This window comes from Pantherophis guttatus, chromosome 6 (genome assembly GCF_059756535.1).
Source record: "Pantherophis guttatus breed Tessera chromosome 6, ASM5975653v1, whole genome shotgun sequence".
NCBI lineage: Eukaryota > Metazoa > Chordata > Lepidosauria > Squamata > Colubridae > Pantherophis > Pantherophis guttatus.
In genome coordinates, this window is record NC_142068.1 from 33,315,980 (window position 1) to 33,460,158 (window position 144,179).

The 144,179-nt window shown below is 37.0% G+C and overlaps 2 protein-coding genes and 2 long non-coding RNA genes across 5 annotated transcripts; 3 read left to right on the top strand and 1 right to left on the bottom strand.

The window, feature by feature from the left end:
* Window positions 1-284: 284 nt before the first annotated feature.
* Window positions 285-47,555, top strand: CUL3 (cullin 3). Its single transcript, XM_034439400.3, has 16 exons — window positions 285-1,063; window positions 20,027-20,224; window positions 21,893-22,006; window positions 24,387-24,547; window positions 25,557-25,671; window positions 26,044-26,272; window positions 26,544-26,689; window positions 28,392-28,568; window positions 30,108-30,278; window positions 31,379-31,486; window positions 40,029-40,153; window positions 40,641-40,737; window positions 43,354-43,488; window positions 45,059-45,245; window positions 46,015-46,160; window positions 47,073-47,555. The coding sequence occupies exons 1-16, from the start codon at window positions 998-1,000 to the stop codon at window positions 47,202-47,204; spliced, it is 2,307 nt and encodes a 768-aa protein (XP_034295291.1). The 5' UTR covers window positions 285-997; the 3' UTR covers window positions 47,205-47,555.
* Window positions 47,556-49,584: 2,029 nt separating this feature from the next.
* On the top strand, window positions 49,585-53,488 carry LOC148113085 (uncharacterized). Its single transcript, XR_015728611.1, has 3 exons — window positions 49,585-49,739; window positions 49,827-50,169; window positions 52,520-53,488. It is a non-coding gene; the product is annotated as an uncharacterized LOC148113085 (long non-coding RNA).
* Window positions 53,489-55,785: 2,297 nt separating this feature from the next.
* On the top strand, window positions 55,786-70,729 carry FAM124B (family with sequence similarity 124 member B). 2 transcript variants are annotated; one of them, XM_034439404.3, is made up of 4 exons: window positions 55,786-56,115; window positions 60,953-61,081; window positions 66,551-67,293; window positions 68,470-70,729. In XM_034439404.3, the coding sequence occupies exons 3-4, from the start codon at window positions 66,562-66,564 to the stop codon at window positions 69,127-69,129; spliced, it is 1,392 nt and encodes a 463-aa protein (XP_034295295.2). In that variant the 5' UTR covers window positions 55,786-56,115; window positions 60,953-61,081; window positions 66,551-66,561; the 3' UTR covers window positions 69,130-70,729. The 2 variants fall into 2 exon arrangements, with proteins under 2 accessions (XP_034295295.2, XP_034295292.2); XM_034439401.3 differs by lacking the exon at window positions 60,953-61,081 and having other exon boundaries at window positions 55,855-56,115.
* Window positions 70,730-107,773: 37,044 nt separating this feature from the next.
* Window positions 107,774-109,960, bottom strand: LOC117678835 (uncharacterized). Its single transcript, XR_004595149.1, has 2 exons — window positions 109,877-109,960; window positions 107,774-108,057 (listed from the first exon to the last, which is right to left on the bottom strand). It is a non-coding gene; the product is annotated as an uncharacterized LOC117678835 (long non-coding RNA).
* Window positions 109,961-144,179: the final 34,219 nt, after the last annotated feature.

Consider the following 144,179-nt stretch of genomic DNA (forward strand, 5'->3'; position numbering starts at 1 on the left):
CTCTTTAGAACAATTTTCATACGGATCTGTCCAAAATCAACCTGAGTTTTGATTTGCTGTAAATTAGTTTATTAGAAGCCTGAATTGGTTCAGAAACTGGTTTTGCGATGTAATATATACGCGTGTGACATTAGATTTGTGAAAGCCACCGATTTCCATAGTTTTCAGACCATTAAAAACTGTGTCATTTTTGTTTCTTGTCAGACAAGAAAGAAACCAAATAGATCACAAAAGATGTGTGGATTGCCAGAACTAGGTATTGATGTACGTGTCAAGCAAACAACGAAAGGGGGGGGGCGGGCGGAGGGGAACCAGTCGAGCAACGCTACGTATGAATCAGCCCTCCTCTTTCTGAGCTTTTACCGCGTGACAACGAAATCCTGTCGCCACCGCGCCGCCGCCGTCCAATTACCAGCCCCGTTCGCTCGCGCGCCCCCAGCGGCAGTCGAGTAGAAAAACAATACTTCCTCCCCCCTCCCCACCTCCACGCCACTTTTCGTTTACCGCGGCAGCCGTTTGGAGCTCTCGCGAGACTTGCCGAATCTTCCCCCTCCTCGCTGGGTTTCCACGCCACTCCCCCTCATCCCTCCTCCCCGCCGGCTGTGCTCCTCCCCTTTCTCCTCCCTCCCCCCCCTCTCTCTCTCTCTCTTGCGCCGCCGCCCCCGCCTGATCTGTCTGTGTCTGTGTCTCGGGGAGAGGGGAGGGGGCCTTCTCGGCCCTGCGCACTGAGCGATGTTTGGCCGCCATCGCGGCGGAGGAAGAGGAGGCGCAGGAGGCTGAGGGAGTCGCCGCCGCCGCCGCTTACTACCGCCGCCGCCGAGCGAGAATAGACGGCCCTCCTGGGCCTGCCACGGCTCGGCTTTTTACTGCCTACTGTCTGAGTAAAGGTCGCCGGCGCCTCTGTTGTTGTCGCCGGAGGGAGCTTCTCCCGGATCCCTTTCCCTCTCCGCTTCCTCCTGGTCCCCAGGAAGGGGCTCCGCTCTCGCCGAGCCCCAAAATGTCGAACCTGAGCAAGGGGACGGGTAGCCGGAGGGACACCAAAATGCGGATCCGAGCATTCCCGGTGAGTGAAGTGAGGCTTGCGTCGGTTGCGCAGGGCCTGGCTTGGCTCGGCCTGGCGAAAGGACGAGACGCCGGCCTCTCCTGGCTAATTTGCCTGCGAGCCTCGTTGCGCTCTTTCTCTCGCTCCTTCGACCGGGGCTGTCACTGACTCTAAGGCTGGGGTTGGGGGTGGGGGAAGGAAGTCGGCCTTGCAGCTAAGGGATACAGCAAGCCCGGGTGCCGCGGTTTGGCGAGCAATGGAGAGCCCAAGTTTCCGTCACAGGAAACGAAGAGGGAGGTTGGAGGGGCCGTCATTTGCCCCAGGGAAGGACGCTTCTCCCAGGCCTTTGTAAGGGATCTGTTGTTTCTTTTAATTTCCCTGCTAAGTGGCCGAGCCTTTTTTTTTTTTTTTTTTTACCCAGAAGAATAAATATAACTCACGGGATTTCGGCCTCGTACCTGTCGCGCCTCAGTCAGCGGACCCACCTGGGATGTTTGCAAAGTTGGTTTTTGGAGCCACTATCGATAACCGAAACTGCACACAATTTGAAAATCAGCAGGCAAAAACAACCTAGTTCTGAAGTAGGGCACAGTTGTCATTTGGAAGGAATTTGGGGGATGATTTCTTCCATAATTGCTTCATACCTTTATGAGATGATTTCAGTTGACAGTTGCTTCAACTGAAGGTTGGAAACACAACCATAAGGGCATTCTCTCATCAAGGATTTTTGTAACATGAAGGCTTGGGGATTTAAAGTTGTTGAATCTGTTGGTGTACATATATCTATAAACTTGAAAAGCAATAGCTTTTCATTTTGACCTAAGCCAAAGCTTCACTATTGATTAAGGAACATAATGACAAATAATAGTTGGCCTTCGTAAAGATAGAAACTTTGCCCATTTAAACAAATAGTTTGGCAACTGTCACTGACAACAGTACAGTCTATCGAAAGTATGTTTTGAAGCAGTACTTAGATTAAAAATAAAATCTTAGTATCCACTCCAGTTTACATAGAAATTTGGTGGTTTTCTATAGTTTCGCCTGAGCTCATGTAATTCACAATTTTAACATGTCAGCTCTTTTTTAAAAAAATATTACATTTATCTTCTGCCTATTTGACTAGATATGCTTTCAAATTGCTCTTTAAATCTTGTTGCATTTTTAACTGTATTTGAGTAGACGCTTCTTAAGAACCAATGAAATATAGTAGTATTTTTCAATTAATTTAGTTGATTTTGAAGTGACTAAACCAGTGGGATTTTTTCAGGGATAAAATGTTACTCTTTTTAAGGAAGTTTTGTTATTTTTTACTGTAATCAATATGTCTAATCATATTAATAACACATTTAGTATTTTAATATATTATGTGGAAAGTGTTCACTGGATGTTCTAGTCACCTGATGAGTTTGGTAAATGAGATCTGTGCAGCAAATAGTGTATGCAAAAGTTAACTTGAACAAGAGAAACAAAGTTTGTATTCAGGATAAATATTCTTCATTCTGCTTGCTTTCTTACAGATGACCCTGTAAAATGTTGGTGGGTAAACATTGTTCACAGAGTTTTACTGTTCCTGCCGTGAAATTGTTTCATATTAGTGAATATTTAAAAGTTTTCTGATAGTAACAGGCTTAGAACTGTTACAGCATGCATAGAGAGAATATATGGATGCCCCACATAAAAGTCAGTGATTCTGTGTGCAAAGAATATCAAAATTAATGTATCAAATCTATTTCTGATAATAGAGAATGTTTAGAGAACAGTAAAAATCAGTTTTTTTTTTCTGATGTATATATAGCACTGAACCTCAGCATGGTATGTTTTGCTTAGGCGATATACAGTTCACCCCACAAAAAAACCCCAAATATCAATAAAGAAATGTAGGTAGGTCTGCAGATTATGTTAAACTAAAACTGGATCTCATGGCTCAATATGCATTTTAATTGGCTTCATCAGTAATGTCACATTACTAGAATATATATACTAGTTCTGACATTTCAATTTTAAAAACTATTGAGTTAAGTTTAATGTATTAATTGAGTGGACAAACATGAATTTTTTTTGTACAGTGGCATGGACATTTTTGAAATAGTTCTAATTTTTCTGGTTTTATATAGAGCAATACAGTAACTGTAAATTGTGCAGGTTGGTTATAATATCAGAATCAGTTATTTAATTACATATACAAATTGACAACCCTACCTTATGATGAGTTGATGTGCATAGGGCTTAAGAGCAGATTATTTATATTGGTCACTTACTAGTATGAATATATGATTAGGCACTGAATTAATTTATGAGGTTATGATCTTATTACCAATTATTTGAAGAGGTTCTTAATATGTTATTCTGATGAGATTAACCTACTGCTGTTCTAAAAGTTTGTTAAAAAGTCCTTGGTCCATGTGCTATACCTGTTTTCTTTGGAAAAGGAGCATACATTGTATGTTTTGTGCAAATCCTGTTGGCCTGTGAGCTTTCTTCCATTTTCCCCCACCTCCACCCTAAGAAACTTAAGTGATAAGTTCTTAAGAACATATTTTCCCTGAAAGGAGAAACCACTCTGTGGGATTATGAGTGGGCATACATTTAAAAAACGTAATGTGAACAAAAGTGGAAATGTCACATTGCCTTTAATTATATGCAATTGACAAATATATAATGTGTATTCTTTGAGTATCTACTCTCAGATATAGTGATATATTTTTGACATTCTTTGAATCATATTTCTGCAGCTTTGCTTTTTATTCACATTATAATTACTTCATGTTTAATACATGGAGTCAGTCTGTAATTGTTTATGTGTCAATTTTCTTTATATCCAGACGTGGATTTAACACTTTTTCAGGGTTGAGAGTTTCGTGACCTTAGCAGTGCAAAAATATAATAGTGTTGAAAATACAAAAACTTGTTCACATTTAATTAAATATATTTTTTGTTAATATGATTTATTGGATTAGGGATTTTTTGTCTTGACTGTGAGTTGTATGATGTTGGGGGTGTGTGTGCACTGAGGGAGCTCAACCAATCTCATTGTACATATGTTGTGCACTGACAATAAAGATTTTAAATTTAATATGATTACGGTCTAATCATATTGTAGTTTAGTATCCATTTTATAATTTTCCGTTGAAATCAGTTAAAAATTACACCTTATTAGCATCTTTTGAAAGCCTGTGGAAGGCTCACTTTAGACTTCTGTGGTTTAGAAATTGTAAGCAACCTCTGGTGTAGATAAAACACAAAAATATATAGATTAATGTATTTGAGTTATTCTGTCCCTCTTTGAAAAACGCTTAGAAATATAATAATATGAATAATAGAAGAAAAGATGATCAACCATTTTTGAAGTATTCACAGTGATTTCAGTCTAGATATTACATTGTATCAAAAAAAAGATTACAGAGGTTCTTGTGATATCTAAAGATTCACATTTATGATTGGTAACCATTTATGAAAAAGTTCTTTACTCGGCTTGGACCTCAACATTTCAAATATGCAAAATGCTTCAAACATTGCATTATTCTGTCCTAAATAATTTGTAATTTGCGCCATAAAATCATGTAGATTGACATAAGGATTGTTGATGATTATATTCACAGATAGCATTTTTGCCATTCTCTGTGATCAATATATTTAGCTTATTTTTAGTGCACTTCTGCCTTGTAAAACCAGGAGTTCTCAAGTATATAGCATTGGATTTCATTGGGAGACTTTCAGTTTGACTCACTCAGAGGAAATCAGACCAGGTATAGTTTTGTCAATGCCTAAATAAAATTCCAATAAATGTTTGCTGAATAATACTATTTATGATTACTAAATAATGCTGCACAAAGCGTTCAATAAAGATGCTTCATGAAGCAAGTTGCCCCCCCCCAAAAAAATCACCTCTAAGTATTAAAACATCTTCATCCTCTATAAAACTTGATATACAGGCATACATAGCTGTTTCATTAGTAATCACAGTTGTTTATACCTATGCACATATAATATAATGTTGTTTATACCTATGCACATATAAGTATATTGCATAGAAAGCCTTTGGAGCAGCCATCTTCTGGAGATGCCTGCATTAATAATTTGACATATTACACCAATGTTCTTTGCAAATGTTTTGCATAGCCTTTCTAGATATAAATACAAAGGATTTCAGTGGGATCCCAGATTAATTATATTATTTTTCTTAACGTAATGGAGGCAGAAACAGAGTACAGTAGTTTGAATTATATTGTAATATTCTATGCTGCTTTGTTTCATTCATTGATTTGCCATTTTTGGCCTAAAGTGTTCTTATCCTAATTTTTAGGTTTTCAGAATGTGGCACCTGATCAAAATGTAGGTCATCATTCCCATATTTATATAGAGAAAATTATATAGAAATATTTTTGGTGTGCAAGTTTTTCTTAAAATGAAAGCTATTACGGTTTACAAACTATGGTTTGTGATTAACTAAAACAACATAGTAGTAGCATTCTCACATTACACTGAGAACACAACCAATTGTTTTGAAGTATGAATAATTTAAGGTAACAACTCCATTTTACTCATTGTTATATAAAATATCAATTATATCTTGTATGAACAATAAATTCAAAATTAAGTTTAATATAAGTTTGTTTAATAGAAGAATTGTTTATATAAATTCATGTTAAAGTCCTTCAGAAAACAGTTATTCTTTAAATTCACATTTGTATGTTTTTAAATTCCCTAAACTGCTTTCTCTTTCTTTGGACTAAGATTATAAAATATTTCCAGTATCCAACCAGACATAATTAATTGTTCAAATGCTACCCAAAGAGGGAGATGTGGGTGATAAGGAATCTTATACTTTGCTACTTCAAAGTATTTTGCCTCTGGTATTAGTTGCAGGTTTGTGAAAAAAACATCTGAAGTAATTATATCCAAGAAAAGATATTAGAGAAAGGATGGTTCAATCTTTGATCTACTTTTTTATATAATTATCACTTATAAAATTTATCACTGATTTAAAGTAATTTGGTGATTGAGAATAAACATGATTATCTTGTTCCCAGCCTTTAGCATGGGTCCATAAATTCTGATTCACTCTGCTAATCCCATATTTGGTGATATCTACATGGGGGGCGTTAAAATCGGCATGATGGTGCAGTGTGATTAAACAGTGTGCCTGTTTGTACATGTATATAATGTCAATAAAACACTCTTTTTATGACCCTGTAACCCATGCCTATACAAAATGGTTAGGCTTTGATGGTACTATGACAACTGACGTTTTGCTTGTTCTGTCACATACACACACATCTCTTAGCCCTCACCATGATTGCCACTGCTCATGTTTGACCTGGAGTAAAAACAGTAATTCTCAAATATAAGGCAGAGAGTCGTACAAAACCTGAAAAATAATCAGGTTGTTATAAAGTTTGTTTGACTCATATTGCCATCAGATTATTTTGTACTTTGTTGCAAAAGATCAATATGGTTAGTTTTCTCCTGGAAAGTATTACAATTTGTTGAAAGCACAACATCAGCCCAAACTCGTCCTGCTTTTCAGTTTTTATTCAGGAAGTAAATTAAGAACTGTTAAAATATGGATTAACTGCTGACAAACTCAAGAAAAGACTGAGGTTGTTTTCTAGATTGTATTTGATGACTTATGGTACTTCTGAAAAATGCAGTGCAAGTGTAGTACAAGTAATTCTTGTTTACTGAATGCATCGTACAATGACTGTCACAGTTACAGTGGTGTTGCGACAATGACTTTGTGATCAGTGCCCACATTTATGACCTTCACAAGTCTGCAAAGCAAAGAAAGTTGAAGACTATAAACACAGTCACAATGTCGCTTAGCAACCGGTTCACTTAACAACAAAATTGCCTTTTCAGTTGTGGTTGCTAAATAAGGTTTATCTATATTTGTCAGTCATTCACTTCAGAGTTATCAAGCTCTGATAGATATTAGTTTGCCTGGATTGTCTGTCAATACCTACTACTATGAGTTATTGTTACCTTTTCCTTTTCAATTGTTTTCCTTGCCATGCATTTTGAGAGCTAGAAAGTCTACAGAGTACCCTGGCTGCTAGCAGTTGCTAGTTCATTTAGTTCACACTGGTGGATATTCAGAGTACACCATAAGGAGCTTCACATCTTTTCACAGAAGTTATATTGAAACATAATTACAACAAGGCCCCAAAACCACAGCTGTGTTCATATACCTAATTGCAGCATAAAACACAGTTTGGAAGGATGGGTTGTTATACAAATTGTGCCATACTATCCCCTGCAAAAATGTCTGTTGACTAATAACACCCTGATAGGTCCTTTCAGATAATAATGGGGGATAACAAAAGTAAGGTAAGTTATACAACAACTCTCTTCTTTAAGTTACATTTAGAGAATACAGCAGCAAAAATAAATATTAGGAGTAATATACTCCAGAAATTATGTGTAACTAAATGGGGAGTTTCAGCTGTCACCCTCAGGTCATCAGCATTAGGGTTGGTTTACTCTGCACCAGAATACTGTGTCCCTATATTGTGCTACTATACTAATAAGTTAAACGCTAGACTCAACAACACCATAAGTGGATGTATTAAAACCACTCTGACTTGCTAGCTTCCTGTTCTGAGCCATATAGCACCACCGGCTGTAGGAAGACAAGATGCACTAGTGAGAGAATACAGAAAAATTATGAACAATTCACTCTTATTGATGCATGCCAATCTTTCTCATTCATAGTTGGAAGACTCAAATCCAGGAAGCCCCCACTGGTACTTGCACAACAACTTTAACATTAATTCCCAATGGAAAGCCATATGTTTTGCTGAACGCCCAGACATAGGTAGACATAAATGACCCCACAAAAAAGTTTTCAGGCTTTGAATTGCCACATCAGCAGTGGACAGTCCTGAATAGAATTTTCACCTCACACAGCGTCTGCCAAGACTCTCTGTATAGGTGGGGCATAGAATCCTTCTCTCAGTGTGATGTGGCATCCAATGTCAAACTATAGATCATAACTGGCTTTAAACAGGTTTAGTACAGGTACTCCTTGACTTTCAACCATTCGTTTAGTGACTGATGAAAATTGTAACAACATTGAAAGTGTGAATTATGAGTGTTTTTCACAGTTTGACCTTTGCAGCATCCCCATGATCTTATGATCAAAATTCTGATGCTTGGCAACTGGTCCATGTTTATGACTGTTGCAGTGTTCCAGGATCTTGTGATCATCATTTGCGACTTTCTGACAAGCAAAGTCAATGGGGAAGCAAGATTCACTTAACAACTGGGTTACTAATTTATCAACTGCAGTGACTCACTTAAAAAGTCGTAAAATGAGGCAAAACTCACCAAATGTCTCACTTAATAACAAATTTTGAGCTCAATTGTGGTCATAAGTTTGAGGACTAGCTGCTTTTTTAATATAAACAATGCTGCACTTCGATGGTTAGATGACCTAGACATTGGTATTTGAACATAGACATAACATTTATATTTTATTGTGTTTTACTAATATAAGTGAAACCAGATACTCTTCCAAATACCTGGTTTTTTCTAGCGACTGTTGCCTTTGCACTGTATTTACAAAATATTAATGCTTTAACTTCATTAAGTTTTCAATACCATCATTTACTTGATTTAGTATTGAATTATTTATTCCAGTGGTCCAAGATACTCTCAATATTTTCATTCAACATTCAAGGCATCGGTTTTTCAGCTCCTTATAATCTGGCTTTTGCAGTTATTTCTTAAAATTGTTAAAGCCATAGCCTGTTAATTTCTCCCTGATATGCAGTTAGAAGGATTGTTAGGGCTTGTCATTCTCATTGGATGAGATGAGTAGAGACTTGGAGAGATTTTTCTCAAATAGAGTTTGTTTTTACCATTATACTCCATTATACTCCACGGTGACACAGTGGTTAGAGTGCAGTACTGCAGGCTACTTCTGCTGACTGTTGGCTGCCTGTAATTTGGCAGTTTAAATCTCACCAGGCTCAAGGTTGATTTAGCCTTCATCCTTCCGAGGTGGATAAAATGAGGACCCAAATTATTGGAGCAATATAGCTGACTCTGTAAACTGCTTAGAGAGGGCTGTAAAGCTCTGTAAAGCAGTATATAAGTCTAAGTGCTATTGCTATTATTAGTGTAGTTAAAAATAGCAAAACCAGAACTGTAGTTTTGGAATGAAGGACGTTGTTACTTATAAAGGTATAATATGAAAGTTCATGTATAAGATCAAATATCCAAACACTTTCCTAATTTCTTGTATAGAAATGTAGTTGTTTTACATTTTATTGCTGACTTATTTGTTACATTCACTTGACTAATTGCTTTTTTGTATGAGAAAAGGAAAGGCTTTTTACTTTTGGTAAAAAGAAAAGACTTGCAAAAGCATAACATGGACTTTGCTTCCTAGAAGTATTTATTTTGCTATTTTTAAAAATTAGTTTATAAGTGACAGGTTAGAAAACAATACAAAGAATTTAGGCTTAATCTGAAATTTCCTTCTTCAGGGTAATGGCCTTAAACATTTATTTTCTGAAGTATAGAATTGTATGTATGTATACAGTGCTTCAGGCAAACTGTGCTGCTGAATTTTAGCAGTAATAGATATAGGTTGCCTATTGCTGATGGAGAAGGAAACAGTTCCAGATCAAGAGAATTTGTATGAGAATTTTTGGCTAGGGTAAAAACATCTAAATTAATATTATTTGACAACATTAAATGTAAACCATTCACTAAATATTGTACTTCTGAGTCATGAAATAATGAAATGTAAATGTAAAAAAGAAAAAAGTTATAAATTTGTCTGTTTATAAAAATATTAGATCACAAACAACAAAATACCTCAAATAGTGAATATATTTCCAAATGGAAAATGAATTATGACTAGAAAACAGTATAGCTTTTATTTATACAGAAACTATTAACTGATTTGATTGGTTTTACAGATTAGACAAATACAGGAATTACAGAATTTTGCATGTAAATATATTCTTTGTATTTTTCAAATTATGTATACGATGTATTGAAAAGACATAATTAATAAAATAAGCCAACAATATATTATTAAGAGCAGAGTGTCAGCTTTTTACAATGGGAAAGTCAAGAAATGAGAGTCACTAAAAGTCTTGGAATATACTTTAATATGGTTAGGTTATAGTAATAGAATATTGAAAACCTGTGAGAACCCCTCTCCGCTTCAGTTTATAGTTATTCCAATCATGGCAGAGATACGTTTCTCATATTTTCTATTTTTCAAAGATTCAGATATGTTTCTTCTAACAGTTTGGCATTCTCTTCCTTCTTCTCTGAATCAACCCAACATTTTATGACACAGAAATTGATTCTTCATTAGCATAAATAGTATGAAAACTTTTGTATAATTTTAAAAAAACCTGCAGGAAAATGTAAGTACTTCAAAAGGTAGAAAAATTCAATTTTTTTCTATTTAGTGATTAGGTTGGACATACAGTATATGTTAACAGAATAAAAATATCAAGAGCCAGTGCCATGTAGTACTTTAATGAATGAAATGTGCCATTTGTAAAATGAAATAATTTGTTGATCATACATATTTTAATAAAGAATGTGATACTTCTCCTAGATGAGCCAGTTTAGCTATTGGCTATGATTGTGAAAAAATTCTTAGAAATTGAACTCCATAATTCAAAATGTTTTCATCCTTGCCATATTGCCAACTGCAAAGTGGCTGTTCGGTACTTGAGCTTGTATAATCATATTTGACACTCAATTATGTACATATATCAAATACAAAAAATAGTTGAATGAAATCTGACAAGTTGTCAGATTTATTATCAATTTATAATGTTATGGGATCACAGTATAAAATTGATTGTTAACCTCACAGTTTCAAAACCCACAATAAAGTATGTGATTATATGCCTGGCAAGGGTCAAATGGAAAAAAAGAACTCTGAAAAAAAGGAATATGGAAGAGCATTACAGCCAAATCTAAATTTAACAGACTATTTAGGAGACAGGATTCTGTTAAATCAAAATGTCCATTAAATTTGAAAGTGAGGAAAGAGAGAAGTATCTAATAACAGGAATATTCAGTATTGAATCATAGTGATCTGCTGCTGTAGAATAGAGGAAAGTGCTGGCATCCTCTGGGTGAAAGCTCGACTTTGAAGAAAAGAATATAAGGAGGGGCAAGGACAGCGAGAACATAGAGGGGCAAGTTATTTCTTTCCTTAGGCTGAAGTGAGAATGTTGTTAAGAAATGGAAGGATGCCAGGGGTGGAATAGTCAGAAGAAATATTAATATTACTAATTTTTAAATGTTTTGTATTGTATTTTTATCTTATTATGCTGCAGACTGTCCAGAATCACTAACAGTACAGCATGCAAATTTAATAAATAGTGGAGAAGGGTAGTATAAATGTTTATTATGTTTATGTAATGTATTCTGAAGCTTCTCAAGCAGTGTCAAAGTTGCAGCTCCACAAAAAGGGAGTAGTAGTAGTTATGCAAGTAAAATCAATGAGGCTGGTAAATGGTTTTGACAATAGCTCTAGCAGGACTGGGATTAGTTGAATACAAGTATGTATTTTTATTATGTAGCTACTAATGGGGCAGTTGGAGAAAGTGGGTTTGAGTGGTTGATGTATTTAATTTTGTCTATACAAAGTGGTCTTGAACTTTGCAATATAGAATACATAAAGTTGTGTCAGAACTGAATGGATTACTGGAAAGCAAAGGAGAGAGTATGTGTGTTGTGACTATAGTCAGTGAGCCAATGACAAGCACAGGAGGAATATGGTTCTGGGTGGCCATTGCAGAAGAGGGTCTCATACAGTGATACAGGGCCCTTCTTCTAACTTAGTAGTTCCACCTGAGTGGTTGAATCTTAGGGTGTCTTGGTAAATGCCAAGTCCATATGAAACCAGACTATATCTATTCACAGTGTAGAGATAGATGCAGATGTAGGCTTGACATTGCATTAAGAGACTTGGTTGTGCAATGATGGTGATGCTGTTCTGTTGAGGGACTGTCCACCTGGGTTCACGTTTTATAGCAGTAGCTGCTATACCAAGGATAGGAAAGGGAGATAGATTCAGCCCCTTGGCAGTGACCAATATTATTGTTCCAGAGATGAATGATGAAAAATTGTGTCTTGGTGTGCTGTCAGGATAAAACAGGACTTCTATGGCTTCTCAGTTGTCCTGCTACTTGACAACAACCTTCCTTCAATTTCTGGACTGTGCTGAGACTGGTTTTGGGATATCTCTGGTTTTGGTGCTGTAAGATTAGTGTCCATGCCTTTGAGGGTCCTGAAAAGCTAGGGTATTTATAGCTGCCATAATGACCATAATTTTGTCCCAAGAAATTTCAGTGCTTACAAACATAGGGCAGGCACAAACAAGATCTGGTCTTTATTTTGGAATAGAGTAGTTATGGTTTGAATTATACAATTGATATCTGTCCTTTTTCACAGATAGAACATTTTCTGGTCAAGCAGGAGATTATTAGAACTTTTAACCTCTGTGAGGGCAAAAGACTTATTAAGATGATCCCATGATTTTGGTAACTAGTTAAAGCTGGCTAGAAAGCCTAGCTAGTGGTAACTCGTATTACTGACTACTACCACATGCTGAACGTGGGATAGTCTTTGTAAAGGCCTTGAAAACTAACTGGTACAGAATTCAGTGCTCAGACTGCCAGTGGATTATACATACTGTTGCAGGTTAACACTTATTTTGTAGTTATTACATTGATTTCCGATAAGGTTTTAAGCTCAATTCAAAATGTTGATTTTTTTTTACCTGTAAAGTCCTATGTTGGTATAGGGTAACATTAGGCACTGCCTTATCCAAATGATTCTTTTTGCAACATCAGCAAAAAAATAACCTGTCGTTCTGAGAAGTCAAAAGGCAGCACTTCTCTATCATTTCCCTAACATTGTGCAATATGTTGTCACTAGAAATGAAGTTAGTTCCTTTGCTTTGGGCTTTCTGGGTGTGTTCAAAGTAAGCATTTGATCTTTCTACCATTTCTATCTCTTTATATGGGTTGAGTTTTTCTATGGATTGTTATTTTATGTTTTACTGTTAACCATTTAGATTGGGCATTGTGCTGTATCAGTAAATAAATGATTACTTTGTATGCATTGCTTTTCTGGTCTCAAAATAATCAGTTTTGTGAAAATTATAAAAGGCTCTGAAGTAATACTTCAAACTTCATAGAGTGGCCTAAAAGCATTAAGTATTTTTTTTAAAGTGTAAATTGTTATGTCAGTAATAAAGACCTAGAGAAGATAAAGTGTCTGTATTTTTGAATCTGTCTTTTTGATAAATATAAAAGTACATGGGAAAGAGAGCTTTCTTTGGTCTATATTATTGGCTTGCAGAGTTCAGAAATTTCAATCAGTGAGAATACCATGATCTTACTTATACCCATAAGAGTGGTCTGAAAATGCGGATGTATGAGGATGATCCATATATTGTGGGAAGCCTTCCATAGGAGGAAGCCAGCACTGAGAAGACTTGAGATCAGGTTCCTGAAGATGATGTTCCCCTGGAGACGTGGTTTTCAATAAACCTTCTCTCTCAGCTCTTGTTGGATGGATAGAAACAGAGAGTAGTCATAGAGATATCCATACCTTGAGCTTATTTATCTTTAAGATTGCTTTATTTCTTCAGATGGCTAAGTTGACATACCTGGTTATTCCAAATATATCTGAACTTTCTTCATCTTACTTTAAAATATTCAGAGTTTAATCAAGTCTTCTGCTGCAGTGGTACTGTGACAAGTAGCCACGTATAATCTAACACATTTCATTAAGAGCTACCTCAACATTCTAATGACGTCACAGACTGTCTTATGCCTCTTAGTAACCAAATTAGAACTTTGAGTTCTGTATGAATGGTGTATACATGTTTAATGAAGACGGTTTTTATAAAACTATCTGAAATACTTGAAAACAATCCTTTTAAAGGATTTCTAGAAAATGATTGTAAAGAAAACACTTCAGAGGTAATACATTATTGCCGATGCTTGATTTGGAGAAAAATCTATTCAGTATGCATATTGCCTATAAATTTTCTGGTCTTAGGTGGTCCATTATTTGGTGTGATCCTTAGTTACTTTAATTGCTGTACTTTAACTTTGCAGTTGCTCATATTCTTAAGCTTAGTATATTCTTTGAAGTTCAATTTTGGGTTTGACTTGTTTCATCCAGCCTCTTGTGTATTTCTCAGCAATGCTGATAGGTTGTTCTATGTGTAACTGCTGGGTCCTTGAAGGTAATTCATGATTATGGAGAGAATTGGAAATAAGTTGATCTGAAATGGAACTTTGATAACTGATTAGACTCTTAAATTGCTGAGTGTTTCTATTCATTCTGTGTGGACTAACCATCAATAAATATGATATTAAATATTTGAACTCTTTCTGAACATATACACTGTTTATACAGTGAATTGTTGCAGTGTCTTCCACAAGTATTTTCTAGGTAGTACAATTCTAAAACAAACGTAGACATATACATAACATAGCTTGATTCTTTCTAATCTTTGGTTTAATAATATATTTGTTAAGGTTGTTCAATGCTGTAATGTCAGCTGTTATTTCTTTCTGAAATACATTATCAGCTTGAATCTGATTAGTAACTTCTCTTCAGTAAATTATAGTAGTATTTGAGAAAGAACAGTAAACCAAGGTTTGCTATTACTTCCTTACTCCTGATCCTCCATCCATTTTTTTTATTGGCATAATCATAAGAGAGTAACACTTATATTTTCTTCCATATTCAACTAAACACAGATTAACATACTGTCTGAAAAGATAAATTGTGCTTAGCTTTATGCAATCAGATTAAGGTTACAAAACTGATTTGAAATTTTCATTCTTAGACACATATTATACACTAATTTCTCCCAATTTGGTTATAAATAAAGTATATTTGAGTAAAAAAAGGAGCAAATGTTTTTGGTATCCTGTGGCTATGCTAGCAAATAGCACGCTAGCAACTGATACTATATTTTGTTGTACAGTTTGTTAACATTAAAAGCAATTGATTGCTTGATCACTATTATCACTGATGTTTGTATATTAATGAATATGTTGTATTTTTCTTTTGACATTTAAATATATACAAATAATGTGTGTTTGTATGTGCATGCATGCATGCATGCATTTGAAATTAGTTCTGATCATCATCATGTGTTTTGTTTATTTGAATTTACTCTGGTGTTTGGTGTTACTCTGGTCTTGAACCTGCTCATTGTGATTTAGTGTACTAGAAACAGCAACTACTATGGCTTCTCCACAAAACCATGGTGAAAATAGTTCTGATTTTCCTTAAGCCATTTTACACAAAGGTAGCTATCAAAACTGAATTCTGACTTCAGTCTTTCTTTATCCATAATTCATGTATCTTATTATAGGCGAGGGATTTTGGTATTATCTTTGAAATCCTATTTTTGAGGAATCCTATGCATGCTATCTCTTTCATTTGTCCATTTAAAACATTATTAGTTTTGTAAAATACATTTTACAAAATTCCTGAAGAAAATTTTTAAATAAGCAAGTCCCCCAAAAATTCAGCCTGAATTAAAACAAACTTTTCTCATCTTTCTATCATACTGATTTTGCTGAAATACTCAATGTTTGAGATTTAATATAGAAAATTAATTGAGTTGGACAAGATAAACATGATTTTGAATTCTCTTTAAATCAGGATTGCAGCATTATGTTCCATGTCTTAAAAAATAGACTGTGAAGTTGCTATCAACTTGGTAGTGAAGAACTAGTGAGAATTTGTCTTTATAATTTATCTTGAAGTGTAAACCTATTTGAATAGTAGATTTAAAAAGAATAAATATATCCTTAACAACAATTTATTCAGCATTGATTCTGTAGTATGGTTTGAGTGATTGCATCTCCCCTTAAAGTGAATAACTCCCCCCCTTTTTAAAAAAAATATATATAGCTCTTTTGTTTCTCTCTTTGTGCTATTGCTAAATTCCCTGTCAGTTTAATTGGAACTATTTGTCATTTTCAGAACAGGTTTTCAACCCTTTCAAAAGTTGATTAGATCCTCTTCTGTTTTAATGTCAGGAACCAGACTTTCCTGTTTCGATTGAAATTGAACTAAGGGAAATGTACAGAAATGTTCTTTGGTTAATCTCAGTTTACAGAAAAGCTGAAGTGAAGAGATTGTGTCTTTGTAGAAGAAGCAAAAAAAAAAAAAATTGCATCCATACATTGATTGTATCTGACTGATTGTAGTAGGAAATACATAAAAAGGCAAATTACACTTTTGAGATCATTAGATAGGGAACTAAAAATAAAACAGCCACTATATTCATTTATGTATTATAGCAACAGTATACAGATAGTCCTTGATTTATGACCATAATGGAACCCCAAAATTCTGTTGCTAAGTATGACAGTTGTTAAGTGAATTTTGCCCCATTTTATGACTTTTCTTGCTTCAGTTAAGTGAATCTCTGCAGTTGTTAAGTTAGTAACACTGTTTTTAAGTGAATCAGACTTCCCCATTGACTTTGCTTGTCAAAAGGTCACAAAAACTGACCCATGACCCTGGGACATTACAGCTGTCATAAATATGAGTCAGTTGCCAAGCATCTGAATTTTGATCACGTGACCTTGGGGATGCTACAACAGTTGTAAGTTTGAAAATTGGTTATAAATCATTTTTTTCAGTGTCTTTGTAACTTTGAACAGTCACTAAATGAACTGTTATAAATCAAGTACTACCTGTATTTGGAATATGATGGATAAGTGTTGCAATCACATTTTAGAAAAGAGAGGCAATTAAAGTAATTAAAAGGCTAGAAAAGCTGTTTCTCAGTGAGAAAAGTGAAAAGATAAGGATAGAATATGTGTATAAAACCACAAATTGGGTAAAGTAGGTAACCAAGATTTTTTTTTCTCAGTATTGCAACTAGGGATCCCCACTGAAACTAAATTAGGGAGATTCATGACTCTTTTACTAGTCATGAAAAAAAGTGCTTCTTTTACACAATGCATATTTAAGATGGGATTTACTGGTACGAAATGTTATATTGGGCTTGATTTAAATAATTTTAAAAGAGCAGAAAACAAATTTTTTGAAGATCGGAATGACTGACTAACTTGATATCTATTTGTAAATTCTGGAATCACAGGCAAAATCCTATAAATCACAGTTGTTAAAGAGTAACCATGGAAGAGACTTAATCATTCTAATATGCTAATTTGAAGAATGCAGGTAGTCCTCACTTTATCAATTCTAATTGGGACTGGAATATCCATCACTGTGCAAAGCAGTTGCTAGTGATGCCCAGAGACATCACATAACCTCACCACTTAGTGACAGCAGTTCTGCCACTCTACTAGCAAGTAGTCCCTGTTGTGCTCATTAGGGCAGGAGTCCAACATTGTTAGGTGAGGACCTGACATTTCTGTCCTGCTGTGCTCACCTCCACTTCAACTACTCCATCCGCCTGTCTCCCCTGCCATCTCTGCTGTTTATGTCATCTTACATTCCTCCTTTCCCATCACTCTGCCCTCTGCTACCCCACCTTTGCCACCATCTTCTTTCTGCTCTTGACAAGACTTGTGTCGTGTCTCCCCCACCACCACCACCCGGTCCTTCATGAGAAAGCTACTGGCTGTGTGTGACCTTTCCAAGATGTCAGGGAGATGCCCCTGCCAGCAGCTGCCTGGCCCAGGCCCACCTCATCAGCCGTGGGAGGAAGAAGTCAGTGAAGGTCAGCTGGAAAAAATGAGGGACTGCAGAGGGAAGAACAGCCAAAAAGACAGAGCCAGGGAAATAGATGGGGAGGGGTGGATTAACAGTTTGTTCCCATAGTGATCAACCAACTGTACAAGAAAACCCACTAGTTTCCCAGCAGATGGCCTTTACTCACACTATTCCTCCATTACCAAAAGAAGGGGAAAATGTTCTGCCCCAGCTACGGACCCCAAAGAATGCAGCACACACAAAGTCCGTACAAACCTTAGTTTACTAATTAAAGACTAATGAGCTTTCTTAGTAGTTGTTCGAACACAAGTACAGTTTAAATCAATCTTTTCTGAACAAGAGTTGTTAATTTAACTTCATTAACAGCCGACAAGAATCCAAAGAATAATAACTCAATTCTGAGGCACAGTATTTCAGATAACAGTAATCTTACTGTGGTTGGCAGAATGCCCAGAAGCAATTTGCAGGAAAACTGACGAGAGAAGCAAGAGCGGATCAAATGTTTCTGGAATCAAGACACGAAGGAATATGAATGAAGTTGTTTCCTGCAAATTGCATCAGTCGTCCTTCCTTAAATAGGCTAGGGGAGTGGCCAATTAGCCCCAAGCCTTACTCTCGAAGAGACCTCCTCCTGAGGAGCCACTCCTGCCTTTTAACAGCTCTGCGCGCTCGTGCATCAAGAAGAGGCTTCTCCTCTTCTTCCTCTTCACTTACGGGAGTTTCTGGAGGGTCTGAAGGCCCTGGCTGAATCCCCGCCTCTGGCACCACATCTTCTCCAGCCTCCTCATTGTCTGACTTGAGCACCCATGGCACAGCACCACACCAGCCTCCTCGCTGTCGGAATCAGCTACTAACTGCACAGGCTGCTGACGGGCCACAACAGAAAATGGCTCAATACTTGATCCCATTCTTCCCTGTTAAAAATGCAAAATCTCCTCCAAGTTAAGCTTGATTCCTGGGGCTTCCATGAATATGCTACATAATTTTCTACATATATGGATGTTGTTTGCCATTTTGTTTCTAGGATGATTTTTCAAATTATCTGTCTAGCCAACAGATCTGCTGTTTCTTCATAATACAAATATTAGCTAGGACTGACTTTATTAGCTTCTAAGTTCAGTTATGTTTATCCAGTCCTATTCTTTTCTAAAACCAATCCCAGTTAAGGAGGTCAATGCCCAGCACAAGAGTCCTTGCCTATATATCCGTGATGGCGAATCTATGGCATGCATGCCGGAAGTGGCACGCAGATCCATCTCTCTGGCATTGCGAGCCGTCACCTATTGCTTTTCCGGGTTTTGGCGCGCCGGCCAGCTGGTCTTCACATGCACAGGAGCGCCAGAAACCAGAAGAGCAGCCACCCAGTGCGCATGCGCACCGGGCGGCTGCTCTTCAGGTTTCCGGTGCTTGCATGTACACTGGCCAGCTGGTCCTCATGCGCACATGTGTGCCAGAAACCGGAAGACCAGGTGGCCAGTGCGCATGTACATGCCGGAAACCAGAAGAGCAGCAACATGCATGTGCACCGGCCGGCTGGTCTTTGCGTGCGCATGCATGCCAGAAACCGGAAGACCAGGTGGCTGGTGTGCATACATGTGTTGGAAACCGGAAGATCATCCTCCTGGTGCGCACATGTGCCCCAGGCGGCTGCTCTTCCTGTTTCTGGCATGTGCGCACATGCGCGCGTGCTCCCTTTTTGGCACTCAGTGCCAAAACGGTTCACCAACACTGCTATATATCATGTAGGGGGAAAAAATGAACTCATTGGAATTTATGACATACAAGACATTTCTAGTTTTGTGCTAGCTGAATCCATATTTCTGCACTATTTTTTCTCTGTAGAATGCATAATTATATGTTGAGAGAATGGAATGTCTGGATATGAAAATGAGATGGGTAACTTTATGGACAATTTTATACAATAGAAATGTTAAAATTTTGTCCTGATTGTGTTCTTTCTTGTATACTTACATATGCTCATGCAAGAAAGCAGCAAAGATTGTGTTCAGTGGTTTTGAAAATCATGATTGAAGAGACAGGGAAGCTGAGCAGTATTTTAGGAATTTGTCTGTACTTATACACACACACACACACACACACACACACACACACACACACACATTCTATCTTTCTTTGGGGGGGTTTCTCTTAAATGTAGTAGCAGCTACCTTTTAAATAAATGTGGTCCTTAATCTGTTTTAAAGGAAACATGTTTTGAAAACCTGACACCAATAAACTCTTATATTAACTGTACTTTTTTATGTCCACGTACAGATGACCATGGATGAAAAATATGTTAACAGCATTTGGGATCTATTGAAAAATGCAATCCAAGAAATTCAGCGTAAAAACAACAGTGGTCTCAGCTTTGAAGAATTGTATAGAAATGCATATACTATGGTATTACATAAACATGGAGAAAAATTATACACTGGATTACGAGAAGTGGTTACAGAACATCTTATAAATAAGGTATCTGAATGAAATAATTTTCTGAAAACAAAGAAAGTGATACCTTCTTTGAACATTTGGCTGTCTTTAGAACAGAGACGGGTATACTTTGGCTTTGGTACATTTCTTTCCTGCCTGGAGAATGTAGAACATGACTGATGACAGTGTAATGTTGATGGTTAAGGAACTCAAATTTTGGGATCTGGTTTTTTGTTGATTTTTTATTTTGCTTTGGAGAAAATTTAAAGGATAAAATTGATACATTAGACTCCTTAGAATGCAAAAAAGGGCCCAGTTTATGAGGTTTAGGTTTTTTAAAGAGCTTCTATACATATTTTTTTTTAATTTGATTTATATGCTGCCCTTCTCTGGAGACTCAGGGTGGCTTACAATGCGTTAAGCAATAGCCTTCATACTTTTGTATATTTATACAAAGTCAGCTTATTGCTCCCACAAACTGGGTCCTCATTTAACCTACCTTAGAAAGGATGGAAGGCTGAGTCAACCTTGAGCCTGGTAAGATTCGAACCTGCAGAAATTGCAGGCAGCTGTGTTAATAACAGGGTGCATTAAACCACTGTACTACCAAGGCTCTATTTAAAATTCTGCAAAATTTAAGATGCCTGTTTTACCCTTTTAACTTCCTAAAATACAACAGAAAGATTGCTTTTTGGGCACAATCCAATCCAATGGGACATTAGGGCCTTAGGATGGGATGCTGGCTTCAGCATGTTTTATATTTCCAGTGGGTTGTCTTGTTGGTGATTTATAGAGTGAAAGAAGATTGGTGATTGTAGCTGATGAAAGAGAAAAATAGTAGTGTGTCTATGGAGATTTTAAATCATCTAAGTAATGATCATCCCAAAAGTGCTTTTTCCAAAAGGCAACTGGATTTTCTTCATTTTTTTTTTTTGAAAACATTTCACTTGTTATCCAAGAAGCTTCTTCAATTCTAACTGACAGGTGGGGAATGGAAAGATTTATATTCTTTGCAGTCATCTGCTTGTTAGCTCTCTGAGAGTATTGGGGCCACTTGGGAGTTTAACTGTATCCTCTGAGTCACCTGAATCAGAGTGTAAATGGGTATGGAACCTTCTTGGGACTGCAACCTGCCCTTTCAGCCATCTCAATAAGGTTTCACACCTGTTTACACTCTTATTCAGGTGACTCTGAGGATACAGATAAAGTCCCAAGTGATCCCAATGACTCTCAGAACACTAATGACCAGATAACTGCAAAGAATATAAATCCTTCCAAACTGTAATGAAAAGTTACCAATCTTTTTCAAATGATTGGCACATGATATTCTCACAAAGTAATCACATCTCAGGAAATTTTGAAATTTCTCTTTATCTGTTCATATTCAGAGGGATAGTAATAGGAGAAATGAAGTGGCTAATGGAGCAGAAGTTTCAAACTGCACTCATTTGTCTATTTGTAGGGAAAGCAGAGTCCTTCAGGTCATTAGCATTTTCCTGCTTCAGATAATAAAGGGGATGCTATTGTTTGCTTTCTCTATGCAATTACTTAATGAATTCAGTGTAGGAAAAATGTTCCCTATATTTTTTCCCTTAAGTCCCCCTTCCCAAAAATCAGTGTTTGACCTCATTCATTCTAGACAATGCAGGATATAAATGCCCATCTCTGATCTATATTAAACAATTTATTTAATTAAATATTTTGTTACAGGTGCGAGAAGATGTATTAAACTCATTAAATAACAATTTTCTTCAAACATTAAACCAAGCATGGAATGATCACCAGACAGCAATGGTGATGATTAGAGATATTCTGATGTATATGGTAAGTAAAATCTGAGATTCTGGTTACAAAATGGTCAATTAAAATGTAAAAATTTTCTACTCCATGCTGTTGGAAAAATTGATTCAAATTGACATAATTAACTGATAACTCAGAGGAAAAAACTTTTGTTTTTATATTTTATCTGGTTTTAAAAATAAATTATTTGGCACATGCTTTTATATTCTTCCTCATTATTACATATTGTTTGTTTTCTGGATTTATATCTTTAATCTATTTTTGTATATGACAACCAGGGTGGATTTGATTTAAATCAAGTTGATTTAAATCATAATTTTTAAAGAGCAACTGTCATCTCTGTCTTGCCGTGGCTCCTCCTCTGACCCGCTGTTGACTTACCAACAGTCCCAATATTGCAGAATATACAGCCTCATGCTACATAACTAAGCTCCATTTCATGCTGAATAAACTAAATTATTAATGTATCTTAAATAGAAAACTATCTTTAGATAGATTTTTACTCCAAAAGCATTTTATTAAAATAAATTTGATAAAAATATAAAATATCCGATTTAAATTTTAAAAAATCATTTTTTTTAAATCATTGATTTTTATCCACCTTGATGCCAACCCTAAATTAAAAAATCATATCTGTTCAGTTTTAATCATCCTAGGTTATGTTTTGTCCCTCTTTTTTGTTTTTATTTAAAAGAATACTACTTTAAGGATTGCAAAAACAATAATTTTTGCTAAGCCTGTTTTTTATATCTTTAGAGTTTTTATTATTCCTAGCCTTGAAGGTTTGAATATATTGGAGAAACTTTCCACATTTGTATTGCATTAATAGTTCCACATATAGTGAAATACAAGGAAGTATTTCTTTTTCCTTTATTGAAGTTGGGATTACAACTAATAAGGCTCGGCAGAAATGTAGATTTGATAACTAAATAGTGATTTGGAGTACATGGGAACAGCCACATTGCACTTGTTAATATTTTTAAAGAAGCTGCATCTTGTTCTGATTCTAAGAAAAAGATGCCTTTGACTTAAGAATATTCTGCTAGATAATTATCTTTACATTCATGCTGGACACTTTTTCAAATTCAGATCATTGCACAACCCTAATAGCTAACATTGTTACCATCCTATATAACCGTGATGGGGAACCTATGGCACACTTGCCACAGGTGGCACATGGAGCCATATCTGTGGGCACGTGAGCATTGCCCTAGTTCAGCTCCAGCGCGCATGTGCATGCAGGCCAGCTAATTTTCGGGCCTCCTGGGCCCCCCAGAAGTCAGAAAATGGGCCGTTTCCAGCCTCCGGAAGGCCTCTGGAGAGGTGGGGAAGGCTGTTTTCACCCTCCCCAGGCTACAAGAAAGCCTCTGGAGTCTGGGGAGGGCGAAAAACGGGCCTACTGGGCCCACCATGACATTGTGTGCCAAAAGTGGGGGTTGCACAGGGGGGTTGCACGTGCATGCGCAGGGGGCAGGGCGCATTGAATTACGGGTGTGGGCACATGTGCGCATGCCCCCCCTGCGCTACCCCCACTTGGCACGCGATGGCAAAAAGGTCAGCCATCACTGCTATATAAGCTTGAAATAAATAAATAAATAAATTTGTCATTTATCTGATTAATAGGCAAACATGCACCATCCAGTTTAATTGTTCATGGCTTTGAAACTGTAAAACACTAATTTATTTAAACTATTTTACTATTTTTATGTTCTAATTAGGATATTAAATGTGAATATAAATAAGTTGTGACATTATTTTACAGTGATATTTTGTACATAGTTTCTTTTGTTTACTACATACAGTACTTAAAAGGACATTAGCCTTCCTCTAAAGGACTCAAATGGTCACTCTTTGAAATATTCCAAGTGGTCACGCTTTTTTGCAGTTGTAATCGTAGCATCTGAAACAATTTTACATTTTTTATTGCATTTTAATCAGATATTGTAGTTTCATACATGTGAAGTCACATGTATATTCTATTCTGTTTGAAATAACTAAAATTATATAAAATTTGAAATAGGTGTATGTGCACGTACACATATGTTAACATAATTTGTTAAATGTTAAATTTATGCATTGTAAACAATGGATTAGAGCCCAGTTTAATCTAGATTATATGTTTTGTTATCAGTGAACTCATTCTTAATTTAAGTCCCTTTTATTTCGATAGATTTATTCCAAGTATGACTAGGTTTGAATCCAACCCAATAATGATTAATACATTTATCCAGTATACATTTTTTAATAAATGTAATAGTAATTTTGATAATATTGAATGCAATATTTTGGTAAGAAAGTGAATAAAAGCATATTTTAGAGATGCTGATCTCTAAAGATGGTTATCTACTATAGATAATATATGTTATATAGATGCTTTGCATTTGTATTTGTTCTTTGATTTTAGGACCGTGTGTATGTACAACAAAACAATGTGGAAAATGTCTACAATTTGGGATTAATAATTTTTCGAGATCAAGTTGTACGGTACGGGTGCATTAGAGATCATCTCCGACAGACTTTGTTAGACATGATTGCAAGGGAACGAAAAGGAGAAGTGGTAGATAGGTATGTCTCCACAAATAAATTACATTTGACATCATTTTGGATAAATCTATGGGTTTGGGGCTTTTTTGCTTTACTTCTCAATCACTTTTTGCTATTAGGTTTTATTGGGTTTTTTTGTTCAATCTCATATTTCATTTTACATTTTTGGCCTATTATGAGGGAGATCAACCTAGTATCTACATAGTTCACAGTGCCTACAGCAACCAAGTTGAGGTGCTTCATAGCTGAATATATAATCACAACTCTACCTTATCTCATATGGCTAGCAAACTAGTGGAATTCTGGACAGCAAAAGAATAAAATAATGACCAATCTGTTGAAAAGAAACAACAACCTGAGGCCCCCATAGAAATCTCTTTTCAAACAATTCACATGTATTCACCTCATTGTTCCATTAAATTAATGCCCAGTTACAAAAAGCCAACAAGTCAGGACTGTTGGTATCCCTTAAAGGAGACTGTTCCATAAGGTAGTTGCCATGAAAGCGAGAAGGGCATGCTTCCAAGTACAAAGTGACAGTGCTTCATTGAGTGAACTCAGAGTTTGCTCACTCTGCTAGATCTGGTGGGATGTGCAGAACCATTGGGGATAGCAATGTTGCATGGGATTTGGCCTAATGTCATATAGAGCTTTAAAAATGAAGACCAGTGCCTTAAATTGCACACAGAAAATTCTAGTCAATTTATTATTCAGGAATAAAATGAAGTTATTTCCCAAATGCACACCAATAGATGTTGGGGTAAACAATTTTCTAAAAAGTGACACGGTTTTTTTTTTCTTTCTTTCTTTCTTGGCTTTGGTAATGATTGTATACCTTGGGTGATAATAAAAAAGACCTTTCTCAGTACTGTTCTATTTCATTTATTGAGAGCAGTGGTACATATAGCATTTACTTTTGTGTGAAACATAGAATATATATGGAAATATTACAAGAAACACTTATTGAATAGTTAGCAAATATTAATTTCATTAAAATTAACATAATCTGCAAATTCTACTATTTTGACAGAGGAGCAATAAGAAATGCTTGCCAGATGTTAATGATTCTAGGCCTTGAAGGAAGATCAGTCTATGAAGAAGACTTTGAAGCTCCATTTCTGGAGATGTCAGCAGAATTCTTTCAGGTACAATGCTGCTTTTCAGTATTTACAAATGGGAATAAGAACACCACCCCACCACCCCAAATTTACAAATTCCAGTTATTTAAATCCAGATTAATAAATACCAGTCTGGAGAATTGTTATTGGCCCCTAATGTAGAGTGGTTCTTGCTTCAGATTTTCCCTTTCCTCTGAACATGAGCCTGTGTTTATTCATCATTGGCCTTAAATGATATTGGATATTGGTGGATATTAATGCATGGCAGATACAAGAGTTAACACAGTAGGGTGATGATTTAATCCCCTAAGCAATTACTGCTAAGAGCAGCTGAATGGGTTTTGGTTTACTTTCTGTAGTGTTTCATGTAGTGTTCTATTTCTCTTTATTTTATTACAGATGGAAAGTCAGAAATTTTTAGCAGAAAATAGTGCTTCAGTTTATATAAAGAAAGTAGAAGCTAGAATTAACGAAGAAATAGAACGTGTGATGCACTGTCTTGATAAATCAACTGAAGAGCCAATTGTCAAAGTTGTTGAGAGGGAGCTTATTTCCAAGCATATGAAGACCATAGTAGAAATGGAAAATTCTGGTCTAGTTCACATGTTGAAAAATGGCAAAACAGAAGGTAAGTCTGTGCAGTGCTATCTGCAATAATAGTGAAGCCCCATGTGGGTGGATGCTAATTGATACATTCCAGGTGATTTCAAAATAATAACAAAAAAGAAACAAAGCAAGCTGATTTCAGATGGAGAGGGCTATGATCAAGAAAACCTGCTTCTGAAAAATTGGAGAATTTAATGAAACATCAGAAATATCATATTTGGATTATTTGCTGTGTAATGTTACAAATATATTAGTAGTAGATAATATAAAATGTATGTATATATTTATTGCAGATCTTGCATGTATGTACAAATTATTTAGTCGTGTCCCAAATGGTTTAAAGACAATGTGCGAATGTATGAGTACCTATTTGAGGGAACAAGGTAAAGCACTTGTATCTGAAGAAGGTGAAGGAAAGAACCCAGTGGACTATATTCAGGTAATCAAAGCCTTTAAATACTCATTTTTTCTTATGATGGAAATGTTTCCTTTAGCAGAAGTGTACTTACATAATTGAAGTACTGCTTTAGCAATGTTTCATAGTAGAGATAAGCAAAGAGAAATTATTGAGAATAATGTATTTTTATTTTAATATGTATTATTGGCTTATCAGATTAGCTCATTTTTTTCATATGAGATAAGTTAGATTTTTCATGATTGTGTAAACAGACATTTCTCAGAAAAGTTATTTCTTCTCAAATCCTAGAAATCTTATAATTTTAATCTAAAGGAAGCATTTTGAATAAACTTTCAATTTACAAAAGCATTTTAAAAAAGTATTCACAAAGCAAAATACCAATGGAAATTCTCAATCATTCAGGTCATGATTGTCTCAAAGGAGCTTTTTTCAAAGGGCAAGTGGACTTTCTCTTTTTTAAAAAAAAAACATTTTGTTTCTCATCCTAGAAATTTCTTCAGTTCTAACTGACTGGTGGGGAATGGAAGGTTTATATTCTTTGCAACCATCTGCTTGTTATCTCTGAGAATCATGGGGGCCACTTGGGGTTTCTCTGTATCCTCTGAGTCACCTGAATCAGAGTGTAAATGGATGTGGAATATCTGGGGACTGCTGAAAGGACTGTGTTGTAAACAGGAGATAGCTGGTGTTGTATCCCTCTTGCTTGTTGAGGGAGGGCTATTCAATTTTGACATAGATGTCAAAATTATCTAGAGTACCCTCAGAGTGCTATCAACCAGATGTCTGCAAAGAATATAAATGCTTCCATTCTCCACCAGTCAGTTAAAACTGAAGAAGCTTCTTGCATGAGAAGTGAAATGTTTTCAAAGAAAAAAAAACGAAGTCCAATTTTTGGAAAAGCACTTTTGAGACAAAGAAAAATAAAAATATTTTCACTTTCAGTAAAGTAAACAGTATAGCGAGACATCTCCTTCATAGATCATTCCGTCTTCCATTTTCCTTCCTCTGAAACCTTTCTCTAAACTAGCTTGTGAAAGTCTCACTCTGAAGAACATAATTGACTAGATTCTCTAAACTGATGGTAAATGAGGATACTGCATTTATTATACAGTACTTGGTCCACAGTAAATCTCTGTCCAGGAGTAGTTAGAAGTATGTGGGATGTAACTGCTTTCCTAGTCTTTTTGAAGACAATTGTTCCATCTTCAGAAACATGCCAAACAATGCAGGATCTTCTAAACAAGATCTTGCATTATTTTCTGCAAATATCAGTCACGTAATTTACCTGTACATGATAAATTAATAATGGTTTTATTGGAGTGAAGGGATTCCCATTCCCAAGAACTCAGTTTGAATAATTGTGATTGTAAAAATGGCGTGGAGTAGAGTGCATTGGAGATTCAATTCATGAGAATGAACCCCAAGTCATTATTTATTTATTCGATTTATCCCCAGAAGAGTCTGAGAAGAACATACCGTAAATTATCTTAAGAGATATTCATCAAGCCTTAATTTGTTTTATTATGGTACAGCAAGAGCAACATATCTATGAGAATAAAAGATGTGATAGGATAACAGGCAGGGAAATTTCAGCATCCAAGTTAAAGAATTTTTGGCAACAATAAAAGTTATCAGTCCTATAAATTCTAAAATAATAGTAACTATGATTTTCATTTAGAATGTAGTAGAAATCTAAAAAAATAATATGCTTTGTTGTTCTAAGGGCTTACTGGATTTGAAGAGTAGGTTTGACCGCTTCCTTCAAGAATCTTTTAATAATGACAGGCTCTTCAAACAAACAATTGCGGGTGATTTTGAATATTTCCTTAACCTCAACTCTAGATCTCCAGAGTATCTCTCATTATTTATTGATGATAAGCTAAAAAAAGGAGTCAAGGGAGTAAGTATACTTTCTACTACAACTATGCAGTTTTTCTGACAAAACAGCTACAAAGATATGTATTTCTATATGCTAATTTATTTCCAAAGTGCAATGATAAATATTACAAATTAATGTAAATATTTAAAAAATTAAATACGTGGATTTTTTAAAAAAATAATAAGTTCCTTTTAGGACTGTAAACCTCTGCAAAATACTGTGTACATGTGTACATACTTAAACCATATTGAAATAGGGAATATAGGCTTCCATAGATATATTCCTTTGTTAAAATTAAGTATGTATATAGACAATTAGTAATAAATTAATAATGTTCATATAAAAACCAAATATAGATATTAAACTAGGCATGGAGAGGTCAATTTTGAGGTCTTAGTCAATTGTGGGAGAGTCAGGATTTGAAGACTGATGTAAATCATTTGCCTTTCAGTTACTCCATCTTCATATCTTTCTCTTTGCTATCACATTTTGAAGGAATTACATTATTTAGATCCCTTTCGATTAGTTTTCAGATCTGTAATACTTTAAGAAAGCAGCACTGGTCATGCTTCTTCCATAGGTGGAAGGCATGGTGATTCTCCTCCTTCCTCCAGGGCTGGTTCAGGATTATTATTGATTTGGAATTGGGGTGGGGGAAGAGTTCTACCATTGCTTTGCAGAATGTGTCAGGGTTTAGTTCTCCCTGCTCCAAGTTAACAATTATGTTCATGGCACAGAGCTACATATCATCAATATGCTGATGATTCTCTGTTGTGCAGGTCAGATCCAGACCCTCCAGTGCTGATGAGGTTCTGGGATCTGTAGGGATTTAGATGGAGAAAAAAGGCTCAGATTCATCTCTTGTAAGAACAAGTGGTTGTGGATTCCCGAGGGTATGGAGATTTTTTATCTTTGGTCTTTGATGAAGTAGTACTGCTGCAAACAGATCCAGTGCACAATTTCATGGCTCCTATTTGAAGAGCAGGTGGCAGCTGTGACCTTTTCTCCAGCTTTGCCATATGCACCAGTTATATCCACTTCTGAATTGGGAGGCCCTGCTTACAGTCACTTCTGGCTTACATCATAATTGGATGAATACAATGCACTCTCCATGAAGCTGCCCTTGGTGACTGTTTAGGAGCTCCAGCTGGTCTCTCACTTACATGCACTTCTAATTGTGTGCACTAATAACCATTTGATTCTAGGTACAATTCAAGCTGCTGGTTCTTACCTATAAAGCCTTTCATGGAAACAGAACGAGACTACTTATGGCATAATAGTTGTTTAAGCTGTTACTTTTAAAGATTCAAAACTAAAACATTAAGTAACTTTATTTTATTAAAATGAACCTTGTAAATCTTGCAGTCATATACAGTATTTATAAGTCTTGATTTTTGTTTTGTTCATAAATAGAATGGATCAGATAATCTATTCCTGGTTTTTCAATCCCAGCCTAAATAAACAGCAAGATAATTTAGTTTTGAGAAATATTTTCTATAAAAATTATAGTTTTGACTATTCTAATAATTAATATATTGCCTATTGTTTTTATCTTTATAGCTAACTGAACAAGAAGTGGAGACTATATTGGACAAGGCGATGGTTTTGTTTAGATTTATGCAAGAAAAAGATGTATTTGAACGATATTATAAGCAGCACTTAGCAAGGAGGCTTCTGACAAACAAGAGTGTTTCAGATGACTCAGAGAAAAATATGATATCTAAGCTAAAGGTAAGAGCAGTATAACAATTTCTCAGTGACTTTTCCACTTAGCTTTAATTTTATGATAACATCTATTCAGTGGGATAGTGAAGTGTAATTAGTTGTTTCAGTTAATTGTAAATGTTATGCAATGTTAAGCAAGCTATATTTAGTTCAAACATTTTGCTTTTGTCAGCAAAGAATTATTAAGCCATTGTGGTAGAGTGGCTAAGAAGTTATACTAAGACTGAGGATCCAAGTTCAAATCCATTTTCAGCCAAGAAATCTTAATGCATTGTACTAGTCACACTCTCTCAGTTCAGCTTACCTCATAAGGCTATTGTGGGTTGTCTTTACATAAGCCCATGTGCACTCCAGTAAAAATGCAGAATATAAATCAAATATCAATACTACATTAAAAATCTAAAGCTGATAAAATTAAAATATTTGCTTCCTATGAACATTGAATATGCATTTATACTGGAAAGATGGAAAATGTTGCAAGAATTGTCATTGTAGACTATTGAGGAAGTCCTAGTGGATAGGGAAGTATTTTTTCTTCAAGCAGCAAGTAACCTCCATATCCATAGACCATGCTTTTCCCCCTTTGCTTGGAAGAAGTATTTGGATTCTTTAGGCTAATGCTTCCTAAAAATAATCCTGCTAAAAGGCAAAATTCCTACTCCATTCCCAACTATAAAATTTTACATACCTGCTTTTAGTATGTGTTTGAATTAATATGTACTTGCAATGATACTTTAAGGATGATTTATGCTTTTAAAGGGCGAAGTGAATACTTACTACATTAATTTAGAGAGATTTAATGGGAATATTCCCAGTCTCTATTCTATGTTGAATTTTAAAAGATTGGAATAGTAAATTCTTATTTTCAGTAAAACTTATTAAAATAATTAGATGTCTGATAATCAAGGTATAAATTAGTATAATTGCCTGTTGATACTTACTGGTGATTAATTAGTGCCTGGAACCAAATTAGTGCCTGGAACACATAATAGAATGTGTTTGGTTTTTTTTCTTAAATTTATTTAAATATTTGTATTTAAATTCTAAATAACCTAATAGGTTTCTCTCTGTTTAAATCATGCTATAAGTAATTATTTCTTTTGCAGACTGAATGTGGATGTCAGTTCACATCAAAATTGGAAGGAATGTTCAGGGACATGAGCATCTCAAACACAACAATGGATGAATTTAGGCAACATCTACAGGCCACAGGGGTAAGATGCAAATTTTTGACTTATTTCAAGCATTCACAGACTTTTTGACCTGGTGGTCACATTTCGAATTTTGAGAAGAGGGTGTCTGAGCCCTTGTCAGATGTGTCCCTGCTAAGGTATAGCAAATCATTTATTTGGGGGGGGGGGGATCTTAAGAAATCTTGCAAAGGAATTCCTGCAACCACTAGGTATGAAAAGTGCATCATTTATGTAGCAAAATCAAAATGTTTATTTTAGTGCCTTTCTTTTTGCCTGAGCTTGCAATAGGCTGGAAAGCTCTCTCTTTTGGGCATGCGGCTGGAGTTCCAACTGTATCTTGTTTTGGGCAAGATTTAATACTAGGTCATTTTCTTCTGATTGTATGAGAAGTGTCTCTTAACAACTATTTTGCAGAATGGCTACTCTAAGTGGGGGGCAGACACATTTCAAAGCACCAGTTTCCAGGAGTCTATATACTATTCTATATATTCGGTACTTTTCTCATAAATGCTTATCTTTCTGAACAGGTAGCCACACTTCAAAACTAGGCTCTGTGCTGTGGCCATCTATTTCATATAATCCCCCCAATCATGTGGTAATTCTGGGACTTAGTCTTTTTCTGGATCCAGATGTTGACTTATTGAACTTGCTTGCTTGCATGCTTTTATTATTTTTATAAATAATTGAAAGCAGTAAATTCAAAATTTTAAAAAATGAATTTGGCAGGTACAGGAGTTTGGATTCTTTTTCTCACTCTTGTAGAACTTCGCCAACGAATAAGTATTCTGTGGCCTTCTCACATGGACTGTATGTTTATTATTTCCCCACAGATTTTCAATGTAAACTCCCACACAATTTTTTCAGCTTTTCATTTGAAAAAGTAAGAGTAAAAAAAGAACTGAAAGCTGACAACAGTAATGTTTTGGAAAGCTGTTATTTCTACAAAAGGAAGTGATACAACTACTTGTAATAAGGTGCCAAAATTTGCTATATACCTTTTTTTTTAAAAAAGTAGATATTTAAAACCACAAACCAGACATACACACACACCCAAAAAAATCCAGAAAATAAATAAGACAAAAGAAAAATATAGAACAGGGGTGTCAAATTCAAGGCCTGGTGGCCAGATCTGGCCCACGGGGTGCTTAGATCTGGTCCGGGGGGCTACCCTGGAAACAGCAAAGGACCAATTGCAGTACCTCTGCCCGCGAAAACAAAGCCTGCGGTCCTCGCGAGCGCCATTTTTGTTGGCAGAGGGTTGCAGGAGGCTGTTGCAGCCAAAAACGGAGCTGGGGAGCCCGTTTTCGCTGGCAGAGTGTTTGGCCCACACAGGCGCCCTGACACAAGTGATGTTGAACTGGCCACGCCCCCCTGGCCACCCCTACCCCACCCCCTCAAGGTCAAACACAACCCAGTTGCGGCTCTCAATGAAATTGAGTTTGACACCCCTGGTATAGAAATTAAAAACTATGTAAAACTAAATAAAAATGTCAGAGTAACATTAAATTATTGCAAATAAAAGAATAAAACTATTTAAAAATAATATTCAATAATTTGTAAAAATAAGTAGTGAAATTATATAATTTAAACAATTACCCAGAATTTCTATCTCTAGAAAGTTCTATCCTCATATACTAAAACATTTAGAGAAGCCTAGACTTCAAATGCTCCAGGTGTGATAATAGTTCATGAATGATTTCCAAGTTGAATTAAATTCGATATCAAACCTATTTTTCAAGTACAGATGTATTTTTTGCATTAATGCATATGCCCACAGCTGACAGAAAAAACAATTACATTAATATTTATTCCATTGTACAATAATCATATTCCAGGATTCTTGAACTTAACACCATTGATATAAAAAAACCCTGATCTAATTATTACTTTCCAGTAGTTTTTAGAAAATGAAGTAAACTAATTTGGCAATGGGCATTGGAACAGTTTCCAAAGGTAAAAACATCTTGTACTCTGATATTCATGGTAAAATTTATATTTGTCTTCCACAGATATTCTTCTTGTTACTTACCAGTTTTTTTGTTTAGATTCTGCATCCATTTAATCATATAATCTTTTAATTTGTTAAATTGCTGATTCTTATTTTAATAACAATCTATATGGTCCTTTCTTGCAAAGTAGACGTCAAAATCTTTATTTTCTCTCTCACTATATCTGGGAGAACTTCAGTGTGCTGTCCATGAGATTATTCTGAAATTTCTTGAATTTGTAGTGATACTGTATATGCTGATAAAGTCAATGTTCTATTTCTCTTTCTAAGTCTTCTTTTCTAAAACCTTCAGGTATTTTTGTGAACTTTAAGTCATTTCTATACAGGTCTATTCCTGCTATTTGCAGTGTAGCATCTTTAAATACCTTTAAAAGTTCTGTTTTTGGGATAATTCTTGATGTCCTAGTGTCCTTGTGTTGCATATTCTGTCTTGTTTTGTTGAAATTTAGTCATAAACACCTGACATAGTCTTATTTTGTATTTGTAAGCAATTTCAGATAAATGTTTTCAAAATTGAAGAAAGACATTTTGTTTCATTTTATATCTTGTAAAGGTTATGCCATTCTATTAAGTTGGATTTATGAAAACATTCAGTTTGAGCAGGGCCTCCTAAACTATTTTTTTAAAAACACATAAAACAACACCAATTCTTTCCTCAGAAAAGAAATGTCTTAACCATTTTGATCCTAAAATAACTATATTCTGGCCCTAAAAAATAAAATATGAATAATATGATTCTTTAAAAATAATAAAAGTACTAAGAAGTTCCCCTTGAGAATTAAATTCTAAAATTGGAGGATAACAGAACTAAGTATCTTTCCTCTGTTGTGATGCTTACCTAATTTCCACAGGAATGATAACTTGAAAAAGGATTTGGGTGAAAATCCCAGCTTCTGGTTAGATTCAGACAGTTATATGTCTGAATCCTTCGGACATATTTCTTCAAATATGTATTTGAGCTTTAAAGATTAAGCACTTTGACTAGCATACTCATGAAAAACCTGTTCTCTAAGAACTAATTTTCAAAGTAATACTATGTTCTTCTCATAGCCTTCCTGCAATATTCTCAACCAGCTAACATTTATAAAGAATACATAAATAATAGAACTGGATTCAATATTCTGTTAGTTTAATCTTTGTTATGGTCATATTCAACGTGTTGCGCACATCTAGAGAAAAAGTGCAAAATTTATCATAACACTCAGATCTATTTCTACATTTATCTTTCTGCATAGGAAATTAATATCCATGTATCTGCTTCTTTAGAAGATACAAAGGAAAATACAATTTATTAATAGGCTTTAAAAAGTTAATAACAAAATGACATTTTGTTAACAAGAACAGCAAAGTAAATCATTCTGGCAAACAGAATGAAAATTCTTTGTCTAAATTCTTATTTTTCAATTACCATTAAACCACTCCCACATTATTGTCATTGCTCCATTTTTTCTTCTCTGATTTGAGAGTATTTCATTTCGTGCACCTGGTACTTTTTTCAGGACATTTTCTTTATTCATTTAGACAGTCTTTGAGAATCACTGAAACAAGCTCTAAAAATACAGTTCAATACTAAATGCCAATTTAAAATAACTATGCACTTCTCCTTCGAGACCCTATAATTGGAATACAGCTTAAATCCCTTAAGAAAGATTCAGGTGGAAGAATGATTCGTATCAATGAGGAGAATATTTGTAGTTTAGAGTTTAAATGAGGGGTCCATGCTCCTCTCTGAGATTAGTTTTTTTCTTGCAGACATTTCATTATCCAAACTAGATAATATTATCAGTGCTATATCAGGGCTATCATATGAATGATTCATATGTTTGATGCATATGATTTATCGAGCATGTTTAAATCATGGTATACTGATGATCCCATTTTTAAAATCAGATTTATTTTAAAATAAATATATCTAAGTTTATTGTGATTAATAATAGCTTGGAGTAACCTTATATTTGCTGTGTGACTTTTTCAATGTATGTCATTCATTTCTCTCTTTTCAAATGCTTGTAATTTGAGATCTCTAAATTTTTCCTTTACACTCTTTCTCTAAATACTTAGAAATGAATGCCGCTGCCATTTGCTTTACAAGACAAAGGAATGTGTTGGTCAATATTACAACCACAAACATAAATTTAAAATGATATTCTTTGAACTAAGAAAGTTGTTGCATTCTACTACAATCAATTTGGATTATGAAGCTAGTATAAGCAAAAAGTATTAGGTAATATTGTGTGTGGTATTTTTTTATTTACAAGGGGAAACGGTAGTTAATGAACTATAAAGAAAACCGTTTCTCTTGGAATTCTTATATTCACAGTATAGTATGTTAGCATATCAGCTAAATATGTTAAATTTTAAAACTATTATTTCAGGGTAAAATTATATACAACTACTACATCCTTGGAAATTATAAATTTTCGTCACCCTAAATATACTAACAAAAACAGAAAATATTGATTTAGAGAATTGGAGAGACGAATACAAAAAAAACCCCATAATCTAGATACTCATTTAGAAGTAGTAAATAGTTCTGAGTTCTGATTTTAAAAAAGGTCACAGAGAAGACTAATCATACTCTTGCTTGATTATCAAGGCAGAGAGAAATATTAAAAAGAAAAAAATCATGACTTGATGACAAAGAAAAGAAAATAATGTGATTTTAAATGCTGTCTTGGCAGCTGTAAATGGTTACAGGGAGAAAATCAGAATTTTTGTTTTGGATATACTTAATTCATAGCAATGTTTAGGATTAAATGTAGAGCCAGCAGTATCATATAATTGTTCAGAATGGTAGATGATTTTATGAGGCCAGCCAGGAAAAGTGCATGAAATTAGCATTTAAAAGGTCTCCTCCTACCTCTCGGGGCGTTCACAGGCAGTGTTGGCGGGGGGGCAGAGGTCGGCCCCGAGGCCCCTCACTTGTGGGGTGCCCCAGGGGTCGGTGCTCTCTCCTCTTCTGTTCAACATCTATATGAAGGTGCTGGGGGAGATCATCCGTGGTTTCGGGGTGAGGTATCATCAGTATGCTGATGATACCCAGCTTTTCATATCCACCCCGAACCAGCCCAGTAATGCCCTCGACGTGATGTCCCAGTGCCTGGAAGCAGTACGGACCTGGATGGGGAGAAACAGGCTTCGGCTCAACCCTGCCAAGACCGAGTGGCTGTGGGTACCGGCATCTCGGCTCGAACAAGATATTCCATCTCTGGTTATAGGGGGTAAAGTGTTACCCCCTGTAGATAGGGTGTGTAACCTGGGCGTTCTCCTGGATTCACGGTTAAATTTGGAAGATCATGTTATGACCGTGACCAGGGGTGCATTTGCTCAGGTTCGCCTGGTGCACCAGTTGCGCCCTTTTTTGGTCCGAGATGCCCTACGCACGGTCACTCATGCGCTCGTCACCTCCTGTATTGACTACTGCAATGCTCTCTACATGGGGCTGTCCTTGAAGACCACTCGAAGGCTTCAGCTGGTACAGAATGCGGCCGCACGGACAGTGATGGGAGTGTCCCGACACTCCCATGTTACACCTCTCCTGCGCGGCTTGCATTGGTTGCTGGTTGCCCTCCGGGTGAGATTCAAGGTACTGGTGATCACCTATAAAGCCCTATAGGGCTTAGGCCGGGATACTTGGCGGACCATCTGCAGCCAGCAACAGTTTCCCATCGCCCAGTGCACTCTCACAGGGAGGGCCTACTCAGGGTGCCGTCGGCCAGACAGTGTCGGCTGGCAATCCCCAGGGAGAAAGCTTTCTCTGTAGGTGCACCCACCCTTTGGAATCAACTCCCTCTGGAGCTCCAGGTGGCCCCCGACCTTCCGCCGTGGTCTGAAAACGTGGCTATTTCATCTAGGCGGCCTGGACTGATGGGGTTTTTAATTGAACTTAATTGGGTTTTATTGGATTTTTTGTCAGTTTTATCATGGGCTTTGTTTTTAATGGTCTGCTTGTTTGTTTATTGTTGTTAGCCGCTCTGAGTCCTGTGGAGATAGGGCGGCATATAAGTCCAATTAAATAAATAAATAAAATAAATAAAAGGGTTGAAAATGAAAGTTAATAAAATCATCTCAAAGCATAAAGCAAAGAATCTTCCTCATTTCTAGCAATGTTGAATGTTCAGTTAATCAGGTGGAGAGAAAATTGGGTGAGACAAAACTAGATCAAAATAGTGAAGATCCCGGAGAGGCTATGGAATGTTTTGGGTGGACAAGGTTTGCCGTTTTGCAAACATTTGGGGGGGGGAGGGAAATCCAGCGCTGCTGCTGTAGCCCTTAAAGCAGAGTGTCAAGCAAAAGATGAGTGTAACAAAACTGTTCCTGTCAGACAGGGGGCCCAAGATTGTGTAAGGGCAACTAGCTATGGCACTTGGGGGAAAAGGTAGTTGTTTTCTAGGTGCAAGAGCAGAAAAAGAGGCAGTCCATGCAAACCAGGATAAAATGCAGCCTGGAAGGCCAAGTTGGTGCTATGAAGCTAGAATAATCAACTCAAAAGCTGAATAATATTAAATTAGAATTGGATCGACTGAGAAATAAGATTTTCCAGAAACGAAATTGTGAGACTGAAGGCTGTATTTCCATAGTATCCATAGTATCATTATGTATCAGTGGTCCCAAGGCTTGCTCTTGCTATCTTGTAAAGTCAAAATAACTAAAATACAAGATACGAAAGAGTCCCGTAATCCTGTAATTATACAACTGAAAGCAGTACATAATTCTAGCAAGAGAAATCAACTTCTGTTAGGTGCTTCATTCTAAAAATCACTTCTTGCATACTGGAGTCTGCAAAAGAAATGCTTGCTGTGGTTCTGAGGGTTTTAGGGACAGGGACAGACACATAATTAGTATTCATTAATTTGCATATAATTGTTCATTCCATCCTTACATGTGAAACCTGGTTTAGATATATTTAAAAATCGAACTGAATTGCTTCACCAGCAGATGGCAGATTTTGATTTTTGTAATGAAAACTAATTGAATAATTTAAGATCTGATAGTAGTTAGGGCAGTACTATGTTGCATTGAAAGCTTTTTGTAATTCATACATTTTAAAAATATAACAAAATTTCTTATAGATTACAATAACTTGAAAGTTACTTAACTGAGATATGAGGACTTTCTCATCTTGTTCTGGATTTGGGATGAAACAAAATCTAGGCAACATAAAGAGGACAAGGTTAATGTACAGGTAGTCCTTAAATTACAACAGTTCATTTAGAGACTGCAAAGTTACATCAGCTTTGGAAAAAGTGACTTATGATCGTTTTCCACACTTATGACCATTGCAGTGTCCCCATGATCACATGTTCAAAATTCAGATGCTTGGTAGCTGACTCATACATGACAGTTGCAGTGTCCCAGGGTCATGTGATCTTCCTTTTGCGACCTTGTGACCAGCAAAGTCAATGGGGAAGCCAGATTCACTTAACAACCATGTTACTAATTTAACAACTGCAGTGATTCACTTAACAATTGTGGCTAGAAAGGTCGTAAATGGGGCAAAACTCACTTAACAAATATTTAGCAGCAGAAAGTTTGGTCTCCATTGCGGTCTTAAGTTAAGGACTACTTGTTTATTGCTCCCTTTCTCTTTTCAGCTGTTATTCATGTGTGTCATTTGCCATTGACCTATCTATGTTCACAGTTACCGTGCACTTTCCTTCCTTTCCATCAGCTACCTACCTTCTTGCATTTCTCCCTATTCCTTCTGCCCCAAACTACTTATGGGACAGAACAGCTCTATTTTGCTTCATATGTGGACAAAATACCCAATATGTACATGTTTCACTTTGAAAATGGACTACTCAAAACCAGTTGTTCCTTCACAAAATAGATCACATGCAGAATATTTTGCACATTGTTATATTCAATCTCCTCTATTGTTTTTATCAGCTATTAAGGTGGATATGCTATTTGTGAATTTGGAAAGGCTAGCTTTCATATATAATAGCTATATTCTCAGCATTATGAACAGATGAAATTTAGCTAATGGTTAGTAGTTAATACTGAGGTAAACTCTGGAGCAAAATTGCATGGGAAGGTAAGAAAAATATACAGGTAATCCTCAATTTATGATCAGTCGCTTAATGACAGTCGAAGTTATGACAGAAAAGTTGAAAAAAGTTACTTACAACCTGTCCTCAAAGTTATGACTGATGTACCACCCCCACCGTCAACATGATCACATTTCAGGCACTTGGCAACTGGCTCATATTTACAATTGGTTGCAGCATCATTTGATCACAGATTGCAACTTTTTTGTCATTTTCCAGCAAATGGTTATTGTGACTAACTTAACAACTGTGGTAAAATTAAATCCAATCACATGATGATTCAACTTACAACCTGAATGAATTACAACTAAAATTCTGGGCTTAATTATGATCATAAATCAAGGACTACCTATATGGGAAACTGTTAAGAACGGCTATCAGTTCTGAAAGTTTCAAAGGGATTTTAGATTTAAACTTTCATTTACAATTATAGTCCCAATGTTTGGATCTGATGAAATTGATTTTTCAATAGAATAAAATGCATTGTTTGCCTTTATTTTTACAGGTCTCACTAGGTGGTGTTGATCTGACAGTGCGGGTTCTCACAACGGGTTACTGGCCCACTCAGTCGGCCACACCAAAGTGCAACATTCCCCCAGCCCCCAGGCATGCTTTTGAAATATTTAGGAGGTAAGAAATTCTTAAGATTTATTATTATTTTTGCTTGGAATTCGTTTTAAAACATAGTTAACGCCCAGATTTTTGTGAGCGTTTATGTGCTAAATTATTCTGCATTATTCTACGTATTTCAAAAATAGTATTTTACTATTGCAAGATTGTTTTGAAAAAAAAGTAGACATTGAAGGCTTAGAAACATTCTTTGGATTGCATGCAGTTGTTTTAATAAGTTCTTATTTATTTATTAGATTTGTGTACCTACTCATCTTACATATGTGGACTCTGGTTGGTTCACAATTCTAAGATTATAAATAGTATGTAATGTTTACGATAACATAAAATTTGAACTATAGTTTTTGAATGCATTTTTCAAAATAGCTGATGTTTTGTAATAAATTAAATATTGTTAATAAAATTTTTATGTGGGCTTCAAAAACTTTTTGTTGGAAATTCACAATACAGTTGGGCAACTGTCAATTTATTTCTTTTAATTTTGTAGATTTTATTTAGCCAAACATAGTGGACGGCAGCTAACACTCCAACATCACATGGGTTCTGCAGATCTTAATGCGACCTTCTATGGCCCTGTAAAAAAAGTAAGTGCCTTTGCTTATAAATAATGTGGTCTGACTCATCTTTTAATGACAATTTACTATATTTGTACTTTCCAAAAAAGGTTTAATTTGGCATTAATTTATTTTTCAAAATAGCCACTTTCCAAATTTCACATGTGCTTTAAGCAAAATACCTTACAAATGTGCATTATTATGAAATAATTGACATAAACATGAACATATTCATTAAAGTAATAAAAATGCATATATTAAAGAAATATATTTTAAATACATTTTTAAAATGTATATTGGGGAATCTTGTATACAAAATATGCATAAATAGAAAGGCTTTTTAATGTATTCTGTTTAAATCAAAATTATAAAAAGATATAGAAGTACAGCGAAACACACTTAAATTGGAAAAAATGCAAAACTTATAAAGACATTAGGCCTTTAATTTGTGCCACTAACTGCCATTGTTAATCTTATGCTACACAAAGTTATATTTTGGGAGATTTACTATATGAAGTAGTCTTGTGAATGGACAGATGAACTTAAAAATATAACAGAGGCATCTAGTTTTTCTGCCAAAAATTCTCAGAAAATCAGAACCACAGAATCTTCAAATTTCTCTCTATAGTAGATGTAGTCCTCAATTAACAGCTGCCCCATTTAGCAACTGTTTAAAGTTACAATGGCATTGAAAAAAATAACTTAACAACTGGTCCACACGCTTATAAGTGCTACAGCATCCCTGAGGCCACATGATCACAATTTGTGAACTTCACAGCCTGCTTCCAACAAGCAGAGTTAGTGAAATCACAAGTTGTGATCATATGATGTCTCACTTAACTACACATGGTGATTTGCTTAACAATCAAGTGGGAAGTCATATGGTAGATTCATTATGGTCCTGTGATACCTTGCTTAACAACAACAGTGCTTAGTGATGAAGTTGCTGGCCACACTTGTGGTTATTAAGCAAGGACTACCTGCAGTGTTCTCCTTCATAGTGTCTTTATGGGGATAGCAGCCTTCCCAAAGCTAAATGTGTCCAGATGTATTGTGTTGCAGTTGCCAGCTATTTTCAAAGATATGCTGGAAGTTCTAATATAGCATACCTGGAAGGTGCCACATGGAATTATTCTGTTTATAACTTTTTAATGCAGCCATTATGATAAGCTATGTTATGTTTTGTTTCTTGGCACAAGATAATCTGTCGGTGGCCAGGGATTGCACATTTGGTTGTTTGCTTGTTTTGGGTGCCTATGGCCATTAGGTTATATGGTGGTTTCATAGTCTCAGATACGTTATTTCTTCCCGGCTTGACATGCCCATCTTGTTTGACTTTATTTTAAAATATTTTTTATCATTGGCCATAGAATAACAGAATTGGAAGGTACATTGGAGATCTTCTAGTCCAACCCTCTGTTCAAGCAGGAAACCTTATACCATTTCAGACAAATTGTTGTCCAATCTCTTCTTAAAGAGCACCCACAACTTTATAATTTTCATAGTGTGATTTTACAACATTCTAGGTCCACAAATAGCATTGTAGAGGTCACAGCTGTAAATTGTATATTTCTAGTTTGCTTCAGAGTAACAAGGTACAGCTTGACTAATGTAGGTAATGCGGGTCCAGCTAGATGATCACTGAAGGGCCCTCTTTATTCATAGTATTGTAAGAAAGAAAATGTGCTTGTTTGAGAAAAGCAAATTTATCCAGTAGAAAGAGTACAAAGGCAGACAAATTCCTTTGAAGTAGAAACATTCTATAAGAGGGGCCCCTCAGTTGTCAGAAATAGAGACATTTGGTGATATACAGTTTGAAGGTTAAGGAGACCAAGGATAACCACATGAAATATCAACAAGAGATAATTTGAATCTATGCTTCGGTGATTTACAAGAAGAATTATGACTGTTTGGCAAAGATAATGTAACAAACTTAGTAATTAGAAAAATGTCATATGATGTAACGAATGTCTGCAATGATAAAACTGCTGAATTCACAGAATCCTTTGTTTGAAAATGTATAAAACTGGGGTCTCAGGATCATAAAGTTGTTCAGATCTTGAGGTATCAATACCTATCTGATCCTTATTGCAATTATAAACTGACTCTGTCTGCCCCGAAGGGATGTCTCTTAATTCCTTCCTTCCATAACATGACAGTATGATCTGTTGGGAACTTAACTGATAGCAGCACTGTGATGTACATATGGTTTGCTTGTGGCTGCTTTGTGGTTGGTTTCTGCTCTTTTCTCAAAACCATCCAGAGACATGCAAGACATCATTAGCTAAGACAAAAAAGAAATAAGAGTTTTTTGCTATGCTTGTTCTACAGATTACATTCTTTGTCAACGAACTGTGGTTTGGCTTAATATATAGATACTTTTGCATTTCATGCTTTCAGCTACAGTTTGAAAGGTTTTTAAAAAGATACACTGGTAACTTTGATTTTCCAATAGCTTGTTAAAAAAATAGGCCAACCATTAAATGCAAAATAATTTAAATCCTGTGACAAGAAAACAAAGATAAATACCTTTAAATGAAAAGTATGTAACAACTTAAGCTTTTTAGTAAGTACTTAAATACTTAATCACTAAGTAAATGAAAATATTCCTAGAATGACTTTTGATTTTTTTTATAATTAAAACAGGAAGATGGTTCAGAGGTTGGTGTAGGAGGTGCCCAAGTAACTGGCTCTAATACAAGGAAGCATATATTGCAAGTCTCTACTTTCCAGATGACAATACTCATGCTTTTTAATAACAGAGAAAAATATACTTTTGAGGTATGAACTTTGTTAGCTGTACACTTTCCTCTATCTCTTGAATATGCTTTTATTTTTACAAATCATGGGAAAATGGGATTGTTCATATCTTTGAGAAATTGCATAGAAAAAAAAATTCTCAATTGTCAGGCAATACTCTTGTAAATATTTACCCACGTTCACATTAAGGTTAGTATTTTCATTCTTCTTAAGATTTCTTTTTTTGCAGCCAAGCATACCATATACCATACCATTTTTTTTTCTAGTTAAACTTTTCTTTCTTTTGATGAGTTAGCTTAATGGAAGTTTGTACTTTCTCCAGGCGAAAATTGATACTTTAAAACTCTATATGTATTATATTACTCTCTGCAATTCTATCCATATTATTATATTTTTTTTCTGTATTTTTTAATAATTTTCAATAAAAAAAATTTTTAAAAATGAAAAAGAAAAAAAAAAGAGAGAAATTGCATAGAAAATTCCTATATGTGATAAACGATGTTAATATCTAGAATACTAATTAATCTTACTAACCATTTTCACTTAATTAAATCTGATAATGCCTGTTAGTTATGCTTCACATTTTTTGTTTAATATAATCTTGAAATTATATTACACCATTGTAAATGAAATTGATATGCTGAAATTCCTCCCTCCCATTATTTTTAGAGTATTTAGTGATACTATTACCATTTTCGTGCTGTGTATTTTTTCTGTAATGTTCACTTTTTTTGCCGTGTAATGAACTGTAAAATGCAGGTTACATGGGCATAACAGATTATTGCATTTAAATGTCACCATATATGGCATTGAAATTCAGTGTGAAATTAAGAACAAAGCTATCTTAAAAGTGAATATTTAATGGATTGTCAATTTAAAACTTTTTTAAAAAAATTATATTTTAAATCTAGGTTGATTTTGTTGTATAAATATTTAATATTGTTTTAGTTTGATATTTAAAGTATTTTGTGAAAAATCTTGCTAAAAATAATGCTAATTACTAGGCAAGCGAAAAGAACTTTCTCTGAATTTGGAACTTGAAATTCAGAATTGTGTTTTTGAATGCCCTTTCATATTTTTGTTTAAAACATCTTTATTTTGAGAAGCAATGGATATTGCGGGTTATTTTTAGTGGCCTATTTTCTGAAGTGATAAAGGGCAAAAGAGTTAGGAAGAATTACTGTTATTATCTGTGTTAAAATATACCATGCCCATGTACAGAATGTATACAACTTCCCAATTTTAATTGGTCACCCCATATCTTAAGTACATACCACATAAATTCAACCACTAAGTGACCAATTTTTTCAATAACAGTGGGAATGGGAATCTTAAACCTCTGAAGAGAAAACCATTTCAATTTTCACTCTTCACCCCAGCTACTTGCAGCTTCTCTGTCATTCCCAGTTCTAAGACCCTTAAAAATGCTAAACATAGACTGAAGTTTCCTTAATGCTCTTTTGGTGATATCACAACACAGATTCTATTTTGTGACCTTCGTTTGATCAGGAGATTGAACTATAGTCCCCCAAGGGCTGTTTTTTAAAAATTTGCCTTTCTGTGTACAAAATCTTTATTCAATTTGATATAGGAGATACAACAAGAGACAGATATTCCTGAAAGAGAGCTTGTACGAGCGCTGCAGTCCCTCGCATGTGGAAAACCTACACAACGGGTTCTTACAAAAGAGCCAAAATCAAAAGAAATAGAAAATGGACATATATTTACAGTGAATGATCAATTCACATCCAAACTGCACAGAGTCAAGATTCAAACAGGTATGTTCACTTTCACTTAGCTTCAATTTCACTGTTTATTGATTCTTGTTTGCTCTCTCTCACACTCTTCATCACAGCTCCTCTTCTCTGGCTGCTTCTCCAATGATTTCAAATATTTCACTGTCCTGACCAAAAAAAACCCCCAGGAAGTGGGGGGGGGATTCTTAGTTTATTTTCCATTCTAACACCATTCTCCTTTCTAGAATTGATAGTCTCTCTTAGACATTCCACTGAAATTGCCAAATCTAAAGGTTTTCATTCTCGTATTTCTGGATCCAGTCCCGCTTGATTCACTTTGTTATTTATTAGTTAGATTTCTGTGATTCTATATCAGATAATTCTCTGTCTAATCATTCTTTCAAATTCTTCTTTTTCTGGGTGAGGGTTTCTTCCAAGGCTCATCCTTTTGTCTATTTTTGTCTGTTAATATATTGCCCCAGGAAACTTAACAAAATGTCTCTCATTAAAGTATTTCTTCATGAAAAGCATCAGTCCTCTTTTAAAGGAAGAACAAAGTACTCTTGCCTTCCAGATATTGCCAAAAGACAATTTCCAACATTTTTTGGGTGCATAATCAATTAAAGATGCTGGAAATTTTATCTGGGAAGAGCATAAGAACCTCACCTTGTTTAAGGAATGAAAATCAAACAGGTTTCATTATTACACTACTGGATCACTTTGACTTGACTTATTTTCAAATTGTCGATGATTACTATTTTTAAAAATGCTACTTTTATTTTAATTGTGCGGATCTATTCTATTCTTTCAGTTGCTGCCAAACAAGGAGAGTCAGATCCCGAAAGAAAAGAAACAAGACAGAAAGTAGATGATGACAGAAAGCATGAGATAGAGGCTGCTATAGTCCGGATAATGAAATCTAGAAAGAAGATGCAACATAATGTGCTAGTAGCAGAGGTAATTTAATTAATCACTGAAACATTGAAATTAAAGTATTTAAGTTTCTAAACAATTTTAAATTAAAATTTCACAGTTAAAAGATTCATGAAAACTCTCCCAATTAAAGTGAGTTAAAACAGTTCTTTAAAAATACTCACAAATGGAGTTAAGCACATATCCCTGAGGAAGGACCTCTGTAGGATTGGGTGATACTCTAGTTCTAGCCCCAGTTTAAAATCTTAATAACCATAAAAGTAGTTTGTATCACCAAAGCTAGTGATCCTTGTTTTAAAAAACTTAACACACTGACCCTTTTTTTCCCCTGGAAATAAATAATTTAGACCCAGGCCACTTCAGCCTCAAAACTAGTCCCTTGAGTTGGCTGTGGAAAAACTAGCTTCCATATGGTGTATTATAGTCGGTCTAATCTTGATGTAATATAGCATGTATAAATGTAAGCAGGCTTGCTTTTCTTAAAGAGAGTTACAGCTGACATGGAGAGGAAAAAAGTACATATATCTCAATACTTCACTGTATGGATGCAGTCATGCATTTTTTTTTTTTTTTTGGCCATTTAGTGTGGTGAGATTGTTGGCCATCACAGTTTGGAAGGTTTTTGACTTTAATTTACTGCCCTGGTACCCAAATATTAGCCTGTCCATCTCAGATTACCTTCTAAACCCAGTGCTTACACCCAGTGCTTACACTTAGAGACAGTCCTAGCTCCAGCTGTCATATATTTACTTATAGTCAGTGATGTTTATCGTAGGACCCCAAAAAAACAGAATTAGTTGTTCAGTTTATGAAATTTGTGAAAGCATCAATAATTGAAAAAGCATCCTACATGTTTTGTTTTTCACACGGAGTCATATCTAGGCTTGCTTACTTGCTAATATAAATAATATTAAAATACTTTTCCTTCTGTTCCAGGTAACTCAACAACTGAAGGCACGATTCCTCCCAAGTCCAGTTGTTATTAAAAAGCGTATTGAAGGACTTATTGAGCGAGAATATTTGGCACGAACACCTGAGGACCGCAAAGTATACACTTACGTAGCATAAAACGTGTCCCACAACTATGATTTATTCTTGGACTATATTCTTCGCATGAACTGAGAAGTTCTTTTAAAAATCATTAAATATTAAGACGACCATATCTTCTATTAAATTACAATACATGTTCTAGACCAGTCAGATCAAGCCTTTACTCCTTCAGAAAGTTTTTCAACATCAAAATGATTGAGCTTCAAGCTTCCCAGCATTTATCCCTGTAGAGATCATCCTTACAGTTTCCTCGGGAAAATGTGAATGTGCCGCGTTTTTGTTTTCAATACTGTATGAAAACAGGAAAAAAAAATAAAAACAAATTTAGAAAATACAGCTCATAAAAAAAATAAAATTGTTGAAATTTCATTTCCCCGAATCTTCAGTGTTGATGTAAATGTGTTTTCTGTAGTGTTGCTTAGCACTTTGTGCATTGTATACGTTGGGTTACAAGAAAAACACGATGGTAAGATTGAATTTCAAAAATACTGCTCTGTTTTGGATATTTCTTTAAAGAACTGTGTTTAATTTACTATTTGGTAAATTTATAAAAGCCCGGTGATTTTGGCTTAGTTTTTCTTTCCACCTACACTCATTCATATTCCAGTTAATATGAGGAAGAACCTTTTTTCCGGCACAATTATGGGCTGTAATATTTGGCCTTCCCTTTTGTCATTTGAGATCTTTCAAATGAAGTTGCATACTAATTAGGTTTGTTCTGATTCCTTTATAGGAGAAATGGGAAAACATTAGTCTGTATAAACTGTATCATACTTTTTGCTGTTGTATTCACTGCTCATAGTGGATTGTACAGAGCAATGTTTTTATTTCACTCAATGTAGACAAAACAAATTTAAAATAAATGGATTTAGTGTACACAGAGCACTAATTCAAATGTATTACAGCACAGGGATGGCAATTGATTAAACCAAATACTGCCCCTTGGAGAAGCACATTAACCTATGCTCTATTCATGAGGTAGAAGGGGATTTTACACTTTTTTAATTTCTCACTTTTCAGGAAGTACAAATGAAGCCACTGTGCACTATTAATTTACTGTTTTAAAATGCAATCTTAAAATGCAATAAATATTGTTACTTTGATCTTATTAAATCTCCAGTTCTTGCAACAAGTACTTTCTCCTTCTCAAGGTGGGTAAGGATGAAGTTTTGACGACTACTAAAGCTTTTAAGAATTGATTTTTAAAAAATTGCAATACCATTTTACTGTGTAATCTGATACCAAATGAAATTTTATGTAGCTCCTATACTGTATAATCGAGTTCTACAGCAATGAGTTCACAAAGATTCTACCTTTTTGTGCGCAAATTGTGAAGTGCTGCTGAGCAATTTAATTTTAGCTTAAGTTCATAAATAGTATTCAGATGTAACAGAGTAACTTTTTTAAAAAAATAAATGTATAGCATATACAGGAAAGAGAACTAGTTGAATTCTATTTCAACCTGTAAAGTTGAAGTTCTCACTGAGCTTTTCATGTGTTATTGCTGTACTTTATTTGTACATTTGTATAACAGATACTTTTTTTTCAGTACTGAATATTTACAGCTTGCTAGGCTTAGGTAAGCCTGGTTCTGCATTGCAGGGTTGCTATTAGTAATGGATGTTTTCCCTTGACTATGTGCAAGATTTCTGTTTTTCCTTTTTTTTTTTTCCTGCTATGGAGATGATTTTGAGTTATTGTCTGCAATATGAAAAACTGTAACAGAAATATAGGCAATATTCTTGCAGTTGGGGTTGCTAATGTTAATTAGACCAGTTAATGTGTACTTAATTGTTTTTTGATATTGTGTGATTGTTTTTATTCAGAATATTATTTTTTACAAATTATATGTGTAGGCAATCCTTGGTTAATGACCATTCGTTCAGTGACCGTTTGAAGTTATGATGGCACTGAACAAGGAGACTTACAGCTGACCTCAAAGTGGTGGCCAATACTGATTCTCATCATCACATGAGGAACAACAGAACTTTATATAACACTTACCCCTTGGTTCATATACAGAGAATGATAATTAAGTAAAGATGTGAACTCTACAAAGATCTATGGACTGTTATCTACAGTACTGTGCAAAAGTTTTAGGGAGTTGTACAAAAATGCTATAAATTAAGAATGCTTTCGGAAGTAGTGTTAATAGTATGTTTTATCAATTAACAAAATGGAAAGTAAATGAACAGAAGAGAAATCCAAATCAAATCAATATTTGGTGTGACCACTCTTTGCCTTCAAAACAGCATCAATTGTTCTAGGTACACTTGCACATAGTTTTTTTAGGAATTTGGCAAGGTTCTTTCAAGGTTGTTAAAAATTTTTGGAGAATTAACCATAGATCTTTGTAGGCTGCCTCATATCCTTATGTCTCTCAATGTAATCCCAACAGACTCAATGATGTTGAGATCAGGGATCTGGCGGTCAAACCATCACTTCCAGGACTTCTTGTTCGTCTTTACTCTGAAGATCTTAATGACATTGACTATATGTTTGGGGCCATTGTCCTGCAGAATATATTTGGGGCAATCACATACTTCCCTGATGGTATGGCATGATGGATAAGTATCTGCCTGTATTTCTTAGCATTGAGAACACCATTGATCTTGACTAAATCTCCAAATCTATTTGCAGAAATGCAGCTCCAAATCATGTGACACTGTTGCCTGCAGACACTCATTATGGTACCGCTCTTCAGCGAACAAACTTCTGCTACCGTCAAATAATTCAAATTTTCACTCATCAGTCCAGAGCCCCTGCTGTCATTTTTCTGCACCCCAGTTCCTATGTTTTTGTGCATAGTTGAGTTTCTTAGCTTTGTTTCCACGTTGGAGATATGGTTATTTGGCCACAATTTATTTCATGAAGACCACTTCTGGCCAGACTTCTCCAGACAGCAGATGAGTCTACCTGGGTCCCACTGGTTTCCACCAGTTCTGTGTTGAAGGCACTGCTGGACATCTTCCAGTGTCAAAAAGTAAGCATGATGTATCTTTCATCTATTGCATTAAGTTTCCTTGGCCAACCACTGCATCTAGAATCCTAATAATTGTCTGTTTTTTGTGCTTCCAAAGAGTTTGAACAGACTTCTTGAATCTCCAGTCTGCTTTGAAATCTCTGCCTGGGAGAGATGCAGGATATAACTACCTTTTTTCTTGTTCCTGTGCTCAATTTTGCCATGGTGTATGACCAGTGACAATGACACGAAACTGTCTTCCACAATCTCACCTTAGTAGCAGTTTAGTTGTTCCTCACCCAGTGTTAAGCCTCCTAAACAGGTGTTTCTGTTCCAGTTAATGATTGTTTCAACCTATATATGAAACTGATAATCATTAGCATCTGCTTGGTGTAATTGGTTAATCATACACCTGACTCTTATTCTACAAAATCCCTGATTTTGTGCAAGTGTAATAATTTATACCATTTTGAAGACAAAGGGTAGTCATACCAAATATTGACTTGATTTGGATTTCTCTTCTGTTCATTTACTTTCCATTTTGTTAATGGATAAAAATAAACAACACTTCTATTTCTGAAAGTATTCTTAATTTACAACACTTTTGCACACTGCTGTTATATACTATTAAAACTCACATCATGATCTTTCACTGAGTGAAACTGCATCATAGGGCAATAATTTTTGAACCAAGGTACCTCCAATAGGCTCTTACAGAATCTGGGAACCATGATTCCCTCTTGAATTCCTAACAACTTCCTCATTTACTTTGTGGAAAGCCTGCAGGAAAAATTTAGACGGAGGAAGGCAGGTTGGTTTATGATTCCTGGCAGCTTTCCACAAAGCTCATAATGGGGGAGCAATCAGGAAGTTGAAAGTTACTCTTGCTCTGTTTTTGTTTTGTTTTTTATTCCTGTGGTCATTCTGTTTCTCTGTTTAGGTAAGGAAATATCTTTGAAACAATGACCCAATAAGTCATGGGTTTTCTAGTAATTACCTAAAAGTCTTCACAATAAAATGAACTACATAAGGCATTTTTAGAATTTGATATCCTGAATATCTAAATATAAAAATAAACACTTGTAATTTGGTGGTTACATGGAGAAAACCATGTGCTTTCTAGGCAATATTATGAAAATAGTTACCCATTCCCTTCTTCCTGGATGCATATATCCATTTTTGTTTTCAGTTCAGGCCTAGGATTTCTAGTGGTTACTCCTCCTAATAGTAACCAGGTCTGATCCTGCCTATCTTTCTTTTTATAGCAACCAGGTTTGCTAGATGGAAAACAGAATCTATTGCAATATAGATCCTGTAGCCATACAAGGTTAAAACTGACATAAATTACTAATCACTTTGGATTCTTGCAATTTAAAAGTTATTGAATTAGGCACCTCTAGCACACAACGGTTCGCTATCTATTAATAAAACTAATGAGATTTTTAACTCAACAGTAGGCAGAATTTCTCAGACTTTCTAACAGTGCTTTAACTCTTCCCCCAACCTTAACCCTTCCAGCAACTCGATTAAATATAAGTGGCCTATTAATTTGGATACACACAAATGCATTTGTATAAAATTGTTCTGAAGGGTAAAATTAAACCAAGTAATTTATAGACCCTTAGGAGTCTACCTTTTTCAATAAGAGACAAAATAATAGTTTCTTACCATTTTAAAAATATACTACAATTTTCATATTTTAATTTAATCTGCATTTTAATTAACTTTTTAAACAGAGCAGCTCTATACAAAGGTAAGTTTTAATCAGCATTAATATGTTCCTTTAAAAGGGGACATTGGATTTGAAGATATATTTTCTTAAGGGGCTCCATGTTTTAAAAATAATTTGAAAGAAGTGCTTTGGGCCTTATGTCACAGCAACTATTTTTATGTTACTCATTAAAAGAGATGGTGCTGGGATTTTTAATTTTATTTCCCAAACTTCTAAGCCTGAAAAAAGGATTTTTCTACTTTTAACAAGTTGATTCAGCGACTCAATATTTATCAATTTATTCAAACACTTGAGGAAAATGTTTTAACAAATAAAATTATGTTTGCACAAAATCTGTTTTTCCAACATTTTTAAAGACCACAAAATCTTATTTGCCAAACGATGTCATTGATATCTGTTGGTACATTAATTCCTAGAATATTAAACCACTATGGTTTCTTAATTATGAAATTCCAAGAATTTCATCTTTTGGAGAGTAAATAAATTAAAATTTTACAGCTGAAAATAAAATATTTTTCCATGGAAGACAGGAACAGTTATTTTTAATTTTGCTTTGTAAAGTACTTAACACATGATTATAAATGTAAGAAACAATTATTTGAGAAATAATTACGCAATGTATATATTGTTTCCTAACAGATGATAACTGAAAATCCTTGCACTGGATCTACAGTAGGCATAGTGGTTTGTGAAGATGAAGGCTTCCCTCCATTAGTGAAGGGAATCATCATTGACTCCAGAGGAAAACTGGAATGAAGGGTTTTCTCGTTTTCATTTTCCAATGCCACATAGACACGTCATACTGTAGAGATCCTTAATTTTACCGTTCATCATTTAAGTTCATCTGGAGAAGAATCAACCAGAAGGACAAGTTGAACTTTGACAAAGCAAGGTAGGAAGAGTATGAATGCTTTTGAACTTTGATGTTGAAGACTCTTGAGAATACTTGGACAGTAAGGAAAACAAACTGAAAATTGATCAAATCAACCCAAAGTTCTCACTGGAGGCACTTTTATTTATCCTATTTATACAAATACCAAGCTTTCTGGAGAAGGCTGGGATGCTATGAAAGATGGAAAGAGAAGAAGGGGATGCCCAGCCGTAAGATGTATGGACTCAGTTACAGTGGCAATGAGTGCACCATTGGAAGACCTAAAGGACCTGGTTAGGGACAGATCATCAGAAAATCCCTCCATCCTTCCATGCATGCAGGAGTCGATTACAACATGGTGATAAAAATTGGCAAAAATGTGCCTTCTCACAATTTCCTCTAGTCTAATACTTTGTCCATAAAACCAGGGAGATTCATTTCTGAAAGGCCAAACTGTGCGCCAACTGTTTTTAATCAATAGCACACTATAAAAGAAAACCGTATAAAAGGTCTATTCTACCTCAGTGCTCCTCAACCAATAGTAAGTATACTACTGTTAGTGTGCAAAAGTAATATAGATGGAATGTAACTTTCTCCCCCGAGAATCTTGTAAGCAAATCAATTTTAGGGTATTTCAAGAGGAAAACCTGAATATTGAGTTTTCTGTAGTCTAAGACAAGAGTGCACTCTGAAAGTTTTGGATTCAAGAGGCGCAAAATAAAATGCTATTTAGAACGGCTTAATTTTCATTATTTGTTATTCTGTATTGATGTTTGTATGTATGAGAAAGACTATTTAGATTTAAATGTAAATTGATCCAATAATTAGTACTTCAGTCCTAATTAGCTTTCATTTTAAGATGTAATAATAAAAGAACATATTGTATTCTTAAAGCTGCCTATAACTGATAACAAAAATAATGTGAGAATATGCATGCTCAGAAAAGTTTATTGTTTTTGTTTTGTTTATTCTGGTTGAATGTAGATTCATAACAAAGGCAGGATAAAATAAGTAATAAATAAATTGGTGTAACTTAGAATATGAAAGATTGAAACCACTAATTTAGTTAACCCAGCTAGCCACATTTTAGCCTTGCATATAATATGAATCCAGCCAGTTTGATTAATTTATGGATAACCTGAAGGCCAACTAAATAAGCCCAGAAATTCTAGGAACAAGGTATAAAGCTGTTATTTTTCATATGATGGCATGTATCTCTACCATTCCAAACCTTTAGGAAGCTTTGGCCCTTTAATTTCCACATAATCTAACAGTATGATAAAGTAGGATCATGCTACATTAAATGTCCATTAAATATAGTTTTACGACTTAATATAAACTGAAACTACCGAAAGCAGAGAGTTAATTCTTTTTGGAGAAATCTACATGTGCATGGTCATTACTCAGGCTTTGATAATATCAATTGGTTGCCATATCTGAAATACCTAAAGGTAAAGGTTCCCCTTGCACATATGTGCTAGTCGTTCCCGATTCTAGGGGGCGGTGCTCATCTCTGTTTCAAAGCCAAAGAGCCAGACTGTCCAAAGATGTCTCTGTGGTCATGTGGCCGGCATGACTAAACGCCAAAGGCGCATGGAATGCTGTTACCTTCCCACCAAAGGCGGTCCCTATTTTTCTACTTGCATTTTTTACATGCTTTTGAACTGCTAGGTTGGCAGAAGCTGGGACAAGTAATGGGAGCTCACTCCATTACGCGGCACTAGAGATTTGAACCACTGAACTGCCAACCTTTCAATCGACATACCTATTGAAATACCTATTACCGTACAAATAGAACTTTCATTAAATATATTTCAAACACAGTGGTGGAAATTATATGGATAAAAAACTAAGTGAACAATCAAATGTGAGAAGGACTCTGTAGTATATATTACAATTATAATGAAGCTTTTACAAATGAGAAAGTTTAGTCTTCAAATGAATTGTTCTAAGGCAGGATGCATAATCTGAGGTCAAAGATCATATACAGCCTCTGGAAGTTTTGGGTATGGTGTGAGAGACCTCCTAAGTTCTTAGACTTAAATGAAATGTGTTGGCCTAACCATTAATTGGACTACTTGCATACCATTCAAAAGCTAAATGCAATCCTTGGTTTGGAAAGTTTAGACCAGGCCATTCAACTTGTAGACGGGAAAGAGCCACACTGAGAAATTAAAAACCATTGTGGACTGAAAGGAATATCTGATGGGTGGCAAGGGGAGGGCTAGAAACACAGTAGGGGCAGCAGTGAATTTATTGACATTTTACAAAATGAGGGAGGACGGCTCAAGGCTGCTTGGGAGCTTCAGGTTGTACAGACCTGATTTGGACCCTTCTCATCAGAGGGCTTCCATCTTGTCTTTTGCTATGCTGTGCTATGCTATGCTACCCCCAGTGTCTCTGCCTCCTGAAGTCAGGCAGGCAAAAGTGTTGCATTGTCAGAACCTTTCATCTTTAAAAGTTCCTCAGATGGCAGGCATGACTTTACTCACACCCTCTTTGGTTTCCACTTTTCCCCTCAGCTCAGTAGTGGGGTTCAAGTAATTTAACAATCGGTTCTCTGCCCTAATGATTTCTTCCAACAATCAGTTTGCCAAACTGCTCAGAAAGTTAACAACCGGTTCTCCTGAACTGGTGCGAACTGGCTGAATCCCACCACTGCCTCAGCTGAATTACCATTTACTGATTGCAGAAATCATTTTATTTAGACATTTTATAATTGAGAGAGAGCCTATTGTTTCATGGAGTCCATAGGTCTGTTCAAGCCGGTTCATTTTCCCAATTAGATTTCACTTTCAAAGGAAAGTCAGACCAGAGAAAAGGAAACACAAAAAGCTGTTTAACAAAGATCTACTTTTTTGGGACCGGCTTATCAGAAGTGGTTTCACAAGACATAACACAAGAGAGGCTGTATTCCCACAACATGCTTAACCGGGGAATAAACCACCATCGGCTGGCTACCTTCAACCTGCTAAAACCACCAATCGAAACGCCTGGCTTCGCGTGGCACGCCAACGCCAAGCGCCGAGCAACTGCCCTTTCCCAACTTCCCCCTCGAGGTGCCAAGGCCTCCGGGTCCGTTCCCGGCGCCTTCCGTGTCCAGCGCCCGGCCTTCTCCTTGCCTCTCTCGGACGTTACCTTGACAAGCAGCCGCTGACCTCGCGGGGGGGAAATAAAAAAAGCCTGCAGCGTGGACCACCCCTGCGTGACGCGCGGAAGGAGGCGGGCCCGCAGAGCGGATGGACACGCGAGGGCAGCGTCTCCCTTCACTTGTTGCCTGAGGCGTCGAGCGAGCCTCCAAAGATGCCCCGAGATGCTTTCCCCGTAGAGGCTGCGGGGAGTGGGCGAGGGGCTGCTGGCGAAGGTAGGACGCTGTTCGCGAAGGCGCCGTGTTGTTTGGTAGCCTAGGCAGCACCAGCAGCGCCGCTTTCCCCCGCCCCCCTTATTTTAATTCAATTCTCCCCGTCGCCGTCCGGTTTATAACGCTGCCCTCCCTTCATTTGCAGTTGGGCAGAACCGGGGTGTCTAGGTGTCCGCGAGTGGCAGCCGCTCAGTTCTTCTTTTGTTTTCCCAAGTTTTGCCTAGGCTTTGCCGTTCGTGTCCTTTCTGCATCCCCTTTCATCTCCCCCCCTCCCACAAAGCAATAACTTTCAATAACTTTTCAATGGCGAAAGGTGATGTAAATCGGCTTTCTTCCGAAGTGCGGCCTTCCCGACGCCTTGGATTACCAAATCCCATAATCCCCAATCAGCCACATCCGACAGCTATTTTGGTTTGGTGTGATAGGAGTTGGAGTCCAAACTAGAATGACAGGTTGACGAAGAGTAACAAAGTACTCGATAAGTTTTAAATGAAGTTGAGAAGCACTAAGAACGGTGCTTTGGACTACAGTAATCGGTCTTTCCATTTGTAAAGCAATATTGTATGAGCTGACCAAAGGCTTGTCTAAACCATCATCCTCTCCTGGAAAAACCATTTACTTTTATCTGTTTTCTTTTCATCAGTTTATACACATTCCCTTTTTTCTCTTTTCCAATTTATAGATGTGGAAAATCAATTTGCTGGAGAGAAAACCAATCAGGGTTTGCATTTGAGATAATTTCAGTAATAAATTGACAGTTTAGAGGCCATTTGACTCCCGACAAGTCTGGACTGCTTGTAATTTTAAAAGAATGAGAAACATGCAAATGCTATTATAATGAACCTATTATAATTGCTAGCCAGCCTTTTTGCTGAAAAAAAATATGAAGGGGATATTATGTTTATGCTTACAAGTAGTCCTCAATTTACAATCTTTGATTGTTTGATGTTACAAACGCACTGGGGAAAAAATGATTTATGTTTGGTTACGGCTGTTGCAGCATCATGTGATCAAAATTTGGGCACTTGGCAACTGGCATGTATTTACGACAGTTGCACAGTCCTGAGGTCATGTGATTACCATTTGTAACCTTCCCAGCTAGCTTCTGACAAGCCAAGTTAATGGGGAAAGCCAGATTCACTTAACAACTGCATGATTCACTTAACAACTGGAGTAATTTGTTTAACTGAAAAAAGATCATAAAATGGGGTGCAACTCACTCTTTAACTGTCTTGCTTAGCAACATAAATTTTGGGCTTAATTGTTGTCGTAAATTGAGGATTACCTATATTTTATCTAATCGTATCTGAGAAATGCCATGCATTTAACTCTGGTTTGTTTCCATGTTCACAGTTTATTAAGAATGATTATATGAATGAGTAGGGAAATAAGGGGAGGTAAAGAGACTGTGAACTATTTAGTGAAAAATAATTAATTTGAAATGTAATGCTTTTAGTTTATGGTCAAAGAAATTATCAAAAAATGTAAATTAATCCCTGCCCCAAGTTAGAGAAACATACACAAATGTATTGTTTAATGTAGTTGTGTTATTATAATCACATTTAGCTGAAAGCACAACTCATTAAATACAGCGGGCTTTCAGAACAGATCTGTAAGATTCTGCTGTGTTCCACTATGAATGATAGTCTACTTTCTGCCTATTTAATGTCAAGTTTCTACTGACTCCTATTTCTAGGTGTTTGATTGTCCAATTGTGTCAGGGAGTTGAATGGTTTCTTGTAATCAATCCAAGCTACATTCAAGTTGGTCTTCCTTCTCTCGCAGTTTTCCAAACTCGTTTTGTCAGTTAGGAGGAGTTGATCATTTGTTCCTCTGCTGTGTGGGCAATTTTCTTTCTGCTCAGGTGGAAAGGGGTTGTTTTCAGCTAAATGCTGTTGAACTTTATCAGCTACATACTAGTTAGCAATTTGAAAGTTTTTGGTAAGCAGATAATTGGTCTGTAATTGCCTCTGCTGCCCCTTTTGCTGGATCTTTTATTATCATGTAGGTTCAATCAAATGTTAACCAATCTTCAATTTCTCATCTTTGTAGTATGTTGTTAAACTGCTTGGCAACAAATGGATTAGACAAGTCAGATGTTTCACCAAAAAATCATGCAATTCATCTTCACCTGGTGCCGATCAATTCTTGATCTTTGTCTTTTTCTCTACTATTTCAGTTATTCAGTTATTACATGTTACCGGTATTTCATTTCACCTTTTTTATTTTTATCTTCCTCCTTTATCCAAGCTGCATTCTTATTGTATCTCTTCGGGTTGTCCCATTGTTGCACCCAGAACTACATTGTTTCTTCATTGTCAGGTGTTTAATGATTCACTGAAGCTTCTCCATTGTGGTTTAGTAGAAATGTTTCCAATTCCATTGAATTTGAATATTCTGCCTATAGTATTCAGTTTGAGATTCATTATGATTATCTTCTTAGCTAATAAAGCTACAGTTTACATGGCAGTACCTGGAGACAGCAGAATAGAAAAGAAAAAAATGGAGAAAATCTTAAAACACAAAGACCTGCAAATAGAATTAGAATGATTGACAAGAGGAAGCAAAATAGTACCAATAATAAGAAGTGTCTTGGGTGCAATCCCAAAACATCTGGAACACCACTTCTATCCACTGGCATTGACAAAATCATCATCAGCCAACAGCAAAAGGCAGCTTTACTTTGAAGAGCTTACAATCTGCTACAATGCCTTTAACACCAATAGACAACAACCAACTGTCTCTCCCAGGTCGTTGGGACGGTTTTGATAGGTGATAAAAATGCCAAAGACATTTGGTCGACTGTGACAAATTGTAATAATAATCAAAGAGCATTAATAGCTCCTTATCAAACTGGGAATAATAATTTAATCTTTACCACAAATTTGAGTAATATTCATTTTTATTAATGACTTAGATGAATGAATGCTTATCAGATATCCAGATGATGTAAAATTGAGTGGGGAAACAAATAAAAATTTAAACAATATGGATGGGCTGCAATTTTGTACTTCTGTATAAATCGTTCTCTATTTTGCATTGATCATACAAACTCCAAACTGGGTATTATATTTTAAGGGAAAAAATGTAGAGAAGCACAATGAAGTTGATCTGGGGGCTAAATTTTATGTGTAGAAATGGTGGTAACTTTTAACTTTGAGAAAAAATGACTATTTAAAGAGAAATCATATAAAGACAGATCAATACCTATTCTTGCTTGCTCAGTTTCGGATCAAAGAAGAATGGTCCTAACATATGAGAAGGCAGAGGCCAACTGAAAGTAAGGAAAAACTACTAAAGAGCAACTATGGCAGTGGATCAAGAGAGTGCTTCCTATGAGCTTCTTCAGTGGATATGCTTAGGTTGAAACTGGACTAAGAATCATTAGATTAGTGTCACCTTTTAATAACCGTAGAGATAGATCCTCTCCAGGATCTACAGCATTCATAAATGTTATAATAGAGTCTAGTTTAAGATGATTAAATGCCTGGAGACAAAAACATATGAAAACAGTTGCAGGAATTGGATATTTTAGAGAAAAGGACTTGTGGGGACATGATAACAGTATTGCAGTATTTGAGGGGCTGCCACAAAGAAGAGGGGGCCAAATTATTTTCCAAAGCACCAGATGGCAAACCAAGAAACAATGTATAGAAACTAATTAAGGAGAGAAGCAATCTGGAATCAAGGAGAAACTTCCTAACAGTGAGAACAATTAACCAGTGGATCAGCTTGCAATCAGAAGTTGTAGGTGTTTCATCACTGGAGATTTTTAATAAGAGATTGGACAGCTACCTGAATGAAATGGTATAAGGTCTCCTGCTTGAGCAGGGGGTTGGACTAGATTCTAGATTCTTCCAGTTTTATTTTGATTGATTGAGCCTTGTTTTGTCTTTTCTTCATTATAGACTTCTCAAGATTCTTCAAATAATGTGTTAAAATATGATATTTTGAGTCCAGTTATTTGTGCCCCAGCTGAAAATTCTGCATCATTTGTTCTATGGTCTGTTTGGTGGTTTTCATGGCTTTCTCTGGTATCCTTAAAAGTCGTATGCAATAACAAAGTTCAAATGTGTTGATATTTGTTCTGACTTGTTTTTGTAAGTCCAACTTTTGCATATATAGAGTCCCACAACAAAAACCATAATCTGGAAAATTCTAATCTTTGTAGGTATAGAGAATTTAGGATTTTGAATATTTTTCCAAGGCCTTCATTACTACTTTACAAATCTGTTGTCAGTTAGACAATAGTTTTTAATTACTAGATCATTTACAGTTAATGGTTAATCCTAAAAGCTATCTCCCAGTTTAATATCTTCATTATCAATTCTGAGACTAGTTGCAATACCTGTTATTATTTAATCTTGATATATAATTGTAGTCTCATTCTTTTTACTGTACTCCTTGATTTTCATTAGTATATGTTGTAGATAATTTGCATTTTAGCTATCAGCTATTTCTTGCTCTGAATTCATATTTCTAAACTGAGTAAGGTGTTGAATTTATAGGCGCAGTTCTGTGGCACAAAGAACACCTTGAAAACAAAATTATAGAAATTATGCCCTTTTTAAAGAAGTCTTTGGGAAATCTAGCCCTGATTTTTTTCACAAGTTGACTTTAAAATACAAAAGCTGTATGTTGGTACACCTGTGATTTTAATAATTCCCTGACTACTCATATTTTAGTGGAGTTGATACTGTGCACATCTCTTCTTAGATTGATAGTCTTATTGACTGCTGAAGATGATACAGGATTTGAACTAAGATGAATTTTAATGAAACATTTAATTCTACTTTGAAATGCAAAATATCCAATTAAGCTATTTTCCATAAACTACTAGATTGCAGCAATGTGATTGCATGATGAGTAAAAGGGAAGAGAACGTTCCAACTGTTTCAGTTTCTGCACAAATAAGACCATAAATAAGAGGATGAACAAAAGACTGAACTTAAATAGTACTGCTCAAAAGGTACAATATTTCTTTTTAAAATATTTTAAAATCTGATTTAGAAAATAAGGTATTCCTTTTGGTGTCTTGTATTTCACTTGTTAGAGTATTATCTATTAGTATGTACTGTAAGTACCACAGTTCTTTAAACAAGATATTTTTTTAAGCAACTAGCTAAGCAATTTGATGGCAAAGATAACAGGCGTACATAATGTAAGAAATCAAAGTAATTTATACTGTTTTATGTATATGCTTTCCTCTAAATAGAATTGAATGGTGAAAAACACACAAAGGATATTTAAAGCTTTTAAGAACTTCCTGGCAATAGAAATTGTGACAAGTGAAAAAATATACTTCTAAATCAGCTTCTCCCCACCTGGGTTATTCTTCTCTTAAAAAAAGAAAGTAGACTACTATTTTCATCATTCCCAGCAAAATGGGAGGGGGGAGTTGGGGCGGGTTATATGAAGCATGAAGATATTAGAAGAATTAAATTTTGACATAACATTAATGAACCCCCTGATTAATTGCTAGTAAAATAAAGGAAACACCATGCAATATACATTCATGGGAAAATTAGAGTTTTCAGTTAGAGCATTAGCATACACCCACATGAGAAAGCTGTTCAGGAAAACAGAGCAGGTGATAATTAAGGGTAATAGAATAATTGTTATATAGCATGATTTTTCCTAGCCCACATCTGTTGATTTTAAAGCTCTCTAGACTGGTCTGGAAAATACATGGTAAAATGTAACAGAATTATGAGCAAAACAATTCTTTATAAATAAATAAATAAATAATTTTATTTCTATACCGCCCTTCTCCCGAAGGACTCAGGGCGGTGTACAGCCTATTAAAAACACAAAGACAGACATCAGTTAAAAATAATTAAAATTATTACATAATTTCGGTTCACATTTAAAACCCCAAAAATTTAAAACACCCAATTTAAAAATCATTACATTGATAGCCCGGCTTGGCGGAACAGCAGGGTCTTGAGGGCACAGCGAAATACACGGAGGTCGGAGATCTTACGCATTTCCGGGGGCAGTTCATTCCACGGGGCAGGGGCTCCCACAGAGAAGGCCCTCCCCCTGGGTGTCGCCAGCCGACATAACTTGGCTGATGGCACCCGGAGGAGACCCTCTCTGTGGGAGTGAACTGGTGGGAGGCTGTTGGTGGCAGAAGTCGGTCTCGAAGGTACCCGGGTTCTATGCCATGAAGCGCTTTAAAGATGGTGACCAACACCTTGAATCGCACCCGGAAGACCACTGGGAGCCAGTGCAGCTCGCGCAGGAGGGGTGTCACATGGGCACAACAGGTTGCGCCCATAACCACCCGCACGGCCGCATTCTGGACCAGCTGGAGCCTCCAAGTGCTCTTCAAGGGGAGCCCCATGTAGAGAGCATTACAATATTCCAGCCGGGAGGTGACAAGGGCGTGAGTGTCTATGCGCAAGGCGTCCTGGTCCAGAAAGGGCTTCAACTGGCGAATCAGGCAAACCTGATAAAAAGCCCCCCTGGCCACGGCTGTCATATGCTCTTCTAAAGACAGCCGTGCATCCAGGAGGACACCCAGATTGCGAGCCCTCTCTGTGGGGGGCAGAGATTCACCCGCAATAGTCAGCGATGGCACCAGCTGACTATATCGGGACGCCAGAAGCCACAGCCACTCAGTCTTGGAAGAGTTGAGTCTGAGCCTATTTCTCCCCATCCAGACCCGCATGGCCTCCAGGCAGCGAGACATCACATCAAGGGCATCGTTGGGGTGGTCTGGGGTGGAGATGTACAGCTGAGTGTCATCAGCATACTGATGGACTCTCACCCCAAAACCACAGATGATCTCACCCAATGGCTTCACATAAATGTTGAACAGAAGAGGCGAGAGAACCGATCCTTGTGGCACTCCCCATGCGAGGCGCCTCACGGTCGACCTCTGCCCCACCGCCAAACTGCGAACGGTTGGAGAGGAAGGAGAAGAACCACCGCAGTACGGTGCCCCCTATTCCTAACCCCCTCAACCGCTGCAGCATGATACCATGGTCGATGGTATCAAAAGCTGCTGAGAGATCTAATAGGACCAGGACAGAGGAGCAACCCCTGTCCTGAGCCCTCCAGAGATCATCCACCAATGCGACCAATGCCGTTTCTGTGCTGTACCCCTGCCTGAAGCCCGACTGGTACGGGTCCAGATAGATAGCTTCATCCAGGTACCGGGGAAGCTATCGTGCCACCACACTCTCAACAACCTTCACCACAAAACGAAGGTTGGAGACCGGACAGTAGTTAGCTAATTCAGCCGGGTCCAGGGAAGGCTTCTTGAGGAGGAGCCTCACCACCGCTTCTTTCAAGGCAGCAGGAAAGGCACCCTGACTCAAGGAAGCACTTATAATCCCCTGGAGCCAGCCTCGTGTAACCTCCCAGGAGGCCAGTACCAACCAGGAGGGACACGGGTCCAATAAACACATGGCGGCACTAATCTTACCCAGAACCCTGTCCACATCCTCGGAAGCCACAGGATCAAACTCCTCCCAGATAATATTCTCAAGACCTACCCTCGTCTCCTCCCCTGGACTCATCCAGTCGGAGTCCAAGCCTTCCCGAATCTGAGCGACTTTATCATGCAGGAATTGCATAAAATCCTCAGCTCGACCCTGCAAGGGATCTTCCCGCACTCCCCACCCCCCGAAGAAGGGAGTGGGTCACCCTAAACAGAGCGGCTGGGTGGTTCTCTGCAGATGCGATAAGAGTGGAAAAATGGTTAGATTTCGCTGCTTTTATCGCCACTAGGTAGGTCTTGATATAAGACCTCACCTGTGTCCGGTGAGAATCGGATTGACTAGTCCTCTAGATGCTCTCTAAGCATCTTTTCTGATGCTTCATCTCTCTTAGCTCCTCGGAGAACCAAGGAGCCAATTGAGATCGGCATCAGGTCAGAGGCATGACGCAGTCCAAAGCTCCGGCAGCCGCACTCTCCCAGGCGGCCACCAGGTCTTCGGTCGAGTCATGTGCCAGAGTCTCAGGAAATGGCCCAAGCTCCGTCAGGAACTTTCGGGATCCATCAGGCGCCTGGGACTGAACCACCTGGTCGGTTCTGTCTCCCTGCGGTGGGGGAAAGTGGCTGGAAAGTCCAAGTGAAGGAGTGAATGATCTGTCCATGACAAAGGTTTAATGTCTAGGTCTATCTCTACCAAGATCATTCAACCACTGACCAGAGACAAAAATCAAGTCCAGAGTGTATCCCCCTATGTGAGTGGGGCCTTGAACTAACTGGGTCAGGTCCATGGCCACCATGGAAGCCATGAACTCCCAAGCCACCTCTGACGCCTCACCTGCGGATGGTAGGTTGAAATCCCCCATGACAATAAGTCTGGGGGTATCAACCGCCACCCCGGCAGTAACATTGAGCAGCTCGGGCAGGGTTGCCGCCACGTGGCAGGGAGCCAGGTACGTAGTCAGAAAATCCAACTGCACCCCACAGCCCCACTTTACAAAAAGGGACTCACATCCGGCTATCTGAGGAACAGTGGTCTCTCTCAGACAAAGACTTTCCCTAATAATCGCCTCCACTCCCCCACCCCTCCCCTGAGCCCTTAGCTGATGAAATGCATGGAAACCTGGTGGGCACATTTCAATGAGGGGAACCACCCTCCTGGCCCAACCAGGTCTCCGTAATACCTGCCAGGTCCGCACCCCCCTCCAAAATAAGATCACAAATGAGGGGGGCTTTATTAACAACTGACCTGGCATTACATTACATAACAGCCGCGGACCCAGGGCCTGAGGCTCTGTGCAACCCCGGACACAAGTCGCGCATTGGGGGCCGGAGTGCGTAATCACTCGTAAACATGATATGGCCCCCTGCGCCTGTCATATCTGCCCCTCCCACTCATTATTTCAATTGCACTGCCCTTCCTATCACCCCGCTGCTCCCCGGTCAAATTTCCTTCCACGAACCCTCCTCTGCGTCCAATCAACCCATCACCCCGCTCAGTGGCTATATGGACCGTCCACCTTTACAACCCCCTCCCCTCCTCCCGGGTCCCCTTAAAATTTTCATTAAAAATTTTGCGAAAAAACCCCTCAACTCCCACTTTGCTGCATGCCATCTCTCGGGGTTCCAAAGCCCGTCATCAAGATAGGCCCTCGATAACGTGGAGGGCCAGGCCTGCGAGAGGGGGGAGTCTCGCAGCGATTGCGCACTCCGGCCCCCAAGTTTCAAAAGAGAACAGAACGTTTAATTCAACTACATATGCTAGTTTTGTGGCTGCTCAAAAAATAGTCAGGCACGGGGAGTGTTTTCTGGCGCCCGGTGTTTTCTTTTCTGTGGGAAACGGGTCCAAATGGCTCTTTGAGTGTTTAAGAGCAGAGCCTTGGTATAGAGTTTCCTCCTTGAGGAGGGGATTGGACTGGAAGACCTCCAAGATCTTTTGAAAAAGCAGCGTTGGGACAACTATGACCTGGATGACTGAGAATTTCCATAGACATTCAAGATTCCTTCCAACTCTATTATTCTGTATTATTTAAATACTTGCTCACATGGTTGATGACCACTTTCTATGAATTGGAACTACCTAGTCCATAGGTAGTTTTATTTCAGCTGCTCTAAAGCAGCTATTGTTCTGAAATATCATAGCAGAGTGTTTTGCATTTTCAAGGTTGATTCCAAATCCATGAACTGGTAACTAGTTCACAAACCTCTTCAGAAGGCAGAAATGTTCAATTCTAAACAAGTCCCTGGATTAACTGGAACCGAGCCAATTGGCATTGTAAGGAGCAGCAGTTAGTCAAACTGGCATTTAGAATCTGTTTCCTTCACGTCTTGTCTTTCCTGACTGACATTCTTCCTGTTATCTTTGGTATTCACTTTGACTCTCTGCAATTGTCCAGTTTCCTTTCTTTTTTAAAAAGAATGGTTTATCAGCACAAGCCCAGGAAGGGTGTTGTCACAGGAAGATTGCTGCCTTTGTAAAGTGGGCATGCACACACAGATGGAGCAAAAAAAATCTGAGCCTTTAAAATGCAAACATCACCTTGTATTTACATAAGATGATGGCAGGATCCAGGCAAGTTGATTACTTCTCTGAAACTGACAGATTTCATTTAATCATTTATATAATATAAGCAGATATATCTTTTTACCATCCCTATGTATATATATATATATAAATAAAACCCTGAAAGAATTTGAAGAAGGATGCAGGGCATTTGAAATCACTGAAATTGTATAGTATATGAACTCTTGCTTGATTTAAAAGATAGGAGACCTTACTATATAATCCTTCTTTCCACTACTTGAACTTTAGATCTAATATATAAATAATAAATCAAGATGAAATGGGGGGTCTGCATTATACAGACATTTGTAAAGCTTAGAGAAGTGCTCAAATGAGAATTAGCTGGGAAGAGTGAGTTTTATTCTTTTTAACATGGCTATTGTATGATCCTGTAATCAATAAAGCACTGATTATGTTACTACTTGTATTTGAAGGTCGCAGTGCAATGGATGTGAGAGGAGATTCCATGAGGATGACTGTTCACCTGCTTGCCAACACTGGACATGCAATACACTTGCAACAAGCTCTTGATCAACTTCAAGAATGGATCTGCCTGGACGTTCGCCTCTTTCTTGTCTCAGAACGCCCTTCTCCGATTAAGTATTATGAGACATACCGTCAAAAAAGTTCCAGGTTTCCTAGTACTTCTGTACTCCTTTTTTTGCATGAGGACTTTGGAGAAGAACGGTTTTTCCAGGTCCATGACTTCTTCCAACATCCACCATGGCAGCCTGTCCACATTGAGTGTCCCAGCAGGAAGCTATCGCTCCATGCCCTTGATCATCAGGACTTCTATGGACTGGATGAGCATATGCCGGTATGGGGCCTGAGACAAGTTCACTACGGCATGGAAATCCTGCGTGTCACTCTCTATTGTAGCTTTGATAATTATGAGGATGCAGTAAGGCTTTACGAGACAATCCTGCAGAAAGAAGCATCTGTCCAAAAAAGTGGCTTCTGTGCTTTTCTACTGTACACAACACACAGCCTTGTGGTTCAGCTCTGCTTGAAGCAGTTGCCTTTGGGGATGAGTGTTGACCTGAAGGAATCTTCAGTATTACAGTTCAAAGTGTATGAAATTGGAGAACTGGTTCCACTTTTGCCCAATCCCTGTGTCCCAATAAGCAGTACTAGGTGGCAAACAGAAGACTATGAAGGAAATAAGATTCTGCTGCAGGTACTTGTTGTCACTGCAATAGATACCAAAAGACATAATGGTAGAACTTTTGTATGGTCCTTAGCATGGATGCAATAGGTGATACTGCTGTTTTCACAGAAAATGTTGTTCTTCAGATATTTATTTATTTGATATTTGGTATGACTGTGTAAAGTGATTGTAGAGGCATTTTATTCATTGACATAAGAAACCACCACTTTGTCCCATTGGTTAATTATTGATTGATTAAACATATTTGAAATGTTGAGACAAGAATGTCTTCCAGAGAACCTGATGTGATTCTTCTGAAAACTTTCAGAGACACAGACGATATTTCCATTTATTGCATGTGGCTATGAGTTTAGAAAGCATTCAAAGCCAAACTTTCTGAAAGTTGCAGCTGATTTGCAATGGCAAAATATTAATGCTCTTTGCAATTATATATGAATCAAACATTTTAAAATTCTGTCTTAGTTTGCAGTCATTAAAAGACAAACAAAACCCTTCAAAAAAACATCTGGACTTCAACAGGCTTGTGGCTGGCAACAAATCCAATAACATGTAAAGTGAATGTCCATGCCTGGAATTACAGGCCTTTTAAAAATGCATGTATTTTAAACATGTATAAACAAGTAGGCCAATAAAAAATAAAATTGTTCAAAAGAACATTTTAGGATAACAATCTATCCTTTGATTTGGTACAGGTGATAATACATCTTTTCAGTGTTCGTTTGCTTAATTATTGTCCCACTTCTGTCCCACTTCCTCTGCCTGCCCATCCACCCCAACTCTTATTTCCTGATATTTGTCACAAGGCAACAGCAGGTTGCAATGGAGGAAAAGGACCCATAGATTCATAAGACCCTTTAGTCTCTTGCTGGGACCTCCTGTGGTACCTTATTAGGTGCCAATTTGTACCTGTCATGCCATCTTATATTAAATTAAAAATATATTAAATATCCCTTAGTTTTTATTGAAGAATAGCCAGAATACACACTAAAATGTGGGGATCATGTTGACAGGTTCAAATAAGTTTAATACTTCAATTCAAGGCTAGGTATGTGTTTTCCTTACCTATGTCCTTAGTAGAATTCTTTAATTACTGATTTGTGGTTGATGGTTTTATAGCATCTATAGGTGTAGATCTGACTTTATTACTATTGTCAAGATGCAGTTAATTTATTTTCTTTTCCACAGGTTCAGAGCAGAGGCTCAAAGCACAATGGAACTCAATCTCTACCTCCTAATTGGCACAACAGCACTGATGAGAAAGGGTCTCCCCATTACTGCTGTGATTTATGCTCCAGCGTATCTTCAGTGGCTCCCAGAACTGCTGTTCAGCAGAAAAACCGGACACTTCGAGCCATGAAAAATAAAAACAAATCCTCAAGGAGGATGGTGCAAATTCCTGCAAGTCTGTTCACCCCTTCACAAAGCAACTTTAATTCTTCTTCCAGTTTGTATAATATAGCACATTCTTCTTTGCAAGATCTAGGCCCTTCCCCAATGAACCTGGGTACTAAATTGAGACATTCCAGCCATGAGCTCTGGCTATGCCAGAACAAAGGAGAGGAGGAGGAAGAGACTAATGTTGACACAGGCAAGAGAGTAGCACCTTTTAAATGTGCTAACTCTCCCCTAAACAGATTTTCCAAGGACTTACAAAAAGAACTTCTTCAGTCCGAGGCACCAAGCAGTTCATTTATGGGAGCAGGTTTGGGTTCTGAGGACAGGAACTCTTTATTGTCTTTGCATGTTGCTGAAATTAATAAAAGATCAGGATTTAGTCATTTTCAGCTGAGCACATCAGGAGCAAATGATGGGAATGAGAAAGACGAGGAGGAGTTTTTTATATGATTTGAAACTTCCATGTATCTTTCACTGCCTTATTTTTGGAATATCAGAAAGTCCAATAGATCTATTCTTCGGTATAAATAATCTATGCTATCTTTATATTAGAGCTACAATGAAAGGTTTAAAAGTACTAGGGAAAAGAAGAGAAAGAAGTTTGCAATATAAATTTCATGTACTAGAGAATATTGTGCAATAGATTGGAAGAAGCCATTCATTTTAATGCACCAGAGGAACTGACAGAAATTCACTAAAAATCTAGGAGAAAACCCCAAACCTAGGAAAGCCTAAAAGAAATTTGGGAAGCATCAATTTGGGATGATAAGAATAGTGTCTTAGTTAATCTTGACTTATCTGAGAAGCTCATCAGAATTTGACCTCATTAATTCTTGGGTAGGATCTCCAGGAAATATCCTAGAAGAAAGCAATGGAAAAAATATTGCCCCCCCCCAAAAAAAATACTTGGACACATTCATGAAATCATGAAGGTTCAAGCTTAACTTTTCCCATACCATAGAAATTAATTTAAAGATACAGAAAAGAAAATAGGCATTTTTCATTTTTCCATGGTTACTATGCTAAGCCTGTCTTCATTTTCTCCATGCCCCATGCTGTACTGCATCTTGATGTCAAAAGTACTCTGTTTTCCCCAAAATAAGACCTCCCCAGGTAATAAGCCCAATCAGGCTTTTGAGTGCATATGTTAAAAATAAGCCTTCCCCAAAAATAAGCCCCCCCCCAAAATAAGCCCTCTTCAAAAATATTTAAGTGCATGTGCAGCCGGTCCCTGCCATTTCCTCTGGTTAGAGTTAGGGAGACAGAGCTGGAAATCAGGTAAGACAGCAAGAGGAGCCCCACCTTGCTCCACGTGCCCAAAAATAATACCTCCCCAAAAATAAGGCCAAGAGCTTATTTCGGGGTTCAAAAAATATTAGGGTCTTATTTTCGGGGAAACACGGTATGAAAATGCAACTTTGGATCTTTGGAACTGAAGTCTTTTCATTGTTGAAAATGCAACTAATTAAGCAGAGGGGTACACATCAATCTGGCTTCTGAATGGCAATCCAAAAGCTACACTTTTTAGAATGGGGAAGATTAGACAATATGTCTAAGGCCAAGATAAATGCTGAATTTCATTAAGCATAATTTTAATATGTCAACTTCTTTAAGATAAGCTGATTATTCTACTGTTCATTTATTTTCATTACATTCGTATTGAAACTGAATAGCAATTTTTCCAGATTGCTATAGAGAATGTATCAAAGCTTCTGGAGCTCAGTTTTTGCACCTTGATGGAAAACGTAGTGCTACTGTTGTGACTACTATATTAATATTACTTAAACTATGAGCTACTTCTGTCTAGTTGATGATACTTGATAATGAGTTCTAGAGAACAGGAAACAATCACTGAGCTTGTTAAGTAACATGCCACATCCATTTCTCAACCTGTGTATCAAGAGAACTTAGATATATAATCAGACGGCTGAGCTACATTCGGAATTATATGTAACTATAAGAACAATGGCAAATATAGGTGTGACTCTGTGCACTTGCTTTAACAGGTGAGTTAAGTTTGTCAATAAAGAAGGATTGGCTTGTTAACCCATCTTTTATTGCAGGAGTGTCTCAATGCATTTCTGGCTCACCTGTGCTTCCCTGCCTCATCTCACATATCGCTACAGATTTCCTTCCTATTTCTTGTTGATACACTTCACCCAACACACTTTTGCCTGTCAAAGAACTGTATTTGATGTCATATCCGGAATAAAACAATCCCAAATTGTTTGAGATATGAACTAAAACGTAGGTTGGTTGTTGTGGTTTTTTTCTGGGGAGGGGGCATGGATCATCTGAAACCAGCTACACTGGAATCAGCAACACCAACCTACTCTGTGTGGTTGGAAGGAACCCCAGGCAGCTTTCCAAACAGGGAATGTGAAGGGACATCACTTGAATTCTAATAATAAAGTATTTAGCCTGGATGCCTGAAGGAGTGCATTAAAATTAACATATTTCTTTATTTTCTGTATCATTCATATAGAAGAGCTAACCTATTTAGATTTAAACATCCAGGTTCAAATTTCCACTTCTATCATGAAATTCATTGCCTTTGGCCATTCATTCTCTGTCTGCACAAATAATCTAATGAAGTTGTTACCATAAGATGAGAAATAAACCTCATCAATTTAAGGAAGGGAGGGAGAGAAGCTAGGTAAGAAGGGGAAGGGAAGGAAGGAAGGAAATAAGGCTCTAATTCAGGCAGGGAGATCAGACTCAGATCTCTCCATGTCTGCTAGAGAGAAAGTTTGAAAGGGTGCTATCAGAGCTCAGAAAAAGAAAAAATAACTTTTCTGATAAACAAAAATCTCAACATCTATATTGTAGGAAGAAGGCCTTCACCAAGTAAGAAATCTTAAAAGAATTTTATTTTAAGATATCTTAAACCCAATAAGTTCTTAACGGTTCTCACCAGCTGATTTTTGAAAGCATTATTTTAGCTAAACAAAATAATGCAACCTAGTTGCTTTTAAAAATTGTCCTGCTTTGAAAAGGATCCAGGGCTGAAGTAGGTGGGAAAGGCATTTGCCTTTCATACAGGTTCAAAAGTGAAGACTTCAAAATATACATGGAAAGTCAGCAAAGTTACCCTCGGCGGTCCTATTTATAGATGAGGAAGAAATAGCATTACCGATAATACATAAAAATCAATTGCTAACAAATCAGAATAACAGCGCTGGAAGGGACCTTGGAAGTCTTCTAGTCCAACCCCCTGTTCAGACAGGAGATCCTACACCATTTCAGACATGGTTGTCCAATTTCTTCCTAAAAACCTTCCAGAGGCAAGTGACAACTTCACCTCTGAAGCACTTCAAGTTTAAAAACCAACATCAGAGATGGTTACTATATATTCAATCAGCAGTCCAGATCCACCTTGTATGGTCAACACTAAATTGGTGCTATGTAGGTAAGAGTTAATGGAACTCAAGGGAGGCTTGACTTGAACCACTTAGAGCAGTGTTTCTCAACCTTGGTAGCTTGAAGATGGGTGGACTTCAACTCCCAGAATTCCCCAGCCAGAGCTGCTGGCTGGGGGATTCTGGGAGTTGAAGTCCACCCATTTCCAAGCTACCAAGGTTGAGAAACACTGACTTAGAAGGACATAATGACTCCAGGCCCTTTTCACTCTGGTCCCAGGGTCTGCCTCTCGTCCTCCTGCAATATAGGTAGCCCTGAACTTACTACCACAATTGAGCCCAACATTTCTGTTGTTAAGTGAGACATTTGTTAAGTGAGCTTTGACCCATTTTACAATCTGTCTTGCCACAATTGTTAAGTGAATCACTGCAGTTGATAAGTTAACAACACAGTTGTTAAGTGAATCTGGCTTCCCATTGATTTTGCATGTTGAAAGGTTGCAAAAGGTGATCACATGACCCTGGGACACACCAATGGTCATAAGTATGAACCAGTTGCCAAGCAGCTGAATTTTGATCACATGAGCATGGAGATGCTACAAAGGTTGCGAGTATGAAAAATGGTCATAAAGTCACTTTATTCAGTAACTTTGAACCGTCACTAAGTGAACTGTTGTAAGTCAAGGACTACCTGTATTGACAGATTGTTAAATAGCTGTGTTAATATATTTGCCACACAAAAAATCATTCTAAGCCAACAACATGTCTACAGATGGAATGACCTGCTTTTGTATGAATTTTTGCACAGAAGGTGTATTGAGATATTTCAGTTTGTTTATCCCAGAGGAAATAATTGGATATAAAGGAAAATGCTTAGAGTAATTTTAGAAATTAATCTAAATGGACTGTGGTTGTTTTCCCCTCCATTGCCGTCAATTAGTATGCAGCATGCCTCCCATTTTCCTGCTACCAATGAGAAAATAATTTGAGGAATGTCTCAAAAGTGCTGTTCCAGTTTTTATTTGCAATTGTAATTTTCAGTATGAACTCATTGCTTCTCAGCCATGCTGAGTTTAGCTCCAAAGAGCTTTATGAAAGAAGAAGAATTTTTTAAAAAATGTTTATCATTATCAAGGCAAAATGCTGCAGCAGTCTAAACAAACTCGAAGTTGCACTGTGCTTTAGCAGTATGGGTGCCATTTAGTTGGTCCACAGTGATGGGGAAGCAAATGGGACATTTGGGAGGTGATATAGGACAGGATGCTCCAAAGTTACTTAGCGTTCCTCAGGGCACAATAACATCTTTTGTCTTGCCTAAAACCAGCAGCAGAGTTACTTAAAAAAAAAAAAAAGAGGAAGAAAAAAACCTTCAGCTTGTTGCCAAGGAACTGAAATAGTGTCCCATAGCATCTTGGAAGCAAAGCAGAAGGCTGTTGGAGTTTTGCCTAGTATGTCCTGACGCGAGCATAAGATTTTGGAGTAAGTGAATATCTGATGATGACTGTAGAAAGAATAATTCGTTTTATCCTGTCCTCAAAATATGTATGCTGCTGCCTGAACTATATGTGCCATGTTTAAAATGACAACTTGCGTATAAATGAACTAAATAAAACATAAATAAAGATCAACCAGAGATAGGAACAAAAAGTACAACTGTGGAAAGGGGTAGAAGAGAGTTGCTGGCCAAGACAAGGAGTGAGGGAGAGTTTTCTTCTTCCCTCCCATTGCCAATCATGGGAGGACATTCTTTATGCCAACCTAGTGTTCATCTGTTTCTCTGGGCATCCCAAGGAATGAGAGGATTTGGAAACTAGTAGATTCACTCTTTTTTTTTTTTTCAACAACATGCCTTATTTTCCCTTAAATGACTGATGGAAAATTGTTCCCAGACTATCCATACTATCAGTGTTTCTTCTTGTGGAATGGATATCTAAATAGCATGTTGTGGGCGACCGGTGTCAACTGGTGCTTCAACTCTTTGCAACAAGGCCTTGAATTTGATCATCTAATACAGGTGTCTCCAAACTTGGCAACTTTGAGACTTGTAGACTTCAACTCTCAGAATTCCTCAGCCAATTTTGCTGGCTGAGGAATTCTGAGAGTTGAAGTCCACAAGTCTTTTTTTTTTTTTTAAATACTTTATTGAGTTTTCTAAAACAAAAAAGAAAATATACAATCTATCTCTCCTTTCGGAGGTGCAGAGTTTATACAATATAGTGAAACAAAAGTTAAAAAAAGACTTCATCCTTAACTATACATTATTTTATACAATACAACTATAATACATGTGCCAAGTCAAATTCTATAGTCATGTTTTCGTCTTATTGTTCAACCAGTGATACCAAATACCCCATACGTCATAATATTTTGAGTTGTCCTCGTTTTTTAACTCACTTGTCAGTTTCGCCATTTCTGCGCACTCTAGGATCTTATTTATTAGAGTTTCTTCTGAGGGCATAAGTTTGTTTTTCCAGCATTTTGCGAAAGCTAATCTAGCCGCAGTTATAATCTGGATTATCAGTTGGGTTTTGTTGTTATTAAAGCCTTCTTCGGTTATGCCTAGGAGAAAAAGCTCTGGGGCTAGGTCTACCTCCTGTCCCGTTATTTCACAGAGCCAGTGTCGGATTTTGGACCAGAACTTTTTAGTCTCAGGGCAGGTCCACCATAGGTGGTAGAAGGTGCTGACCATTTTTCCACATTTCCAACATGTGGGAGAGAGATTTGGAAACATCTTGGCTAGCCTCGCTGGGGCTAGATACCACCTGTGTAACAATTTGTAATGATTTTCCCTAAACGTTGTCGATTTAGTTATTTTGTAGTTTCTATTCCAAGCTATCTCCCAATCATTAAAATTTAGTCTATGTCCTAGATTTTTTTCCCAGATGTTCAGTTGATTTCTTGCTATGGACTCTGCCCTATCTTCATCTAATAGAAAGTTATAGATTTTCGATAACATTTTCTTATCTGTTCCCCAAATAATTTTGTCAAAGTTCCCAAATTTCGCTGCTATACCAAATTTGTCTCTGTCTTTTTGGAATCTTGAGTTGATCTGAAAATAGTTCCACCAATCCAAGTTTAGGCCCTGATCTCTCAATAGATCCAATGATTTAAGTTTCCCTTCTTCATCGAGGATATCCTTGTATGTACCCCATTTGTACTCATCTCTCCTGTTTGGTGCCGCCAACGCTTCCATGATGGAAAGCCAGTTGGGTACTTTCGTATAGATCTTCTGTCTAATTTCGACCCACGTGTGAATAAGGGTCTCCCTAATTTTATGTTTATGAAAATAGGATTTTTTCTTGTTCTTTATATCCCAAAGGTAGGAGTGCCATCCTTCTAGAAGGTCATGTCCTTCCAAGGTCAGGGTTCTCCTATCTTGTAACTTGATCCACTCCTTAATCCAGATTATTTTTGCCGCCTGTTGATATAGTTCCCAATCAGGGAGCCCAAAACCTCCCAAATTCCTTTTCCCTTGGAGTATCTTAAAAGAAATCCGCGATTTCTTGCCCTCCCACAGAAAATTCCTGATATGTTTGTTCAGGTCCAAGAAGAATTTTTTATCTAAAGATAACGGAATATTTTGGAATAGGAACAAAATTTTTGGTAGGATATTCATTTTAATCGCTGCAATTTTACCAATCAGAGACAATTTGAGCTTTTTCCATCTTTCAAGATCTTGGTGTGTTTTCTGCAGAAGAGGGATATAGTTATCGTCTTTTAATGAGGAGAATCTTGCGGTGATCCAAATTCCCAAGTATTTTATTTTCCTAACTGTCTGGAGGCCTAATAAATCTTCCAATTCTTCCTTTTGAAGGTCTGTCATGTTTTTCACTAATAGTTTAGTTTTGTCCTTATTGAGTTTAAGGCCCGCCACCTCTCCATATTCCTGTATTTCCTGCATTAATTTTCCACCGGATTCTAATGGGTCTTCCATTATGAGGGCTACATCGTCAGCAAAAGCTTGGGTTTTGAATAATTCGTTCCTAATCTTTAATCCTTTGATATCATTGTTAGCTCTTATTTTTCTAAGTAGCACCTCTAGCGCCAAAATATATAATAGGGGAGACAGGGGGCATCCCTGCCTCACTCCTTTTTGAATCTGGAACAATTGGGTTCTGTCTCCATTCACTAGTATATTTGCCCTCTGGTTTTTATAGATATTCTCAATCATCTTCCTAAAGTTAGTACCGAATCCCATTAGGTCAATTTGATTTATCATAAACGTCCAATTCAAGTTGTCGAATGCCTTTTGGGCATCGACAAACATTAAGGCCAGCTGTTTTTCAGGATGTTGTTCATAGTATTCAAAGGTGTTTAAAACTATTCTCAGATTATCTCTGATCTGTCTCCCTGGGAGAAAGCCATTTTGATCTTTGTGTATCCACCAATTTAAAATGTTTTTGAACCTTTCCGCAATTATATTCATGAACAGTTTATAATCTGCGTTCAACAATGAGATAGGTCTGTAGTTGGATATCTGTTTCGGGTCGGCACCCTCTTTCAAAATAAGCGTCAAATACGCTTCCCTCCACGAATCTGGGATTGTGATACCCACCAGAGCCTCATTCAGTATTTCTAGTAACTCTAATTTTAGGGCGTCATCAAATTTTTGGTATAATTCCCCGGGAAGACCATCTGGGCCTGGAGTTTTATTCTTCTTTATTTTAGAAAGGGCCATTTTTAATTCCTCTATAGTGATCTTTTCATTTAACCTTTCCTTTTCTTCTTCCGGGATTAACGGTAGATTAGCATCCAACAGGTACTGTTCTACCTTGCTTGACGCAATTCCTTCACTTTTATATAAGCCTTCATAAAACTTTCTTATACTCTCCAATTTATCTTCTTCCTTTGTCAGCAAATTACCCTGGGAGTCTTCTAATACTAATATTTGATTTTTTTCCTTCTCTTTTTTTAGTTTATATGCCAGCCATCTCCCTGACTTGTTAGCGTTCTCAAAACAATAATGCTTGGTTCTTTTTATTTTTTGCGCCATTTCCTCTTGGTCCAGTAAGTTCAATCTATGTCTCGTCATCGACCACTGTTGTTTGATCGCCTCATCTCCCGGGCATTGCTGGAGTTTATCTTCAGCTTGCGATAACTTATTAGTGAGCTCTTTTCTAGCCTTTCTTTTTTCCTTGTTTTTGAAGGCGGCATATGAGATGGCAACCCCTCTCACATATGCCTTCATAGTGTCCCACACAATTTCTTTGGCTGTCTCTCGGTTTCCATTTTCTATGAAGAAGCGTTTGACTTCTTCATTCAACTTCAGTATAAACTCTTCTTCATATAGCAGCTTAGTCCTTAGGCTCCATCTCTGTTGTATTTTCTTTGTATCGTGGTACCAGCTAATTTCAAGGAACTTATGGTCTGCCCAAGCATTTATGCACATGTTGACCTTTTTAATTTCTAGGCCCAGTTTTCTGGTAGCCCAGACCATATCTATTCTAGACCAAGAGTTTTGTGGCATTGAATAGAAAGTAAATTGTCTGTCATGGGGATGTAGGATACGCCACATATCGACTAGGTTTATCTCGTCCACTAAATCAAAAAAGGACTTTGGTAAGGGAGATCTTTTATTCTTTTTAGTTATATCACATTTGTAATCATATTTTGGATCTATTATTCCATTAAAGTCCCCTAACATACATATTTCGTAATTTGCCCAATTTGCCAGCTGTTCATGTAATTTCCGGTAAAATTTCCCTTGTTTTTTATTCGGGGCATAAACCCCAACCAATAACACCTTAGAATTACCTCTCGTTATTTCTACTATAAGTATTCTCCCTTTTTCATCTTTATATTTACATTCTGCCTCTATTCCTTTCTTAACATAGATAGCCACCCCCCTTTTTCTTTTCTCAGCTAATGAAAAGAATACTTTACCAAATTTAGTATAATTTAAATAGTTGGCTTCTTCTTTTTTTATGTGGACCTCTTGGATACAAATTATGTCGGGATTTTGTTTTGCCAATTTCGACAATACTATCCTCTTCCGGTTGGTAACTGGACTTCCGGTTGGTGACTTGCAGCGACAGGGTGTGGAGTGAGTGCTTGCTGCTCCTCTTCACCTCTTTTCATCACGTTTTGGGGTTCCCTTGGGGGGCGCAGGACCTGGAGAGCCCTGCGGACAAGAGGGGAAGCCAGGCGAGTGGGAAAGTGGGGCGCAACCACTTCTCGCTGGACCCGGCGGCTCTGTCAATCCAATGTGGTGAGCTGGCCGCTAATGGCCGGCCCGAAGCTGCAATAGCCGGCAAGTGACGGGGAGTTAAGAAGGAGATCGGAGGTGCGGTGTTAGCTCTAAAACCTTATTCCCATACCCTGGAGTGATCTAGCGCCGAAAGAGGAGGTCGGTGCTGTCGGGAGAGGAGCGCTTTGATCCGATGTGAGGCGGCGACGGAGAGGGTAAAGCGGATTATAACTACAGAGACCCGACAACCCGACGAGCTGACGAGAGTCACAGAGGGAGCAGATTGTCTTTTTAAAGAGCTCCAGATGGTGCGGTGAGAAAGGAAAAGCAAAGGGAAAGTCTATTGGGGCGGTTGGGTTTTGTTTGGCGATCAAAGTGAAAAAGAAGAAGGAGAAATTTGCGACCTGCCTTTGAGAGCTCTAGAGAGTGTTGGAGAAACAGGAAGTGCGTCCATTGAAGTGGAAGACTGAAACAGCGGAGGACTGGCAAGGAGACGCTCTAGTCGTGAGTGTTTACCACTGAGAAGCGTTGGAACCTAGCCGAGCTGAGAGGCAAAGATTTAAAGCTGGGCGATCACCGTTTTACATCATAGATATACTTTTATTCATTTCCCTTCCTGCTCTTTCGAGTATCTGGGACTTTAATACTCAGAACTTTGATTCTGTCCCTGATAAGTACTTTTAAAATTACCAAAAAAAAAAATCTACACTATACTATCAAGTAGACTATCTATCAAGTTAAGAAATATTGAACCCATAAAATTGATTAATTAATTAAGTATTGACCTTATTTAATAGTTATTGGATAAAACTTTATATTAGGATATAGACTTGTATTTATTGAATTGATTTGATATAATATTGATATTTTATATATATTTATCTAAGTATATTTATTTTATCTATTTTATCTATTTAATCTTAAATATTTATTCCTATTGGTAATAGTTATTTCATTGATATTCACTTTATAGTAATATTGTATTCTATATTAAGGGCTAAACTTAGATATATAAGAATTATTGATAGAATTGATAAATTTTATTAATCAATCTATTAACGTAATTTATTAACTGCTCAACTTATTAACTTATTAATTCATTTACATTAACAAATTATATTAAGACTGCTCTTAGCCTTATAAGAACCCTACTTTTACATATTGCGGTTAGCTGCAACGTAGAATTATCGTATCATAGTAATCTTTAAATTAAGTTCTACCTGAATCATACTAAGAGATTAGTGGGAACTAATTAAGGAGTTTGGGACTTAAGATAGTGCCCCGGAGTAAAAGATGGCAAGCGCCATTGGATGATTATTTGGAGAAAGATAGAAAATATAATTAGAGATCAAAAAGCACTTTTGAAAGAAATGGCAAGTTTGACATCAACAATCGCAAAAACCAATAAAAAAGTGCCATCCATCCCCACGTTAGCAATGTCATCTCCAGCCACCCAGAAATTAGTAGAAGGTCTACAGAAAACAGACAAACCCCCAGCAACTCCAACACTGCAGACGGTACAATCGTCTCTGTTAACAATACAAGAAACCATGCTTGCGATGCAAGAAAAACTTTTGAATAGCCATTCTGAATTGAAACTGGATATACATGGACTTGATGCTAAAATGAATGAGATTCAAATTTCGATCGCTAGTAACGAGAACAGAATTCAAAAAGCGGAACAAAGAATAGAAAAAAATGAGAAGAAACTGGACATGGTTGATCAAACCCTGTTGGCGCAGAATAAAGAAACGGAAGATGCCCTAATTCAACTCGAGATGGACAAGGCCTCATTTTACTTGCGATTCCAAAACATAGTGGAAGACAAAGAAGAGGACTTAGGAAACAAGATGGCTGAGTTGATTGCAGTGACTCTCCAACAGGATAAGCAAGAAATAATTCGAGAGATCGATGAAATATATAGAGTCCAAACAAATTACGTGAGAAGGAATAGGCTCCCTAGAGAAGTCCATGTTCGGTTCGCTAGGAAAAAAGTGAGAGACATTTTGTATAATATTGCCAGGGAGGAAAAAATTATCTTTGGGGGAAAAGAAGTGAACATCTTAAAACAAATTCCAAGGAGAGTGAGGGAGAGGAGGAAAAACTATAGATTTTTGACAAACCAACTAAACAGGAGAAGTATAATATTTAGGTGGCTTTTGCCAGAAGGAATGCTTATTTCCTGGCAAGGGAGGAAAATCAAAATCGATTGTGTAAGCGATGCCCAAGACTTCCTAGAGCAATTAAGGGGAGGTGAAGAGGAACAAATTAGTAAGGAGGAAAACGAAATAGTAAATACGGAAGAAGAGACATCTCAAGAACAAATCACAACAGAAGATATAGAAGAGGAGAAGAAAAAGGAAGACACAGAAGAAAGGGGGAAAAAAATTAGACCAGTGAGAGCAGTAACTTTAAAAGGTAAATAAGAACCAGAGACTAGAGAACAGTTACAGGAATGAACGATACTAAGATCTTATCGTTAAATGTGAACGAAGTCCACAAGTCTTAAAGTTGCCAAGTTTGGAGACCCCTGATCCAGTGGTGGGATTCAGCCAGTTTGCACCACTTTGGGGGAACCGGTTGTTAATTTTCTGAGCAGTTTGGTGAACTGGTTGTTGGAAGAAATCATTAGGGCAGAGAACTGGTTGTTAAAGTATTTGAATCCCACCACTGCTCTGATCTAATATATTTATGACAGTGTCCTTAACCTGCTGCTGTTGAGTGACTGAAAATGAATTAAACAGCAGTCCTTAAAAAAATACAGTATTTAAATTATAAAGAGTAAACTCCAAATGTTAAAAAAAAGAAAGAAATCTTGTCCACAATCAGCGATGTATCTGCTGAAATTAAACACCTATCCCTGAATCAAGGAAATATGATTCTCCCCCACCCCCCACCCCCCAGGGAACAAATGAGTTTGTTTAAGAATACCCTCACTTAGAAGGTACTATTAAGTAATGACTTTATTTTAATACCATCAGAAACCAGAGTTTAGAGTCTCAAGATTGGAATCCAAATTAGTGTCCTACCCTCTGTCCGTCCATTATTGCATAGATAAACCTAAGACTATAGCTTGCTTAAAATGCTAATACAAACTGGATAGAGTTGGCTTGTTGAAGTAAAGTAATGTTAACATAAATCTCCACGTAAAACTTGAATGTGAAAAATGAACATTTGAACTTGTAGCTGCATGTGGATGTGGAAGTACTATGCAGACTCGTTTCATGATAAATTGTTGTTTAGCATATTTTCTCAGTATGGCTTTGAGTTCGTCATTCAGACTTGATACCAATGTTTTGTGTTACGTTCACATCTTTCATATGAATGGAATTTTTAATATTTCTGAGGCATTATCAACTCCAGTGGCTTGGTCACACAGTATAGAACAGGGGTGTCAAACTTGAATTCATTAAGGGCTGCATCAGGGTTGTGTTTGACTCGGGGGGGGGGCAGTGGCCATGGCCAGCTCAATGTCACTCGTGTTGGGGACACCTATGTTGGCCCAGGCACTCTACCAGTGAAAACAGAGCATGGCCCTCCTGAGCTATTTATTTATTTATTTATTTATTTATTTATTTATTTATTTATTTATTTATTTATTTAAGCATGTATACAATAACAGATATACTGTAAGTATAAACATGATTATGAATACAGGAAATGGATACAAATAAATGGGGACAGTGGGACAGGGATGGTAGGCACATTGGTGAGCTTATGCACGCCCCCTACAGACCTCTTAGAAATGGGGTGAGGTCAACAGTAGACAGCCTAAGGTTAAAGTTTTGGGGGTTTGGGGAAGAAACCACAGAGTCAGGTAGTGCATTCCAGGCATTGACCACTCTGTTGCTGAAGTCGTATTTACTGCAATCGAGTTTGGAGCAGTTTACCTTAAGTTTGTATCTATTGTGTGCTTGTGTATTGTTGTGCTTGAAGCTGAAGTAGTCATTGACAGGTAGGACATTGTAGCAGATAATTTTGTGTACTACAGTTAGGTCAGACTGAAGGCGGCATAGTTCTAAGTTGCCTAAGCCCAAAATTTCAAGCCTGGTGGCATAAGGTATTCTGTTGCGAGCAGAGGAGTGGAGGACTCCTCTCGTGAAATATCTCTGGACTCGCTCAATTGTATTAATGCCAGATATGCAGTGCAGGTTCCAGACAAATGAGCTGTATTCAAGAATTGGACTAGCAAATGTTTTGTATGCTCTAGTTAGCAGTACAATATTACCAATATTTTCTCTGGCAGAGGCACCATGGGCCAGTCCTTCGCTGTTTCCAGGGCAGCCCTGCAGGCCAGACCTAAGCACCCTGCGTGTCAGATCCAGCCCACGAGTCTTGAATTTGACAGCCCTGGTATAGAGCACAAAATATATTGAGAAAAGACCAGCCAGAATAATTGGTCTCTAGAGCAGGAAAAAAATGAAATTTATGTGATGTTGTGATGCCTGCTATCTCCTAGGAAGCTTATTGCATCATAAGGAATTTAAATTTCATGAGGTTTTGTGGAGCTTGAGAAATCCAGATAAAGAGGAGTGACAGCTGCTACTTTGATAGAACATTGATAAAAAAATATTAGAGCTTGCAAAATGTTTTTAAAAGGAGTTTCAAAAACACATTGGCATGAATGAAGTAGCCTCGCCTTTCCAGTCCAACTGTTTCTCCATTCATGTGCAGGTAAAGCCTCAACTTCCCTGCTTCCCAGAGAAGTGTGCAGTGTGCTTCAGATGAATGTGCAACAAAAGAGAAAACATTCAGAACAGCCAGAGGAACTCTGAAAAGCCAGGAGTACTTTGGCAGTTTGAAGAAAGGTATTTCACTCATGCTAATGCATTTTTAAAAAGGTTCATTTAAATTAAAAAAAAAAAAGAATATTGGTATTTGCTAGTAATCTAACGGAATTCTACCAGTTTTACTGGTTTCTTCTTAAACTTACCTCTGACATTTTGGTACAGATTTTAATTTTTTTAAAAAATTCAAAAGTATTAATAGGATATTTTGAAAATTCAGCTGGTGCAAAATGCAGTGTCTGTGGGAGCATTTATGTGTGTTTCTGGCAGAACACATGTTACACCTCTGCTGCGAGAACTACATTGGTTGCTAGTTTTTTTTTTGTATCCAATTCAAGGTTTTGGTGTTGATCTTGAAAGCCCCCCCATGCAGTGGTGGGATTCAAGTAATTTAACAATCGGTTCTCTGCCCTAATGATTTCTTTCAACAACCAGTTCACCAAACTGTTCAAAAAGTTAACAACCTGTTCTCCCGAAGCGGTGCGAACTGGCTGAATCCCACCACTGCCTCCATGGTAAAGGACTAGGTTATTTGAGGGACTGCCTTTCTTGATTTCATCTGGTCATCCCACCAAAACCAACAATTTGGGCATGCTATTGGTTGTATCATCTAGGGCATGGGTGTCAAACGTGCGTCGTCACGTTGTTGTCACGTGACGTATCACAACTTTTTTCCCTTTCCCTAAACTGGGGGTGGGCGTGGCAGCCCATGACGCATCAGGCCCGTGGGCTGAGAGTTTGACATCCCTGATCTAGGGAGTTACATCTGGTAGGTCCTAGCAGTGGGCCATCTCTGATGTGCCTGCATCATGGATCCTTCTCACCCCTGAAGTGAGATGGCTTCATCTCTTCTGAGCTTCCAAAAATCCCTCAAGGCCTGGTTATTCCAGCAGGCCTGCGGAACCCAGAGGGATGAGGAAATTAATGATGTGGCTCCATTATTATTAACATCCCTTCATCTTTGAATACAACAAAGAACAATAATTCTTTGTTTTAGCTCTGTTCTTTTAGTTAAAATTTTTAAAAAATAATTTAATGATAATTGTTTTAAATATTTATTGCTTTAGTTTTGTTGTAGGCCACCTAATGTCACTTGTTTGTGAGGTGGGCAGCTATATAAACGTGATAAATATTTAAAATATTATTACATATCATTAAATTATTCACTTGGGATTATTTTTTAAAAAACACATGTTCACATAGGAGAAATATAATCCATAAATGTTAGCCAAATTTCCCAAAGGTCTTTGTGGTTATGCTCCACCAAACTGCAAATTGGTTTTATTTCCATAATTATTGAAAAAGTAAAATTGAAATGTTGGAATCACTATTGTGTTAACATCTACGGTAGTATAGTGGTAGTTAAATAAACCAACAATGAGATTAAATTAACAAATAAACACATTAGTAGTTTTTCACAAAACTATAGTTGTTTTAGCAGGGTATGACAGTTGGAAATATAGATAGAATTATACAGGATAGAAATATTTTAAAGAAATAAGCAATAACCAGTACATGAAATGTAATTATATGGGAAATATAAATTAAGTCATAAGAGTATATCAATGTGCATAATAGGTCACGATGAGAAAGTTGTTTACTGGGTTTATCTAGAAATAGGAGAAGCTACAATCTGTTTCTAATTTAAATTAAATGTTTGCTTTTTCCAGTGACTTTATTCATATTTACTGGAATATACTGCATCTCCATCTTGTGGTTAAAAATGGGAGGTTTTGTTGAAGATTTGTTCATTGTATATAGAGTATCTTTCATAACATTCCTGTGATTATTTCACAGACCTGTTATTTGAAACAGTTGCTCAAAATTTATCCAAGCCCTTCCATGTACCAAACCAAGTACAAAAGTATCTCTACTAAAAATATTTGTGTATGTCAATATTTGATATCAGCTGAGGTTTTGGGGCTGTGCTTCTCTAGATCTCTAATGTGAACCTGTTGCTGGTTACAACTGGGTCACTAGCCTTGTTGGCTGTCTCTGAGCAAAGGTAGGCTCAGAGACCACTCAAATACTGAGGCAGAATAGATACCAACTCTGTCTCTATTGCCAATATTATTGCAACATGAAATAGCAGATTTCACAATATCAGCAGTTCATAAATAGTAAATGTTTGATTTAAAGGATTAATATAAGGAAGGGCTATTTGTTGAAGTGGAATAGTGCTAAATTCCAATGGGACTTTATACTTCTAAAATGATGAATGGCTGTTTTATGCACATACAGAATTGGAATGTTAGAGCTGATATTCACTAAACCAAGGTCCATTAAATCAAGGGTTTATTTTATTTTGTTTATCTCTGCTGATATTTGGTCATAATAAATTTTAATTTGAAATTTTACTTTACTATTCTGGTAGGGATAAACAGGCCATCACCAACACCAAAAAATATTGATATTTTAATGTTTTAGTCTCCGAAGATATTTTTTCCTCTAAGAGAGCTACCTATGATAATAGGCACTTCAAGAATAAAGTCTAACATCGCAGAAGTGAAATACATTATACTGTATTGAAAATTCAGGTATTATCTTCCATGGATTTTCTATAGAACGAATATATAACATGTAAAGTTAATCAGCCTGCCAACAATGCAAGAATGCTTGCATTGTTTACATTACAAATTTACATTACAAATTTAACAGATTAACAGAGTTGGAAGGGACCTTGCAGGTCTTCGAGTCCAACCCCCTACCCAAGCAGGAGACCCTATATATGCCTCTACCTAGGATTGAACTCACAACCTCCTGATTGTGAGGCAAGAGCTCCACTTCTCAAGAAGTTTACATTGCAGATTTGTTACTCTTAAAGTATTGTGAGATTCTGACAGAATCTCAAGTATTGTGAGATTCTGACGTTCTGGAAATGGTTGCAAATATAGAAGCAAGATACTAAGGATATATGTATAGATGTTTTTGATGTAGTACAAAGGAATGGCAGCAAATCCAGACCAGTACCTTTGTGTTAAATGAATGGCACAAATGGCACAATCAAATATATCCTTCAGCAGTGATTCAAAATGGAGGCGATAGTACTAATACAGGAATTGACAAGGGAGATGGTATTGTATGGGGTCAAAGGCAATGGAAAGCACTTTAACTCAATAGGGAGAAAAGTTCTTAGACTGGTCTGTTCTTTTGTACATTACAAGCATTCCTGAACTATTTATCTCACACCACCTCTTAGCTCCAGAATTAAAATGTGCTTGAAATATTTACTTTTCTGCTTTCTGCCCTCCCTGCTAAAAAGAACAACTATAATTTCTTCACTATCATATCCTTCTACATTCATTACCAACGAAATAAGCTGTTAGTTTCTGTCTTGACTAAAGAGCTAAGAAACATACAACATACAAGAGATTGGCAGGTGGATTTTTATGTCATGTAGGTATTCTAATAAAAATGAAATCCACCAAGTTTGGACTGAAGCTTCTTGGATGAGAAGCGAAACGTCTTCATGGAAAAACAAAGACCAGTTGCCTTTAGAAAAAGTATCTTTGGGACAACTATGTCCTGATTGATTGACAATCTCCATAGACATAAAATTGGAGACCCCCCCCAAAAAAGCAAGGCTTAACTTCTCACACTGAGAAAAGCAACAAAGATGATTTAAAAAAAACCCTAAGTCATGTGAAGAGAAATTACAGGAGCTAGATATAGGAAGATCCTTGTGGAAGGTGTTTGAGGGAATATAGAATACCAGTCTTCAAATACATGAAAGAATGTTTCAAGACCCTTTCTTTTTTGATTCAGAATATAGAATACAAAATAATTGATTTAAGATGCAAGGACACAGGTTTTGATTGAATATTAGAAAATACTTCATAGCAGTACGGCTGTCTTCGCTTAGGATCCATTTGTTTAGTGACCATTTGAATTTACAAAAGCACTGAATGAAGGGACGCCCAAAATTATGGCTGTTGCAATCTCCCCCCCCACCCCGCCATGGTCACCGGATTACATCTGGGCTCTTAGCAACCTGTTCACTCTAACAGTGTTTGCCAAGTGGCTTGAAATCATGTGATCGCCATTTGAAAGGAAAGGAAAGATGAAAGGACTCCTTCTGGTCTTGGGGCCTGGCTGAAAAAGATCCATGAGAATCCATTTTAGAATAGACCTTTTTCACCTATCCAGAGGAGCTGCTTACCAGATTGATTTCATGTCATGTGGAGTTTCCACCCCTCCCAGGCAGCCCTGTTGCTCTCAAAGAGGCTGGCTGACAAAATCCAGGCCAAAACTCAAGCAGGAATTTGGCACAGGGCACTTGCAGAAAGTGGCATTTGGAGCAACCTGGCCAATCCCTTGTTGCAAGCTCCCATGCCAAAATCCTGCTTGTCTTTTGGCACAGACATTTTCAACCAGTGTCTTTGGAGCGGAAGGGCTGCCTGTCAGGTTGATTTCACCTTGCATTATGAATATCCAAGCTTCTGCAGCCCAGTGAAACAGTTCCTTTCTGAGCACGGAGGGCAACTTCCTGTCATCGTCCCCCACCACCCCATCTTGCAAAAGCTCTTTTGCTCCATCCGCTTGTACAATCACTTAATAACTGCAACTAGAAGAGCTGAGATTGTGGTCATTGAGTGAGTTAACCATGTGAGCATCTCGCTTAATAACCGCAATGACTGATGACCAAAATTCCAGGTACAATTATGATTGTAAGTTGAGGGGTACTTTTAAGCGCAGTTCAATGATAGAATTGATTGACCAGAGAGTTGATGATCTCCCCTTTATTAAAAAGAGGCTAGACAATCATCTGCCCATGATACTTTGATTTGCATTTTTCAGTGAGCAGGAGATTGGACTCTAAAATTTAAATGGCTCCTTCCAAATTAATAATTTTATAAATCTATGGAATAGTGTTAAGTTCTGGTTATTTTAGCAATAGTTCATTGGCAGTTTGAATTCAGTTGCTATCTAACAGTGACTCTCCTAGATTAGAGGCAAGATATTTTCTGTTTTACCAAGAGAAAAAAAGATTTTATCTGGAACCCTCTGCTTGCAATGGATCTATTCCACCACTAAGGTATGCCCTTTACTTATTCATTTTGTAATGCATAATAAAGACTTCTTAGTATCTCTTCATGTAGCACATCAAATAAAACCAGTTCATTTTATTTTGAGGAAATGAGTCGATGCAGCAGTAACATTTGAATACATCTAAATAAATTATCTCAAAAATCCATAACCTATACTAGGAAACTACCCTTATTAGGGCAACAATTGGTCACAAATCGGTATGAAAAAGTTTGAGCACTATAGCTATACCAGACGTTGCAGCCAGCAATTCTGTAATTTCATCTCAGAGAGCAAGTACTGGATTCCATCTGAAAAGGGGTTCATTTAAGTCTAAGATTATGAAATGCATTTATGCCTCAAGATATACTGGGATTAAGAAGCAATCAATGACACTATGTTGAAGATAATGTTCAAATCCCAGTCATGAAGCAGAGTGACCAGAGAACAGATTCAGTGCTTCAACCAGAGATTGTCTGGAAATTGTTTTAAGGGGGGAGGAGGGGAAGAGTGATGGAAGTATATACAGCAGGTCATATTGGTGTCAGATGGGTTTTAAGGAAGTGATAAAAGTCAAACTCAATTTCAGGCATAGTTCAGCCTATTCAATCCTTGTCTGTTTAAAGCTAACAATTAATTTGAGAAGTGCTTTATAGGCAATCAGTTTTTTAAAGCAATCAATTGGTGATTATTACTGAGATAGGAAATCCCAGGACTGAAGAAAGAAATGATAAACCATTTCTATACTGTTCCAAGAAAATTTCATAACAGTTTCTCTGTAGATGAAGAAAGTTCTAGCCAAAATGATAAATCATGCCTTATTATAAATTGACACAAAGATTTAATAAAATATTAAAAAGAGCCAGTTTAGTGTAATGGTTAAGGCATCAGGCTAAAAAATGGGAGACTGTGAGTTCAAGTCTTGCCTTAGCCATGAAAGCCAGCTGGGTGACTTTGGGCCAGTCAGTCTCTCTCACCCCAACCCACTTCACAAGGTGGTTGTTATGGGTAAAATAGGAAGAAGAAAGTATGCTGGATATGCCAGCTGCCTTGAGTTATTTGTAAAAATAATAAAAGGATACAAACAAACAAATAAATTTCCAGCTGCTTATTAAAAGGAAATGTTCTCTCTCAGGGGCCAAACTGTTCTGTTATAAAATACACCTTCATCTGAATCCACTTAATCTGTCATTACAAATGTTTACATTTATTAATATAATATATAGCAGAGAGTTTTCAGCTTATAACCATTTGTTTAGCAACTGTTATAAGTTACGATAGCACTGAAAAAAATGACTTATGAGTGGTCCTTGCATTTATGATCATTGTAGCATTCCCTGGTCGCATGATCAAAATTCAGATAATTGGCCTATATATATATACATATATATACACATATGTGTGTGTATTGCATATATATATGTGTGTGTGTGTGTGTGTGTGTATGTATGTATGTATGTATATGTATATGTGTATGTATATATATATGTACACCACACATACATACATACGGTGGCTCAGTGACTAAGACGCTGAGCTTGTCAATCAAAAGGTCGGCAGTTCAGTGGTTCGAATCCCTAGTGCCATATAATGGGGTGAGTTCCCATTACTTGTCCCAGCTTCTGCCAACCTAGCAGTTTGAAAGCATGTAAAAATGCAAGTAGGAAAATAGGGACCACCTTTGATGGGAAGGTAACAACGTTCCCTGCACCTCTGGCATTTAGTTATGCTGACCACATGACACGGAGACGTGTTCGAACAGCGCTGGCTCTTCGGCTTTGAAATGGAGATGAGCACCGCCTCCTAGAGTCAGGAACAACTAGCACATATGTGTGAGGGGAACTTTTACCTTTACCTTTATGTATTTATGATAATTGCAGAGTCCTGACATTGTGTGATTAGCATTTGTGACCCTTCCAGACAGTCACAGAGGAAGTCATGGAGGAAGCCCCTTTAAAGATTGTAAAATTTAAGACAAAAAGGATTGTAAAATTGGGCACAACTCATTTAACAACTATCTGGCTTAGCAATGGAAATTCTAGTACCATGTGATTGTAAGTCAAGGACTACCTGTATGAGGCAACCATCTCTTCAAGAAACTCTGGGCAGTGAACAACATAAAAACAGAGAACTTCATTTAAAAAAAACCTGCTAAAATAAAAACATAACACCACTAGACACATACACACTTGCCAGAGTTTCTATGTCAATATCCCCAATGTACAGAAAACTTCAGTAGAAGGTGTTTTGCTATTGAATTTCAGTTCCCAGTGAACAAAGTCCAATTTAGAAATGTATTTTATATAAAAATATTCGCTTTGTGCTGTAAAAACAGTACAAGCTTAATATGAGATAGCATGTGCCCCATCCATCTCCTCTTGGACACAGTTGGCAAACTGCAAAACTCTGTATCAGAAGAAGGTCCAGGAAAATACTTCTAAACTACTCAATTTCAGCTGAGCCTGGGGCAAAATCAAGGCATAGGATCCATCTTTTCCCCCAGAAATAAATCCCAAAATTTCTTTTTCTGAGTTTGCTTATTTCAAAATAGCAATATTCCAACTTAATCATTTCAAGAAAGCACAGTCATCTTCTTGTTTATGTAGCCTTGAGAAATCTTTTGGTGGCCAGGGACTGTTCTTAATTTTTTCCCCCAGAAGCCATATTAATGGAAAGTTTGGATCATGTAAATGGGTATGGCTGAATACTGAAAAAATATCATTTTGTTTTCTTATGTTTATTTAAGGGGCATGCTAAACCTATTTTAAGTCTTACAGCATTAGTATGATTAATTTCCTACCTCAAAATAGCAAGAAACCACACAGCAAAACAGTTTACATAAAAGGGATTCTGGGTCCAGAAATTATCCAGGAATATTCACATAGGTTTTAGATGATCTATTTCTGCCCTAACTGTAGGGTTCCCCATTCCAATTCCAATTTCTCTCAGGAGCAGAAGCAGAAAATGTCCATGGTCCTTCAGTTCGGTTTATCAGCTTCCTGTTTGATCAGCTTTCTAATTTCATCTGGTATGCTACTCTACCTGGACTTTGTCTTATCCATCAGAATCTTATGTTAAGAGATTTGTACATATGCATAATTTATCATGTCACAGTTGGACAAACTTTTTGTTACTGGATAATGCATTCTTTTTTTAAAGAGGGTAATTTTATTGGCCTCTTCCATCAATTGCTGGGACTTGATTAACAGTGTCATGAAGGGGGGAAAAAAAGGTTTTGCAGGTCTTAAGTCTGAATTGTTCAGCTTCTCCTGAATGGGAAAAATTAGCCGTTTGGAGGGAGATGATGTGTGCCTTAAACTTAACCCAGTTCCTGCAATAGAGTTTGGCTCAAATACTCAAAAGGGGTATTCTGATTGGCAGGGACAATACTATGCCCCAAGGATTGCCACTTTTGTTTTAAACATATATGTGACCACTTCTTCTCCAATGGATAAATGGTACATATGCTATAATGCTCTCTAGAGGAGATCTGACCAGTTTTGTAATAATACTCAGTCAAGAGAATTGCTGATTTACTCAATTATTCCATTCCTTTTTATGCATCTCCAGATTGCTATTTCTTTGTAATAACAAAACCCCTCCTCTTTCCTGTGTCTGTTTGAGATCAGTTTCTTAAGATATTTACTCTTTGGTCTTGCTAGGACAACCAAGGCAAAAAAAGAGCAAAGTTTCTTGGCTGTGGTTACACGCAGCTCTGAATCAGCAGCTTGCATCATACAATTTCACAATGGGAAACTGTCTGACCACAATTACAGACCAATCCAGCTTGATCTACTGCTACTGAACTGCATCACAGTTAAGCAGACACAGTGGCTTTTTGCCTAGTAGAAGATCTGGAAACATTTTATCATCTTTACAACCTGCCAGATATATTAATCTGTCTTGTCCTGTTCTCTCCCTCTCCCTCTCCCCTCCCCCTCCCTCCCCCCTCTCTTTTCCTTGGTCTCTTATTCCATGTTTTGTTTTATATATATCGTCTTTGACATTGTTCTACTTCATGGGAAAATCTGTAAATAGAAAGTATCTCACCCCCATCCCTCCCTGCATCTTTTTCCTGAAAAATTTAATTTTTCAATGAAAAATCCAAATATGAGATCCATAAAATAAATTGTGTAGTTTTCAGCCTTTTCCAACATATAGCTTGCTAGCTGGGCAGGATTGAAGATATAAACCAATCACCAGGGGAGAATTTACTGGGAAAAGCTGCTTCTTACTTGCCTTCATTGCTGTAGTATAGCTATAAGGAGTGACACAGGTTCTCCTCTACATAATCTATTTTTTCTTTAAAATTTGGGATAAAATATTAAGATGCTATAAAATGTGAACATACAAGCAGTTTACATAATACAGCTATGGAGTTCTTTTCACAGACAGAGCTTCAAAGCTATAATTTTGTCCAGTTGCCCAAGGGTAATAAAAAAAGGTGCTTTATAATTTCTTTTGGAGTTAATGTGGTTTGGAGAAGGTACCGTATTTTTCAGAGTATAAGACACACCTTTTTCCCTCTTAAAAGGGGGTGAAAATTTAGGTGTGTCTTATACACCGAATGTAGCCGCACCCACCCACTGGCCCCCACCCTTTGGCCTCTGCCTCCCAGCTGTTTATCTCCTCACAGCAAGAAGCAAGAAGAAACAGCTTGTTTCAGCTTCAGCACAGCCTAATTAGCACAGTTGATTGGATTGGCCTCCTGACTCTCAGCTGTTTTGCTCTCAGCTGTTTTGCATGGGCCTCTGCTGCTTGCTGCAAGGAGGTAAATTGCTGGGAGCAGATTTTTTTTTTCTTGTGCTAATCAAGCTATGCTGAAAACGAAAATGAAAGTAAAGCAGGCTATTTGCTGTTTACTGCAATGAGGCAAAATTGCTGGGAGGCAGAGGCAGAGGCAGATATCTTTTTCTTGTTTTCCTCACCAAAAAAGGTAGGTGCGTCTTATACTCCGGAAAATACGGTAGCTTTTTTTCCATCAATGATGCACATCTCTCCAGCATTCAAACCCTTCCTTGGCTCTGCTACCTGATTTTCCAAATTACGTCTTCCTACCCTTTCCACCAATTTCCTTTCCATCTAATTGAATTAAAATGGTTGAACAAACGTGGAGCACCACACAGCAATTTATTCACAGTTAATATATTTTTGTGCAAGATTGTTTTCCCCAATATTGTATTTCTATAACTATTATACCAGAGTGTCATTTCATCAAAATACTGTAGTAGGGCGTATGGCTTTAAAATTACCTTAATTAAATGGCTGTGTTCATGCTCTGTATCAAACATACTATGTTTTAGCATAGCAGGATGTATGAATACTCCATGGAAAGACATGGCAAATATCTGGACTGCAATTTTGCTGGTAAGGTAGGTTCCTAAGTTTGCCCCATATGCATCATTGTATTAAGAGAATTTGAATCTGAACATTCTGAAATCTTTTTCATTTTATCCCTCCCTTTTATTTTATTTATTTAATTTTTTTTTGCTTCAGTGTTACAAGTAGCATGCCTAACACTGGGGTGGGAGAGAGGCCAAGAACAGGAAAAGCATTTTCCCTTTCAATTTTCCTACCTACCCTGTTTCCCCCAAAATAAGAAACCCTTAATAATAAGCCCAATCAGGCTTTTGAGCGCATGGCAATAAGGCCCAGCACTTATTTCAGGGTTCAAAAAAGTATAAGACAGGGTCTTATTTTCAGGGAAACACGGTATGTGCCACTGGCCCTTTTAACATATCCTGACTATAAAGTCACCCAGGCTGGATTTATCTGGAGATGTGGTATGATTAGTCTTACCTTCTAAAAAACTTCCACTACCTTTAATGTATTTGATTTGCTCATAACATCTCAGCCTCACTTATGTAATTTCTTTCCTTGTAAGTGTTGAGGTCAGCTGATAAAAGTCCTGGCTTTCTACTAATTACACTTGCCAATTCCCAATACTAGTTAAAATATTCTTGCCTATTTATGGTTTTTTATTTGCCTTAAGGGTTTTTAAAAGATTAATTGAACTGGAGATTAATAATTAATAACTCACCATCATAATGGTGCTGTGTTCAAACTCAATGAATTACTACAGATTCTCTTCAAATTAGATAAAACTTTGCTTGAAGCCTCTATTAGGAATTCTGCTATAGAATCAGCATATCATTAAATTTGATGAAAAATAATTTATGAAAATTTCTCACAACTGGAGTATCAACTTTGTATCCTTATTGAGTTATGAGGTGGCCATAGGATCTGTGTGAATGGCCTGCCTTTAATTGAAGATCTTGTCTCCCTCAGTCTTACTGTTCCATGGTTCCAGTGGATACCCGGGAAAGAATCTGGAAGGAAGTAGTAGCACTATTTTTCCTTCTAAGGAAAAATGCTGCCCTTGGAATAACAGAATAACAGTTGGAAAGGATCTTGGAGGTCTTCTAGTCTAAGCCCAGCTCAAACAGGAAACTCTATACCAGTGGTGGTGAACCTTTTCAGCACCGAGTTCTGAAAAGGTTATGCGTAAGCGTCGCATGTGTGTGCAATCTTCGGGACTGTGCCCTGGAAAAACTGAACTTCTGGGTTCTAGCATGTGTCTGCGCCAGATGATCAGCTGGCAGGTGCACATGTGCTGGCCGGTTTTTGGCACTGCAGCACGCATGAAGGGATCGCGCCCTGGAAAAGCTGAACTTCCAGGTTCTGGCGCGCAGGCACACCTGAAAATCACCTGGCCAGTGCGCATGCGCATACTGATTTTTGTCACTGCTGCGCAGGCGAAGGACAGCTGATCATTGCACATGCAAACACACCAGAAACCTGGAAGACAAACAGGCAAGGCTGTGCGTGCTGGGTGACATGGCTTCGCGTGCCACTTTGGGCATGCGTACCATAGGTTCGTCATCACAGCTCTATACCATTTCCAACAAATGGTTGTTCAATCTATTCTTAAAAATGTCCAGTGTTGGAGCACCCAGAACTTCTGGAGGCAAGTCATCCCACTGATCAATTTTTCTAAGTGTCAGAAAATTTCTCCTTAGTTCTAGGTTGTTTCTCTCCTTGATAAGTATCCATCCATTGCTTCTTGTCCTGCCTTCAGGTGCTTTGGAGAATAGATTGACTCCTTCTTTGTGGCCCTTCAAATATTGGAAGACTGCTATCATATCACCCCCTAGTCTTTCTGGAGAATTTCCCCTTCCTAAAAAGAAATTCAGACAGTTCAGTTGCCCACTTTTTTGTGAAATTGAATTCAGGAGGCAAATTTAAAAACAAAATTCTCATTGAATGGATTCCAAACTCAAAGGGGATTTGATTTTGAACCTGCATTATGTGGTGGTGCTAATAGCAGCTCTTTGTTCTACTTTAATCTTGTCAGCAAACTGGCAGCTTTTCTGAATTGATTTTTGAGGTAGGATTAAACTGTAAACATCATTAGTCAGTGAACTTTCATACTAAGTAACAGCATATGGCAAATGTGAACAATTAACAATTGTGATGTGATCAAATTTCAGGACAGAAACAACTAAGATCTCAGTGACTCACTATGCAGGGCTTAAAAATTCCAATGGGATGGTATCATGTTGAAGCCACAGCTTTGGTTGTCTAGACAATACTGTGATGATATCTGCTTTTTCCCTTTCACGTCAAGGAACTCATGGACTTGGATTAGGTATAAATAATATATTACATTCTTTCTATCAGATTCAATCATGTAAATATCATATATTTTATACTGCAAATGATAAATGGCTAAATTTTGCTGTGTAGTAATCATTTTTCCCATCACTCTATTTCAAGCCTTCCTTCCTTCCTTCCTTCCTTCCTTCCTTCCTTCCTTCCTTCCTTCCTTCCTTCCTTCCTTCCTCCGTCCCTCCCTCCCTCCCTCCCTCCCTTCCATTATTATTGTTTATAATCTTATATGTATATAAGCAGTTTATTTATTTTATAGATATATTAATATACTACCACAATTGAATGCAGCAGTAGGATATACAGTACAGAAAATTCATTTTCTGGGACTTCCACTATCTGAAAAGCCATTTAAATTAGTTTTTTTTATGGCAGTATGAGATGAAGCTGAAAAATTTCTACTTTCCTAAGAATCTTGGCTCTTTTGGCAATTCAGTAAAATGGGAGAGATCCACAGTATGGAGGGAAATCCCTGACATATGCAATTTCAGACTCACTGAACTGAAAATGTATATAGATGATAAATTCAGATTCATAAATAATGGGCAACCATTCACAGAAACCAAGGAAAAGATTGTTAACCCCTGAAATGGATGGATGGAAAGTAAGACAAACAGATAAATATGGGAGTCAGAAAATTTATTGCCTAGACATATTTTTTTTAAAAAATGGGCGAAATGTGTTGGTAATTATGCTGAGGGGAAAGCAAGTCCTGGATGGGAACAGTTGAACTTTTTTCACATTTTGGGGTACAAACACATTTTTGCATTTGGACTTCATGATATTTAGTGTTTCTGTTTTCACTCTTATCTGCCCTTCCTCCCAATCTCTCCAAATCACATTACTGAAAATCACCCATGGCCCTGCTACACTTTAGTAGTATATTTTGCTGGTATTTTGGTACTGCATATATGGACTGGTACATGTTTGTCTCTGTGGGAATGTATGCATAGACACATTATCTATACACTTAACAAAGATCAAACAGCTATCTAGATAAAGATCCTGACAATTTAGATTCTGGCAATTTAGGGCCAAAGAACGCATTATGATATAAGCATGACTACTGGAAATGTAATGCTGAATTAGGAGAAAGATGTATATATTTGCCATATAAAGGAAATATATCAAAGATTGTCACTAGGGCAGAGAACAGAGAAGTCATGGATTATTTTTTTAACAAATACCAGATTATTATGTTAGTAAACAGATGTTCATACTTAAAAAGTATAAAGAGCATTTTCTGTTTATATTGGCAAAATTCTGTCCTGAAGCAAATCAACATCTTTAAGCCTTCTACATACTAAATAATTATGTATGCATCTTTTTGTTATTAAATAATCTTTAAGATAAAGTCTAATAATAAAACTACTGGTATCCTTTGAATTAAATATTGCATTTATCTTTGTCCACCTCGTTATTCAAGACACCATTTACATGCCCACCTACCATTCACTATAAATATATTTTATTCATAATTATCCTTGCCTTTTCCTACTACTACCCTGTTTCCCTGAAAATAAGACCCTATCTTATATTTTTTCGAACCCTGAAATAAGCACTTGGCTTTATTGCCATGCGCTCAAAAGCCTGATTGGCTTATTATCAGGGGATGTCTTATTTTGGAGGAAACAGGGTACTATCAAAAATAACTTATGGCCTTCTTAAATTCACCATAACCTTGTAAAATATGTTGGTGTAAGAGATATTGAAAATAATTCCAAGGAACTTCAGGGTTAGGAATTGAATGTAGACTTTTCTCAAGAGAATATAAGCAAATAGGGAAAGTGCTGCTATATTTGTTCTTCCTTCTGGGCTTTCCACTACACAGAATCATAGAATCATCTGGCTATATTTATACAGCTTTAGTCTGATCCCACATATTTGGGGACTTACTATGTCACTTAAATTTGTATCTCAGACCTCTATCTTCCCTATTTTACAAAACAAAGTTAAACTTGGTCACTGTTGATCTATGTTTCATTTCTTACACCGGACAAATTTCTTGATGGCAATCATGATAATATGTTCCTCTCTTTTCCAATCAGAAGCAACATAATCCATCCAGTGATGATGGAAAAGATGGATCTGTGTCTACTTCTTTGCAATACATTTACTGTATTTTTCGGAGTATAAGACGCACCGGAGTATAAGATGCAGCTTAGTTTTTGGGGAGGAAAATAGGAAAAAAAATCTGCCTACCAGGTATTCATCTGGCTAGCATCCTTAGTCTGGTCAGCTTCAGCACATTAGTTCACTGGTTTTGAGCGCGCATGTGTGCTTTTTATCCCCTACTTGGGGATAAAGAACAGCTTCTAAAGCACAGCTGATCTTTGGAGAGAGAAGCAATGAGAAAAGCAAGCACGGAAGATTGCTTCACTCATTAGCGCCTCATTAGGGTTGAAAAAAAGCTTTGAAAAAGCTACATTCGGAGTATAAGATGCACCAAATTTTCCACCTCTTTTAGCAGGGGAAAAGTGTGTTTTATACTCCGAAAAATATGGTACTTATAACAAAAGCATGTAGCCGATTCTCAGCATCTACCACTAGCACTCTGAATAGACAGCATGTTTACTTTCTAACTTACACCAGCATAGGAAACTATAGAAAGCAAGTGTGGTGTAGTGGTTAAGGTGTTAAATAGGCACCACATCAGGGATACTCAAGTTCTGGTCTAATCTCAGCCACAGAAGTTCATTGAGTGACTTTGCACTAGTTCTCTTCTCAGCCCAATTTACCTCAGAGAGTTTTGCAGTGGGAAAACTGGGATGGAGGAACACTATCGACGCCACTTTAAGTTCCTTTATGGAAGGTGAGAAGAGAAAATAAATAAAAGTTTCCCTTGCCTAATGTATTCATATATGCAAAAAAGGAAAGTTCAATCTTGTACAAATCAAGGACAATCACTTCAAGATGCTGGGTTTCAACACAAAGAAATTGGTCAAGTGAGGACAAAGAAACGGGAGGGTCCATATTTAAATTTGATTTAATTTAAATGTTAATTAAATTAAATAGATAACTGTCCCCATATGTTCAATTACTTCACAATGGTAAAATTAAAATTTGGTAGCAACCCAAAGGCTACAGTCAAAAGAGTTGGGAGAACAGCAGATTATTCTAAATTCCACCATTTGTAATATTTTTCAGTGATGATTTTTCTATCATCAGTCTTATGTACAAGCTGAAAAGATCACAGCAATTGTGCTGCTATGGAAGCAAGATTTAAAATAGAAAGATTTTTACAGCTTGATGATCAAGATATCTTTGCATATGAACATTAATTCCTGGCCAATTCATCTTATCAATTATGTTTCGAGCCTTTCTTTTGAAAAGCAAGCCAAGAGCAATTTCTCTGTCATAGACTTACAGCATCAAGTACCCACTTTTGAGCTGATGTACAGATACTTTAAAACCTATTCTCATTGGCACAATGACAATTGAACAATCCTAAAAGAATCACTAATGGACTCTTCTATTGTTCAATTCAAGTCTTCCCATCTTGTTCTTTCCATAATTCTACCTGTCTCTTTAATCAAAGCAATAATATTGCAGTTACCTATATGGGTAAATTATGCGTGAAAAAATCAATGTTCTCTAAAATAAATTTTGGATGTTATAACAATTCAAAGTCAGAAATCTGATTTTCTGCTGTTGCATAATATTCTGGAGGCTACAGTTTTTTAGGAAATTACTGAAGCTGTAAGCCTACACACTCACACTTGAATCAGAGTAGCAATAACTGCACTGTTTTTTAAAAAATATTTTCATAGTCAGCGATGGTCTTTGAAAGCTTCCAGCTTCTTGGGAAAACATTCCTTTAGGCTGAAATTTCTCATGGTCTCTCAGCCAGTTTATGAAGTGAAAATAACTGGTTTTTTCCATCTCTGTTGTTTTACTAAATGTGCTAAACATTGCAACCAATTATTAACTGTGAAGATGTTTTCTTCACAAATGACTAATTGCAGAGAACTAAGAACTATGAGTCGCTCACCTTAGCCCTAAAGAGCACACAGGATATATTAATGATTTCAATAGAAAAGCAGGCCACTGTTCCATATTCAGTGATAGATAGATAGATAGATAGATAGATAGATAGATAGATAGATAGATTAACAGCATTGCCAAAAAGGCATTAAGAATTGTTAACCTAATCTTGAGAAGCTTCTTCTCTGGTAATATTGTATTTAAAACTAGGGCATACAAAACCTTTCCTAGACCAATTCTCGAAAACAGCTCATCTGTCTGGAACCCGCACTGCATATCGGACATTAACACAACTCTCCACTTCTCTGCTCACAACAGAATAATTTATGCCACCAGGCTTGAAATTTGGGGATTAGAAAATTTAGAACTACATCGCCTTCAGTCTGACCTAAGCATAGTACACAAAATTATCTGCTACAATGTCCTACATGTCAATGACTACTTCAGCTTCAACCGCAATAATACATGAGCACGCAATAGATACAGACTTAAGGTAAACCACTCCAAACTCGATTGCAGAAAATACGACTTCAGCAACAGAGTGGTCAATGCCTGGAATGCACTACCTGACTCTCCCAAACCCTCTTAACTTTAACCTTAGACTGTCTACTGTTGACCTCACCCCATTCCTAAGAAGTCTATAAGGGGCATGCATAAGCGCACCTATGTACCTACCGTCCCTGTCCTATTGTCCCCATTTATTTGTCCCCATTTACTGTATTTCATAATCATGTTTATACTTATATCCGTTATCTTATGCTTGATGAAAAATAAATAAATTAAAAAATAGATAGATAGATAGACGGACAGACAGACAGACAGACAGATGATAGATATATATTTCATTCTACCCTAAAATTGTGCAGTACAATCCTTTCATTTAGGGCCTAAATGAACAGGCCATGATAAACACTTTTTGCAGAGAGTTCTGGAAGGAATGAACTGGGGTTCCTGTTGTCTAAATGCTCATTATCCTTGATATAGCAATGTATGAATGGGGCAATTGTGTAATGCCAGTTGTCATTTATCATTTGCCCTGTGGCATCAGTGAAAATGAACCGGTCACTATATGGCACCTTTTGTCCTATCCAAAGCTGGTATTTAGGAGTGGAGTTATACTCTCTCCCTGACTATTTGAGAGGTGTGGAAGATTGGAACTGAGCAGCTTTTTAATTAAGTAGGTAGGTCTACCAGTAGTGTACGTTTTGGTTACAAACCATGGACAAAATTTTTGAGCATTTAAGGCATTGCTAGTGGTGAATGGCACTCTTATTATTTGGGCAATTCAGGAATAGGTAAAGGAATACTCTGGGACTGTAGGAGAGGGGTGGGCAATGAGCAGTTTGGATGTGGCCTCCAGCTCTTATTTAGTATTTTATGGAGGATTCCAAGACTATTTCATCAAAAGTGGGTTTTTTTAAGGGCACATTTGCCACTTTTGGAGTTCACAAACTATGAAATCATCTGCAAAATTAAAACATACTTAATTTGTTTTTAAAACAAAACCTAATTGCATCTTTGTTATAAACAGAAAGGAAAAAAAGGAATAATAATAAAGATTTACCAATGAACAGGTAAAGAATAATATCTCTATAGCTTAAAATGTAAAAATGAACTTTAGGCAACTGAACTGAAAGCCAATTTGGTGTACTACCAAAGGTAGTTAAGGCATCAGACTGGCTGGGACACTGAGTTCTAACTCCACCTTGGCGCAAAGCCAGCTGGTTGACCTTTGGCTAGTCACTTTCTCTCAGGCCTAGGAAAAAGACAATGGAAGTTACTTCTTGAAAACCTTGTCAAGACACCTGCAGGGACTTGTCCAGAATTGATTTATTTGTCCATTGACTAATTTCTTTCTCCATTGATTCTATGGTTGTTTTTTAAGGGACCACCTCAAGGCAATGGAAATGCAGAGCCAGGTACAATCTAGAAGTCTTGTGTGCAGCCTGAAGAGACACTCCAAAAGTTGTCACTTGATTTACTTTTATAGTAATAGAATAATAAATTGTCAAATACATTGGATGTATAAATACATATACATGTGTTTATAATTTAATTATCTCCCATTAATTCAATTTTAATTACAGTACTCTAAAACAAGTACTGTAATTAACTTGTTTTGATTTTCCTACACTTTTGAGATGTCAATCAAAGGATGTAAGTAATTCTTTGCCAAGAAAAATGGTACAGTACTGTTAATCTAACAACCAAAGCAACAACCATATGAGTTAGCAATCTTCAGTTTTAGGAATGTATGACTTTCTCAGCTTAATTTTTCATACATTCTGCAAATCTTCAGTTTAGACTTAAGTTTAAATTTAAGTTTATTAGATTTCTATACCGCCCTTCTCCCGAAGGACTCAGGGCGGTGTACAGCCATATTAAAACACATAGACTTATAAAATTTAAAACCAATTAAAATTGAATATAAAAATTTGGCCCACAAATTAAAACACACATACACCCATTTTAAAAATTCATACTAGGCCAGTCTGGCTTCCTGAAACAGAAGGGTCTTAAGGGTGCAGCGAAAAGTATGCAGGTCGGGGCTAAGACGAAGTTCTAGGGGCAGCTCATTCCAGAGGGCTGGTGCCCCCACAGAGAAGGCTCTCCCCCTGGGTGTCGCCAGTCAGCATTGTTCGGCCAACGGCACCCTGAGGAGTCCGTCTCTGTGGGAGCGTATTGGCCAGTGGGAGGTTGTTGTTGGCAGAAGGCGGTCTCGTATATACCCCGGTCCTAAGCCATGGAGTGCTTTAAAGGTGGTAACCAACACCTTGAATCACACCCGGAAGACCACCGGGAGCCAGTGCAGCTCGCGCAGGAGAGGTGTCACATGAGTGCGCCAATTCGCACCCATAACCACCTGCGCGGCTGCATTCTGGACCAGTTGGAGCCTCCGAGTGCTCTTCAAGGGGAGCCCCATGTAGAGAGTGTTGCAGTATTCCAAACGGGATGTGACGAAGGCATGAGTGACCGTGCGCAAGGCATCCCGGTCCAGAAAGGAACGCAACTGGTGCATCAGGAGAACCCTATAAAAAGCTCCCCTGGCTACAGCCGTCATGTGATCTTCCAAAGACAGCCGTGCATCCAGGAGAACACCCAAGTTGCGAGCCCTCTCTGAGGGGGCCAAGGTCTCGCCCCCAATAGTCAGCGATGGAACCAGCTGACTATACCGGGACGCCGGGAGCCACAGCCACTCGGTCTTGGAGGGGTTGAGTTTAAGCTTGTTTCTCCCCATCCAGATCCGCACAGCCTCCATGCACTGGGACATCACGTCAAGGGCATCATTGGGGTGGTCGGGGTGGAGATGTACAGCTGAGTATCATCAGCGTACTGGTGGAATCTCACCCTGAAACCACAGATGATCTCGCCCAGTGGCTTCACATAAATGTTGAACAGAAGGGGCGAGAGGACTGACCCTTGCAGCACCCCACATACAAGGTGCCTCGAGGTTGACCTCTGCCCCCTGCCAACACAAACTGCACATGGTCAGAGAGGAAGGAGGAGAACCACCGCAACACGGTGCTCCCCACTCCCAACCCCTCCAATCGTCGCAGCATGATACTATGTAGTTAATAACTACATGCATCTTCCACAACAATTCATTGCATGGGGAAGAAGTGCTCATCAGAGTTTCTTTTGGCCCTGTTTTTTTTAATCACAGTTTTCATCAGCCTTACCCCAGCAGATGTACGGTAATTTGTATCAGAGATCACCTGTATCTGCATAACCAACATTTCTGTCCCTCCCTTTTTATTTCCATCTCATTATACCCTCCCATCCCATTTCAGTTCAAATCCTACATCTGTCTAGGCCAGAGGTCTTCAAACTTGGCAGCTTTAAGACTTGTGGACTTCAACTCCCAGAATTCTCCAGCCAGCGTAGCTTAAAGCTGCCAAATCTGAAAACCTCTGGTTTAGACACTCTGCATCCAATGAAATGAGCTGAAGTTCATGAAAACCTGTATCTTTTAATAAAATATGTTAGAAAAAGGTGCTACCAGAATCCTGATATTTTTTTGCCTAACACTGCTATTCTCCAATAATGTCAACACCAGTATATGTGTCACAATGTGTTAATAACAAGTGAATCTGTTCCTTCTCAATAGAAAAAAAGTTGTTAACTTTTGATACGTATAAAACCCAATTACTTGAGACCAGTGGACCCATAGAAGAAAATAGCTGCCATGGGAACTTGCTCATTCACTAAATGGCTTCCACCAGGCACAAAACATCAATATATTCAAAAGAAACTGATGAGTTGGTCCCTTTCACCTTCTTTAATTGTGCTATTCATCCTTTCAAAGCCCAGTTTAGCTTCATTTTCATTTTCTTTTTTGGGATAAGTAGTCACATCTACAAAATTCTGAGCTACAGCCATATCCCATTGTTATTTTATGAATGCCTAAGGGCTAATGTAAATCCAAGGGCATCCTTGGAAATAAAGATCATGGAAGTCCTTGATTATCACCTCCAGTTATAAATGTGTTTATAATTTTTTTTTAAAAAAAAATCAAAAGTAGGGTGAGAAAGGAACTTCTGTCAATGCCAATTCATTTCTGTGGATGTATTGATGAGTACCCCAAATATAGAAAAATGGGTTTTTTTTATTTGTTTCATTGTGACTCTAAGGGAAAAAGACTTTACTTTTTACTGAGGAAAAGGAAATGGTCAGAGTATTCATCAGTTGCAGTCCAAGAATGGAACATGGTTTAAAATATAGACGCTCACTCAGTGGTGAAATCCAATTTTTTTTGCTATGGTTCTGCGGGCGTGGCTTGGTGGGCGTGGTGTGGTTTGGTGGGCAGGGGAAAGATACTGCAAAAATTCCATTCCTACCCCATTCTAGGGGGAAGGATATTGCAAAATCCCCATGCCCTCCCCACTCCAGGGGAAGGATATTGCAAAATCTCCATTCCCACCCCACTCCAGGGGAAGGATATTGCAAAATCCCCATTCCCTCCCCCCACTGGGGCCAGCCAGAGGTGGTATTTGCCGGTTCTCCAAACTACTCAAAATTTCCACTACCGGTTCTCCAGAACCCGTCAGAACCTGCTGGATTTCACCCCTGCGCTCACTGCTGTTGTACCACTGGCTAGTTTGCTTATCTTAAAACCTATTCAGTCTTGCATCTCTTTGCTGAAACACATATGCATTGCCTCCACTATTCCTATGGAAATATAGGCAAAGAATCAAATGGAAGCAAAATTTTATAAAAAGATTTTTATGAAGTAAAACTGAAACCATTGCAAGAATGATTGAAATAGGATAATGATGAAAAAAAAAAATATCAGAGCCTGATTACTGTTGACAATGAAAATGAACAGATGTTTATTGAAAGGGGGCAGAGCAACAGCAATTGGCTTCCTTTGTTCCAAAAGCCTCCTGATTCCTGGTTCAAGTTGGTTGTGTCCTTCAAGCAATGTAATTGCACCTTAATCCATGAGCCACAGTGTTATAAAGCTTACAGAGACTAGATGTAAAGGAACGTTTTTCAACTCAGTATTTCCATATTTTGTTAATGATATCTGAAAGAGATTTGCAGGAATGGCTCACATTCAAGATTGATACAGTCTCTTTAGGATTAACCACAGGAGATCTGGTTTGGCTAGATAACACTGAATATAAGAGGTTTAATTTTCATATCATCAGTGTTCACATCCTTTCCAATAAGCAGCTGACAAGAGAGCAGACCAGTCAATGAAGGTATTCATTCCCACACGTTTTTTCATGCATCCCCTTTACTCAGCTAAATTTTCCAGTGGGATAGCCAGCTCCAGGACAGAATGATGCCTTTATTTGCCTTCCCTCCTGTCAGTCCTTAGAAGTACTGAGCTGAGGGATTTTTAAGAACAATGTCTTTTTTCCTGTCATGCTCAAGTGAAAACCAGAAAATGGTTTTATACAGGCCAGATATAACATACATTGTAGGGGAAAAAATCATAAAATGATTTAAAATGTTATAAACCATTTCCCTTCATCAGAAGTTGCAATTGGTGAGCATGCATTAACAGCTTCTTTCTATCATTGATATACAAAATCAGATTCTAACATTAATGTAGCATGTAAGGGTTTTTTTGCCTCAACATTTCAAAACTCCATACATTTCTGAAAGTATGTTTTCTAAGAAAATATTATCATATACTAGGAATAACACAGAAGTCAATTTGCATAATTTTGCTAAATTGTATTTAATATTCTTAAGGAACAACTAACAGTTATTTTCAGACACCAAATTACCAGCAATTATGCAGATTTTTTGTAAGACTCTGTATCATTATAATATACTTGTGACCAATAATTATAATATACTTGTGAATAGTTACAAGCATATTTTGTTCCAGGTAGTTGGCTACCTGCAACAAAATATGCTTGTAACTATTCACAAGTATATTATAATTATTGGTCACAAGTATATTATAATGATACAGAGTCTTACAACTGGTTTGTCTCAGAAGGCTGATACAAGTCATAATTTAGATCTAAATGGGAGTAAACAGGGATAAAAGTGAGAAACAATATAAAAGAGTCCTATCTAATAGAAAATAGTCCATTTAATTTACTGAACTTAATGAAAAGTTCAGTTGGCCACTTCACATGAAGAAACTGAGGTGTTATATCAGCTCTGGATTTGCCCAGAAAAAAGTTTACCTATATTTCCTGGTTGATTAAAATTTCTTGTGACAGGAGGAGCCATTCATACTTTGCAGTATACTTCAGAAAATTCAAGAAGTATTTCATATGCCTACAGTTTTATATGGCATATCAACCTATCCAGTAAAAATGATTTCTGTTTGCATGGGAAGCTGTTTGAATTTAAATTTCACAATGCTATATAAGATTTTAGTTAAATATAGTACAAATTGTATTCTTTACAGCAGGGGTGTCAAACTCACATCGTCATGGTGACATCACGTGACATATCGGGACTTTTTCCCCCTTCGTTAAAATGGGGTGGGGATGGCCAACACATGACACATCCAGCCCACCGGCTGGGAGTTTGACAGCCCTGCTTTAGAGCATTAGTTCATTTGCATTCTTGTTTTTGCTTCATTAAGAAACTTTCCCCATATACTATAAGAAAGCAAATGAGGGAAAGGAGGGAGGGAGGGAGGAGCCACATGAAAGTGAAAAAAAAGCTGTCAAGTATTCTGAGCTCAGAAAAATGATCTGTCTTCTAAGCTAATTTAGTATATACTATGGTGCATACAATGTCCTTCAACATGGACAGAGAAAAACCTCACACTGGTGAGAGAAAATCCTGTTGAAGTGGCCCGCTACTGGGTGAATGTCATTTAGTTTTAATTCTATTATTTACATACTTTTTATGCGTGCTATATTTTTATGACCTATTTTATACCTATTTTATTTGAATTATAAGTTCTTCTGACACCGAAAAAAAAAAGATCAAGTAAGAATCCTTTCCAGATTTATCTAAAGTATCAAGGGATAGGACTTAGGAAGTTTCCTTCCATCCATCCATCCATTCATCTTTATAAAGTTAAAAACCATACCACTGGAACATTTCTGATTTTCAAAATCACAAACCAGTTTTTCCCTCTTGAAAATTAAAATGATTGGTGATTAGGAATGTTCTTTAAACAAAAGTCTAATTTTAAATGCTTTTCACAGCTGAACTTCTTAAGTTTCTTCACAGTCTTCAAACATAGGCCAAAATGACAGCTTATTTAGATGGTAAGACAATCACATAATTTTCAGGATGATGAAAATTATGATGCAGATACTTCCTGTACATTATTTCAATATGCCACGTACATATCAGCCCAACATTTCCCCTTATCTACATATTTAAAAAGCCAGTGTGATGTCCTACTCTTCTCAAAATGACATTCTATTCTTGCATGTTTTAAAAAAGTATTGCCCAGTAAAGCCAATTGTGGCATTAATTCTTGTTCTACAGAAAAACTAAGTTGTTACTCTTTAGAACATTGCTATGATGGCAATCTGTTCTTCATTTCTTTTCCTACCCAAAATCTATTTGTGATATGAATTTTGCAGGCACAACAATTGCCTTTAAGAAAAAACATACAATTCACCTTTGTACAAATTCCTTCCAATAATTAGTGGTCTTGCTAACATTTTATTAAATCACAGTTTTAAGAATGTACAAGTTTGCGAAATCTCTCCCACTAAGAGTGCTTGGTTTTGTTTTTTTTTTCTTTACATGGGCACACAGTGTAGGCATTTGTTTGCTTTCCAGTTGACATTTCTTTCCTTTTTGGAGTGATGCAAGAGTTCAGTCCACGCCTGTTGGCATCTATGCCTTTTGCAGCTGCTTCACAAATGATAATTTCAGTCTGTTCAAATATCATTCTCATTCTTTTATGAAACTTCTGTCTTGATGGCATCTAGAATTAGAAAGCAGAAGCAACTTAAACATGTTTTTGTTTTGACAGCCTCTCCAATCCCCAAGGCCCAAAGAGTCTAAAGGCCTGTCTAAAGTGCAGCACCAGATTTTTAAAAAACAAACACAAGGTGTTTTGAGGGATCAGAATTTAAATTAGAAAGTAGATAGATAGATAGATAGATAGATAGATGATAGATAGATAGATAGATAGATAGATAGATAGATAGATAGATAGATAGACAGACAGACAGATAATAGACAGACGGACAGACAGACAGACAGACAGACAGACAGACAGATAATAGATAGATAGATAGATAGATAGATAGATAGATAGATAGATAGATAGATAGATAGGCAGGCAGGCAGGCAGGCAGGCAGGCAGGCAGGCAGGCAGGCAGGCATTCTAGAGGGCAGGTGCCATGACAGAGATGTCATGCTTTTGCTGAGTACCATCAGTTGATGGGACCTGGAACACCTCTATTCTGTCTGGCTGTCCAGGCCAAGCAAGCCCTATGTTTTGAAGGACTTGGTGAACACCATTTTGAATTGCACCCATAATTGAATGGCAACCAATGCAGTTCATGGGGCAGTAACTTTACTATCCACCCTCAATGCCCACTCTTCTACATTCTAACTTGACTAGATTTTTTTAAAACTAGAGAACTAAAAACTATCAAGAACTAATAATTAAGATAAAAGGATAAAGGATGAAAGAGAAACCAAAGCCAAAATTCCAGAGAAAAACACAGTAAAAATACAAAGAAATTACTTCAAATTTTCTTTTACAACTAGTATAAGCTAAATTTACATTATCGTAATCGCTTACTCTAAATTTCTGATATAACTTTCATTTTTTCTATTATCTACTATTTTTTATAATCATCAAACCCATATAACATAATGTCATTTTTTTCCATCTGGAAGTTCAAAAGGTGCTTCTAATCATCATTAAAAGTAGTGTTTTTTCTCTAATCAAAGATGTCAATTTTGCCATCTCAGGTAGCTCCATCAACTTCATCATCCATTCTTCCATTTTGGTTATGTCACACCTTTCCACCATGGTGCATATAACAGTCTCACTGCTATTATCTTATAACTGAACTTTTTCCCGTTTGTCCATCAGTCCCAAAAGGAACAGATCTGGGTTCAGTTGTATATTAATCTTTAATATCTTCTGAATTAATGTGTGCATTTGAATCCGATTTTTTGGCTTTGTTACACGTCCATTATTTGAAGTATTTTTATACATTATGGGCAGTTTTTCCAATGACAAATACCAAAAGTACATCATTATAATTTCTTTAAGATTATAACGTAATGTGAATTTCAATCCTTTTATCCACTTATTCTTCCATTGTTCCACATTGTTCCATTGTTCCAAAATTTTTAGCTCTTTTATCATATATTTTGCTTTTTGATCTTTTCAACAAAAATGTATACATTTTAGCAATAATATGCTCATCATTTGTACATAATTCTGTTTCAAATTAACTACAGCAGGTATACTACTTGGGAGAGAATGTATGTAATTACCTCATTATGTTGTTCCTTAGGATATAATTGCCATGGCTAAAGTTTGATTGAAAATTCTTTAAACCATCTTTGTAATCATGATTTAGCACACCAAAACACTAGAAGAAAAGCTCCACTAGATAGCGCTTTCAATTTGCCCCACAACAATTCTGCAAGGTGGGTTCAGCTGGGACATAGTAACTGACCCCAGCTCATATGGTGAGCCTCTGTGACTGAGGTGAACTATAACCTGGTTGTCCCCACCCCTAGTCTTACAACTTAATCACTACACCACATTAACATACCTTCCCACTTGCTCAGACATCCTGCAACAAGTCATCTGACTTTTTATTTCCCCCCAAGGATTGTGAAGCAATATATTTTATCCTTTTTGACAAAGAGCATCCTGTCTGTTTAAGGAAGGAAAAAAAGTTATTTAAGAGAGTTCTAGGAATGCCCTGCAGTTCCATTGTTGATGTCAGCTGCATGTAAGGAAAGAGCCACCATGGACTGCCCTATGCCACATAAGGGAATCCACAACAAATTTTAGAAGGCACTTTTGACCTTCTCCTTCCTGAACTTTCAGCCACAAGCTATTACATCCCATTGGTTGGAGAATCCAGTTGCACAATCTTTGTAATCATGGCTTTGCTCTCATCCCAGCCTGTTTATTTTCCTCCCTGCTTTCCTGTGAATCTACCACCCAGAAGGAGCTGCTGCTATGCAGTAGTTCTTCATGAGATTCCTAACGTAAGTCCAGGCTTTAGTCAAACGGACATGTTATAGCTCCTTTCTACAGGTGGGGCTCAATTTTGTAAAACAAAGCAAAGCCAAGCCAGGATAGCCAAGGCTAATTTTAACTTCTCAGCTGAAATGTAAATCCAAGGTGTTTTTTTAAAAATAAAAACTATAAGTCACGGTTACCATTTTAACCTGCAAATACGCTAATTATCCACAAGATCGATGTGTGGAGCTCCTGTTAGTTTTTCTTCAGAGTGTTGTGTTTGTCCCTTCAGAGATTCATCATTTCTTCTTCATAATTTCTCTTTCTGGTTATGTTGTTTTTTTTATTTTATAACATAATCACCCCAGAGTCTTGTGGGATTGGGCAGCTTCTAAATTTAAACAAATAAGCCTACTTTACAGAAAGTTGAAGGAGACTGATGGAATTGATATTAGTTATTTACATGACCTTAGGAAAAATTAAGCCTGCTCACTTGAGCCAAAACACTTTCTGTCTGACTTTTTGATCTACATCCAGATTGAAACATGCATATTTCAGTCTGAACACTGACAAATATGTATTTCATATTTGGATATGGAATACCAGAAGCAAGCTGTTCCTCCATGGAAAAATTTGCACCCAAAATATTTTGCACATCTCCATTATTGGGCTAACATCAGTAAGATTTTATATGATTCTGAATTAATAGTTGAATGAGGTGACTAAGAATTGACATCAACTTGATGATACATAATCAAAATTAAGGTAAAAATGTTAAATTTGTGAAAACAATCAACCAATGGAACAGCTTGCCTTCAGAAGTTGTGGGAGCTTCATCACTGGAACCTTTCAAGAAGAGACTGGACTGCAGGATCTCCTGCTTGGGCGGGGGGGTTGAACTAGATGACATACAAGGTCTCTTCCAACTCTGTTATTCTGTTCTGTTCTGATAAAACTGTCCTAGTAAACTCTCCTAATATATCTAAAAACCTATTGACAGTAAGGGGTACCATTATGGAAAATAGCAACAGCACTTAGACTCTCTGAGCGGTTTATGATCTCAGCATATTGCCCTCCCAACAATCTGATTACTCACTTTACCAGCCTTGGAAGGATGGAAGGCTGAGTCAACCTCAAGCCCCATCAGGATCGAATTTCAGACTGTGGGAACAGTTAGCCTGCAATACTGTGTTGTAATCACTGTGCCACCAGGGCTCCTTATTTGGTGGATTTATAATATCCATCAGTCCAATATAGACATAAGATAAATTACTTGATGGGATATCTGCAAATACTTTTTGAAAATGGATAGTTCCTTCCTTTTTCAGATATCATATTTCTTATGAAAGAATCAGTAAGTCTTTCCTTGTAGTTGTTCCCATATACGGAATTGTTCATGTACTATTGTTTCTGTCTTGTAGCTCCTAATTTAGCAATCCTTCTTTATAAAAGGTTGAAGGAAATAAATAAAATTGATACTTTGCATGACATTTGGGAGAAAAAAAAGCTAACTCAATGTCTTTTTTGATAAAATAGTGGTGAGTTGGTTATATTATTATTGTTATATTGTTATGATTCTAGATTAATCACTGCATGTTGAGAGGGCTACCAACCCAATATTTTTATATATTATACCATACTGGAAAATACATTTAAATTTGATTACAAGGTGAGGATTGCTGATTTATGTTTCCTGTCTTACAATTCTTTATAACCCAATATAATGTTGGAAGAAAAATAAAATTGAATAGAATAAATTTGGTGCTGGGGGAGAAGTTGGCAAAAGAAAGAATCAGTTTAAAAATGGCCTTTTGACTCTTGAAAAAAATTCCCTATGGAAGAGTCAGCTGTGCAGTTGCTGAATGCGTTGAGCTATATTTTAAGTTTCCCTGATGGGGGTGGAATGTGGTCTGGAGTCCCAGGAGGCAGGAGTTGCTTCCCAGAGGGCAAGGTGGCAGAGAAGCTTGGAATTTCAGAAGTTTCTCTAGGTGTCATTCTTTGTTCTTTGGGTCTGACACCTTCCATCCGATCATGTGACCAAAGCATTTGCAGTCTATCCCATGCTTTCCAATGACATTGATGGGGAAAAGGTTGAAAAGAGACATTGTTTCTCTTCCTTGTTTGAGAAAAGGCTGAAGAAGAAGCAATGCAATGCAATCAAGCCAAGGTGGTGCAGTGGTTAGAGTGCAGCACTGCAGGCTACTTCAGCTGACTGCTAGCTGCAGTTTGGCAGTTCAAATCTCACCGGCTCAAGGTTGACTCAGCCTTCCATCCTTCTGATTGTTCCAGATTGTTGGGGGCAATATGCTGACTCTGTAAACTGCTTAGAGAGGGCTGTAAAAACCACTGTGAAGTGGTATATAAGTCTAAGTGCTATTGATATTGCTATTGCTGTTGCTATTGTTGTTTACATCACAATTTTAATTTGTTTCCTTTTGTTATTGCAATATGCTGTAATTTTTGATATTTCAGTGCTGTTCTATGCATACTTTTTAAATTACTCTAGGTAATTTTTAAAACATAAAAATATAGTATACTTGATGACGTTTTGGTGACCTACATTAAGAACAGACAGCTTGATGCTCTAAGATCACATGATGTCCTTAGTCTATCAGTTCAGCAAGTAGACAGGGAAACAGTGAAGGTGAAAGAGTGAGAAGGTTTAAAAAGAAAAAAAAACAAAACAATGGATACTTTATCCAGTTTTAGATCTGGCCCTATCCACCTCTTGTTTCAGCTGTTCTACAATTAATGTATGATCCCTAACAAATTATACTTGAAAAATTACAATCTCTTCTCCTTGGTTGCCACAAGTCAATGGTTACTTCAGTAAAACTACCTTATTGGGTGTTTTCCCTCCCGATGCAATTAGTGGGAAAGATAATTGAAGCACATTGAGCAAGTTTGCTCAGATCTTTTCTTTTCTTCCTGTTGAGAAATGAGAGAGTTGGTGGAAAAGAAGGGAATTGGGTCTGGGGTACTGGTGTTCAACAGCTTTTTAAGACAATTACTTATAGCTGCATCCTTGTAAACATTATTGTCCAATACAAATTTCATCAATCTGGCATCGCTTGGATGATAGCCCAGAATTCTGAGAACTTCCTGGGAACATAGCTGAGTTTCAATCAATGAATACTTGGAGGACACCAGTTTGGAAATCTTTTATTGCCATGGAAGAAATAACAGTTTTGAGGAAATGATAGGACTATATATTCATATTTTCCATTCAATAAATAATTTTTAAATAATTTTTCATACTCTACACAATTCAGTGTTGTTTTTTTCTGTGAACTTCCTGAAATGGTGAGAGCTTGTGCTTCCCACTGAAGTCGTGCTATATACTGGATTTTATATTGGCAGACCAAATCAACCCATTTTTCTAAGGAGTAGCATTTAAATGGTGTTGCTAGCAAATGCCTAACAATAGAATCATTATTGTGGCTTCATAGTGAGATTTCTGAGGATTCTCAAAGAGCCATTCTGTGGCCTGTGAGACAAGGAATTCCTTCATGCCACAATGAAAGCTTTTACTATTTTAAAATCAAGTTGATTTTTTTAATGAATGCCAAAACTAATTGTGTAAATTGACTCAGTTCAGTACTACTATCTGTACTTAGCCTATCTTCCTTTGAGGTCTTGTTCCAGGAAAAGAGAGCAACATGCGCTATAATATATAATTTATTGGCTGTAATTAGAACATCATGGCTTCTTCTTTGACTCCACCCCACTCTAAAAACAACAATAACAACAACAACAATAACAAAATCAAACAATCTTCCCCCAAGACCAGCAATAAGAACAGACATGTTATGTTCGTTGCAACTGAATTCTTATTGTACCGTGAAATCATACATTTCTGTACTTAGGGGGAAATCACGAGAGTTATATTTTTGAAAGAGACTTCCTCAGAAAACCTATTCATGAATTTGGTAGATATGCCCTCCTCTGAATGTGCTTTTGATTTAAAATGAAAGTGCTTCAAAGGGACAATGTATATTTATGCTGATGATATTTCTCAAGAATATTCTGAGTTCCTGAATAAAATGGTAGAAAAAGGCCAGTTATTTGAATGGATATAAACAGTCACCAGGTTAGTCATACTTAGAATAAACTTGATGAAATTAATAGGATTTAAGTTAGTCATGGGTCCCTTCTAAGCATGACTAAAGCTGGCTTTACACCATTATTTATTGAATAAGCTACAGTTGGCTGGTTTCATATAACACGCTAAGCCAAAACTAAACAAAATATATTTATGGTGCAGTGCAATGAGTGAATCCAGGTTAAGTCTGAAGCCAATCATTTAATTCATGAGATATACTACGTGTGTCCTATCCAAAAATAGGGAGCTTGCAATGGGAGAAAGTGGAGCACAGAACCATAGTGGCTGCAACAATCCTACCAAGTGCCATGGCAGTTGATGTCAATGACATGCACATCCATGCCAGATGCTATTAAAAGTGGTCTACATTAGATAAAGCCCATTATACAAAGCTTTACTAATTAATAACAGATTGGAACAAGGAGAAAACTCCTTGAAATAACAAGATTTTTCCTGTTCCTGCTTAGTAACAGTTGTAGAGATTGTATTTAAGCAGACAAGCTGGAAAAGGTTTGGAGGTCAGAACAAAAACAAAGAACTTTGAGGAAAGAGACAGGGAGGGAGTGAAAGAAGAAAAAAAGAAAGAAAGAAAGAAAGAAAGAAAGAAAGAAAGAAAGAAAGAAAGAAAGAAAGAAAGAAAGAAAGAAAGAGAAAGAAATACATATACATATACATATACATATACATATACATATACATATACATATATATACATACATACATACATACATACATACATACATACATATATATATATATTGTTTTCTGAGGTTTTCGCAGGTGTTTGTATGTAGGTCTTTGGTTATTCGGGTTTTTTCCCGCGTAAAATTGGAAGTGTCTTGGCAACGTTTCGACGAAGTCTCATTCGTCATCTTCAGGCTGGTGTTCTCGGCTTCGTGCTTCTAGGAGCAATGTGTGTGATCGCAGCTGTTTCTTCCTTTTAACTGCCAGTGGGGGTGTGAACTGATTGGGTGGGAGCTTGGCTGTGTTCTGATTGAGTGAAGATGTGTTCTGATTGGTTGGGGGTTTGGCTGTGCTCTGATTGGATGGGGGGTTGGCTGTGCTCTGATTGGATGGGGGGTTGGCTGTGCTCTGATTGGATGGGTGTGTGTTCTGTTTAGGTGGGGGCTTGGTTGTGCTCGGGTTAGTCTGAGTAGCAGGGGGATTTGAGCTGGTGAGCTGTGTTACTGTTGTTTGGCTTCATGTTCGTGGCCGTGCCATTTCTTCATGTTGGGTATCAGTCTGCTTCATGTATGGATTGGAGGGGTTTAAAGTGGCTAATGATGCAGCTGTGGTCTGGCTTCTGGTCCGTGGTCGTGCCTGGACCACGGACCAGAAGCCAGACCACAGCTGCATCATTAGCCACTTTAAACCCCTCCATACCATAACATCATAACATCCTTGGTCCAAAGGCACTCTTGGAAATAGAAAATATATCTGGAGTCTGACATTTTGTTCTAGAGCCTTCTATTTCTACCTTTTATTTTAAAAGTAACCTAGGTCATGGGAATTGATAGGCATCAAGGGAGATGTACTAGGTATCACACTGAGAGCCCAAAACTAAATCAGTTCAAATGTAGGTACAGGATTTATCATCAATTTAAGGTTGAAAGAAAAAAAATATGATTGAATGACGAACAAAATTGTACTACTTATACAAGTCTAAATCTTCATCCAGTTTTATAGCTCCCAGACTATTAACTGCCATAGCTAGAATTTCAGATGGTTTTTTAAAAAGTCAAGTCTACAAGTTGAACTTGATTTCTGCTGTCTTTTTAGACACATTCATGTAATGAAGGGTTTTTAGCAACAATACATGCATGCTTTTTCAGTATCTTTTTTTCAAGGATTTTTTTGTCAAATTCTCAGTCTAACCATAATATTTCCCAATGGTCACCCTTTCAAATATTAACCTGGTTCAACCCTGGTAAGTTTTTCAACCATGGTTGTTTCAGTGTTACCCTTTAGCTGATTTCTAGACCCACCACCATGCTTGACACAGAGTAGTAATCAGGATTTTGTTGCTGAAATGAGAATAACAAAAGCATTACTGTGTTGTTGCACCACAAGCTCTTCCTCCTTTGTTTGCAACACCATGATTCATGTAGAAAAAGAGTGACTTTGTCTTGCACTGCTACAACATTGCTTTTGTCAATCTGACACACATTCACACCCTTTCCTGCTATAAACACTGTGCTATGGCCTCTGGCCATAAATTAATAAAGGTCTAATTTTAAGGGTTCTGGCTAAGCCATTTACTGGAAACATATGTTTGTGGCTTTATTGTGTACCATATTTTCAGGAAGTTAATAATTTTATAAATTAAGCGTAGGCCTTTTTTGTGACATAAAAGCAATATATCAATTTATTTAAAAGCAAGGCATTATTCACCTGTGGAAGAGCACTAATAGCTATTATTTAACTGATGCATTTTTCAGATGTGCTATCTGGGCTAGGTTTGGGGAGGACCGTAACAGCAAAATGAGTGGCAAAATCAGAACATAGCAGTATTGTCACAAACTTCATTTAAGAAAGTGAAATTATATGGTATATTACTATCATAACTGGAGTATTTTGAGGCCATCCAGATCACGGGAATTTCCATTTCTAGTTTTAAGCAGAGTGGCACTACCCCAGACAGATCCTGGGTTTATGGCTTCTGCTCCAATGGCCTTGGCAGAAATCTGTCTTGTATGCCAGTGGACCAGAAGGCTCTGCCTCACAGTTATTCACATCTTATTCATTTCTTACTGCTATTCATGACCTTCCCCTGACTACCACTCACAAGCTTCTGCTGCTCCAGAAAGCAGGGGTATCAGTACTGAAGGGCACACTCAATACACCATTTAATATTGCTACATTGTAAATTGTACTAGTTTACCAGTAAACTTCCAGGTGCAATCCAAGGTGCTAATTGTTCTACATGGTATAAGACCTCATTATTTGGGAACTGCCTATTTCCATTTCATAAGAACTGCTGGTCGTGTGGTGGTGGAGGAATGCTTTACATCCTATTACTTAAGTAGTGTTGTCTGATGGAGTCCAAGAGACATGTAATTTCTGTTGCCATACCTGCTCTGTAGAGCAGCATTTCCCCAGTTTGGATGGCACTGATCCAATCTGCCTTCTGGTACTCTCTTAAAACCTGATTTCCCCCCACCCACCCAAGACACCTTTAGTTAATGAAGTTGCTTTAGGTATAATATGTTTTATTGTTATTGTTAATGTTTTCTAATTATTTTGTGTTGCTTCTATTTGCATATGCCACCCAATCACATCAGTTTGCTAGTAATCTAAATTAAACAAACAAACAAACAAACAAACAAACAAACAAATAAATAAATAAGGACTTAAATGGAAATCCTCTGTATGTTGCTAAATATACAATTATTGGTCAAAAATGTCTTCTAACCATTTTTGGTACAATTGTTCAGTGCTTTAGATTTATCAATTATTTCAGGACATATTTATCAATTTTATATATATAATTTATCAATTATATTCAGGACATATCAGACATTAATACAATCAAATGTGTCCAGAAATATTTCACAAGAAGAGTCCTCCACTCTTCTGCTCGCAACAAAATACCTTATACCACCAGACCTGAAATTCTAGGCTTAGAAAACTTAGAACTACACCGGTATGACCAAAGCATAGCTCATAAAACTATCTGCTACAATGTCCTACATGTCAATGACTACTTCAGCTTCAACCACAACAATACACAAGCACACAATAGATACAAACTTAAGGTAAACTGCACCAAACTCGATTGTAGAAAATATGACTTCAGCAACAGAGTGGTCAATGCCTGGAATACACTACCTGACTCTGTGGTTTCATCCCAAAACCCCCCAAATTTTAACCTAAAACTGTCTATTGTTGACCTCATCCCATTCCTAAGAGATCTGTAAGGGACGTGCATAAGAACACCGGCATGCCTACCATCCCTGTCCTAATGTTTCTTCTATTTGTACCTATTTTATGTATCCAATCCATGCTTATACTTATTACCAAATATGTTCTTGACAAATAAAATAAAATAAAATAAAATAAAATAAAATTAAATAAATAAATAAATAAATAAATAAATAAATAAATAAATAAATAAATAAATATTAATTGTGGTCTAAGAAAATCATTGTGGTCTTGCTATTTGTGTAAATACAGTTAAAGTGCTGGAATGCACATCCCAATAATTAAAACACTCCTCTACTTTTGGCAAGGAAAGGAAAGAAAAGTAATGTAATATAGTGACAAATAGATTGAGCTCATGTACACATTTAGTAAACAGGGCCATGCTGTCTATGGCCCAACCAGGATGCATATATTTTCAATTAATGCTATCCTACCTAATTCATATTGTAAATTATTACTAAAATAGGATAATATGAAATATAAATAATATTCTTGGATAAACTCTTCTTTTCACTGATTAAGAAAGCTAGAGAAATTATGGAAACCCAGAAAAATAACATGTTCAAACATCTGCCTTTAGAAAGGTTTTCATTTTGAAACCATGGTAATGCCTTTTTCAGAATGCCATGCTAGCGTAAGTGGATGATGAAGATTGAATATGTGTTTGTGGGGGTGTATATGCCTTTGGTTGTTTTTGTTTCATTCTGGCATGTACTCGGCACTTAGTGTTTCTGAAAAAATGATTTTTTCATTTTGGTGACTATGATTGTCCGTGGAAAGGCTGTACTAAGAAATATTGATGCAACCAGGCTCATATTTGTATTCTGAATCTGACAGATTAGGCAAATTAACTCTGGCAATCAATGGGATGATAGATGTGGCAGCCAAATTTCAAATTGCCCAAAACATTTGATGGAGGGCTTTACTACTATACAGAAAAGTCATTAAATTTCAGTGCCATGCTTGGGAAATTTTACACACAGAGATGATATATTTTCAAAAGATCTATTTCTTAGCTTATTACAAAATCCTTTTAAAAGGGCTTAAATCTCCTGACTAAAATCACAGAAACAAATATGGAACCACCGATAAAATTCCAGAAAATCAAGCTACCATTAGATTTTTACATAGTAAATTGTGGATATTCTTTTTATATAATTTTATCTGGAATGTTAATATAAGTACAATTTTGTGTACTGCCAGAAATATATTACACAACAGACAATATAGAAATAATATAAATGTAAATATAAAGCAATATGATAACATCAACATATATTTTACATGGTTCTGCAACTTCAGCAATACAAATGAGGTTTCTGTCTTAGGTGATTTACATTCTGTAATCCTTTGTGCTCTCTGAGCTTCTTTGTTTACAGACATTTCATCATCCAAGAAGATAACATCATCACTACTAGTGAGTGTGGGGTTTACTTCCTGTTTATATATATGGTGTATATTCAACCTGCACTGTAAGAACAAACCTCACACGACTGGCACTGATTATGTTACCTAGTTGGGTAATGAAATGTCTGCAAATAAGCAACAAGCTCCAAGAGCACAAAGAACTACACAGTTCAACCCTGAGCTAACTACATATATTCTCTTCTGTTGTGACTTACAATTTTTATAACCACAGTGAAAGAGATGAAAAAAAGGAGGCAACGAAAAATAGAATGAAATGAGTAATTCTATCAACAAAAATGGTTTCTAACTTCTAGACTGAGGGCTACCTAAGGATTTGGAAAAAAAACATTGGAAGTTTTTAAGAAGAGTTTAGGCAACATTTGTCTGAAAACAGGGTTTCCTGCCTAAGCAGGACTTCTAGTTGGTCTAAAAGACCTCAAGATCTATTCCAACTCTGCCATTCTATTCTATTCTATTCTATTCTATTCTATTCTATTCTATTCTATTCTATTCTATCCTATCCTATCCTATCCTATCCTATCCTATCCTATCCTATCCTATCCTATTCTTCTGCTATATAATAGATAGCGTAAATCACTTTTCTTGAAATGTAGCTTAAACAAATTTAATCTGAAAATTAATAATGACATTTCTCATCATCATCATTTCATTTCCCCGCTTAAATGGAAAAAAATTCAGCATTATTGAGGAAGTAAAAAAAAAAAATCCCCCCCCCAAATTATCTGATGGGATTTCATCTTCATTTTGCATGTTTCGTTGCTTCATCCTTCTAACAGCAGAACTTAAATTATTTCCTTTTTTCCTTAACTACATTAACCTTGAGATAAAGATGTCTGGACATTTCCAAAACTAAGCCCCTCTTCTACTAAAAAGTGCAGTGTGTTAAATTCAAGGAGAAGAAAAATACAGGGTAGTTTGCAATAGCAACCATCTAGAATGAAAGACAAAATTACTTCCCTGTATTTGGAAAGATGTGAATTATATGGCCGGAGCTTTTTGCATCTTCCTGAACCACAAGATATTTAAATTTAGCTTGTAAAGTCAGTCACTATCCCTGACCAGCTGCATGTCTATTAAACTGCCTTACCAAAGGAATGACTCTTTACCACTGACACATTGTGGTATCATAAAAATAAAATGCAGAAATAATAAATTCTGATAAATTGCATGTGATTTGCTGTTATTCCTAGCCTTGCTAAAGAATTGATTGACAAAAATTCTGTTTTAGGTATATGTGCATATTTCGAGCTGTATTTGACAATTATCACCTAGTCTACAAACCTCTCTTTTAAGAGAACATGGTAGAGTACATGGTAGCAATCCAAGTGCAGAGTACTCTAGAAGACACAGATTATGCGAACTATTTTCAGTCTGGGTTCAAGCCCGGGTATGGTGCACAGGTGTAGCATTGGCTGTTCTCATAGATTACCTTTGTTAAGATTTAGATGGGCTTATTGGACCTCACTTTACCCTTTTGGATCTCTCAGTGTCTTTTTACACATTGAGAAAATAAAATGAAATTATAGAAATAAATAGGAGCAAATAAGACAATATAAAGTACAAGCATATGCTTACTTAAGAGTGGCAGCACCATGAACAAATCTCTCTTTAGAAAAAGTTGCAAAACTCTCACAAACATTGCCTTCCGTAGAAAGCATAAGAACAATGATTTTATCTTTATCTTGTCGACCTCTGTTAATTTGCAGATGGTTATTTAAAAGTAAAAGTGGTTCCCTTCGTTGATTGCTAACAATTTAACTGTTAACTCTAATAGAAACATAAAAAGCTGAGAGCAGAAAAAGATCTAGTGGTCAATCAAGTCTCCTCTTTAGGGTTTTTTTCTCATTATTTACCCATTAATTCATTATTTTTAATTATTATTTCTATTTTAAAAAATTTTGTCAGATGATAGACATGAGTTTATCTCAAGCATGTTTAAACTTATTTACTTATGATTGACCCGCTATCACCTCTTGGAAGTTCCAAGCTTTCACTATTTTTCTGTGAAGTAATACTTTCTAACATTACTTCTAAACTTTCCTCCTGTAAATTTGAAGTTATCCTTCCATGTTCTTGATTTTTGCTTAATATTGAAAATACTGCTTTCTAGAACCGTATTCATATATTTAAAGGTTTCAAACATGTCACCTCTTTCTCTTCAATCCTCCAGATGTACATATTCAGTATCTCCAATCTCTCCTCATATATTTTGTCCCTCAGGCAGAAAACTGTATAAATAGGGAAAGAAAACTTATTTAAATAACTACAAAATACACAAAGAGATTAATTGATAAAGTAATGCATTGATGAATAGCTTAAATTACTTGGGTGTTGTACACATGAGAAGTGAATTAGTTGAAATGAACAAGCTATTTGTATTGACTAAAGTCCAATAATGTGCTTTGTTGAAGTCTTATATGAATATTCTCTTATGAAAGCTGCAAATGAAATCTGTTGAAGATTTATTTGTTGTTATTCCAATAAAGTTGCACCTGTGATCAAGCAACATTTGGGTATTTAAATAAGGCAAGACATTTAACGGAAGAAGACTGGAAGGAAAGATATACAAATGAATTACTTCAGTGCAAGAATACAGAACCAAGATTCTCCAAATATTTTTAACTCCAGCACTCATTTTTCCTAATGGCCGTGCTAGTAGGCCTGTTGGTAGCTGATGATTCAGGGAAAATTAAATATTTTAAACAAGAAGATGTTGGACGAGGGAAAGCATCCCCGAGCTTGGTATCTGTTTCAAATTATGGAACTGAATCGTTCCAAACATGAAGAAAGCAGAGCAAATTATGCAGGAAGAAGAAAATATAGAAAAATTATGCTCAAGCCCCAATGGATAATTTCCATCAATTCCAGCCAGCATAAGATGATGGGACTTGTTGCCATGCCTTGTATTTTTGAATGGTACATAGCTGGAGAATTTTGTTCCATATTCACATACAATTTGACTGGGGTATAATTGTATATTCTATGCAGTTGTATCTCTGCTAGCTGAATGTATCTCTCTATCTTACAGAGATGAGAGTGGGTGAAAATATTCTGTTTAAAAAGCAACAGCCAAAAAGCTCCATCAAAATGTAGCCCGGTCTATGCCAACTGGTGACAGGAAAGCTTGCCTGCATTCATTATAATGTAGATCTGCTTCTTACCATATACTTCCCAGGAAAAGGGACCCTTTTTTTTAGTTTGGTGGACTTTCCATAAAGGTCACTCTATCCATTAACACTACATCCATTTTTGAAAATAAACGGGATGACACAATCTCCTAAACAAAACTTAGCAAAGGAAAATGTTCTCACTGTGGTTGAAATGTTTTGTTAACAAGGAGTGTTTCAGAAAGAAAAGTTCTCACAGAAACATCAAAAAGGTCAGAACGGAAAGAAGTGTCTGTTTTCCCACTTCCAGGATTGCTTCATTACATATTTTCACAGACATGATTTTCATGAAGTTTTTTTCCCCTCCCATTACTAAAATTTCTACTCATTGGCTCATTTGGAAATGAAGCCACTGATCCAAAGTGACTTCAGTTTAGACTATACACCATTATGCTATTAAACATCAGTAGGTTCTGGGAAATGAGCAGGTTTCAGTGACATATTTCTAACAGCTTTAACTATTCAGATGATGAAAGTCTGTTTCCGTTCATTAAACATTAAGTAAAGTTCCCATCAAGGCACATTCATTCTTTTTCTCTTGTCTATAATTTGTCCAAGCTACCCATTTCAAGCAATTTAAATTAAGTTGCCATAGTTCGAATTGTACTAGGCTCCCAAAGCAGTTTTCTTTAACTGGCCAGAAATTACACTTGCTGGAAGAAGTGGGGTGGGAAGGATGATTTGTTTCATTCAAGACATTAATTATTGTATATGCAATAGAAGATTATGCTCCAGTCTACAATGAATATACCAACAATATAGCTACCTTTTCTTTATTATTTTTAATTAAAGAAGAAACTAAAATATGTGTTTTCCGGTTGGTTGGTTGGTTGGTTGGTTGGTTGATTGATTGATTGATTGATTGATTTGCCAGCCTGAGAATCAGTTGAACATGTGTGAGGCCAATCATTTGTATATTTATCCTGTCCAGTATTATTAAATATAGCAAGCTTAGGGTAGCTTCAGTTGTAACTTTTCCGATACAGGCTATGGAAATACAAAAGTATGGATACAATTCCTAACACTTTTCTAAAAGTTGTCATTAAATTGCATTTTTTTTCAAATGAGAGAAGGTGGAAATGGTTTAAGACATGGAATCATTGTTTTTCTTCAGTTCATCCATGGATGGGCCTCACTATTCGTCAAATAATTACAGTTGCCATTAACTCAATGGACAGGAAATAATGCAGCAATGATTATACAGCAAGGGCTTCACAGATGCAGCATAATCTTCCCACAGTAAGTGTAACAGTATGTAAAAGCTAGCATTCATTTATATCTAACAGCCCATCCCTACTAATTTCCTTGTCTCTGTGATATGTTAGACATTTTGAAAAACAAAAGATTCTGGATAGATTGTCAGCCACTTTCCTGTACTTGGTGCTGTTATTATGTGTATTAGATTCCCATAATCCTCAAACATCATAACATGAACAAGCTGTTGGGGATTATGAAAACTGAAGCAAACATATACAAAGGGTGCTAGTTAAGGAAGTCTGTTGTACTCCTGGCATCATTCCTTAGTGTGTGTGTGTGTGTGTGTGTGTGTGTGTGTGTGTGTGTGTGTTTGTGTGTGTGCGCGCGCACGTGCTTTGGTATGTGTGTGTGTTACACATATTTCACTGGCCTTGTGTACTACAGGTAGTCCTCAATTTACAACTATAATGAAGCCTGCCCCTACTTAGTGTGTGATCCTCAATGTAACTACATCTATGTGAAGGAAAGCATGCAGTGAGGAACCTCAAGGTTTCGCCTTGGGCCCAGTGCTCTTCAACATTTTCATAAATGACCTAGATGAGGAAACTGAAGGGCACTCATAAAATTTTAGATGACATCAAGTTGGGAAGAATTACTAACATTTTGGAAGATAGACTCAAAATTCTGAAGGCTCTTGGGCCCTATCCAATAAGATGCAGTTTAGTGGTGAGAAAACTATTACCCTTTTGCTCTTTATTTTTTTAAATAAACTTCTATTTAAAACTTGTTTCACTAGCTATTTAAAGAAATTCACCTGGTGCTATAAAGTGTGTCTATCTAAAAGTTCCTAATAGCTGAAAACCCTATTATTCTATGGTATGTTCTATGTTCTGGTTCTGTCTTCTATTAACAGAATTTAAAAGCGATAAAGGAAAAGACACCACTGCAAGTATAAAAAAATAAGGTTTTTGCTATTTTAATCAAAACAAAAAACCCACATTGTGTTTTCCTGACTCTTTGAATTATCTTGAGTTAGAACAGCTTTAAGTGCTGGGACCACATTTTGAACCAAAAGACTGATCTATTGTTGAGCAAATAATTAATTACAGTTTCAGTGAACATAGCAGGAAATTTTATAAAAGACTAGTAACTATTGACTGTCTTTCAAAAACGGCTCAAGCAGCTTTGAAATAAGATCACTATGATGAACTATGACTAGGCTGGTGCTCCTCTTTCAGAAGCCAAATATATCTAATTTGACCTCTCTAAAATAGCTTTCTACCAGAACATAAACGAAGCGCTTCCCAACAGCAAAATAAATAATTTTCTAGATTTCTGCTTTTCTACGTTTTTGGTAGCTGTTCTTTCAGTGAATCAAGATTCTTTTCCTTCCCTCCTTACTTCAAGGACAATATATGCAGACTCTCACATCCTCTAAAAGAATTACTTGTGCAAACTTGATCTTGTATTATCTGACAGCTATAAGAAGGCATTTCAAAGAGCACTGATGAATATTAAAATGTATATTGGTCTTTTTCAATTTCACTTTAAAATATTCATTTTCCTATTTGAACAGCTATCATTTATAACAGCTGTGTTGGATGTGGGAGTAGTATGAGCAATCAAATGTTGGCATTTCTCCAACTTCAAATATGTTTGGGAGAAGCAAACAAGTAGAGTGATAAACTTTCAAAACTAATCACATGGGTTCACAAAAAACATTTTCCTATTTTTTTAAACAACAACAACAAAAAACACTCTATGGCAAGAAAACTCTGCTCCAGCTGTTCCATTCACCAGTATACCCTCACTTCTTTATTAATATATTATTATGCAGCTTATTTTTCCCTCTGTTTTTCCTTACTGATTGCTACATTGAAAAAGTAAAGTCTATGAATATGCTGCTGCCAAGCATCAGGCAGTCTGATCATATCCTGTGATAAGGTTTACTGGTGGGAAATGAGATCTACGGTATTATTATCATAGCTAAATTTGTTGACTTTGAGTGGGACCATAGATTTTTCTCCTTTCTACTTAGCTGTAAGTGGAAGTTATAAAGCTGTAAGTGGGCAAATATGAAGTTTTTGGCTTCTGGTCTAATTTACAAGAACTTTTGAGTTTATTTTTTGCTGGAAGGTGGGAGCTTGTTCCATTAGTTCCCCTAAATAAGTTTTCTGGTGAAAGTAGCTTACATCTTAGCCTTTTGAATTCTAATTACAGATGTGAATACCTCCCAATGCATCTCTAATTTGTCCAGTTCATTTAGAGTTTTGATTAAAATCATTTGAGCTAACCACATGTAGAGCATCTTTACTTCTTGATTATTTCTTTTGGACCTGGAAGTAGCTGCTAAGCTTTATAACTGAACAGTTTGTTGGAAAGTCACTAACATAATGACAAATTACAGGCAAAACAAGAATTGTGAAACAAAGAAATGGAAAGTGCATTTTCCAGAATAGAACAAAATGTGCTCCGTGTACATTCAGAACTTTTTTTTGCTGGAGTTAAATTGCAGAGTCATATAAGAAAAATCACTGTATTGTGCTTTCTATACACCCACACACACATGTGCAAAGCACTTGTTTGAAAAGCACAGAAAACTCTCTAGAAGATCTTGGCACACCAAAAGGCCTCAAAGTCCTCAAATCCACATGGCATGATATTGTTAATTATAATGAAGCCTGCCCTAACTTGGTTTGCAATCCACTTCTTTATTAACTGCTCAAATAACTAGGTCTGGTCAGATGGTACATCTGGATGAGACTACAGTTCTAACTGAAAATTGGGAAATGACTTGGAGGGTAGAGCCGAGGATTTTGTACAGTATCTGTATGACAAAATCACTCAGATTCGGGAAGATCTGGACTCTGACTGGGTAGGTTCAGGGGAGACGACTGGGGCAGGTCTTGAGAATGTTATGAGTTTGATCCTGTGACTCCTGATGACATGGACAGGATTCTGGGTAGACTGAACATGACCACATGTTTGTTGGACCCGTGTCCCTCCTGGTTAGTGCTGGCTTCCCGGGAGGTGATGCGAGGCTGGCTGCAGGGGATTATAAATGCTTCATTGGGTGAGGGTGACCTTAAGAAGCCTTCCCTGGACCCAGCAGTGTTGTCTAATTATTGTCTGGTCTCCAACCTTCGCTTTGTGGCGAAGGTTGTTGAGACTGTGGTTGCGCGACAGCTCCCCCAGCACCTGGATGAAACGGCGTATCTGGATCCGTTCCAGTCGGGCTTCAGGCCTGGGTACAGCACGGAAACGGCATTGGTCGCGTTGGTGGATGATCTCTGGAAGGCTCGGGGCAGAGGTTGCTCCTCTGTCCTGGTCCTATTAGATCTCTCAGCGGCTTTTGATACCATCGACCATGGTATCATGCTGCACCGGTTGGAAGAGTTGGGGTGGGAGGCACCGTGTTGCAGTGGTTCTCCTCCTTTCTCTCTGACTGGTCGTAGTCTGTGTTCACAGGGGAGCAGAGGTCGACCCCGAGGCACATCATATGTGGGGTGCCACAAGGGTCGGTCCTCTCGCCCCTTCTGTTCAACATTTATGTAAAGCCACTGGGTGAGATCATCCGTGGTTTCGGGGTGAAGTACCACCAGTACTCTGACGATACTCAGCTGTACATATCCACCCTGGACCACCCCAATGATGCCCTTGAAGTGATGTCCCGGTGCCTGGAGGCCGTGCGGATCTGGATGGGAAGGAACAGGCTCAGGCTCAACCCGTCCAAGACTGAGTGGCTGTGGTTTCTGACGTCCCAATATAGTCAGTTGATGCCATCGCTGACTATTGGGGGCAAATCACTGGCTCCCACGGAAAGGGCTCACAACTTGGGCGTCCTCCTGGATTCACGGCTGTCTTTAGAAGAGCACTTGATGGCCGTGACTGGGAGGATTTTCCATCAGGTCCACCTGATTCGCCAGTTGCGTCCCTTTCTGGATCGGGACTCCTTAAACACGGTCACTCATGCACTCATCACTTCCCACTTGGACTACTGCAACGCTCTCTACGTGGGAGTCTCCTTGAGGAGCACCCGGAGGCTCCAACTGGTGCAGAGTGCGGCACGCAGGTGGTTATGGGAGTGACGTGGCACTCCCATGTAACATCTCTCCTGCGCGAGCTGCACTGGCTCCCGGTGGTCTTCCGGGTGCACTTCAAGGTTTTGGTTACCACCTTTAGAGTGCTCCATGGCTTAGGGCCTGGTTATTTATGGGACCACCTGCTGCCACAAACAGCCTCCCACCGGTACGTTCTCACAGAGAGGATTCCTCCGGGTGCCGTCGGCCAAACAATGTTGGCTGGTGGCCACCAGGGGACAGCCTTCTCTGTGGGGGCACTTACTATCTGGAACGAGTTCCCCCCAGAGATACGGAGGATCCCGGATCTACGCACCTTCCGCCGCGCTCTCAAGACCTTTTTATTTCACCAGGCTGGTCTGGCCTAACCTCTCCCATTCTCTTTTTAATCTAAATTTTAATGTAAATTTTAATTTGTTCTTAACCTGGGGTTTTAAATTCGTCTTGGGCTAAATTGATTTAATTCGATTTTACTTCTGCTCTTAAATTTTTGTATTCTATGTGTTTTATCTTGTGCCTGTTCACCGCCCTGGGTCCTTCGGGAGTAGGGCGGTATATAAATCAAATAAAATGAAATGAAATGAAAATGAAATGAATAATAATAATAATAATTTTATTTCTATACCGTCCATCTCCCGAAGGACTCGGGGCAGTGTACAGCCTATTAAAGCAAAAAATATACAAATATCAAAATTTAAAATTATTAAAAATATTACACAATTTTGGCCTGGATTAAAACCCCCAATTTAAAACCCCCAATTTAAAATAATTACATATTTAGCCCTGCCTGGTGAAACAGTAGGATCTTAAGGGCACAGCAAAACACACGGAGGTCGGAGATCTTGCGTATTTCCGGGGGCAGTTCGTTCCAAAGGACAGGAGCTCCCACAGAGAAGGGTCTCCCCCTGGGTGTCGCCAGCCACATTGCTTGGCCGACAGCACCCTGAGGAGTCCCTCTCTGTGTGAGCGGACTGGCTAGTGGGAGGCTATTGGTGGCAGAAGTCAGTCTCGCAAGTACCCGGGTCCTTTCCTTCATTGTGCTTTCTTCATTGTGGAAATTGGAACAATATACAATACTATCATGCAGAAATGGACAAAATCCAGCCCCTGGTTCTAAGCTAACCTAAGGCAGTGGTCTGCAGCCTTAAAACTCAAAGAGCCATTTGGACCCGTTTCCCACAGAAAAGAAAACACCAGGAGACACAAAATCTGGGTGAGTGTGTTCAACTCGATGTCACTCACTCCCACCCAGTCACATGACCCACCCAGCCATGCCTACCCAGGTTTTGTGGCTCCCAATGTTTTTTGTGGAAAAACAGGTACCTCTCTCTGTATGTCTCTTTCTCTGTCTCTGTCTCTCTCTTTCTCTCTCTCTCAGGCCAGGCAAGGAGTGACTGTAAGGGGAGGGTGAGGAGTGGGCCAGCCAGTGGTGGGTTCAGCCGATAGGGAGCCACAGCATGCGGCTCCGGAGCTGTGGGTTGCTGACACCCAACCTAAGCCCATGCATTGATCTATGAGGCCTTGCTTTTCTAAAACTCTTCCCATCTTTATCAGATGTTCCTCTTTCATGAAATATGGCCAATGCAATGTTATCAGTGTTCCTACAAAGACTGATCTTCCACCACCTAATTCCCCTGCTTTTCTTACAAGGGAGACTCTTGATCATTTGAAAGAGGGAAACTGCTCCTTCAAAATGGATTATACTATAGGAGGGGAGATGAGGGAGAAACTAACTTTTGGATCACCTGGATTCAAAATTATAGTATTCTCCCATTGAAGCCAACAGATATATTGATCCCTTGGAACTTGTGTACTTATTGAATCATTACTGCATTATTGCATCATTACTATAAAATCTGTGTGAAGAATAAAGATTCAATAATCCTCAGGATAAAAAGCAAAACTTGTAGAATTAAGACAGGAGTTTTGTTGCACATCCTGCATTCAACTCAATATTTTTTTGCCTACTTGCAACCATGTACTTATGAATCTCTCAGTGGCTATGCAAATATTCTCTTATATAAGGCTGCAAAATTAAAAACAGGAGACTTGTCGATCAAAACTATATTGATAATTTATAAAGAATGGTTTATACTTTTCCAGTCCAGTCTCCTGTTTTATTTCTCTCTGTTTAAACTGTCACTGAAATCTTTATTCTTTGTTATAGGTCAACTATCTGCAAGAAGCATTTGAAATAAATTAATTTGTTATGGCCAATTCAGACAAATATATAATTATTTCACTTATTCTGGATGATTTAGAATGTTCAACTTGTAAAGTAGCTCTCTGTGTCCATTTTTTTAACTTGTAAAACTAGAATTATATGCGTTTTGGTTCTCAGAAATATAAATATGATCTGCAAATAAATAAATAATGTGTACTGTACTGAAAAAAAATCTACCAGTTCTTGCTTATTATGATGAAATAAGTTGCTTTTGAAATTTCTTTCCAGGAAGAAGATGGGTTAATAGAAATGTTTATGGTAGAATGTAATGTTCTGATTTTATTGAGTTATGAAGTGACCAATCTGTCACTTCATGGATATTCTATCTTTGATTATACAATCATCTGTCTTGTGATCTGAAGACTTCCTGTCTTCCCATGTTTCAATTAGTTCTTAACAGAATTCAAAATGAAGAATCTCCCTTATTGCCCTATTGATATTACAAAATGGGAATAGCAGGAAGCTTTTAGAGTGATGGAACAGTGTGTAACAGAAAACAAAAGTTCTACCCATCTTCAACAATAAAGTTGAAGAATAAAGTAAAATTTAAAAAAATATAACTAAGAGAAATTTGGAAATATCCTCAAGCAACCTGATATTAAGATAGAAAAACAGAACCTGTTTTTCTGGAGAAGGAAATGTCTTAGAAAATTTTATGCATTGCATATAATGAACAAAATTATATTTTGGTATCAGAAACATATTTTTATTTACAGCTTAATCCATAGTATGTTTATTGAAGTCCAGCTGTGTATTCTCAAGTAAGTCTGTTTAGAATTATGGCCTATTTTTTCCCCCTCTGGGTATGTTCTATTTTAGATTTCAAATAATGTTGACAATTGAATAAATCAATAATGAAACCAAAGCAACTATCTGCAAAAACAGAGAGATCTTAGCTAATAAATTTTTTGGGCTTCTGGAAAACATTTAGATCAGTATGTATAATAATATGTTTTATATCTAAACGTGAAAGTGTTTTCTTGTCCTGTGAATGGTTTTGGAGTTCATGTGGAGGTGTATAAAAATGTTTATAAACTGTAAACAAAAATTAGTTCTTAACTGCTTTTTGACTTGCATATATAAATGAAAATTCAGCATGTGAAGTAGATGACAGAAGTCTGCGGGAGGTTGTTCATGATTGGCAGGTTCGGGTTCATACTTTCCTTTGAATCACTAATGATTTTGAAGGGCTTCACCAAATTTTAAGTTAAAGCTCTTATATAGCACATGGTATAAAAGTTTTTAAAACCACTAGCACTGATTTTAAACTATATAGATTAAAAGGTTTTTTCCCCTTTTATATTGTTCACTATATTGTTCAATATAGTGAACAATAAACAAAAAATACTCAGCTGATCATCCACAATGCTGCACTACAGGACTTGAAAGACAAAACACTAATCCTCATTTCTGAGCCCAAATCATGTCCTTCTCCTAATCACATTGTGCGATCTTATGATTTACAATCATAAGATTTAGACACAGTTCTCCCTTCTCTATCACTTGTCAAGTATAGAGGAAAGGAGAAGATTCTGAGTGGATAGCTGCTCCCAATGTCTTCTAAGGTGGTCCAAGCTACATAGATCAGATGGAGCAAACAATATTTCAGAATGAACAGTTATAGTAGAGACAAACACACGAAAGAAATAACAGGTTCAGCCCACCTACAGCTGGAACTCTAAAATTCAAAAACTCTGGGAAGCCACTTCCAATCAATACCAGCAATATTGAGTTGGATAATTCAGTCTGTTAAATTTATAATACAAGAATATCCAACACATTAACATTTCGTGTGAACTCGGCCCTTGTGGTTTGTTCAACAGACCCACTTTGAAAACAAATCATGCTTAGCTCAATGTACAGTCCAAGTAATTCAATTTAAAAGATAATAGCTTCAGTATTCTGTTTTTCTACTTCACTTCAGCAATTTTATCAATATTGATTGTCAAGTAAGTATTTTCTAGAAAGGAACAGCCAAAGCTGTTCAAAACTTCAAATTAACAGAACCACCCAAGAAGAACATAATCACCCACATCGCCAGCAAATGTCCATCTGTTCCTGTGATAATTAGTTCAGTGTGTTTTGTACATCAGGAACATAGCAATTCATATCTTTCCATGAGCTGATGAACATGACCACTGTTCATCCACTTTCAAACACTGAGAGATTCTAAGCCTGCTCCTATCCAGTTATAGTGGCTCTCACCTTCATAAGGAGTTTCACACACAATATTAAAACCTCCCAGAATTCAAGCTACTAATGAATATATTCACAGAACGTGGTAAATCACATTTAGTGTTAGCTATGGTTATGAAATTCAAAGAACAAATGTTCCTTACATGGCAGAGCACATGGAGAATACTCCTGGGTTTTCATGTGCTCTGTTGCTTACTATTCCCATTCTTTGCATGTTATGTAATTATCTGGTATTTCCTGGAAGGGCTGTTTTTTAAAAAATGTTGGAATTCTTTTAAAAATGTGATGCCTCAAATTAAATTTGAGTCACAATGGGATGTGTAATTAATTCCCTAATATTTTATTTTTCCAAAGACCTCCTTCATGTGTGTGTTTGTGTTTGTGCATTCACATATCACAAGCAACATAAAATACTGTTACAAGGACAGCTGTTCTTTACAATTATTCATATCTGTTTTGGTTTAATAAAGAAATCATTGGAGCTTAGCAATAAATTATCCATTTATTGTTCAACCCTTCACATCTGATTACAAACAGGTATACCACATGAACAAAAAAAATCAATAAATAACATTTTAAAGCAGTTGCATCTTTCCCTAGGATCATCAACTGAAAGCATCTTTATGGAACTGACATTGAAACCATTTGTTCTAATTAAGATGGCACACCTGACTATAACATAGTCAAGCTAATCTACAGCAAACCACTGACACAAATTGTTAAAGACATTTCTAGGTTAAATGTAATTTATTCCAGGCTTTCAGTTTTGACAAAACAATAAATAAACCAGTATATTAATATGCCATACAATCCATTTGTGTTTGGATTGGGGGGGGGGTTAGAAAGGTCTGAAAAAAACACTTCTTGGAACAATGTGCTTGGAACTATCCAAGGTCCTGTCATTCCAGCCCAATGTCATTACCTGTTTGATTAATCCACCCAGATATCAGTCCTTGGGTTCCTGTTCTCAAAACAAAATTTTTAAAAAAGCAATATCCTAATGAAATTGAATTAAGAAAAATAAATGTGCAATGATTAGCATAGCATAGATTAGATTTCTTCAATTTAATTCAGCTGACTTGTTTTTATAGTTGTATGTTATGTAATAGCACATAAAATTATATTAAATAATCAAAAATTTAATAAGCCATAGAATTGTAGAAACTATATTAGTTTATATTAGTTTTTAAAGTTTTGTATGTTTTAACACAAACACACAAGTATATGTGTATGTATTGTAGATATCTTTATATATTTGTGTGTATATGTATATGTATATGTATATGTATATGTATATGTATATGTATATGTATATGTATATGTAACAGAATTGAAAGGGACCTTGGAGGTCTTCTAATCCAACCCACTGCTCAAGCAGGAAACTCTATACCATTTCAGACAAATGGTTGTCCAATCTGTTCTTAAAAACCTGCAGTGTTGGAGTACCCACACCTTTTGAAGGCAAGTCATTCCATTGATTAATTGTTCTGACTGTCAGGAAATTGCTCCTTAGTTCTAGGTTGCTTCTATCCTTGATTAGCTTCCATCCCTTGCTTCTTGTTCTGTCTTCAGGTGCTTTGGAGAAAGATTGACCCCACTTCTTTGTGGCAGCCCTTTAGATATTGGAACACTGCTAACAGAAGGACTCTAGTTCTACTTCATTAAAATAGAGATATCCAATTCCTGCAATCATTCTTCATATATTTTAGCCTTCAGTTCCCTAATCATCCAGCAACAGCAATAACATTTAGACTTATATACAACTTCACAGTGGTCATCCCCCTCTAAGTGGTTTACAGATTCAGCATATTGCCCTCAATAATCTGGGTCCTTATTTTACTGACCTCGGAAGGATGGAAGCCTGAATCAAACTTGAGCCAGTAAGAATCAAAGTGCTGGCAGTCGGCAGAATTAGCTTGCAATACTGCATTCTAACCACTGCACCACCACGACTCTTGAATTTAATTACTTTAAATATATGTATATATGTATATGTCATATTTGGTTTGCATTATAGTAGCTACTTTCTATAGTCAGCAATATAGCAGAGTCAAACAACCAGTTGTCATCAAGAACGGAGCTACTGCTCGTATGAATAACAGTTGTACTGTCAATAATCAGGAATGGTGAGAATTACTATTACTGCCATTATGAAGTAGATTCTGTGATAAAGAGTCATATGGGAGCAGATGGGCCAAGACTTATTTACTTATCTATTACTGCATTTATATGGCCATCCAGTTTAGACAATGGTGTAAAGGGAGAAAAGAAAGGAAAAAAATAAGGCCAATAAATACAAACCCAACACATATCATTAAAACTAAGTAGACCATACTGTAAAATTTATTATAATTCCTAAAAATGGAGATTCTGGTGATTCTGGCCCAATGGCCCAGAGGGGAAAAACAGATCTTAATCACTTTCCTAAAGGCGTGCAAGGTCCAGTTCACCCGTATACCAGGGGAAAAATTGGTCTAAAAGATAAAAGCTGCCACCGAGAAGTCATGGCTGTTGAGCAATAAGAAGTTCCATTGCTTCAAGGAAGGACCTAAAGTGTAATTTTTATATTGGAGCATATGGAATAAGAAAATACTCTTGGAAGCATATATGTTCTATGCCAGGTATCAGATAAACAGCCCTTTGTGTTGCACTGGAGAGCATAGGTGGGCATAATGAGAAATGGCCATATTTTATTATTTTGGAACAATTGCAGCTTCTGGATGATCTTTAAGGACAATCCTGCGTAGACTATATTGCAGTAATCCAGTCTAAAGGTCAAAGGTATCAATGATCTCAGCAAGGTACCACGATCCAGGAACAGACACAGATGGCACACTAAATGCACTTGTGCAAAGGCCCCCGACTTCAGCTACCATGTGCTATTGAAAAAGGAGCCATGAGTCTTGGTAAACATCTAAACTGAAAACTGAATAAGAGCACAAAATGACACAACCCCACTCAGAGTCAAGGATTATTAGTGCCCTGCAGTGTTCATACTCAAAGTACTTCAGAGAATTTGAAGGCATTCTAGCACCTAACGAATGAAGTAGAACTCCAATTGTATTTGAATGCATTCAAACGGCCTGATTCCTTTCAAAGCTTTTTCACTCAAAATCAGTCTCGATTTTATACAATTCTGTCTGTGAAAATTGTTGTCTGGGGTTTGGTATAGCAACAAGCTACCTACAGGTAGTCCTCGACTTACAACAGTTCATTTAGTGGCCGTTCAAAGTTACAATGGCACTGAAAAAAGTGACTTGGGAGCATTTTTCACACGTACTATGATCATTGCAGCATCCCCATGGTCATGTGATCAAAATTCAGATGCTTGGCAACTGGCTCATGACGGTTGCAATGTCCCAAGGTCACATGATCCCCTTTTACAACATTCTGACAAGTAAAGTCAATGGGGAAACCCAATTCACTTAACAACTGTGTTATTAACTTAACAACTGCAGTGATTCACTTAACAACTGTGGCAAGAAAGGTTGTAAAATGGGGGCAAAATTCACTTAACAAATGTCTCACTTAGCAACCAAAATTTTGGGCTCGATTGTGGTCGAGGACTGCCTGTATGTTTATTCAAAAATACATCCCCAAATTCAGAAAGTTTTACTCCCTAGTATGTGTGCAAATGAATGCAACTATTGTACCGTATGTGGTACAGTACCGTATTTTAAATAGTGGACCTTTCTTAGGTCCACTATTTAAAACATTATGGGGCTAGTATGGAAACAAAATGAAAATCATTAAAGACATGCAACTATAATTATAGTAAAGATTATCATTTGCCTATAACTGCAACATAAACTCTTCTATGTAAGGGAATATTACATAGGGCAGAGTCCATTTTCAGTGAACAGAAGCTATGTGGGTGTATTTAACTTGCCTTCAGGGATCATAATGCAGCCTTGGGCTATTCAGAGAAGTTGTTAAAGTATTCTGACTCACATTATGGTTGCAGGAAGTACAAAGGTTACAGCAACACACCGATTCATTTTGCTTTGGCATAACAACTACCTTGGAAATTACATACATACTGGATTTTTAAAATGACTCTTGCTTTAAGAGTAAGATCAACAGTTTGATATGATTTCTTCAGAGATTATGTGTTTTGTGTATCATAACCTAGTGTGACATAAACAAATTAGCAATCTTAGTAAATGGATACTTTCATGTTTAAATCCCAATATCCTAGATGCAATTGAAAGTTCTATAAAATTTATATATATATATATATATATATATATATATATATATATATATATATATATATATATATAAATTTTTAAGGTATGGAATAGATAGTATGAGTGGATAAACCAAAAGAAAAGAGGGTAAAGGTAAAATTCAGTAAGAAATTAAAAGTAACAAATAGGCACCGTCATTAAGATAACAGAGGTAATAAGTCACTGTCTATATACATGTATATAAAGATTTTTATATATTTAGTTTGTATGTTGTGATTTGTATTGTCTTATGTAATTTTATGGTTGTGAATATTTTGTATAGTTTTTATTTTTTTAAATTCAATAAAGTTTGTTTTTTAAAACCAAAAAAAAGAAAAAAGAAAGGAAGTTCTATATATCAACAATTTTACTTTACTTAAATATTTCTTCAGGAATTTTTTTTTGGGGGGGAGAAGGGTTACATATGGTTTTTCCAATTCAGTAATAAAATTCAGAATACCTAATTTAGGAAATAAATAATAGAAGTATAAGAGAGATCAATGCAACTGCCATAGTTGTACATCAGGAGGTATTTAAAACTAAAAAAAATAAAAGAACTGGAACTGCAGTCATGGATGGAAAAATCCATGCAATTATACAATAAAAGGGTAATTATTTCTATAGTCACATGCTCCTCCGTCCTTTCCTCCAGATAGGACTTCATTTAATCATAATATTTCAGATTTTAAATTATTTTTCTTTATCCCTTGAAAGGAAGGGCAACAATTTGGTGGGAACTTTTTGGAGGCATCTGGTTAGCTTTTATGGCAAAACAAAATAACAGAATAGGTCAGCCCTTGTCACGCTGTAGATCTCTTTTTGCTTCCTTTTATTTAAGTTAATTTGTCATGCAAAGGAATAGAAATGTTTCTATTATGCAAAGATACTTCTAAATATGCTGCTTATTCAGCCTCTTTAAGATCAGAGATGCTGAGAAAAAATGCACAAGATGAATTTAGAGCAGGTTCCCAATCTGTTATGTTCTAAAGATGCTGAATGTTAATTCCCAGAGTTCCAGGCTGCCATAGCATGGACTAAATATTCTAGTACAGGGTTGTTAAATGCGCGGCCCATGGGCTGGATGCATCATGCACTGGCCACGCCCACTCCCAGTTTAGTGAAGGGGAAAAAATATGTGATACGTCACGTGACAACAATGTAACACCACAAGTTTGACACCCCTGTTCTAGCACATATATAATAGCAACATAATTGGGACATTCTGGACAAAAGAAATTTCTTAACAGAGGCAATTTAAAACAAGATCCTTAACTTACTTTTCCTTTACAACTCAAATGAAGACAATGCTTGCCATAGTATATCCAAACAGCTTGATAAGCAGCAGTAAAGATTTACATTCTGAGTCTCAATTTAGATGTGAATATTTTACAGGCAATTTTACAATATTTTACATCAATCTATTTTTCCCTCTCAGGATTGTCATAGAGTCTACACAAAACTTATTTCCCTGATTAATTGCATTTTCTGTATTCAGTGAATAAAGTTATTGAAAGACTCACACTTAATATACTCCTAAAGTTAGTGTATTTACTTACTTATTAAATTTATACATCACCCGTCTTACCATTGAGAGCAACATTTGTAAAATCAGAATAGACTGGAAGCCTATTTGGTCATCAATGGACTTTCAATTTCTGTAAGACATTTTGGACCTTTAGATTAGTACTCTATGGAAATATGCTGGAAGAAACAGAAGTGAGCACATGATAGAAGCCAGTTAGAAAACAAAGGCCACAACAGTGAACAAAAATACCTCTAAGACAGGGGTGTCAAACTCACAGTGCCATGGCATCATCACATAATATATCGGGACTTTTTTCCCCTTTGCTAAATCAGGCATGGGCATGGGCATGGCCATTGTGTGACGGATCCGGCCCGTGGACCAGGAGTTTGACAGCCCTGCTCTAAGAAGTCAGAGGAATGTACATAATTCAGGCCAAGCATATAACGTTACCAAAGGAGTCATCAAAAAAAAAAAAAAAAAGTCAGGAAACAACAAACTCCAGAGCAGTGGCTGTCTCTTACAACAATCACAATGTAAGAAACAGAGCCTGAGGGGAAAAGTAAGCAAGGACAGCCATATCCATAAGGCTTTCAAGATCAGATTTTCAAACTCAAATCACCATGAGAATCACATGAGGTCAAGTTCATTAAGCCAAGCGCTATGATGCTCAAACCTTTTCAGCTGATTGATACCAATGTCATCTAGTGAATCAAAAAAATAAATAAATAAAGATTTCATGTTAAACTGTTAAATATAAATGAATTTTTAAAAACTGGGGGAAAACCATTTATCTGACAGGATTTTCATTAAATAGAACACAAATATTTGGTTTGGTTGTCTTGAAATGACAACATAAAATCGTTGAACTTAATTTGTTGAATTTTAAAAGGATTTATTCTGTCAAAGGAGAAAACTAGGCCTGAAAATAATTTCTAATTCTGCCAAGAAATATAGATGATATTGGCAGATCTCACGGAAAAAAAATATTTGTCTAACTTGGTATATGTAGCTCTATCATAGCAATATGATTCCTGCAAAATTAACTCCATTTAGGTTAGCTAAATGTTGGTTAAATAAAAACTTTCTAACATAGAGGAGGAAAAAAGAAATCACTTTTGATGTTTCCAGTTTTAATTAGTGGAAAGTATGGAGACTTGTAATTTCAAATTAAGTTTAAATTTTAAGTGTAGCAGTCTCACAGAACTACATTATAGTATTCATTCATTCATTCATTTATTTATGAGTAACAAACAGAATAAAAATAAAATTATGAAACAGAACTCATAATCAAGAACAGGAACTCAGATGAGATCTGCTGAAGACATTCAGATCAGATGAATTGGTTCAATTTTTGGCAAAATAGTACCAAATATATCCTATTTGACTCCTGGAACCCAATTTATTATTCAAATTGATGTGTTAATGGATGCTAATTCACAGATATTAACTGATTTCAGGAGGTTCAAACAAAAATGCAAGGAATGTACTGAAATTCTATACAGTAGAAATGGCAACATCCAAGATACCTTTGAAGATATTATCCACCTAGATACATGAACCTCTAATATTATGAGATGAAGTTAAATCAGCACTTTAGTTATTACCAAATTGGCAGGAATTGATGGAATATCTACAGAAATATGGCAAGCAATAAAAGAAGGATCAGTAAAGATTCTAGCCAAACTAGCCAGCAAGTCTGACGTACAACACAATAGTAACATATTTGAAAAGATCATTCTACATAAAATATTAAAGGAGACTTAACAGAGTGTGCAAAGTATCACACAATATGCTTAATTTCATGTGCTAGTAAAATAATATTTTTGGATCATCCCACACAGATTAGAGCCCTATAAGGAATTTATTTGATTGGCTTGATTAAAAAGCAGAGGAACACAAGATATTATTGATGATTTATGATAGATAGTTGAGGGGGGAAAAGGGGTATGCCACCTTGTTTAAATTTGTTTGGAGATCTATATCCTAAATCTGTTGATGAGAGTATTAAACCTATATGCTGAATATATACCAAAGGAAGCAGGATTAGAAGTTTTGCGCTTCTTTAAAACTGGGTCAGTAGTCAGTGCTATGCTGGTGACAGTACTGTATTCTGATATTCAAAATGCAAGTGACCTGCAAATTTTAATTATGAAAGTCAAGGAACACACTGAAATAATGGAACTAAGAATAATTTAAAGACAATAACAATAAGTACCACAATCATCCTTAGAATTGATAATGAAGATGCTGAAACAGGAGCTAGCTTCTCCTTTTCAGGATTGACTATCAACAGTAAAGAAACCAGAAGCTAAGTAATATGCTGCAGATTAGCACAGATTAGAGTAACAATGAAGATCTTGGAAAAGATTATTCAGATGCCATGATAAGTCTATATCTAGATCAAAATCATGCAGGCAATAACTATCCATGAGAAGCTCTATGGAACTGAAACAGATTTTGAAGAAGCAGGCTTTGAACTTTGGTGTTAAAGAAGACTTCTGAGAATATCAAGGATAGCCAAGAAAACAAATGAACTCACTTGAGGTACGAATTATCACTTTCAAATTATTGTACATTATATGAAGAAATAGCTTTCTTAAAGAAGGATATAATGCTAGAAAAGGTGGAAAGAAAAAGAGGATAACTGGGGAGCAAGGTAGATGCATTTGAAGATGTAAATGAAGGTGTAGGTAAAAATGACCTGGAGAAACTCTATCCGTGTGGTTATTAAAAATAGATACTGACTTGATGGCACATAATCTATCATGAAGTCCTACTGAGGTGTTTATTGTAGTAGAAATAGTTCTTGCCCTTGAATACTCGCAACAGTTAATGAGGTAAGTTAATGTAAATCAATTGCCTCAAGAATGTTCAATGATCCCACAATTAGGATTTGAAACCTGGTTTCCTCCATGCAAGATTCAATCGCTCCAGTTTTCAGTGATGGCAAGAAATGTCTTTTGTCAATTACATAGCTTTCTTCTTCTTAGCTCTCATCATTCAAACCTTAATTAAAGCACTAATTTTTAAGAAGGTCCCCAAACGTTGGGGGCTGATGGGTGAAGAATATGTCCTAGGTATTCGTGTAAATGATTGCTGTGGTCAGGAACTTGCCCACTTACAAAATAACACCCAACAAATCCCACATGACAGAAATGGTCATGTGGTACATGCTTCCTGGTAATCAATGTTACTATTCATTAGCTCAAGAGAACAAAGTTAACGTTTGTAACTGGCCACAATAAAGAAACTGAGCACTAAGAAAAAGAAGCAAGTGCAAAGCAATGTTCACCTTACTTTCCAAAAGACCTCTGCCTGGCAGAAAGGTTAATGAGGCAATATGACGCATTGGCACAGACTGCAATGATATAAACAAGGTCAAGCTCAGCAGCTAGCCCATGCAAAGTAATAGCCTTTTTTTGGCATTGTTAAATGCAGACTAAAAACATATGCAGAGTTCAGTAATAGTAAATGAGATAACAATTCACAAGCCAAACCAGGCAGGCAAGCAATGGCATATGGTCAGTTGATCTTCAACTTTCCTTTCTCTTCTGTCAGGACTTTGAAGTTGTTGGCCAGAGCATCCATATTGCCAGTGTGTGTTTTTTGGAATCAGCACACTTCATAGGGCCAAACAGGATGAGTGACTGGGCCCATCGTTCAATGAGCATATGCATCATTTTTATAAGAGGTTGTAAATCTTCTTTTATTGTTGATTTTTAGTATCTGATTTCAGTAATGGTTTCAGTAAGAAAATATGGGTCAGAAAGTGTATCTTGAAGTAAAGTGTGTCTGGAAGTAAAAAAATAGATATATTTTTTTCCAGAACAGAATGTTGGTTATGTCAGTAGTCCAGGTTCACAGTTAAACAGGACAAAAAGTTTATTTAACTATGGAAACTGTGGAAGGAATAAGTGCCAGAATTAAACTATGATTAGTGAATATAAAAAGGAAATTCTGTCATGTTGAAGTAATTCTTTCCTAGTATGAAATAAAGATTCTTATATAGCTCTGATTGCATATTGGACAGTCTTTAAGAATATTTTGAATTAAATCCTTGTCAAGCCATGCTGAGTTGAAATGAAATGGGCCTAGGAAATGCTGCCAAGATCTTGCCAGCACTCCTGATAGACAAACCACTATTATATTTTTTGACCACAAGTTCTCCAATGATCTACAATCATCATTTGCTGGGATCAGGGTTGATGGCTGCAAAACATAAAATATAAAAACTGTTTTATTTAGGCATGCTGTCAGTTCTCCAAGGTAGATCAGACCAGGAAATCAAAGTTACATATGCTAATATTGCTTTATTATAAGATTATAGTAACAGAATCTTGCAAGTTTAAATGTGCTTCCTACGGATGAAATTCCCTCATAGAAAAGAACAAAGTTATCTTTATTTCTTATGATTCCATTCCTGAGTTTTAGAAAGAATCTGAATCCAGTAAACATACATACAGATTAATAAAAAGGATTAGAGAAGACAGGTACATACCTCAATCCAAGGAAGAATAGCTTCCTGTTGAATGTAAGAAGGCCTTCCCCGTGACACACTCCCCTGGCTACTCAGCTAGCCTACTTGCAGATCCTACTTTGCCCTCTAGCTGCTATAACAGAGCCTTGAGTCAAGGCCCTTCCCACTGTGGTGTATGCCCCTTCTGTTCCCCATGCTGTACAATTATGCAGCACACCGAGATGGAATCTCCTTGTTCTGCCAAGGTCCCGACCCTACATTTAAAATTAGCAGAGAATCTGGGACTGCCAAGAAGATATGATGGGTGGGCTTAGTCTTGGACCAGCCTTGAAAAGTTCTGGGGAGGATGCACTGCTGCCATCTCCTCTGAGATAGCAGCCCTATCTGCTGGGAGACCCTGGTAAAAGGCCAAGTTTGCTCAGTAATAGCTAACTCTCAGATCAGTACTTCAGCAATGTTAGAAAGCTCTTCATACATTCAAACTTCTTCACAGCATTATCTATATATGGAAGTAAAATTGCATCAGATATTTTGCATTTTTACTGTTTCATTGTATTATTGATTGCATTGTATATATTTTTGGACTATGAACTGCTTAGAGTCTGCTATGATTGAAGCAGTATAAAACTTCATCCATACAGTAAGTAACTGAACAAACTTCTATTGTTATTTACAACAATCTCACAAAAGCCCCCACATCTGTGAAGAATTTTATAGCCCTCTGATTCCACTTCCTAAATCAAAGTAGTCTTTGCTCAATTAATTAATCTGCTTCAATGGAGTAATTCAACTGAAGTGGTATCAAAACAAAAGACCCTTTGAAGTTTTGCATGGTTCTATTTGCCATTCTAGGAAATCTGCTTTATCTTTTTCATTCTTTTTCAGCAACAGGTATAATCTGAGTGTTGAAAGCCATTTGTTTTTTCCAATGGTGAGGCTGCCTATTATAAACTCCCATTCCATAGAGCTTAAACTTCTGTTTCCTGCTCAGGAAAGGCCCTAAAATAGTTCTGTTAGCAGGTTGCTCCTCAAGATTGTTGCCATGCCACTTTAAGTTCTGGATATGTTGGGATCATGCATTTCATAGAGGTGTTATAATCTATTACCATAGTGAACAGAATGCTTTGATGTTTCTCTTCAATTGCCGTTAGTGTCAGAAAACATCCTTTCCCCCTATCCTTGAACCAGTTGCGGTCAAACCCTTATAGTTTATCAGGATGTGTTGCAAATCACTAGAGGAATATTCATAAACACTTGTAAAGAAATGTATGGGCATTTCTTTGTGAGGAAAGGGGGAAAGGCTATTTGTTAATTCATATGACTGGAAGCTCTGGGAAAG

Excerpts from the sequence above, each read along its gene's own strand:
- CUL3 (XM_034439400.3), top strand. The coding sequence starts at position 998 with ATGTCGAACCTGAGCAAGGGGACGGGTAGCCGGAGGGACACCAAAATG. Across the intron at positions 26,273-26,543 it reads GAAAAATGGCAAAACAGAAG|ATCTTGCATGTATGTACAAA; the intron begins GTAAGTCTGTGC and ends TATTTATTGCAG. Across the intron at positions 40,154-40,640 it reads GCTTTTGAAATATTTAGGAG|ATTTTATTTAGCCAAACATA; the intron begins GTAAGAAATTCT and ends TTAATTTTGTAG.
- FAM124B (XM_034439401.3), top strand. The coding sequence starts at position 56,055 with ATGCCCCGAGATGCTTTCCCCGTAGAGGCTGCGGGGAGTGGGCGAGGG. Across the intron at positions 56,116-66,550 it reads GCGAGGGGCTGCTGGCGAAG|GTCGCAGTGCAATGGATGTG; the intron begins GTAGGACGCTGT and ends TTGTATTTGAAG. Across the intron at positions 67,294-68,469 it reads GAAATAAGATTCTGCTGCAG|GTTCAGAGCAGAGGCTCAAA; the intron begins GTACTTGTTGTC and ends TCTTTTCCACAG.